Source organism: Cibotium barometz, chromosome 16, assembly GCF_041138505.1.
Source record: "Cibotium barometz isolate CiBa-2024 chromosome 16, ASM4113850v1, whole genome shotgun sequence".
NCBI classification, from domain to species: domain Eukaryota; kingdom Viridiplantae; phylum Streptophyta; class Polypodiopsida; order Cyatheales; family Cibotiaceae; genus Cibotium; species Cibotium barometz.
The window spans coordinates 51,350,675-51,488,255 of record NC_141061.1 but is presented as its reverse complement, the minus strand read 5'-3'; the positions used below and the strand labels follow the sequence as shown (position 1 = coordinate 51,488,255).

The 137,581-nt window shown below is 42.4% G+C and overlaps 1 protein-coding gene across 3 annotated transcripts; it reads left to right on the top strand.

The window, feature by feature from the left end:
• The first annotated feature begins 56,944 nt into the window (after window positions 1-56,944).
• Window positions 56,945-125,491, top strand: G2484-1 (protein). Of its 3 annotated transcripts, XM_086810692.1 has the most exons (13): window positions 56,945-57,501; window positions 103,494-106,113; window positions 106,597-107,126; window positions 107,248-107,306; window positions 107,476-109,685; window positions 109,774-109,882; window positions 109,990-110,170; window positions 110,300-110,367; window positions 110,441-110,577; window positions 110,679-111,456; window positions 111,490-112,067; window positions 124,620-124,744; window positions 124,842-125,491. In XM_086810692.1, exons 2-13 carry the CDS (start codon window positions 103,525-103,527, stop codon window positions 124,855-124,857), a joined length of 7,380 nt encoding a protein of 2,459 aa, XP_086666818.1. In that variant the 5' UTR covers window positions 56,945-57,501; window positions 103,494-103,524; the 3' UTR covers window positions 124,858-125,491. The 3 variants fall into 3 exon arrangements, with proteins under 3 accessions (XP_086666818.1, XP_086666816.1, XP_086666817.1); XM_086810690.1 differs by having other exon boundaries at window positions 110,679-112,067; XM_086810691.1 differs by having other exon boundaries at window positions 56,955-58,064; window positions 110,679-112,067.
• Window positions 125,492-137,581: the final 12,090 nt, after the last annotated feature.

The following is a 137,581-nucleotide window of genomic DNA, read 5'->3' as shown; positions in this document are numbered from 1 at the left end:
AAGACTTCAACAAGATGACCCAAAATAATTTTATCCCAAGTGTAAGATTCTTTTGAATTCTTTACCAAGTATTATAAACAATAAAGTTTGATAGTTTTGCAAGTGCTATAATTTAGTATGGTCAAGATCATAGAAGATCCAAGAGCTAAATAACAATTTGTCAAGATTAGTTTAACATATTTTGAGAAAAAGATAACAAGACTATTATCTTTAGCAAGTGTTGATTATTTTTGAAGTTCAAATCCAAAATCAAAGCATGTAGACTAATAGCAAAAGATTAAAAATTCAAGAATTATAAAATACTCAAATAGAAATTATAATTTTTGAATTAAAGTGCTGGCATTTATCTCAAGACATCCAAAGAAAATTTAATTTGAGACTGAAACCATCTCAACCCTTACAAATAGAGTTCAAGATTATATTTACTGATCTATGATTTTACAAGACCTCTTCATTTTAGCAAACTTTAATTATATTTATTTCCAACATTGACTTTGATTGAAGAATGGTGAAGTACAGATAGTTACTTAAGAATGTAGAATTTCTCATGATTTTTAGTACTATTCTATGATAATACTAGATTTTTGAGCTGATGAAAAGACATCACACCAAAACCTTTCATTTAAGCTATTATTAATTTGAAACAAGACTAGATATTATGAAGTTGACCAAGACTTCAACAAGATGACCCAAACAATTTTATTCCAAGTATGAGATTATTTTAAATTATTTTACCAAGTATTATAAACAATAAAGTTTGATATTTTTTCAAGTACTCCAATTTAGTATGGTCAAGATCATAGGAGATCAAAAAACTAAATAACAATTTGTCAAGGCAAGCTTAACATATTTTGAGGAAAAGATAACAAGACTATTACCTTAGGCAAGTGTTTATTATTTTTGAAGTTCAAATCCAAAATCAAAGCATCTAGACTTTTATTTTTGCAAGTACACCAAAAGATTAGAAATTCAAGAATTATATAATAATCAGATAAAAATTATACTTTTTGAATTAAATTACTGGCATTCATCTTAAGACATCCAAAGAAAATTTAATTTGAGACAGAAACCATCTCAACCCTTACAAGAAGATTTATAGTCATTGACAAGATAGAGTTCGATATTTAGGGATCTCTATGATTCGTTAAGACTCCTTCATTTTAGCAAACTTTAATTATATTTATTTCTAGCATTGACTTTGATTGAAGAATTTTCAAGTAACAAGTTTAAAATTTATAATTGTCATTAGTTTAAAGGTAAGGAAAATTTGTGTTAGGATGTCTCAAACTTAAGTTGTTAATAAGTCTTTTATATGGAGTTAATCTGGTGGTATGGGGTACTTAGATTGATTTCATGTGAATACACTAGACACAATTATATCTCTTATCTTGTACCAATAAGTCTTTATATGTGGAATGTGCCTTCGTTGTATGGGACACTTAGACCTGTTTTTCACATATGCTTACTTGATTGGATTTTGAGGATACCTATCTTTTAAACTACAAGATCATGTCTTCCACATTTAGCATGAAGTCATCCGCTCATACAAATACACAACTGAGTATAGTTTGCAAGCCAAGAAAGAGGAATGTTCCATCTATGTGTTTATTAGGAACATTATATTTTTAGTTCTTGATGAGGACACCCATGTGAACTGTTGCCAATGGGCATATATATTATTTTGATATCAGTTAAATGGCCATTGGTGGATGGATTTCCATGCTTGGGTGGACTCTCATGTGTTTATGCTAACATTTTGATTATTTAGTATTGTATTTTAATTGTGTTATGCCTATTTTTATCATGGTCTCATTGGGATTGATTGATGTGACTTCGATTGATTATTTAACTGACATGGATTACATTTGTGAGTTTTAGGTAACGAGTTATGTGAGGGTACCAATAGAGGAGACAAAATCTGAGGGTACTCTGTGTGTGTGTGTGTGTGTGTGTGTGTGTGTGCATGCACGCATGTGTATGTGTGTGTGTGTGTGTGTGTGTGTGTGTGTGTGTTAAGAAATTAAAAAATTTTGTGTGTGTGTGTGTGTGTGTGTGTGTGTGTGAGGGTACTCTGGGTGCGTGTGTGTTTTAAGAAATTAAAATAACCCCTCCCCATCCCACCACTTGGGATGGGGGGGACACACAAAAATGAAATTGAAAATTTTAAAAATAACCCCTTCCCCATCCCACCACTTGGGATGGGGACAACACATACACACACAAGCACATCTCTCTCTCTCTCTCTCTCTCTCTCTCTCTCTCTCTCTCTCTCTCTCTCTCTCTCTCTCTCTCTCTCTCTCTCTCTCTCTCTATCTATCTACCTACCTATCTCTCTCTCTCTCTCTCTCTCTCTCTCTCTCTCTCTCTCTCTCTCTCTCTCTCAGTCAAGACCCTCCCAACCCTCTCTCTTTCATGTATTATCCTTTGTGGGGGACACACACACACACACACACACACACACATACTTGGGATGGGGACACACACAAGCACATCTCTCTCTCTTGGTTGAGAGCCTCCCACCCTCTCTCTTTCATGTATTATCCTTGGTGGGGGACACACATACTTGGGATGGGGACACACACATACACACACAAGCACATCTCTCTCTTGGTTGAGACCCTCCCACCCTCTCTCTTGGTTGAGACCCTCCCACCCTCTCTCTTTCATATATTATCCTTGGTGGGGGACACACACACACACACACACACATATTATCCTTGGTGGATGTATAGAGTCACTATGCATTAAACCTACCTAGATGTCTTTTTACACATATTGTCTTTACCTTGTATTGGCACTCACTTTAACTAATAAATTAGCCTTCATTCCATTTATTTTTGGGTATATGGACCTATCATTTATTTGAGCAATTACAAGCTTAATAAGTCTGGTTATTTTTGGGCTTGACCACCGACGGTGTTCTAAATACCCTACTAGTAGGAATAACATGAGACGAGGGTTTCTAGTGTATGGTTGGCATATCATTGATCTTCACTTCACTGGCTGTTTTGGGGTCTCAACACTAACGAATACTGCACAATAGATTTTGGGCACCTTTTGGGAGGGTTGCTTCTACTGATGCACGCATCCGCCAGCTATATAATCTGCCACTTTGTAGGTGAGTTATCATACTCACTTAGTCTATTTGTTCTTTGCTTGCTATTGATACCTATGCTATGTCACTAGTGTTAGCTACCATTGGGGGGTTGCAACACAGGTATGCCAATGTTTACAGTTGCTTCAAATTTTTATCTTGTTGCTACATTCTTTGGGGTTGCTGTATGATTAGCATGGACTTCCATGACATATTTCTCTTGGCATGGTAGCATGGCTACCAATATTCTGCATCCATGAAGATGAAATTAGGCTCATAAGAAGGGTTGGTTGCCGTATACACTAAGTCCAAACCTTGGTATTTGCTTCTCCTTTCGCTGTAATGAGAGAGAGATGGTTGTCATGTGTGTGAGAGAGAAAGGGAGAGAGTGACGAGAGAGATTGCCACCCATTAATGATTTGAATTGGTCTTTTAAAACTACATCATGGCCCCCCATATGCACTTTAATTTGAATTTTAAACTCTCTCTCTATATAAAAAATACCTTTCTCCTCCCCCTCCTTATTATGTGCACATGGAACCAAGAAAAGTGAAACAAAGTTGTCCCTCCCCCATCCCAAGTGACAAGCTCTCAACATGGGGGAGGGGTGGGGCTCTCTCTCTCTCTCTCTCTCTCTCTCTCTCTCTCTCTCTCTCTCTCTCTCTCTCTCTCTCTCTCAGAGAGAGATGTGTGTCAAGAGAGAAAGAGAGAGACGTGTGTGTTTAAAAAACACAAAATTAAAAATTAAAAAAAAGAACCCCACCCCAAGTGGTGAGCTCACCACTTGGATGGGGGTATCTTTCTCTCTCTCTCTCTCTCTCTCTCTCTCTCTCTCTCTCTCTCTCTCGATTGATGGGAGACCTCTTTGCTCCTCTCTTTTTCCCTCCCTCTCTCCCTCTCTCTTTCACACTCCCTCTGTTCTTTCACCCTCTCTCTTTCACCCTCGTGCCCCTTTGGCTCTCGATTTTAATTAAAAAAATAAAATTAAAATTAAAAACTAGAAAAAAAATGACCCCTCCCCCATCTGAAGTGGTGAGCTCACAACTTGGGATGGGGAAGGGGTGGGGGTATCTCATGGGTCTCTCTCTCTCTCGGCTAGGGCCCTCTCTGCCACTTCCCTTTTTCCCTCCCTCTTTCACCCTCCCTCTCTCCCATTCTCTTTTGCCCTCCCTCTTTCCCTCTATTTTTTGCCCTCTTGGACCTCTCTCTCTCTCTCTCTCTCTCTCTCTCTCTCTCTCTCTCTCTCTCTCTCTCTCTCTCTCTCTCTCTCTGACCTCCCTCTATTGCCCTCTCTCTCTCCCTCTCTCTTTTGCCCTTCCTCTCGCCCTCTCTCTTTTGCCCTACCTCTCTCCCTCTCTCTTTTTCCCTACCTCTCCCTCTCTCTTTAGCCCTCCCTCTATCTTTTGCCCTCCTCTTCTCTTTCAACAATTGAGCGAGCAGATTTCCTTTTTTTTAATGGTTTAGGCCTGTGAGCATGATTGAGCGAGAATATTTGAGTTTTGTGATTGATTACACTCTTTTATGAAGTGCCTAGAAGAGACAATGCCAATAGAAGTATTAACCACCAACATTCCAAAGTTAATAGTGAATTCAACAACAAATTAATTTATCCTCCCTCTCCCTCTCTCTTTCGCCCTCCCTCTCCCTTTCTCTTTTGCCCTCCTCCTCTCTTTCACATTTTTGCCCTTCCTGCCCTCTCTCTTTTTCCATCCCTTTCTCTTTTGCACTCTCTCTTTGGGGATGGCCAAAAAGCGAGCACAATTGAGCGAGAAGATTTTATTTTTTTAAATGGTTTGGGTCTATCAACATGATTGAGCGAGCATATTTGAGTTATGTGATTGATTACACTCTTTCATGAAGTGCCTAGAACAGACAATGCCAATAGAAGTATTAAGCAACATTCCAAAGTTAATAGTGGATTCAACAAATTAATTCACAAACCATTTAAAAAAATAAATTAATTTGTTGAATAGAAGTATTAAGCAACATTCCAAAGTTAATAGTGGATTCAACAAATTAATTCACAAACCACTTTTTGCTCATCAATGTGAAAAATGTATAGCATAGCATAAAATTAAATGAAGTTATAAAATTTAATAATATTGACAATACCTTCACAAATAAACAATGTTTAAGATCATAAATCTACTTAAATCATTACAAATGTCCACAATAGAAAAACTGAGATAATGTCCATAATGTTTGAATCTGTAAAAGTAAAAGAAGCTTCTTAGTCATAATAAACAAAGGTAAGAAACCTAGATTGATCAAAACAAATGTATAATGCCAATAATGTTCGAAGATCTAAGTGTAAGAGGAGCTTCCGAATCTAAATAAACAAACACAAGAATCAAAACATGGAATGATGTTCCAAATAAGAAGGCACTAGCTTGTTTGGCTTTGTTCTAAATCTGCAAAAGAAATATGTATGCTAGTTCGAGGAAATTCTATTTCAATGCACATTAGTAGGAATAACTTTACTTAAGCTTGAAAATACTTATAACCTTAGGAGAGTAGGAATAACTTTACTTAAGCTTGAAAATATTTATGACCTTAGGAGAGTAGGGTTCTAGTAGGCGCTCGTAAATGCACTCATCCTTCTCTAACAATATCACATTGTGATTCATATATATTGTTGCAAGATCAAGTGTCCCAATTGCAGACACAACAATATTCCCAGGCTTACTGAACAATGAAATGATATACTTACAAAACTTTTGGCCTCTCTAGCAACCACCTCTCCAAGAAGAGCCCTTTCTTTTGACCAAATCTTCAAGAGAAACTTTGGTGATTCAATAAATTATCATTCAAAATCAAACTACATGACAAACATAAAGATAATGATAACTAAGTACATACATGTTGAAACGAATTCAAAATTAAATAAATTCTTGACGGAAACAAAGATAATTGGAACTAAATAGATACATATCATGAATGAGTTCATGCTCCACATCAAGTTCCTCTCCAAGGTTCAAGTCTTTAACTTGATCACTATGAATTGAGAATACATTTTTTGGTGAAGTAGAGCGTACAAAATCAGATAAGATAAGGCATGTCACCTGTGTTGCACATTTATTAAGATAATGAAAATAAAGTACTATATGAAATTATCTTCTATGTAGACTTCTATGCAGAAAGGTTACCTTTGTTGCCATTAGTCCCTTTTTTCTTCCCACCAGTGGTGTACACTTCACAACCTGGAGAAGCACCACTACAAAACCTTGAATTGAGGCACAATGCTTCACCTTTGTAGCCTTCTCCATTGTGTATAGGCATGCAAAGCAGCCACCATCAGAGAGACAAAAGTCGGCAAATTTAAAGGCTGAGGTATATAGATTATCATCAACCCTATTCCAAGATGGAATCTTATTTATGGAACAACCCTCTACAACAATGCCAGATGATGGTGGGAAGTCACCAAATATTAGCTCAACACAATGATCCACCATCTTCTCTTTCACCTTGCCTTTAGTAAAAATCATATTCAACGCTTCCATAATTCCACTCATGATGGTGGAGGGTTGCTTCCAATTCTCAACCCTCCACTCATGATGGTGGAGGGTTGCTTCCAATTCTCAACATACAAAGCAAGATCTACAATGCTTACATTAAAGTCAACTATAATTCTTGTCACAATTTTAAATGTTAGCATGGCTAGGTCAAGTAGGGATCTTCATTGTGATATGCATGGAGACTCAACTCACTTTTTGGTTCCAAAATGTCTATTGGTGGATCTCCAACGTTCTCAGTTTTCTCTCCCCCAATGCTACTACTTCTTGCTTGTGTTACTTACCTCTTGCTTGCCTACAAGGCCTGTTCTACAAGTTGTCTTCCTCTACAAGGCCTGTTCTACAAGTTGTCTTCCTCTACAAGTCTTCTTCCTAGGTTCATAGTAGATGGCGTGAGTAATGTGGATGCTGATGTAGTAGACTGGGCATGGGATGTAATGGGAGTATTCTAAACATACGACACACATGCAAAACACATGTTACATCATGTAATTATATTATAACACATGAAAGACAAACAATTCTCACTTACCTCATCTATAATCTCAAGCTGTGCTCGTAGAAATAATACAAGCTTATGTTGTTGATATATATCCATCTCTTCATGTGGTACTATGTTTTTTTCCATGTCCAACCACCATGGACAATGATCTCTCTCAATAATATAAATAGCTTGTGTATAAGTGTAACAAGAATAAGAAAAAGTTACGGTTGACTATGGTATTACAAGAACTCAAAGGATACACACTTACTCTTTCCAATTGCAAGTGTTCATACATATATGACGGTGTATCATTGCAAGCCCATATGGTTGCTAGTGGAGGTGTGCTCTCAAGTGAACCCACACTCAAGTGAACCCACACTCACAAGCTTAAGAAGCCACCTGCTTAAGAAATAGCCTATGTATAGGTGTAACAAGAATAAGAAAAAGTTACAGTTGACTATGGTATTACAAGAACTCAAAGGATACACACTTAGTCTTCCCAATTGCAAGTCTTCATACATATATGATGGTGTATCATTGCAAGCCCATATGGTTGCTAGCGGGGGTATGCTCTCAAGTGAACCCACACTCACAAGCTTAGAAGCCATGTACTTATTACATAAGCTGATTTCAATAGGTGTCATTAATGATTAATTTAAGAGGTCAAGAAGTATATATGAAGCAATTCACCTGTAAATAACATATTGTGTAGCCTTGCAAAGACTGGGCTGATGCTCGATGTCATTGTTAAATCTAATGCTTCCTTGATGAGTCTTGAAAGCCTTTGCAAAGTACTTTCTTCGATTGGTCATGAATACTCTATGTACACATTGTCATTAGGAAGCCTCACTTTATCTGCATTACGTATGTCATGCAACAAAGATACCCCCAATTTGGAAATTTGATGCCAATAAACAAACATGTGCAATCAATCTCGTATCTCCTCTTATCATTAGGTAAGTACTCCAAGGTGCGTATAAGAGATTGGGAATTGTCAAGCATCCCTACAATAAAGGATTTGTCTTCATCTTTAATGCAGGCAACAGAAATCATGTTCGATTTCTCCTCTGTGGCAATGTGTTTTCTTGGCTCATGCTAAGGCAAAGAAAGGACGGCACACCAGTAACACTCACCATTGTGAGGATCTACAAGCCTCACATACTTCCATGTTTTTCCTCTATACAACACCTCCACCTCTCTTATGACCTTTTGTTTGGCCTCATCATCCATGCCCTTTATCTTTTCATCCACTTTACGTTCAATTTTATCCTTTGATAGAAAACATAATATAATAAAACAAGAACAATTAACGTAATTTCATGTTTTCACTTTGCAAATGGAAGACATATATGTAATCTAACATTTTTAGAAATGCAAGTTACAAGTAGGAAATTACCTTGAAAACAAGTTGTGTGAGTATCTGAATTGGAATCTTGTATACCAACCGTTTTTCCCTCTCGCATCAACTATCTTGCTCAACTTTGCTTCAATCCATTTCTTATCTTCTTCATCAAATTCAGCAATAAGAGTAGTAAGGTCTGATTCCCCAAGTTTCCTAATATGAAAAAGCTTATCTCCAAATGTGTTAGGAACATACCCAAACTCATTGATCCTACCACACAAGACAACATTTCAATGGGGATGGTCACCGAGGGAGCTAGTGAAGGGAAATTTTCTTGGCTTACCTCTCTCTCTGCTTGAACAATCTCTCTCTAACTAAGGTTTGATTCCCCAAGTTTTCTAATCTGAAAAAGCTTATCTCCAAATGTGTTGGGAACATACCCAAACTCATTGATTCTACCACACAAGAAAACATTTCAATGGGGATGGTCACCAAGGGAGCTTAGTGGAGGGAGCTTTTCTTAGTTACCCTCTCTCTCTACTTGAACAATCTCTCTCTAACTATTTCCACCACCGCCCATCCACCCAACCCATCCCATCCCAACCCACACCACCAACTTTGCTCCTTCCTTTCTCTCTCTATCTATCTATTACCACACCGGTGTCCCTTCCCCTCCCTCCCTTTCACTCTCCCACCCTCCCTCTCTTTCCTTCTCTCTATCTATCTATTACCACACCGGATGTCCCTTCCCCTCCCTCCCTTTCACTCTCCCACCCTCCCTCTCTTTCCTTCTCCCACCCTCTTCTCTCCCCTCTCTCACTCTCCATCTCCCTCTCCCTCCCTCCCTTTCACTCTTCCCCTCTCACTCTCTCTATCCTTCTCTTTACTCACTCTCTCTACCCCCCCTCTCTCTCTCTCTATCCTTCTCTCACTCTCTCTATCCTTCTCTGCCCTCCCTTTCACTCTCCCACCCTCATCTCTCTCTCTGTCTCTCTCTCCCTCTCTCCCTCTCTCTCTCTCTCTCCTTCTCTTTCTCTTTACTCTCTCTCTATCCTCCTCCCCTCTTTCTCTCTATCCAACTCTTTGCTCACTCTCTCTACCTTTCTTCTTTACTCTCTCTCTCTCTATCCTCCCCCTTCTCTCTCTCTCTCTCTCTATCCTTCTATTCTCTCTCTCTCTCTCTCTCTCTCTCTCTCTCTCTCTCTCTCTCTCTCTCTCCTCCCCTTCTCTTTGCTCACTCTCTTTATCCTTCTCTCTCTTTTGTAGCTCTCTCTGTCCTTTCCCTATCTCACTCTCTCTATCATTCTCTTTACTCACTCTCTCTATCCTCTCCCTGTCTCTCTCTCTCTACCCTTTTTTTTGCTCTCTCTCTCTACCCTTCTTTTTGCTCACTCTCTCTATCCTCCCTCTCTCCCTCTCTCTCGCTCCCTACCCTTCTCTTTGCTCTCGCTCCCTTTTTCTCTCTCTCTCTCACTCACTCTCTCTCTTTCAGTCCTTTTCTTTGCTCACTCTCTTTATCCTCCATGCTCTCGCTCCCTTTTTCTCTCTCTCTCTCTCACTCGCTCTCTCTCTTTCAGTCCTTTTCTTTGCTCACTCTCTTTATCCTCCATCCCTCTCTCTCTCTCTCTCTCTCTCTCTCTCTCTCTCTCTCTCTCTCTCTCTTTGCTTACTCTCTATATTTTCTTCTTATTTCTCAACATAGCATATTGAACTTATGTTTTGTGTACAGATCCTCGAGTCTACAAATGCTTCACTACCTTATTCATCCACACAATACAAAAAATGTCGATTCTTTATTGGTTTGTACGACATGTTGTACATAAACAGCGTTGCCGTTGTAGAGGGGAATGATGTCGTATTGCAAAACCCCAACATGCGTTGCTCTCGCCCTCTTTCTCTCTTTTTTAATATGAAATATAAGATCATGACATAATCGTAAACAATTGCTAAACCCAGTCACTTGAATATTCACAAATAAATAAGTTTACTGCACTACAATGAAATCTTTATCAAGACACCCTCAATACAAACAATGTTCATGCCTAATTTTTGTGCTACCATAGCACAATCTCCACATCCAGCATAAAGCTCTGCTATCACTTTCCCTTGCGTTACATGATGCTTCAACAGGCTATCCCAAAAGTCACATCCATGCTAAGATCCACCCGCAAAGAGAAAATATCTCTTAATTCCACCAAAAAATGTAACGCCCTTATTTTGGAGCACAAAAATGTTAATTCCATACCTCGCCATGCTATCCCATCTCAACGTCTGCCACCCCAATGCATCATGTTGCAAGGATCAATGATATAATCAAGTGAGAAAGGTTGTGTATGGTTTTGTCCAACTATGCTCGTAAAGGTAGCCGTGTGACAAGGGTATGTATTTGCACAAGAGTATGAGATGATTTTTTATAGCAAAAAGTGATTCTCAATGGCAACCTCTATGGTTAGTATTACTTACCTCTTGTCCAGAGACCTTTCCAATCTGTGTTGTACATCGCTTATTCACTAGGGTGTCTAAGGAGAAGCCAGAGCACTCGGCGTACGCTATAATGGTTGCCACTTGATACACAGTACTGATGACAATAATAGAGCCATTGTTGTCTAAGATGGTCTCACAAATCTGAAGCAATGCATGAAAGATCTCTGTCCCCTCCGCCCAATGGATTCAGGGGTGCTAGCAGTGGAAGTAGCACTCCTTGCGTAGTGCAGGGCCCCTCACTCGGGGCCTCGCCCACGGATATCTAGACAAGAGACTAATCCCTTGGTTCTTCCAAAACCGGAACCCAGAAAAACTTCCCTCACCCGGAAAGCACGGGTGATTCCTCCAGGATATTTTTGGCTCTAACGCAGTCAAGGTCATTACTGACCAAACTGATCTGACCGAACCTGTAAGTCACTTGGTCAGATCAAGGAAGAAACTTGCACTTGGATCATAAAGATCAACGCTTTTTCCCCATCGAGAGGCACAGCCGTTGATTCTTTTGATTCTTTTCTATAGAACAATTACTATCCAGGATTTACTTCATCTATCGTACTACAACAAAATTGAGTCTCATTTTACGGATCCATCAGTCCAGCCAAACCCATCCCCAGTCCCATGGGTTAGCCAACCGCCCAAGCCTAACCCCACCAGTGCCATGGGTTACCACCCAACCACTGTAGTGATGGGATCCAATTAAGAATTTGGTTAGATCCCGGGTACCAGGGAAAAGAGTTCCCAGACCCCTAGCCGGATATAATACGAAATTGCCTTCTTCACAGATTCAGCTATCTTTAAAACAATCATTTAATGAAACCATAGTGTCACTAATCATAATCCTCCAAAATATCTGGCTGAATCCTAATTTCCAATCATTCCTTCATCGGTATACCTATGGCATCATTGATAAGTGAAATAGGCGCCTCCTTGAAGAGCTCCCTTCTCCTTACCAAGGTGTCAAAATTGAATCATTATACCCAAAATATCTCTTTTTTTTAGTAATACTCATAGTTTTTTACTAATAAACCTTGTCCTTAGTCACCTCTTCATCTTATGTGAGCATTTACTCATTTTTGGGGGTTTTTCTTTTATAAATTAGATTTATCTCCTTCTCATACTTGGATTGATCCTATTGGCCCATAGGAACCTTAATTGGACCATAATCTAAAAATTTCTGAGAATCTAGACCCTTAGGCTAAGGTCCTTTATACTTTTTTCCAATTAATTCCAAATGCACATTGGAAAGTTCTTTTTGAATTTTTGTTTTAGGGGAAACCATTTTAGACACTAGGAGGATTTTTATATCCAAAAATATCTCAATTTTGGATTACCTCTCTCTAGACATTTTCTCTCTCTAGGCCAAAACAGAATCTTTCTTTTATTTCAAAGAGGGAAATAATTACAAGATTAGAAGGGGAGGTTCTTACACCTACACACCTTAAAAGCTGGAGGGAGTAATCTTACAATGCATGCTCCTCTCCATCTACATGGCATCAGAATGACATACACAAAAAACGTAAGCATGGCATACACGTTGTTAGGTGTTTTTTGGTAATATTTTCTTGGCATATGTACACACTCATGCATGGCATTTACAAATAAAGAATGTCCATCTCCAAGGGCCAAAGGGGGTATAAGGCCACATGTGAACGGATCTAACAAAAATGTGCAATGTGTACAGTTAGTTATTGGTTTACCTGGATAAATAATAAATGGAAAAGGTGAGAGATAAGAATCAGTTTCACAAGACAGATTTTGGCACTATCATGTATGGACAAGGTTGTTGACAAATAATGTGAGCATGCAAAGCATTATTTTTAAAAAAACTGGATAGGGACCCGTTAGAGGAGGTCAGCTACAGTACCGGTCCTTGGCATTTCATGGGAAACAAAGGTGTGTGTGGTGCAAAGTCTTCCTTGAATGAAAGAGTCACCTTGGAATTTAATGCAAGGTTTGCTTAAAATAGAAGGTGGCCTTGGAGGGTTTCAAAAGTTCCTCAACTAGCCTCAAAATTCAAAAGGAGCCGCGTGAAGGTGGGGTGAGCTCTCTGACACACGTTGGAGTATTATGAATAATATGATATTCTTGGGTTGAATGGGCAGCACACGATGGTGTATAAAAAGAGGAGGGGAGCAAGCTCAAAAAGGGAGAGAGATATTACCCGCAGCTTCAATGTGCTGTGCGCAGCCTATGGGCATGGAAGAGCGCTGCTATGTTTTTTATAGTGAGTGAGGGAGAGCGTAGCTCTAAGGTTTTCATAAGAGCTGCATTGCATTCTCTATTAGTGTGTATAAGGCTCTCAGTGTTTTCAAAGTTTGTAAGGGAGAGCTGCGCAGTACATGTGCGCCGCTCATTGAGTAGGGAAGTGGTAGTGTAGCTGTAGCGCCAGAGTGGGTGTGGGGGAGAATACATTATTCTAAGTTCAGAGAGGTTGCTTAACAAGTGGTAAGGGAGAGCAATTGTTCTGGTTTCTCTCGAAAAGCTGCGCTGCACTCTTTCTTGGTGTATAGGAGGGGAGCTGTAACCTTCAGAATGAGTAAAGGGAGAATTCGCCATTCTTATGCGCAGTACATGTGCGCAGCCAGGTGTGTAGATAGCTTATATAGCCAGTGTGATAGCGAGAGCTCGACTCTCTGATGCTCTCAGGGGGTGCGCAGCTCATGTAAGTAAGGAAGGGCGTAGATACACATAGCTGGGCGCAGCAGAGGGCGTGAGAAAAGCGCTGCACTCTCCACGAGTGTAAAAGGGAGCACTCTCCACGTGTGTAGAGGGGGAGCTGCAGTCCACGTATGCAGAGGAGGATTGCGTAATTGTGAGGTTCTAAAAAAACTGCGCAATCCAGGTTTATAAGGGTGTGAGAGAGCTCGTGTGTGAAAGGGAGCTGTAATTCTAATGTTCTTTGATGGCAGCCCATGTGGGTAAGGGGACACGTGCAGCCATTGTGTGAGAAGGCACCGTCTTCAAGGTGTGAAAGCCCGGGTGTTTTTCCTTGTATGTGAGAAGCTGCTCTCTTTGTGTTTAAGGGAGGAAGGAGATAAGCTCGTTTCCTTTGAAGAGAAGTATCCTCAGGACAGCACACGGCACTCCAGTCTGGGTGGGGAGGAGAAGCTGCAACGCTACTTGTATGAATCAAGAGAAGGTGCCACGCCTTGAGAGTGCGGATCTCTGTCATGATGACAGCCCATGCAATGTAAGTGACGGCTGGCCAGCTTTCGTGTTCTCTTTTCTTTTGTGAAATAACTCCTATATATATGAGGAATCACCAGTTTGTGGCATTGGAAAACCATGTACATGATAACCAAGTCTCTGATTTTGTGGAAAGCTCATGTGTATGAGAAATACAGCCTTCTGGTTTTGTTTGAGAGAACATGTATGAATGGTGGTGTGCTTCTTCAACAAACAGACTGAAGACCATAAAGTGATTGTGTCTCCAGCCACACACTACTTGCCAGGTTGGGAGAATTGAAGTTACTTACTGATGTTGTCTTTTCTTGGGAAACTGAAGTATTGCAGAAAGCTCATACTTGATGGAATGTAACCTTGTCATGTCAAGTGGTTCTCTCATCATTTCTCTGTGGTGTTCATTTTGTTTATGGCTGTGAGCCTATTTCATAATAAGGGTGCACCCCTATATGCATATGTATCAATTGAGTAAAGGGTGGCAGATGTTGATGTGCCCATCTCCCCTTGCATGTCTTGATCAAATGTATGTAGGCTTCCCCCAGTTGCTTGAAAAAAATTGAATGAGGGTAGAGACAAAGTCTCATGCTTGAAGTGTAAATGTTGTGTCAGCTCATTGAGAAGTTGACTGGTGCCCCTTTCTCTTGATGTTGGTGTGTATTCCAAACTGTGGAAAGGCATTGCTATAGAGGTGTTCCGTGTTTCTCCGCCTCCCTTCACAGTTTTTTGGTGCCCCCACTGAGGAGCATTCCAAGAGCCTGCAGTTTACAAGACCGAAAACATGTGCATGTGATTAATCTCAGTGAATGACTGCTATGCCAGGACAGTTGTGTGACAGATGCCTTCTAAAATTGTGCTATATTACCTTGATTTGACAGTCAATTGAAGTATGGTTTGCAGGCTGAAATTCTTGATATTGGTGCTGTTTCACATTTGATTTGTTGCCTAAAAGTTCTGGTAGAATTGGGTAATCAGCCAGTCGTGCCTCTTGGGAGTTGGTGGATGGCCACTCTCAATGGATAATCACAATGGACCTCAATTTACTCCCTTCCATTTTACCCAAAGAATTCAGATAAATGTTCATGTGGACAGAAAAATTTTCTTTCAACAGCAGGTGGCATATATGTTTGGGCCAGAAAGACTGAGGGAAATATTAGAGTCTCCTTTGCCGGTGGTAATTCCAATGATTAACTATGCAAATTCGTTTGATGTGCATGTGTTCATCCTCTTCTAAACCTGAAATGTTTTGAAGTTTTCTTCTGAGGATTGAGTTAGTAGAAGGTTTTGCTTTCGCATCTGTGTCAAAAAGGTTTTTTTGGGTAACAATGGCTTTCCCTTATCCAGAGTTTCATGGAAAAAATGATGAGAGTGTGGAAGAATTCTTAGAAAACATGGAAGTAGCGTGCATAAGCAACCATATCCAGATACCCGCTCAAATGTTACGCCTTTTGCAAATCTGTTTGAAGGGTGATGCACGGAGCTGGTGTAAGGGCTATGAGGAGGAGTTGCAGAGGGCTGATCCACCTATGCCATTGACTTGGGATAATGTCCGACAAGCTTTAACAGCACAGTTTGTGAAGGTGAGAGATCCAGACAAAGTTTGGCATGAAATACAGGAATTGAGACAGAGAAAAGCAGAGCCCATTGAGGATTACATCAAGAAGTTTTCCATATTATGGGAGAGCTTGTGCCAAGCCTTACAGCCACAAGTGCCCCCACCAGATATGATGAAAAAGGATCGGTTCTTGGTTGGCCTCAAGGAAAACCTGCGTTGGAGGGTAGAATTGAAGAAGCCAAGAACATACGAGGATGCATTGGAGGTGGCAAGGAACAAAGAGTGGAAGTTGAATAGGCTAACCCAATTGGGAGTGAGCTCACTACCTATGGTGTCAGAGATGAAGCAAATGGATTCCATGCAAAGTCGGGTTCCAGAGGAGGTGCATCCAGCAGATGCGGGTTCAGTAACTACTCAAGTTGCGCCAGCAATGGTCACTACTGCAGCACAAGATGATGAACTGAGGCAGGACTTGAGGCAAGTGGTTGATTTGATGAAGAATCTTAGTTTAAATATGTTAAGCAATGTGGGAAATAATCGAGGTCGTGTGAGACTTGCAAATCAGCCAGGAAGTGAAGGACAACCAAAGAATGGTTTTGGTGGACAGAATAACGGCAGGGGTTGGAGGCAATTGCCCACATGCTATAACTGTGGAGAGCTTGGCCACATCAGCCCACAATGTGATAAACCACCAAGAATGGGTGGAGATATGTATCCGTTGCCTGCACAGTTGCCGAACCGGTCAAATGATTATGGCATAGAGATTAAGGGTGAGGCAGGGCCTAGTGGATTGACCAAGGAAGACAAGGGAAAGACAAAAGTGTTAAGTGTGGTCACCTTGGAGAAGGCAGCAATGTTGGAAGATACATTAGTAATGCCTATTGGGAAGAGAACTACAGAGGATAAAGAAGGAAGAAATGAAGCAGGTCCCAGTAGAAAAAAAGGGAAGAGTCATGAGGGTGAAGATGTGAAAGCTAAAAGGAAAAGGAAAGCTCGCCGAAAATTTCACGTCTCAGATTTTCCACTAGGGGAAGGGCAGGATAGCTATGATTTGAAACAGGACCTGAGCAGTAGGAAGGCAGACGTGACCTTTGGACAACTAGTGGAAATGATACCGAAGCTGAAGCGCCAATGGAAGAAACTAGTCAGCCCGCTGGGGAAGGAGCCCAACAGAGGGTCAGTAAGAGTGTTGGCCATTGATGAGTCTTCAGACATTTGTCCCATAGTAGATGTTTGGCACAAGAGGAAGAATCTTGGGCAGGGATACGTGGATGGTGGTGCACAAATTTGTGTAATCACTCAAACATGTGTGGAAAAGATGGGCCTGAGAGTAGAAGGAGTCTCAGGATTCCGCATACGACTGGCAAACCATCAAAAGATCAAGTGTCTAGGGGTAGTGAAGAGCTTGGAAATCGAAGCCTATGCAGTCAAAACGGTAGTGGATTTTCATGTAATGCCAGCAGGATTAGGGGCTTATCCTATCATCCTTGGAAGGCCATGGCTACGTGCAGTGCGGGCCGTTCAAGATTGGAGACACGGAACAATCAGCTTATATGGGGAGAAAGGGGGCAAAAGATTATTTGACATGAGTAGCAGGAAACCACTAGATGAAGATTATGAAGAAGGGGAAAGTCCAAGTAGTGAGGAGTCTTCCACTGTGTCAGATGAAGACAGTAGCACCACCACTAGTAGTGAGGGAGAGGTAAATGTGGCATTTCTGATGGTGGACAGGGTCTTTGAACAGACCAGCATAGTCGCATCCATGAAAGGGATTGAAGATGAGTCCAAGGGCCCATACGAAGTGATTGAAGAGCTAATGCAACCTCAAGTGAAGCCACACGAGAAGCACGAATTGATGGCCAGGATGATTAGCACAGATCTCTCAGTCATGGAGAAGGAGAAGTATTTAAAGATGTTGTCAACATATCCAGATTTATTCATCACATCGTATGAAGAAGTTCGGGGCTTCAAAGGGGAAGATTTGCACATAGAGCTAAAGGAAGGAGCCAAGCCAGTACGTCAAAGACTAAGGAGAATGGGTCCAGAACAGATGAAGGCTTTACAAGAAGAGGTGGGCAAACTACTAAAGGCTGGTTTTATATGCCCTGTGGAGACAACAGAGTGGGTAAGCCCAGTCGTGGTCACTCCAAAAAAGGACGGAAAATGGAGGGTTTGTGTGGATTTCAAACCTTTGAATGCAGCTACAAAGAAGGATCCATACCCACTACCTTTCATTGATCAAATCCTAGATTCAGTGGCGGGTCATGAAAGATACAGTGTGTGTGATGGGTTTTCAGGCTATTTCCAGTTGAAGATTGCTCCAGAGGATCAGAAGAAAACTACTTTCATTACGCCATGGGGCTGCTTTTGCTATACAGTACTACCATTTGGGCTAACAAATGGTCCAACTCACTATCAAAAGAGAGCAAATTGGGCGCTTCTGCCATTCATTGGAAAATGTGTACAGGATTTCATTGATGATTTTTGTGTCTACAGCACACGCATGGATCACTGTGAGAAGCTGGAGATGGTGCTGGAACGATATAATGATTGTGGTGGCCAACTCAATCCCAAGAAGTGTTTTTTTGCAAAACCAAGGGTAAAATTGTTGGGTCATATGGTGTCAGAAAATGGCATTGAGGCTGATCCAGACAAGGTCAAGGCAATCATGCTTCTTCCTTCTCCAGAGTCTACAAAACAGTTGGCAACATTCATTCAGAAGGTAAAGTACATGTCAAGATTCATTTCATTGTCCTCACAGCTTTTATATCCATTACAACAAGTGGCAAAGCACGATCCTTTGCAATGGGATGACAAGTGTGAAGAAGAATTTCGGAGGGTCAAAGAAGTCTTGGGGGAGATGACAGCGGTACAGGCTCCAAATTGGGAACAGGCTTTTTATGTGAATCCTTCAGTAGGAGAAGATGCTATTGGTGCTATGTTGCTGCAAAAAGGGAAGGGGAGCCACTATATGCACCCCGTTTATTGTGCTAGTAGGGTAAAGTCAGTAGCAGAAAGGGGATTGTCAGAAATAGAGTTGGTGATGGTAAGTGTGGTGTTTGCTTGCCGACGGTTTCGCCAATATCTTTTGACAAAGCCATTTGTATTCCTAACTAGTTACACATTCTTGCCTCAGCTAATCAATGGTGTAAACATGTCTAAGGCAGTAAAAAAGTGGGTGATTGAATTGCAGGAGTTTGAGTTCTCTTTCTTGGTGGAAGAAAGTAACAGAGCTACTTTGGCAGACTTGTTAACTTATAAGGAAAACCCTCTACTTGTCAAAGAGGAAAGTGTTAGAAGGGTAGAAAGTGTGGCTGAAGTAAGCAATGCTCATGTTTTGTTCTTTGATGGTTCATACAGGAAGAGCCATGATGCAGCTTCGGGTGGTATAGCTCTTTATGACCAACAAGGTAAGCTGGTTTGTAAAAAGGGATTCAAAGTTGATGCTCATACTAACAATGAAGCAGAATATTCTACATTGGAAGCAGGGCTAAGCATTTGCATTAAGCATGGTGTAAAGAGATTATGCATAAGAGGTGATTCTCTACTGGTGGTAAAGCAAATACTAGGAGTATGGAAGAGCAAAAACCCTGCATTAAGGAACAAGTGTCTCAAAATCAAGAGCTTGTTGAAGGAGTTTGAAGCATGGGGCATTCGGCATGTGGAGCGTTCTCTTAATACAGAAGCACATGAAGCAGCACAGGGAATGATTGGTGAGCTATATGTGTTAAAAGCGGATCTGCCACTTTATCGAGGTCGTGAAAGTCTAACACTGGAAGAAGAGTTTTTGTTGACAGGAGTCATTCACCAGGACATTGAGAAGGCAAAGAAATATGGGTTTGTACGCAGAGCTTGCAAATACAAGCTCATTGGTGACACCTTATGCATGCAAGGGGCTGACTTGGTGTTAAGGCGTGTACCATGGAAGGAAGAGCTGTACAGAGTGCTTGAGGAGAATCATGAAGGAGCATGCGGTGGTCACTTTGCATTTAAAATCACATTGCACAAAATCTTACAGGAGGGTTACATATGGCCAAGTATACAAAAAGATGTGCATCACTGGTGTAGCTCATGCAAAAGGTGCCAGGCATTTGGGAAACGAATTTTAAAACCAGAGTTGCGCAAGACAATCTTGGCCTTTGATATTTTTGAGAAGTGGGGAATTGATGCAGTAGGGCCCTTACCCATTACCAGCAGGGGAAAGAGTTATATTTTGACAGCTGTGGATTATCTTTCCAGGTGGGCAGAAGCTAGAGCAGTGAAGCAAATTACTGCAAGAGATGTTGCAAAGTTTGTTTATGAAGACATCTGCTGTAAGTTTGGAGTACCCTTGGAGCTTCTTTCAGATCAAGGGCCCGGTTTTAGAGCTGACTTGCTTGAATACTTGTGTGCCAAAATGCGGATTAAGCATAATTTTACTACTCCTTATTACCCGCAGTGCAACGGTTTGAATGAAAGATTCAATGGTGAACTTATACACATTCTTGCAAAGGTGACAGAACATCAGGGCAAGAATTGGGATCTGGAGCTATTCAGTGCTTTATGGGCTTATCGTACATCGGTGAAGACAAGCACAGGTTTCACACCTTTTCACTTAGTGTATGGCAAAGAAGCTTTATTACCTGTAGAAGTTGAGTTGCCTGCAGTTAAAATGTTAGAAAAGCTGCTAGGGCCATCTAGCAACACATTTAAAGAGAGACTCTTACAGCTACAAGAGGTTCAGCTGGACAGGATGAGTGCCTTGGAACATTATGAGAAAATGCAAAGTAGGGCATTGACAAAGATAAATGAGAAGATTAAGAAGAAGGGTATTGAGGAAGGTGATTTGGTGCTACGCTATAACAGTAAGCTGGATAAAACCTTTCAAAAGAAGTTCCAAGTAAAATGGGAGGGGCCCTTCAGAGTAATGAATTGCTTTGCTAATGGCACATATCAATTGGCTGACCTTGATGGAACCCCACATGTATCAAGGGTGAATGGTTTACGTCTCAAGTTATATCATGCACGACTGATGATGGTAGACAAGGATGAAAGAATTGAAGAAGTGAAAAGCAGTGTCTTTGAGAACATGGTGATATCAGATGCATTGAGCCTCACGACACTGTTTTCTGCTGACCATGAATGATCTAGCAGGCTAGGGGATGGGCAAACTATGTTAGGTGTTTTTTGGTAATATTTTCTTGGCATATGTACACACTCATGCATGGCATTTACAAATAAAGAATGTCCATCTCCAAGGGCCAAAGGGGGTATAAGGCCACATGTGAACGGATCTAACAAAAATGTGCAATGTGTACAGTTAGTTATTGGTTTACCTGGATAAATAATAAATGGAAAAGGTGAGAGATAAGAATCAGTTTCACAAGACAGATTTTGGCACTATCATGTATGGACAAGGTTGTTGACAAATAATGTGAGCATGCAAAGCATTATTTTTAAAAAAACTGGATAGGGACCCATTAGAGGAGGTCAGCTACAGTACCGGTCCTTGGCATTTCATGGGAAACAAAGGTGTGTGTGGTGCAAAGTCTTCCTTGAATGAAAGAGTCACCTTGGAATTTAATGCAAGGTTTGCTTAAAATAGAAGGTGGCCTTGGAGGGTTTCAAAAGTTCCTCAACTAGCCTCAAAATTCAAAAGGAGCCGCGTGAAGGTGGGGTGAGCTCTCTGACACACGTTGGAGTATTATGAATAATATGATATTCTTGGGTTGAATGGGCAGCACACGATGGTGTATAAAAAGAGGAGGGGAGCAAGCTCAAAAAGGGAGAGAGATATTACCCGCAGCTTCAATGTGCTGTGCGCAGCCTATGGGCATGGAAGAGCGCTGCTATGTTTTTTATAGTGAGTGAGGGAGAGCGTAGCTCTAAGGTTTTCATAAGAGCTGCATTGCATTCTCTATTAGTGTGTATAAGGCTCTCAGTGTTTTCAAAGTTTGTAAGGGAGAGCTGCGCAGTACATGTGCGCCGCTCATTGAGTAGGGAAGTGGTAGTGTAGCTGTAGCGCCAGAGTGGGTGTGGGGGAGAATACATTATTCTAAGTTCAGAGAGGTTGCTTAACAAGTGGTAAGGGAGAGCAATTGTTCTGGTTTCTCTCGAAAAGCTGCGCTGCACTCTTTCTTGGTGTATAGGAGGGGAGCTGTAACCTTCAGAATGAGTAAAGGGAGAATTCGCCATTCTTATGCGCAGTACATGTGCGCAGCCAGGTGTGTAGATAGCTTATATAGCCAGTGTGATAGCGAGAGCTCGACTCTCTGATGCTCTCAGGGGGTGCGCAGCTCATGTAAGTAAGGAAGGGCGTAGATACACATAGCTGGGCGCAGCAGAGGGCGTGAGAAAAGCGCTGCACTCTCCACGAGTGTAAAAGGGAGCACTCTCCACGTGTGTAGAGGGGGAGCTGCAGTCCACGTATGCAGAGGAGGATTGCGTAATTGTGAGGTTCTAAAAAAACTACGCAATCCAGGTTTATAAGGGTGTGAGAGAGCTCGTGTGTGAAAGGGAGCTGTAATTCTAATGTTCTTTGATGGCAGCCCATGTGGGTAAGGGGACACGTGCAGCCATTGTGTGAGAAGGCACCGTCTTCAAGGTGTGAAAGCCCGGGTGTTTTTCCTTGTATGTGAGAAGCTGCTCTCTTTGTGTTTAAGGGAGGAAGGAGATAAGCTCGTTTCCTTTGAAGAGAAGTATCCTCAGGACAGCACACGGCACTCCAGTCTGGGTGGGGAGGAGAAGCTGCAACGCTACTTGTATGAATCAAGAGAAGGTGCCACGCCTTGAGAGTGCGGATCTCTGTCATGATGACAGCCCATGCAATGTAAGTGACGGCTGGCCAGCTTTCGTGTTCTCTTTTCTTTTGTGAAATAACTCCTATATATATGAGGAATCACCAGTTTGTGGCATTGGAAAACCATGTACATGATAACCAAGTCTCTGATTTTGTGGAAAGCTCATGTGTATGAGAAATACAGCCTTCTGGTTTTGTTTGAGAGAACATGTATGAATGGTGGTGTGCTTCTTCAACAAACAGACTGAAGACCATAAAGTGATTGTGTCTCCAGCCACACACTACTTGCCAGGTTGGGAGAATTGAAGTTACTTACTGATGTTGTCTTTTCTTGGGAAACTGAAGTATTGCAGAAAGCTCATACTTGATGGAATGTAACCTTGTCATGTCAAGTGGTTCTCTCATCATTTCTCTGTGGTGTTCATTTTGTTTATGGCTGTGAGCCTATTTCATAATAAGGGTGCACCCCTATATGCATATGTATCAATTGAGTAAAGGGTGGCAGATGTTGATGTGCCCATCTCCCCTTGCATGTCTTGATCAAATGTATGTAGGCTTCCCCCAGTTGCTTGAAAAAAATTGAATGAGGGTAGAGACAAAGTCTCATGCTTGAAGTGTAAATGTTGTGTCAGCTCATTGAGAAGTTGACTGGTGCCCCTTTCTCTTGATGTTGGTGTGTATTCCAAACTGTGGAAAGGCATTGCTATAGAGGTGTTCCGTGTTTCTCCGCCTCCCTTCACAACGTAACATATGCACAACACATAAGGTCTTAAGAAGAGAAAATCATCTCATCACTCACATGTGTAGAGATTCTATGGTGGGATAATGTCTACATTATGGCCATAAATAGAACCTTCTGTGGGCAACATCATTACAGTACAATCACACATTGTGCTTGTATTGACGCCTTTAATAGTAAAGGTCCTATCTCCCACGTTGACCTGCAACATATCAAAGACATGTTCTAGCTCTTGTGGACACTCCTGGTTCAGAAGTACACGGCCTATCTTTAAAGGATCCCTAACAAATGTCATCATCTTTGTAAAATGATGTCCTACTACACCATGTTGAGTAGAGTTATACATTAATTGTCATCTCGGGATATAAAAGACACACCTTTACAATCCTTTCACATGTGGCCACAATTGATTATTATACTTGTTAACGCTAAGGCTTCTATAACGGTAGAGGAACTAGCACTTTGATGTTCGCTCAAAACTCCAAGGACTATTGTCATGGTACGAAAAGACACTCCTACAAAGCTTACATTTTGTAAGTGTATGCACCACACAAATGCATTACAATATCATTACGAATGAGTAAAATCATACTTGGCAAATTCATTTGGATTGGGGTCAGGTCACCCAGGCTAGGTGGATTAATATGTCGCAATAGTGCATTTGGCGCTTCACCTCTTGCCAAGCTTATTTGAATTTATAACTTAATATATGTTAGTATCCAAACAATGTAACAATAATGCCAATGAGCCAGGTCATTTAGCGCTTCACCTCTTGCCAAGCTTATTTGGATTGGGGTAAGGTCACCCAGGCTAGGTGGATTAATATGTCGCAATAGTGCATTTGGCGCTTCACCTCTTGCCAAGCTTATCTGAATTTATAACTTAATATATGTTGGTATCCAAACAATGTAACAATAATGCCAATGAGCCACAAGTAAAAGAGTGCCCTGCCTGTGTTGCTGCATGACCCATTTCTTCAACTTTTGGGGTTGCCTCAATCTTACAAGTGCTCACTGTCTGCTATCATCAAAATCGCTTTCGTCATATTCTGATGGACAGTTATCAGAGTCATCCTCTTCCTGTAGTAGCACATTTCCTTTTCCCTTTCCCATCATTGTATCCTTCTTTGGCACTTTGCCCCTTATCAGCATCCTCTTCATCTTCATCATCCCCTTCATCTTTCATATAAGACCTTTGTCCTTGCCTTAAACATGTGATTTGTCATGTAGACTTCTAGGCTTCACAATAGAATTCACAATTCGAAAAGATATAAGAAATAAACTGAAATATCTAATTGTATAGTTCATCCCATGTTTGATTGCTTCGCTTTATAGGACCGAGTATACATCTCCTTCTTGCTCTTGGAAAATTTTCCACTTCGGAAGTCAAGGAACAATGGGCATCTCTTATATATCCTTGCATCCCAAAGGTTTCGAAATTGCTGTTGTGTATTCATAGTACTCTCATGTTTTGGATTACACCAATCTTTTAAGATTGCAAGCACATCTACAATATATCTCTTTGCATTGCACTTATAAATCCATCTACACATTATTATTTCCATTCAATTTACGAATATAAAAGTACAACTAAGTAGTAAGTAAGCTTTGTAGAATGTTACGCACTTGAACACAGCGTGCTTGGTAGCCTTGAGACAACAACAAGGTTTGAAGCTACCACACCTTGTTTCTTTAGGGATACCACCATTTCCTCAAACAGCTTCCCAAAATACAGTCTCTTAAGCTTGGCAAGGTCCTCCAAGAATGTATTTGGGAAAATTACCTTGTACTTTTATGATATTTTTGCAAAGACAGCTACACCCTACACTCCAATCTCATGCCATATGACTTCTCTTCGAAGCCAATCCCTAAATAAACTTGCGTTTGATGTGTTGCCATTGAAATTGTTATTCAAACAAAATAGAGTGCTTTGTGTATATCAAGAAGATAGGAAAAGTAATTATTACTTACTTTTAGGGATTTGTGAATCCTTCAGCCTCTACAAATTGCCATCAATCAAAATATCCAAAATGTGTGCTTTGTGATCATTTAGTAATGAGCTAGCTGTCAAACTGTATAGCCTACCTCTGTCAAAAACAATTTGGTTTCTTGTCCCAATTTACTTGCACTAGTCATCTGCAACATAACACCAAAATTAAACCGCAACATTAAAACCATAAAATGTTGTTGCCACGAAATAGATAGAGGAAAGAGTGTAGGATTTCTTACTCAAAGAAGCCTTCCCCTTGTGCAAGGTTTACAATCACAACCAGCCACCTTGCATCTATCGGCAACATAGCCATTCGTATAAAATTCCGTTGCCAGCTTCTTGTACCTAAACTGCACTCTTCGTATAGAGGGGTTAGGCACACAAGTTTGCACAAGGGAATAGGTGGCAAAGAAGTGGATTTCACCGCCTACAATGTACACACATACGCTATGCTTGGTAATCCAAAAAATACCTTATGTAATATTTAATTAAAAGTGGATAAGAATTACCTTCACTCTGTTAAGACTACCTTGTAGTAGGAGTTCTAATCGCAAGTGAATTGCATGAGTCACCATGAAACCCTTCTTTTTCAATTCCCTCATCCACCTCTCCTACTTCCTTAGTTTCTTTAATGGATTTTGAAGAAGCATCTTTCTTCGAAGACTTGGCAACTCGACTTGGATTCCTTCAAGGAGGAGTCCAATCATCATCATCTTCCTCTTGCACTTTTTTCCTCTTCTTCGTACTTGTCACTTCTTGGCTTGCTTGTCTGGCAGCAGGTGTGCTCTTTATGCATTTTGCATGCTTTGGCTATGGGGTTTCCTTTGATGTGTTTGCAACAATCTAAACATATCGACATATACAAGACAGATTACTCTCAAAAAAACCACTAAAAAAGAGCATAATTGGAAAGGTGGAGAGAGATAAAATAACACTTACGCAATCTCTGGCTGACCACACAATGATGTATCCTTTGGTTTAATTCAACTTGAAGATATCACCATCCTCGAGGGAAAAGGAAGAGGTATGTCTCCCACTTCAACATCTTCTATCGACACGCCAACATGACCAAGCGGAAAACCAATTCCATGGCCGGTATCCATAGTGGGGTCTATATGCAAAACGGTCCCTGTAGCTGCCTTGGTACTGTTGAACATCAAGGACACTCATGTCCCTTTTTGGAATTGAGGAGACACCATGTAAAAAAGAGAACGAACAAGTAGCCCGAGATAGAAGAAATAGATTGTCGAATACAATCACTTGGAAGGATCTTGAACTAGGCAAAAAGAGTCCTAAAAGATATAAGAAAGAGAAGAGGTGATATAAATAGAGCAAAAGATAAAAATATAGCCAAAAAAATAATAGATATAATATAGGAGATATAAATAGAGGGATATATATAAATAGAGGGATATATATAAATAGAGGGATAGATATAAATAGAGAGAAAAAAGATAAATCTAAAAAAATTAGGGTTTTGAAGAAGAAGAGAGGAGAGGGAAGAAACACCAAAGAAAAGAGAAAGGAGAGGAGAGAGAGAGAGAGAGAGAGAGAGAGAGAGAGAGAGAGAGAGAGAGAGAGAGAGAGAGGGAAAAAGCTAAAGAGAGAAAGAGAGTGAAGGAAGGGTTGGTCAATGTGAGAGAGAGAGAGAGAGATCCATGAGAGAGAGGGAGAGAGGGAGGGAGGTGTTGTCGTTTTAGTTGAGGGAGGGGGGGAGAAGAGCGTTTGGCATTTAAGGAGGAGGGAGAGACAAAGCAATTGCAATGTAGCATTTAAGGGGAGGGGGAGACGTATGCGTTTCCCTTCTGGCTTTTGAGGAGCAAGGAGACATACGTGTTTAAGGAATAGCGTTTTTGGCTTTAGGGTTTGGGGGGAGACGTACGCGTTTCCCTTCTGGCTTTTGAGGAGCAAGGAGACATATGTGTTTAAGCAATAGCATTTTTGGCTTTAGGGTTTGGGGGGGAGACGTTCGCGTTTAAAAGGGGGTACACGTTTAAATGCATGAGGGGGGGGAGACGCATTTGCATTTAGGGGAGGGGGGATTCATTTACATTTTTTTGGGGGGGTACCTATAGTCCACCGCCACTAAGGGCAATGGTCGCGGGGGTGGGACACCCGGGAGACGGTCACCCTTAGTGGGAGAGTGAGGGGTGTGCCACCCCTCACACTCACTAAGGGTGACCATCGCCCTTAGTGAGGGCAAGGCTAAGATTGCCCTACCCTGCAGTAAGGGCAACCATCGCCCTTAATGGGGAGTGGGACACCTAGCACCCACTAATAAGGGTGACGGTCCCCCTTAGTGGGGGGTGGAACACCTAGCACCCACTAAGGGTGACGGTTGCCCTTAGTGGGGGGTGTGCCACCCCTCACCCCCCACTAAGGGAGACCGTCACCCCCTTAGTGTGGGTGCTAGGCGTCTCACTCCCCACTAAGGGTGACCGCCCTTAGTGGGGGTGCTAGGCATTTCACTCCCCACTAAGGGCGACCGCCCTACCCAACACCAAGGGCGATTGTCGCCCTACCTAAGATTTAATGTTGTCATGTTCTTCTCTCTCTCTCTATCCCTCTTCCTATCAAATAATTATGCCATGACCTCAATCATAATTGAAAAAATATTAACCTTAATAAATTTACATTCTTCACTGTTTCTTATGAAACATTGAACAATACTAAAGGCATTCTAGATATTATGCCTAGAATGAAATTATCTTGTATGTATAATTGTATACATTGTTCACCTTGTCAATTGTACTCGCATACAATGATATACGATCACATGCAAATCCTTTAAATGGCATACAATTACATGCAAAGGCATGTAATGACATGCAACACTGTGCAAAGGGCAAGAAGTACCATGCAATCACATGCACATGTAATAACATCCAGATGCAATAGCATGCTATGCCATGCAATGCAATGTATATTGTAATGGCACATACATACATTGACATGCAAAAGGATAATAAAGAGCAAGAAATGTCATGCAAACACAAAAATACAAATGTAGAAAAATAAACTCACATGTAATGCTATGCAAAGTCATGTGAAATGAGAGAGAGAGAGAGAGAGAGAGAGAGAGAGAGAGAAACAAGGTGAAAGAGAGAGAGGGGGAAAAAGGGAGGGAAGAAGAGATTATGCATAGGGAGGGTGGGACAAGGAGAGAGAGAGAGAGAGAGAGAGAGAGGAAAGAGGGTGGGAGAGGAGAGAGAGGGAAGGTGGGAGAGTGAAAGGTGTTAAATTTGCGGCAATGTGATGAGCTATGGTGGATCAAATGCTAGAATTAAAATCATTAGAAAAGAGATTACATGATAATTAGTATGAGCAAATAACTGATAGCTTAATGTAGGCATGGATAATCAAAAACCAACAAATTCTCATTAGGCCAATGCCTCAATTTATAGAGTTTACATCCAAGCATCTAATCCCCTGATCTCTCCTTGATTCACTCCACCTCTTTTGCTTAATTCTCTCCACCTCTTCCCAGAATATCTCCACACCTCCTAAATCTTCTCATGCTACCCTTTATTCTCTCCGAGTAGATACTTCTCACCTTTTCACAGCTTCTCACTCATTTACAGATTCTCTTTTACAGCCTCTTGCTAAGGACTTGCTCCCGCACACAGCCTATTCACTTTTATATTTCAACACCTCCCCTCAAGTGAATAATCCTAGCACACTTGGACCCTATACCAAGTTTCCCTCTTACTTGGTAGTCCGCGACCAGTGCCTCAAGGCCCTAAACTCATAGTCCTTGACACTCTCTCTCTCTCTATGTGTCCAAGGCTACTACAACTGCCCGTGACCTTGACTAAAGTGCTCACACATACATCTACCACATGGCCTACATCATCGGTGGCTCAGAGGTGGTTTTACTCTATTGGGGCAGGTCACATTGGGTTGTGGGGTTTCTCTCTCTCTCTCTTTCTCTCTCCCTCAGAAAAGATGATCTGACTCCACTTCCTTAGGAGCCTCCTTGAAGTTTGCCGATGTCGTGTCCTGGCTTTCCATAGTTGTGGCAACAAAGTGAAGGTCCTTCCTCCTACTCTGCGTCTTCCTCGTCCTTGTCCCCCTCGAGAGAATCCTCCTCAGGTGAAGAATGCTTTTTCTTCTCCAGCTATTGAGTCCAGCCATTTCTTCTCTTTGACTCTGGTCTCTTGCTCTAGTAGAGCTCCTTCTATCTCGTGCAGCTTCAATTTAGGTACATTCTTTAATGTTGCTACAATGTTTTCATATTTACCTTTGTCCACACTCTTCAGAAGCACTGCTAGTGCCTCATCATCTTCTACCTTTTTGCCAATGGCTGCCAGTTGTTGCTTAATGCTTTTATATTTGTTCAAGTGTGTGATTAAAGGTCACTTTCCTTCATATCCAGTTTGTAGAATTGTATTAACAGATTTATCTTTGAATTTTTTGCTTGAGTGCCAAATAATTTATTGAGTTCATCCCATGCATCTTTTGCCCATTGTATCCTTGTGATGTGATGAATGATTTCATCATTTAAACTGAGTGCGATAAGTCCTAATGCTTTCTCATTCCTGCTCTTCTACTCATTTTCCCCACTCACCTCTAGGCATTCATCTCTTCCCTCAACTAGCCCCCACATATTTTTCCTCAGCAAATACATGGTTTTTGTTTGCCATGTGTATAAAACTGCTCCCCATTAAGTTTGACTCTCTCTTGTGCTGTACTCATGATGATGATGTGAAGGGGGTCTTACCTCTTGATCTAATTCCAAGATTCAAGGACGGTCTCTACCCTTTTACAACTCAATCTGGTGTTTAGGTGATGATTACAAATATTTATAAGCATAAATTCACCCAAAAATTACATTAAACTAAGGGTAACAAATCTGTACTGAATGGTTGGAGTATCAAACCATCTCCGAATTGCAATCTAAAGTTATAGGGATCTGTATTAGATACCCAATGGTTAATTTGAACCCTCAGCACCAAAATATAGTGATTAGTGTTGATTAATCATTGATTAGCAAAATAATCCTCTATTTTGTGTGCAAAAAACAGAGTATGTAGGGAGTCCACATCTGGGACTGTAGAGTTCAAATAAGCTCAACCCCTTTCAAGGCCATCAATAGCAGTTAGTCCAGTAGGAGGAAGCCAAGAAACACAAGATTTGACCAAACATTGAATGCGTAATCTCTGTTTTACCAAAGTCACCCTGCAGATTTGATGCAGAGCTTGGATCTCACTATAGACTTGATGAAGTCAAAAACTGAGCTTGGATCTCACTATAGACTTGATGAAGTCAAAAACTATCTTCACTAGCTTGTAGAGCACCCTTGAAAACCCCTAGGGCCAAGAGGAATTAGAGCAATGTCTTCTGTGTAAGTGTAGATCTCCAGTTCTCTTCTGTGTAAGTGTCGATCTCCAGTTCTCTTCAGAAAAAAGGCGCTAGCAAATTCGCGAAAATCTACAGTTCTAGAAGGCGGTATGACGAATTGCTTTAATGGGCTGGAGCATAAGGCTTGTGGGCTATGTGTGGCTAAAGGCTTGAAGCCTATTGTTAAGCCTGGAGGGAGATCAAGCCCCTCCACCAGCTGGGGGTACAGAAGCGCTTGAAGAAAAGAGGTAAAAACTTGATTATCTACTAATCTTGATTAACTAGGTGATTAGCAAGATAATGGGCTCATAAATTTGATGGATTCTAAGCTAGGCTCTGATACCATGTTAAATTTGCAGCAATGTGATGAGTGTAAGATTCGTCCCCAGCCTCTCAAGATGTCCAGTATCTTCCCCTGTAGTCAAATCTCTCTTCAGAAATATAAAAGATCTTGTTTCTACTAGTTTTGGCCTAGAGAGAGAAAATCTTCTAGAGAGTTATAATTCAGCTTTTAAATATTTTTGGATGGAAAAATATCTCTTCTTATTAAAATAACTTCCCCCAAAACAGAAGTTCAAAAAGATTTTCAGAAGGTGCATTAGAAATCAAGTATAATCTGTTCAAGAGGCCTTACCCCAGGGGTCCAGATTTTTGAAAAAATTTAAATTAAGGTTTTGAGGGACCAATCAGATTCATCCAAATATGTAGAGAAGATAAATAGAATAAATAAAGAAAATCCTCCCAAAATGAAAAAATACGTGATAAGATGAAGAGTTGACTAAGGACAAGGTTAATAGTTAAAAAAGAGAGATATTTAGAAGAAATGATGCATTTTTGACACCTCAGTATGGGGGAATTCCCCTCATGAGGCACTTATTTCACATGTGTGGGAGATTTTTAAACTCCCAAATAATGAGATATTTTTATCTCTCCTCTCTCCTGTTTCAACTAGATCCAAAAAGTGAGCTAAATTGACCTAAAAATGGTCAAAAATTGACCAAACTGATCTAGAAAATTCTAGAATCAGTTTGCTTAGTTAGAGGCTCACTTTTTCCTATAAATAGAAGCCTTCCCCTTTGTTGAAGCTTAATAGTGTTTTTTACACTGTTACCCTGCTTCTCCCAAGAGCCAAAAACTGTGAATTTACTAATGCATTAGTTTTTTACCTTCCCTCTTCTAAAGATTGATGGCCACTCTTGTTTCGAACAAGAGTAGATCCCTCAAACCATCAAGCCAAAGGAAAGCTCTCAAATTCTTCTTGTAAGTTGGAGATTCTTCTCTTTTCTATTTCATTTTATGGTTTTTTATGATTTTTGTCTTCTCTAAAATGATTATGATGTTTTGAAAAAAGGCATTCCCCTCTCTTCTTTTTAGTAAATCCAACCATTCTTTATCCTAGATGAATGATTAATGGATAAAATCAAGTTTTTCATAATGTTTCTCTTTGATAACTAGAAAATGTTTACATTAGAATGATTTAAATACTCTTGGTGAACTTCTAATTAATTTTAGAGAATTAAAAATTAAAAAATGGTCAGCCATACAAAGGAGGTTATGGTAAAATTTTCTAAAATTGTGAAAAATAAGTTTTACTTTTTTTATTCAAAAAGAGTAATTCCCATCGTATATGTATTCTTAAAGTGTTATTTTTCATCCTAAGTATAGAAAAATGCATACTAAAAATACTTTATTAAAAAAGTGTTGCCTTCTTTAGAATTAAATTCTATGCATAGAAGGAAGCATATTGAAATTGTTTTTTTTATTCTAAAAGTGTGATTTTCATCATAAGTGATTTGTATGCATAAACATATGCATAAAAGATATTTTTTATATTAAAAGTGTGATTCTCATCATAAATGATTTTTATGCATAAATAGATGCATAAAAGAAATTCTTTTATATTAAAAGAGTGATTTTCATCATAAATGATTTGTATGCATAAACATATGCATAAAAGATAATTTTTTATATTAAAAGTGCTATTTTCATCATAAATGGATTTTATGCATAAATTAGATGCATAAGAGAAATTCTTTTATTCTAAAAGTGTAATTCCTACTAAATTGGATTTATGCATGGAAAGATGCATAAAGAGTTTATTTTAATCCAAAAGTGTTATTCTCATCAATTTTGATTTTATGCATAAATAGATGCATAAAGAATTTTATTTTTAATTCAAAAGAGTTATTCTCATCAATTTTGATTTTATGCATAAATAGATGCATAAAGAATTTTATTTTTAATTCAAAAGAGTTATTCTCATCAATTTTGATTTTATGCATAAATAGATGCATAAAGAATTTTATTTTTAATTCGAAAGTATTATTTTCGTTGAAATTAAATTTATGCATAGTTAGATGCATAAAAGATTTATTTTTATTTTGAAAGTGTTATTCTCATTAAAATGGAATTTATGCATAGTAAAATGCATAAAAGATTTATTTTTATTTTGAAAGTGTTATTCTCATTAAAATGGAATTTATGCATAGTAAAATGCATAAAAGGTTTATTTTTAATTAGAAAGTGTTATTTTCCTTAAAATTGAACTTATGCCTAAATAGATGCATAAAAGGATTTTTATAAAAGCGTTATTCCTACTAAAGTTGTCTTTATGCCTACCTAATTAGATGCGTAAAGAATCTTTATATCAAAAAATTAGAATTCTCCCACATTCTATATAAATAGATGTGATAAGATGTGATAGGAATCAGATAGATGTAAATGAATGTAGATGTGGATGTGGATGTATGAATGTGAAGGTGGATATGGATGTATGAATGTGGAATGTGAAAATGGATGTATGGATGTGAATGTGAATGTGGATGTGGATGTGGATGTGGATGTGGATGTGGATGTATGGATGTAGATGCGGATGTGGATGTATGTATGTGGATGTGGATGTGAAAATGGATGTATGGACGTAGATGTGGATGTGGATGTATGGTTGTGGATGTATGGATGTGGATGTGGATGTATGGATGTATGTATGTGGATGTGGATGTATGAATGAGGATGTGAAAATGGATGTATGAATGTGGATGTGAAAATGGATGTATGGATGGAGATGTGGATGTATGGATGTGGATGTGGATATGGATGTATGGATGTGGATGTGGATGTATGAAAGTATGTATGTGGATGTGGATGTATGAATAAGGATGTGAAAATGGATGTATGAATGTGAATGTGGATGTGGATGTATGAATGTGAAATGTGGATATGGATGTATGAATGTGAAATGTGGATATGAATGTATGGATGTGGATGTATAGATGTAGATATGGAATGTGGATGTGGATGTATGGATGTGGATGTGGAAATGGATGTATGCATGTGGATGTAGATGTGGAAATGGATGTATGGATGTTGATGTGGATATGGATGTATGAATGTGGATGTGGATGTATGGATGTGGATATGGATATGTATGTATGAATGCGGATGTGAAATTGGATGTATGATGTGGATGTACGAATGTGGATGTGTATGTAGAATAATGAATGCGAATGTGTATGTGAAATGATGTGTTATCGTTATGAGTGAATGGATGAGATGTGATGACATGTGAATTGGGATGTGAATATATGATATGTGATGTGAATGAATCTGAGGTGATGAGATGGAAAATGATGTGATTGGATGAGAATAAGTACACATATGAATGGAATGTGGAATAAGTAATGTGGACTGATGAGGGATAATGTGGAAAGACGAGAGTTCAATATAGAAACTATATTTGTGACCTGTTTGTAAATGACTGTTTTATGTCAAGAATGCTGGGGAAGCATTTTGACCGTCTTGTGATTAAGGTCGTGGAGACCTAACTGATAAAGTTGCAACTGCTGAGACGGAGAGTCAATGGAGGACGTCTCGCGTAGCAAGGTCGGACGAGGTCTTGACCAGCCTTGGTTCAATTTAAATGGTGAGCTTCTGGTACGGTGGATGAGGGACCAAGGAAGCGGCCTATGAGTGAAGTGCTAGGTGACCTGCGAAGGATCCTAGAGGGTGCTGACCATATGGTGCTCGGGCTCTGGGTCGCCAAAGATACCCACACGTGCGTCGTGGAAGATATTGGAACAAGGAGTAAGAGTTATTTTCTGAAACCGAGTATGGATCTGGTTGATTGACCTTGCTGGTCCTCAACTGATGAGTCCATAGCTCTCTTATATGGATCTGTTGGTTGATCTTACTGATCTTCAATGAGGATTCCATCTTGATTTTTATAAGTGATTATTTGCCCGGTACTATGAGCTAGGAACTATAGAAAAGGCCCCTAAGTGAATAGGTGGTGAGCGTTCTGGTTGCCAATGATGCCATAGATACTCCGATGAAGGAATGATTGGAAATTAAGATTCAACTGGATACTTGGAAGTTTATGATCAGTAACACTATGATTTCATTAAATGACTGAATTAAATACATTTGAATCTAGGAAAAAGACAATTTCATATTGGGTGTGTAAGTGGTGTGACTGGAGTTAAATTTGCTTGAAAATCCGGCTAGGGGGCCTGGGAACTCTTTTCCCTGGTACCCGAGACAAAACCTAACCAAATTCCTAATTGGATCCCATCACTACAGTGGTTGGGCGGTTGGCTAACCCATGGGACTGGATGGGGTTAGGCTGGATTGATGGATCCGTAAATCGAGACTCAATTTCTGTTTAGTTCGATAGATGAAGTAAATCTCGGACAAAAATTGTTCTATGGAAAAGAATCAACGGCTGTGCCTCTCAATGAGGAAAAAGAGTTGGTCTCTATAATCCAAGTACAGTCTTTTTCCCTGATCTGACTATGGGACTTGCGGGTTCGGTCAGATGAGCTCAGTTAGTTAAGGCTTTTGACTACGTTAGGGAAAAGTTATCCTGGTAGAATCGCCCGTGCTTTTTGGGCAAAGGAAGTTTTTTTGGGTTAAGACCTAGTTCTATCCCGTAGGGGGAGCGTGGTCTCCTAAATGATTCTTAAAATCAAATCACCCATAGAGTGATTGACCTTAACTTGGGCAACCTCTATTCTTGATTTCCTAGAAACAACACTTTTTTCCCCATCTATGCGAGGCACATCCCGCTAGCCTAATCCTCTAGAGTAGGGTTACTCAAGGACTTACTTACCTAATGTAGAGCTTTCAGTTAATTCTTTTGGAAAGCTATGTGACTAATCGGGTCCACCCGTCCGTAAGGATGGTGCCGTCAGGGCATTCCATCCTCCCACTTTCCACCCAACTCACACATCAATTTTGTTTTCTAATTAGTCCTACCACGCTTTGTGACATATATAAATAAGTTCCTTAATTAATTACCTTACACAGTGTTCGTTTAAACAGCCCTTAACAATGATACAACACTACTAGAGCGAACAAGGGATTTAACATAAATAAATAAATACAATGTTCAACTCTATCCATAGCCAAATCCAGGCTCTCTTGTTCCTTTACTTTATTATGCCAATGATCTAGAATTCATTCTTCCAGCCTCTATAGACTGGGCAATCCCTACGGGACCATACACCTCGTTGTTGGTAGTTGGCAAGGACTCAAGCCGGCCTGTCACCCTCTCAAGCTCCATGCTTGATCCTCTTGCTCCTCAGAGGGATGTCTACACGCTAGGGTGGGCTTATTCACCGCACTAGCCTGGGCCCGCTGAACTAGACAGCATTCATAACACTTGCCTAAACTGGCGAGTCTCATCTTCTTGATGGTAGGAGGGATCCTTTGGGCTGACTCTGAGCCTCGCTAACGTTGTCGCTTGGCTATATAAGCATGGGAACAGGATTAGCATCAAGGCATGGAGAAGACGTACTTGTACTTTAACTTAATCAAGATAACAACACAATTGCTTAATTAAACCATAACATCATCTTCTTGAGAAAGCAACAATTTCACAAGAATTTTAGTATTTCAAAAGCAAAGAAAAGTAACAACTTCTTTCTTACTTAATTAATGCTAACATTAAAAGTCAATCAAAAATCTCTTTTTAAACGATTATTAAGCTAACCTAGCCATTAGTTCCTTGTGGGACTACCAAGGGAAGAGTTGGGGCCGCATCTGGGATGTTCCCTCTAGGGTTATTATGCACACTTCTCGATGCAATATTTTGGCATCTTCGAGGATGAGCCATTCTTTCCACCTTCTTATAGCCCATGGTACCATGAACTCAATGCTTCAATCGGATTGCGAATCAAAGTTCTTATATTTTGGCATCTTCGAGGATGAGCCATTCTTTCCACCTTCTTATAGCCCATGGTACCATGAACTCAATGCTTCAATCGGATTGCAAATCAGAGTTCGTTTGCTCACTTTAGGAACATAAAACTCTTATGTGGGAACCGCCTCTAAGAGGCAAAGTGTGCCTACTAAAGTCACTGCCCACTAATTGGGGGTGGGGGGGGGCAAAGGTGTCCTTAAACAGGAATTTGGGGCAAAAGCCTACACTTAGAGGGAGAGAATGGGAGTTCTCCCTTAAGTCTATTCACACGGGGGGAGGAGAGAGAGAGGAAGAGAGTAGCTAAGGACACCCTCTCCTCAACACAAGGGTGAGATATTGAAAAAACATTCTACAGAGCCTACTTGGAGATGGGCTGAAAAGGGTTCGCTTCTAGGAGAAGGGCTGCAGAGGGCTGTTGGGTATAGTTTCGCATAGTGTTGGGTACACACTATCGGGTACAATTTCTGCACATATAGTGTCAGGTACGGGTAGTGTAGGGCACCAGGTTATCGACCACCATAGGGGGAGCTGGGGGGGTTTATATAGGAGCTTGTACGAGTATGGGTACAGGTGCAGGGAAAGTGAGAGCAAAGTGGGGTGTAAAGGACGATGTACGGTGAAAGTACACCGATTTTTGGCTGCATGAAAGGAAGGTGCCTGTACGTGTGCAAAAGGTGAGGTATGCATGTACCTTCTGGGTCAGGTGGTCACTTGGGTGTCCACGTGGTGCCAGTGAGGACCGTACACTAGGGCGATTAGCCTTTGGTTCTTAGGCCATTGTACGGGCACCCGGGTATGTATACGACATCTTTTTGGGGTGGGGATCCCTTTTTTGGAATGTCGACCTCGATATGGGTGCACCCGGTGGGCTGTGAAAATTTTTTTCAACAAAATTGTCCAGGGGTGTTTCCCTGGTCATAGGAGTGCATTCCATTCATCAACCCGGACATGCATTTATTAAGGTCGGAAGTTTACTTTTTGTACTTTAACTAAAAATCTTTGTGGGGGCTTAATTCGGTGTCCATTTTGTATAATATGGTAAAATTACACGTAAATTCTAAATTTGGACTCATAATTTTAAGATTCCAAGTGAAAATAGCTCAATTATTAAAATTGATAATTTTTACACTATAAAAAGACCATTAATTCAACTATCAAATAGACATATATTATTATTGAAGAAGGGCATGTTACATCCTTCCCCCCTTAAAGAAATTGAGATGTCCTCATCTTGTCATGAATTCGGGGTAATCTTTTAAGAGTGTAGCTTCATCTTTCCAAGTTGCATCCTCTTCAGGGTAATCTTTCCATTGTACTAGATGTTCTATAAGAGTTCTATTACGGAGTTTCCTTTCTTTAGAATCTATAATCCCATTAGGCTACAACTCAAGGACTCCTTGAGTTGGGATTACAACTTGCTCATCATCAAGGGGGATTTTTTTAGCGAGAAATTACGAGCGAGCATAAACCCAAATATGGTGAGAGCAATTTTTTAATAATGGGGGGCTATTGGTCTATTCTCTCTTTATCTATCTCTCTCTCTCTCTCTCTCTTTATCTTTCTCTCTCTTTTATCTCTCTCTCTCTCTCTCTTTCTTTCTATCTCTTTATCTGTCTCTCAATATCTTGAAAAATTTTGAAATGTGTTGGTGTGTAAATGTGTCAATATCGAGAGAGAGAGAGAGAGAGAGAGAGAGAGAGAGAGAGAGTGAAAGAGAGCAAAATGTCCTATGTGTTACATGTGAAATATCTTGAAAAAGTGTGAAATGCATTGGTGTGTAAATGCATCAATATCGAGAGAGAGAGAGAGAGAGAGAGAGAGAGAGAGAGAGAGAGAGAGAGAGATGTCCTATGTGTTACAATTTCAACCAAGCACACTTATTGGTGTTTTCCATGGATTTGTATTCAATGTCTCTTGTATGGAAGTGACTTTTATTGATATCTTGCAAAGAGAGTCTACATGTGAATTGTGTGTGTGTGTGTGTGTGTGTGAGAGAGAGAGAGAGAGAGAGAGAGAGAGAGAGAGAATCCTTCTTGAGCTTGGCTAGCTCGTCCATGGAAGCAGATGTAGAATCTACCGTTTTGGGGATAGAGGAACAATTGGAGGAGCCAAAGACATGCCGAGGATAAGTGGGGACCAAGAGGTACTACGTTCTCCGCCATGAGGCGAGCATTCTCCAATTGTGTAGCTGTGTTTTGGAAGTCTTGTAGGGTGCCTTGGGGTGGAAAGGTCTCTCTCATCTTCATTGTTGTTTGAGTAGGGAGTGCTGGAAGCACTCACTCTACTAAAACATATAGTTTCCAGGATCTTGGGGTAGTCGAGCAACCAAAACTTTAGCTCTTGTGGACAAGTTGGGCCACTGACTCCCCCGCCTTCATCTAGAGTTGGTTCTCTTGAGTAATGAGGTCGAAGTAGTTCCTAGGCCGAAAGGTAGCCAAGAATTGTAGCCTGAGGGTGGCCCAATCTGGGAAGTGGTTCACAGGAAATTGACTGTACCACCGGTTTGCGGCACTTTCTTCCAGCGTTGTCAAGAACAAGACCAAGCATGCATCATCTTGGTTGAGACCTCTTGAGTCACACATAGTGAATCGCCGCACATGGTCTTCCGCATCTTCTGTGATGGTACCTTTGAAGGTTGGTAGTTTGCACATGGTTAAGGACAGTAGCCAATGGCTCTGGCCCCCTGGAGCTCCCATAGGGTTAGAAGAGGAAAATGCTGAGGGAAGAGTAATGGAACGAGGGAAGAACCCTATGACGACTAGTTCGAAGAGGAGAATGAAGGGGTGAATCACCTCTAGAAGCTCTAGTCTTTAGGGGCATACACAACACTCCTCTTACCACCATGAACAAAAATAACCAAAAAGAAAAAGAAATTTTTTTGAGACTATCCTTGACCTCTAGGAGAGTCCCATCGTGATTGCCAAATTTTTTCTTAGCTGTAGATGACTCCACCGATCCTCGCTAGTAGGGAAATCAAGGACTACTGACATAAACACTAGGGTTGGGGAAAAGGGAGCGTGGATCCTCTCAGGGAAGTATACTTGCAAGGATGAGTCGACCTCACTGCCTAGACATGCAAGACCTATGCTCTACATCGTCTACCATGCTCTCCAACCACCACCTAGCACCGCAATATCCCTACAGGCATCTCACTCACACCACACCCACCACTTACCATTCACTCACCTCACTCACACACACAGAGATAAACACCACAAGAGCACAACATTGTATACCAAACTGTAGACAAGAATGATACAAAAGAGACTCTGCTCCAACAAAGAATGTGCTCCCTGCCTCAAGGTGCTACAATGAATGTGATACAAGACAAAGAGCGTTTTCCCCAGTGCCAAGAGAGTGCTCCCCTTATCTCCTCCTTGGGTGTCATCCTCCTCAAAGTCCTAACCCTCATCATATAGTGTAGAGGGAAGATCTAGAGAGAAGATCTTCTGTCGGGAAAAGGAAGATGGTGCTCAAGAGGATCTCACCATCCCTCAGGAAGGGGACAGGGGTGTCGCCTCCATGAGTGCCATCGAAATTGGCCATGCACGTTAGAGATGTCTAAGGGCACCGACGATAATGGTCGGAGGTGCACTGACGGTGACGGTAGTCAGAGGTGGTCAGAGGGCATTAACGGTGACGGTGGTCGAAGATGTCGAAGGGCACCGTCGGTGATGGCGGTCGGAGGGCACTGGCAGTGATGGTGGAAAGCTCTTGGTGAAGTGTGGAGGATCTGGCTTCCCATCCACAGTTTGAATGCACCCTTCTTAAATGCTTAACAAATTGAGACTTACCATTTTATTCCTAGGCTAGGCTTGGTGAGGATGCTCGTAAGGGAAAATTGTTGTACATGTGTTACGTGCCACCGCCGAGCCTATAGAAAAGAAAATGGAGCTAATGGGGTTTAGTTTTACACGAAGTGCTAGCCATGCCATTCTTTACTATACAATCACCCATATGGTGAGGTCCTTTGTAGTGATGATAGCATTAGAATGCAGCCAATGTGTTGATGTCTTCCATGCTCTAGGTTATGTCAACATATCGAGATCAACTAATGCTATGGAGGCGGATATTGATGACCTGTCTAGGTGATAGCTTCTGCACTTATGCCGCTGGCATGGTTGGTGAGATTATGGTTGATATGCTACGAATGGATGACAGGTTGTGTGACAACCACTTTAGAGTACTAGAGTTATGACATAGTTATAGCGCTAGCTCATATAGTCGGATTCACACTATGTACCAACCATTATATACGGTTATTGTAGGAGAGTACTTTCCCTTTATATATGTACTCTCATCTTTTAGTTATATGGTTGTAGAGAAGAAAAGAAGATAGAAGAAAATTCATCCATCCATCTCTCTCTTGTGTCTTGCACTCTCTTACGTGTGTGTGTTTACTTGCAAGGACTCAAGCTCTCCCTCTCCCCCGCATTCTCTTTATGGTATCAGAGCTCCGGTTCATATGAGAGCTAAGGAGGTAAGCAAGAGGCAAGAACAAGCAAGCAAGAAGCAATACATGGGTAAGAGCATTATCATCTCTTCCCCTTTCTTGTTTAGGTATCTCTGGGAACTACACATCTTCAATTGAAGAGCTCTCTTCACAAGCTTGGAGAGCATGTGTGCTACATAGTACTTTGCATTGTAGTTTTTCAGCCAGATTTGCGTTTTGGAAGTGTTTCAATCTTTGTTCGGTCACTGCAAGGTATTTTCAGCAATTTCGGGGGGGGGGGGGGGGGGGAGGGGAAGTTCTGGTAGAGAACTATCTCCGGTTGAAATCTAGTCATTGTAGTGTATCAGTGCATTTTGGGAGTGCATACAGTGTTTGCACATGTATTATTGATATTGTGTGTATGTACATGTACTCTGGTCAGATCTCTGGTGACATACAGGTTGTGTATGTACATGTACTCTACAGCAGCAGTCCTCCCAGAAGATACTGTTGTGGTACAGGTTGCATACATAATTATCTGTTTGCAGGTTTTTTATTGTTGTTTTTTGCAGGCTAATATGTCATGGACTCAATCAGATTGTTAATCTAGTGAGAATCTAGACAAGAACAACTTCCATGCCTAGAAGTTTAGGATGACCAATTTTCTGATGGTGGATAAAGGATTTTGGGACTATGTCGAAGGAGACAATGAGCAGCCTCCACAGTTGTCTAAAGAGAATGCCACTCTCGCAAATATAAAGGCATTCAAGGATTAGAATTAGGATGCAAGGAAAGTCATGTATTGGCTTTCGATCGGTGTCACAGATACAATGATAGGACACATACAAGATGATAACACTCCAGGAGTTGCATGGCAGAACCTAGTGTGCAGATGTTCCAAACCAATACAAAGGCAAGGAAACTGCATCTAAAACAAAAGCTGCATACTGTGGAAAAGAAAATCATGTCTATCAATGAGTATGCTTTAAAGATCAAGGGTATTGTTGAATCCCTTGGGTCTATCAATGTATCTATAGAAGATGATGATTTGGTGAGTGTCTACTTGAATGGGCTTGGTAAAGAGTACAAGCCATTCAACAAGGCCTCCATTACAGTCAGAGAGAATGTTTCCAACTTTCGGGACTTGGTGTCTATGCTAATAATAGAAGAAAATTCTATAGGTGAGCACACTTCTTCACAAATCAAGAACACTTCAAAACATGCCTTCTACTCTAATTTAGGAAGAGGCAGAGGTTGAGGTTGTGGTTGAAGCCAAGGTGATGGGCTAACAAGGAAACCAAAATTTTGGACAACAACAGTCCAATGATTTGCAGCAATAGCAATCATACACAGGTGGAAGAGGCCAGTCTAGAGGCAAGAAGATCCAGAAGAGGCTAAGGTGGTTGGCAAAAGAAATCAGAGTGAAAATAGCATAGAGTGCTATTATTATTGCAAACCAGGGCACATAACAAAGGACTGCTATAAAAAGTAGAATGACATTAAAAGTGGAAAGTTGCAGTAAGGCAACTATGCATCATCTAGTAAACAAGGTGGTGATCACAGAAGTGAGCAGCTATTTGTGATGCGACACATGCTCAGTTCTAAACAGAAGATGTGTGAGGATCTCAAGATATATGGTATGTGGATTCTGGCACCTCTAACCACACGACCATTCATGGTGAGTGGTTTAGAGACATGCAAAAAATGGAAAAACCAGGTTATGTAGAAACAGGTGATGATACTGAGCATCCCATTGTGCATGTTGGTAAAGTACTATTGTCTATATAGGATGGCAAAATGAAGTACTTTTGGTAGATGTACTTCATGTTCCAAACATTAAAATAAAGAACTTGGTTTCTATTAGACAGATGATTGAGCAGGGTCTGCAAGTGAGGTTTAATTCTCAAGGATGTTTTGTGGAAGACTTCAAAAATTAGTGTTGCTTGGTTGCAAAGGGTAACAGAAATTGCAGGATGTTTACTTTGGATGCGAACATGCCTGTGCGATAAAGAGAGCCATGTTTGCGCATAGAACAGGTGTCATTTTGTAGATATTGACATATGGCACAAGTGCATTGGCCATGTGAATATACAATAGTTGAAGTCTATGCAAGACCAAAATATTAGGTTTGCCAAAGTTTAAGGTTGATGGTATGCATAAAGTATGTGAAGCATGCTAAATTGGTAAGCAAGCCAAATATGCTTTCCTAGATGAAAAGCATGTCAGTCCAAGGCCATTAGATGTTATACATTCAGATGTATGGTGACCAACCAAGATTGCAACAATTGCAGGTTACATGTATTATGTTACATTCATTGATGCCCACACTAGGAAAGTCTGGGTTTACTTTATGAAGGAGAAAAGTGAGGTGTTTGCTCACTTTCAAAGTTTTAAAGTCTTGGTTGAGAAAATACAAGCAAATAAAATGCATGAGATAGAATAGTGGGGGAGAGTATTTCTCCAATGAGTTCAGCAATTTCTTGAGGAAGCAAGGAATCAAGAAACAATTCACATGCAGGTACACTCCGCAACAATAGAATGGTGTTACAAAAAGAAAAAATAAGCACATTGCAGAAGTGGCACGTGCTTTAATGGTTGAAAGGAATATGCCACATTATTTTTGGATGGAAGTAGTAGCAACTGCTATGTACATTATGAATAGGACACCCAGTGATATTGTTCATGGTATGACGCCTCAATAGAAGTTTACAAGCATAAAACTGGATGTGTCTCACTTAAAACTGGATGTGCATGTTCCTGATGATGAAGTAAGAGCAATGTTGGATCCAAGGGTAGAGAAATGCATCTGTATTAGTTATGATTTGAAGTAGAAAGTTTATAGATGTTATAACCCTACCACTCTCATGAGATGTGAGTAAGCAAAGATATTGTCTTTGATGAGATGAGTAGCTGGTATGCACCAGTAGTGAGGGCAACATAAGATGTAGATGTAAGAAGTCTTGATGCTGCACCACATGTAGAGTAGCAATCCAGGTGTGTAATAGACCTAGAGAGTTCTCTAGTAGTGGATCCAATGTTAGGTTAAGAACAGATGTAGGTACACATGTATCACGTAAAAATCTTTTGTGCCTAATATATTAATAGGTCACTCATATGTGAATGGTGACTCTAGCGGCTCTGAGCAGAGCCTTGATGAGGAGCTTGGCATTCCGCACGTAGTTACTCCTGGGTGTAAGGAGAACCAGAGTTATTTTGAGGAAACCTAGCAGTGATCCAGGTGTACAGAGTTCTACGAGGGTTAAGTACCCTATTGATAGGTTGAGATATGATAGATATACAACCCATCATTTTGGTTACATGGTCAAAGCAATACAGGAGTTAGAGCCCACTTGTTTTGAGCAGGCACTTGGAAATAAGAAATGGGAAGATGCCATGAATGAGGAGATGGCAGCATTGGATGCAAATGCAACATAGGAGTTAGTGCCTTTGCCTAAGGAAAAGAAGGCAATTGGATGTACGTGGGTGTATAAGGTCAAGCATAATGATGATGGCATTGACTATAAGGAGACATTCAGCTTGGTTGCAAGAATGGCAACTATCATGCTAGCTCATATAATCGGATTCACACTATGGACCGACCATTGTATGTTATTGTAGGAGAGTACTTTCCCTTTATGTATGTACTCTTATCTTTTAGTTATATGGTTGTAGATAAGAAAAGAAGATAGAAGAAAATTTAGCCATCCATCTCTCTCGTGTCTTGCACACTCTTGTGTGTGTGCGCGCTTACAAGGAACTCAAGCTCTCCCTCTCCCTCGCATTCTCTTTAGGTTACACAACGGCTTAGTATATGAGTCTCTCTCTCTCTCTCTCTCTCTCTCTCTCTCTCTCTCATACTATTAACCCAATTGGGGGTTAACAAGAGTTTCCACTATAATTTTACATTAAATAGCAAAGATGGAGACACCACAAGCATGTATGGTCAATCTACGAAGTAATGGTGTCCAAATATACAACTTGGACGAGCACTCGAAAATGGTCCAACAGAACACTTACAATCTCTACTCAAAGAGTGTGTGGCAACAAGCTAGAATAGATTCCTTGTGAATGTACTTCACACAAATATTATGAGATTAAGCATTGTATAAGCGATTGACCATTTAAGAGTCTTGGTGCGCCTAATTATGGCCACAATTTAAGTATATGTGAAAACTTATGGCCTTGTATATAAATCACTCTCTCTCATAATATAAGATGCTCTGCCATTGTGCAATAGATTCTTGCTCTTATGCTAATCCTCTCTCTAATCTTCTCTAATGCATGCTAGTGAGTATGTGTGAGTGGTGTGAGGTAAGAGGAGGGACAACCAACCGTAGTCCAATGTGACAGTGTGATAATGTTTGCATGACGGAGATTTAAACCCAAGGAGGTTTCGGATCTTGCAAACCTTGAGGGTTACGAGCTCAACCATTGAAAAGATCTCACAATGGTTGTAGCTTGCTAAGGTAATCTCTTGTGAATGTGTTTTTAGGAGAGGCCAAAGCGAGTAATAAGAGAATAATACTTTGGCTTTTTTTGTTGCTTGTTCTCTAAATCTATGCATAACCCATTGCCCATACTCTTTAGTAGTGGATTCCCACAAAAAAGAGTTGGTTCGATGGAGATTTATGGGGACTTTGGTACTTTTTGCTCTCTTTTTTTTTGTTTTGAAAAGAATGTGTTTTAGCTTAATTTGATGTTTGTGTTGTGTTTAGATTGATTTGAATGGTTTATTTAGCATCTACATAGGTTAATGAAGGCTTAAAATGCATCATTTTCATTACAATAAGCATTAAAAAGCATTTTAGTGAAAGTTTTGCTCTCTTTTGTATTCTTTTACATAGACTTGAGATGCTAATTTTTACACTTCTAGTGAGCTTTTTGATGTATTTAAGTAGATTATAGTGTTAGTATCTATTTAGTCAGCTTTACCATCAAAGAAAATTTTAAAAAAAACATGAAAAACTCTTGATTTTCACTAATTTCACTAAGTGCACTGTTTTTTGCATTAGGAAAGTGGTTACTGAAGAGAGAGAGAGAGAGAGAGAGAGAGAGAGAGAGAGAGAGAGAGAGAGAAATTAGACGTTTTAGTGATTATTGGATTAATGTGAGCTTAGAAAAGGAGATTAGGAGTACATAGAGTGCATTTTGATGCATCATTACACCAAATTAACACAAAAAACTCACAAAATTAAGGATTCTAGCTCTCTTTTACATAAGAGAAGAGCCCTTGATTTAGAGCTTAGTTAATCATTCATTATTTGTTAATTCACACATTAGGTAATGCATATGCCTTAGCAATTTATTGCCCAATCCAAAGATATGCTTAATTTTGTGAATTAATTAGTAGTTAGTGGTTAATAAAGGCCCCTTAAGGGAAAAAAATTTAGTGAGACGGTTAATCTTGAATTAATTTCTAATCACTTTTTTCCACAACTCATTAGTGGCTAATGAGCATTTAATGTGAAGATGCCTTGTGAGTTGGATAGAATCTACTTTTGGGTGGAATTTAATGCATGTGTAAGAGGGTGTCAAAAAGTGTTGACTTTTGCCTCACACTTATCTTTTTGAAAAAACCCTTACATCCTCCTAAATTGAATTTCAAAGCCACCTTCTCCACACAAACTGGATTCCAAAAACCACTATAAAAACTCGGAGTTTTTTTTTGGTAAGAAGAAGATATTCATGCCGATGGTGATGTGAAAAACCAAAGATATTCACATGTGAAAAACTCCCAAAAAAATCAATGTGACAAACCAAAGACATTTGCACGTCAAAACTCATTTTTTCATAGCCGTGTGAAAAGCTCTCGAAAAAATTGACATGAAAAACTAGAAATATTCACGTATGGAAAACTCAATTTTTTAAGATCGTGAAGGAAAAAATTTTAATTTTGAAAATTTGAGATATTCACATTGACTCGGCGTGAAAAATTAGAGAAATTCATGCTAAAAAATATTTGCAAAAATCACTTTATGATTTGAGAAATTGCCTCGCCAAGTCTAAAAACCTTATCCTGAAAATCACATTCTCAAATATTGGAAAAACTAGAGTGAAAAAAACAATTTGGTTTTTCATGGCCGTGAATTTCTTGACAAATTCATGTTGAAAAGTCAAAATTTAAAGTTAAGAAGGTGATGAAATGATAGAGATTAACTTTTAAAGTCCACTAGAAGTGATTTTGAGCCCAAATTTTTTAAAAAAATTAGCGTAAAAAACTAAGGGATAGGAAAAAAGAGTAAAAAGTAGCCCTGTTCAAGGGATCGTATCTCCCAAACCATGATATAAAAGTGTTATAATGCTTATCTCGAAGTTCTTTTCGAGCTCTTTAAATCTTTCCTTGAGCGGACCAAGCTCATTTTCATTGTTTTGGCCTATGACCAACAACCCCGCAAAAGTCGACTTGGAAATTGAGGCCCAAAAATCGAGGTGAAAAATGTGCTAAAATAGACAAAAGCAAGCTTGTGAACCACTTTCAAACTATATTTTGAGAGACCAAATGAAAGAATTTAAATAGGGTCAAGGGAGCAAAGTTGTAGTATTCCAAAAATATTACAACTCTCTCATAGAACTTCTTTCCAAATTTTATCTGTAACACATTTGAAAAAATGTTACAAAATTTGGAAAACTCATTTTCACTCTTCTCGAAAAAATACACATGATTTGACAATGATGGAAAATTAGGTTTTAAGACCTTCTCTACTATTTAGGAAACTATTGGCATACACACTTCTTGAAAAAATATTTCTTAGGATAAGAGGAAACCCATGCAAACGAATCCTAAAATAGGCCCTCGTTTGAGGCCTAGGGGGTAGCCAGGCATACAAAGATTGTTTTGGGCTACAAGGAAACCCAAAAACACACACACACACACACACACAAACGGTGGCCGTAATGACAAACGTAGGGGGTTTAAATGTACCAATATCAAAACTCAATCCAATAGATGAAACCTAGGAGTCCTTGTGGCCCATGCATCAAGAACAACCCCCAATCACATCTGCCATGTATTGGACCAATCTTATGCCTCTATTTGTGCCACCTGGTTTTAAACCCTTGGTGATGCCAATGCCCATAGTGAGATTGGTCCCATAATGACTGGTCCTATACCAAATACGTAACAACTAGTCCTCCGTTATTTCAAATGCTCGGAGATGTGCTCCACCAATCTTGAAACCCCTAGATGTCCAAACTCAAGCAATATTGGAAAATCTAGGAAGGGGGTTATAGAAGGATCGCATGCTACCTTAACCAAAGAAGGACTTACACATGACCCAAAGGAGTCATCTAGACTCGTGTTTATAGAAATTTCCCTCATGGCTAAATATGATGGATCTATCGATCCTGATCAATTCATGATGCAAATGTTTGAGCAAACGATGTGAAGCATTTGGAAATCCAAATTACCCTACCAAAGTATGTGCATTAAATATATGCTTAGTGGGTAAGGCCAGTAGATGGTTCATCACATTGATGCCTACAATTAAGAAAATTTTCAAAACGCTAAAGACTAACTTTATCTATGGATTCTTGAGACAAGGCCCTAGGTGAAGTGCTACAATAAATCTCTACAAGATAGAGCGAAGGCCTAAGGAAACCGTATGGGATTTCATCCTATGCATGAAAACCCTAAGCTCACAATGTGAGGATTTGAAGAAACTCAATGATGCACAAATGAAGCAGTGTTTCCTAATGGGATTAAAGAAAAACACTTTGCACAATTTGATCGTAATCTTAAATCTAGATTCTTTTTATCAATGTTGCAAAAAGAAACAATTCGTTTAGATGATAATGTGATAGAAGATACCATTCAGATGAACTCTTTCTCATCCAAGCCAATGTGATGTGATGGAAGATACCATTCAGATGAACTCTTTCTCATCCAAGCCAATGGAAGCAGGGAGCAAAGAGACATTGATGTGATGGAAGATACCATTCAGATGAACTCTTTCTCATCCAAGCCAATGGAAGCAGGGAGCAAAGAGACATTGATCTGTTGATACGTCCATAAAAAAATTCTATAATGCCTTACTTGAAAACTTTGGAAGTCACCATAATAAAGGGGGTGATCTAGATTGTTAGCAACCTTTATGACCCCTTTCTCTTATAGACCTAATAAATTGTGCACATTGTGGGCACATAGACCTAATAAATTGTGCACATTGTGGGCACCACTATCCCAATTCACATTACATGTATCCTAAGCTAGTCTTTCTATATTTCCATCATTGTTGCAAGGCTTTTGGTAATGACATCTGACAATGTGTGTATTCACATACAAGTGCATAATAATCGCTTCAAAACCAAAAGCCCCATGCATAAATTTACTCTCCATGACTCAAATAGAAAGAAAACCACAGATAGAATGTGCTAAGGAGCTAGTTAAATCGATAGTGCATTTTCCCTAGACCACCCAAAGTTGTAGACTATCTAATGTGGAATGTACCTACAGTTGTTTTGACACCTCCCAACCCCCCATGTGTAAACGATGTGCCATTAATCACATGTCCATAAACTGCCCGAGGCTGCCTCACAATACCCAACACTCAATATCTTAAGTGTATAGAATGGAAACTTACCCACAATTCCACTCAATGTGCTCACATCTTTGTATAGAATGGAAACTTACCCACAACCCCCCATGTGTAAACGATGTGCCATTAATCACATGTCCATAAACTGCCCGAGGCTGCCTCACAATACCCAACACTCAATATCTTAAGTGTATAGAATGGAAACTTACCCACAATTCCACTCAATGTGCTCACATCTTTGTAAGTAAAGGTGCAAGTGAAAGCCAAAAATCCAATAAAAGAGGAGAGTATTTCGAAAAAGAGCCAAAAAAAGATTCCCAACCTCCTAAACCCAAAGAGGTTAGGACTAAACCTCAAGGTAAGGGAAAGATGCCTGAAGAGAATCTAAGCCCAAGGGGCGTAAAGGAAACACTATGTATGAGCATAATATATGTGACAATTGCTACACGTGCTCAAAACAAAAGTCACTTTCGTCACATGAGAAGGAACAATGGGAACCTATTTGGTGGATCCATGAAATATCTAATGAATACATGGGGTCTAGCACCTCATCTAGTGCAGGTGAAAATCAAATCAAAGCACTAAGACCCACCAGCCTAAGGTAAAAACAAAAGCCTTAGTAAACAACATGCTCAAGAGGCTATGCTCCAAATTATTGAGGTGTTAACTCATCATAAGTTTCGCATTGAAACACATCTTGTTAGATCTAAGAGAATTTCCCAAAACAAACACAAAGAGGAGTACCAATTTTTTGTTGAGGAGTTGTGTACCAAAATCAATCCATTAAACCACGGTGAGGACAAACCAGAGACAAAATGTACTCATGATGCTGCAAGTCACTATTCAATTGAGAATGAGATTGATAGAATCAAGTGGTATTTAAATGCCACTCGTGAACTACATAAAAGCTCTTCACATTCTTCTAAGCAAGTCCCACTAAACACAGCAAGGACAAAATGTACTCAAGATGCTGCAAGTCACTATTCAATTGAGAATGAGATTGATAGAATCAAGTGGTATTTAAATGCCACTCGTGAACTACATAAAAGCTCTTCACATTGTTCTAAGCAAGTCCCACTAAACACAGCAAGGGGTCCTTTAGTGCCATTATTCACATTGAGTACCACATTGGGTAATTTTGAGAATGTTGTATGCTTTAGACTAACTCTATGGTGGGAACACATTAGAGAATGAAGATTCTATGCATCCCTCTGAAAGTGAATGGGAAAATGAAGCTAAAACTAAAACTCAAACGTCTGTGGTTCCATTTGAAAACCCTATCAAAGTTTGGCTCGATTTCCCTATTGAAAGAATGTTGAATAGAAACAAGTAGTGCTTAGTCCTAAAGCTAACATCATACTCGCGGGGGAAACTTGGGTATCCCTAGAGCAACTCGCAATCACCCCTAGACATATTGAAGTGATAGATACTAATGGGGAAGACATGGAAATACAAGGTTATTCAATCTTTTCCTCCTTGAGGGGGTCAACATAGTGTGGGAGTTCCAAGTTACTCCTGTGATGACCTTGAAGGAATCATCTTGGGTGGCTTTTGGATAAGTACTTCTCAGTTCTCACAATTGACAAATCAATGCAAACAGTCACCTTAGAACACCAAGTGAGAGTACACTCACAATGCTCTCTTACGAGAGAAGAGGAACCCTAGAAATGGAACCTTTACCACCTAAACCCAACCAAGCACTTAAACTTGACCCTACTCTAAATCTTCCAAGGTTGGATGCAGGATTTAAATCATTTGGAAATATCACCACAGTTCAACCCCAACTTTATCCCTAGTGTCATGAATATAATCTCACGACCCCTGAACTCTGGGAGTTTTTAGGTCATCCTACACTACAAGCTCATCCTGAGTGAATCCCTTTCATGCAAAACATGAAGATGCTTTGTCTTAGGTACTTTGAACATACAATGTACATGCAATCTAAGCCCCTTAACTACAAGTTCTTTGTGGTTGAGTTTATGTTGGAAGCAGATTTAGTTATGGGATGGATTACTACTAATGCAAAACCATGCTTCATTAGTAATACAATTACCTTGAAGGTCTATAACATGGAGACGGTGATGCCATTTTGTGATAAAGAGAATCCAAGATTAAAGGATCCATATGATGCTACAAGTAAAAGTTTACAAGGCTCCTCCCAAAAATCTCCTCAATAAAAAAACCTGCCTTCTCCAACATCGGAAGCCCTTCATGAAAAAACCTCTATAACTTCATCCTCACCATCAAAAGAATAGGCTTCCACGTCTAACTTCACAACCTAGTAGTTGCAACGTCCACTATGGAACATGCCTCTTCCTGTACCCTATTAGCACCAACAACACCAACAGCACAGCTTGAGCCTTACTCATGCAAGGCTAACCCTCCACAATCTTTAATATCAATAAACCCTTTGTCCAAGCAAATAACCTCTCCAATACCTGCCATCGATAATAAAGGCCTACCCTCTACATCGGCAGCTGGGCAGTATCTCATAATGAAGCTTCTATTATGAGAGATACTCTCCGACTAACCTAGCCAAAGAAGTCAAAGGCTTCTATCACAAAATTATTGTTATCACAGCCTCTCTTGAAAACAATTCTAAAACATCAACGATGACTACACCAAAGGTTATCACTATAGTAGCTGACAAAGTTAAACCCATCCACCATGTGGCCTTGCCATTGACAAGGCCGACCCCTCTCATGAAGACCCAAGCCTCATCATCATCAGACCAATTATTAGTAGCTCAAAGCAACTATGAGGGTTGCAATCTGATTTGGGCAACCAAAGCAACACTTAATTGGCTTAAACAACATCAAGGACTATTCCTAGTTCTTCAAAATGATTAGATAAACCATAAAATCACCTCACAAGAAAGAAATGTGATAGCTTAGTTGACATGAAAAACCAAAGGAAACTCAAGACCGTGAGTATCTCAAACTTTTCATGCCAAAAAGGTGCTCCAAAAGTAATAAAAATCATACCTAGCCTTTCTAACAAATCACTTGAACCACAAGATAACCTCAAAAGAAGAAAAATCAAAAGTGGTCTTCACAATGATGAGGTACTTCTGAAAATCAACTCAAAAACATGAAATTTAAAAGTTTTTTAAAATGTGAAAAACCATTAGATGTTCATGACCGTGAATATCTCAAGTTTTTCATGCCTAAAAAAGTGCTTCAATTCTATCAATTGAGGTGATCACACGCTTTCACAAGGCTTAAAGAAAGCCTACATCTAGTCAAAATTATAAATCAAAAAACTTTTTTCGACATGAATATCTCAAGATATTATGCCCTAAAAAACTACTTTAGTTTTTCACATAAGAAAAAATGTTTAAGAATGGCACTTTTCACGTTGATCACATCTTCCTTTGCATAAGTGAACCATTCTAGCATAGTTGTGCCTTAAGATGATGATATTTTTCAGACATAAAAAACTAGTCTGGTTTTTAATACCAAAAGGAACCCTTCTAGATCATTACACATGCTTGAAGATTATTTGATTAGACTACAAGACCCAAAAAAAAAAGGAGAAAGAAAGAAAAGAAAAGGGAAAAAAGAGACAAAAACTATTTGAGATGAGCCATGCTTCACTCATATCTCCAGGGCACACACTCAAGCTCATTTCATAAGTTACAAGGGGCTGCAATACTTGGATGCAAGGTCAAGTATTATCACATCAATAGTCAATCACATCAATCATGGGGGTAAGCTCATTGTTTTTACCATTCTTCCTTCAATTGGCTTATTACTATAGCAACTGCTCAGTGAGTAAACATAATGCTCGCTCCACTAGTAGAAAATGCAATTTGTATATGCCATAGCCTCGTCATCGACATTCTTCTAGATACATCTCTGAATGGGGGGACCATAGTGGCAAAAGCTTGGTCCATGGTGTGACCCGTCACCTACATTTCCCTTTAAGGTGCCAGACATTAGGTTTTCCTTTGTGGTAGCCATTCAAACCTTGCCAGCAACCACTTCATCAATAATCTCTTCGCCAAATAAATCCACTTCTCTTAAGAAGGCAAAGAAATATGTAATTAACCTCATGTTCGAAACATGGCCAACAAGTCCAAGAGGGAGTAAGTGAGAGTGAAAGGAGAGGTGGAGAGATCAAGCCATGGTGTGTGGAAGCATATATATATATATATATATATATATATATATATATATATATATAGAGAGAGAGAGAGAGAGAGAGAGAGAGAGAGAGAGAGAGAGAGAGAGAGAGAGGGATGCAATAGACACAAGGAAGCAAGATTTCAAGAACTCAAGAAGTGATACTCATTATTTTGGCTAGAATGAAATACAACCCAAGACCTTCCTTTTATATGCACTAGGGTGATCTTATCTTTAATCTCTTAATAAGACGTGGTTCACACCTAATGTGCTCACACCAAGGCTTAATAACCTTTCACACCGCTAAGACTCCAGTTATTCCAACACCCCCCTTGGAGCGAAGGTGGTGAGACCCAAACACAAAAGAAGCAAACCAACCTCTAACTTCATCACATCATTGTAGAGAGGTGAACTAGCCATGCTATTCCCTCGATCAATTTATGATTAAAGCTGAGATTATTGCTCAGTCTCACCACTCCTTGGCTCCTAATTGGGAGAAGAATACTCAAAAACATCCAAATATATCACATTTTGACGGGCAGAGAACCCTTGACTCATACATAAATAAGATCTAGAAGTTAAGGAAGAACCCCCCTCAATTCCGGTGAAGATCCGTTTGCAACATCGTTTCCAATGGATGCTTAGGTCATCCTTTTAGGGTCATGGGCCAGGGCAAAGCTCCTCTCTCTAATATTCTTCTCTAATTCATGCTAGTGTGTATGTGCGTAGTGTGAGATGAGAGGAGGGACGGTGTGACAACGCTCATGGTGGGAAATGGTGATAGAAACTGCTACCCAAGGAGAACTTGAGGGTTACAAGCTCGTACAAGCTCGGCCATTGGAAAGATCCCCACACAATAGTTGTAGCTTGCTAATGTAATCTCTTGTGAATGTGTTTTTAGGAGAGGCCGAAGCGAGCAATAACACACACCCGAGTTAGCCAAGAACCACTTCTATTATGCATAAGAATTTGTGTCTATATAAAGTGAAATTCACTTATATACCTCGCCATTGAATTCACATTTGGCTGGCCATCACTGAAAATTCTAAAACCAAGACATGGGCTTCATCACACTACATTATTATATGGGAAATTAGGAATTGCTGCACTTGGCTAAGAAGACGTTTTTGATATATCAATAAAATATATTAAATAACACATTTATACAAAATGCAATTATCAATATATGTTAATTGAAAAAGGTATTAACACCAAGCCACAACGTTCAAGGCAAAGTAAGGGAAATTGATATATGAAAATTTGACAATCACAAGCTTTATCATAAAGCACATTATCCATCCACATCTTCATTAAGGTATTTGAGTCTTTGAAATGGGTAAAGCCATAATTACACCTATAAAAAACAGTTACACACTACATGGACCATTACAAGTTACACACTACATGGACCATTGCAAGTTACATAAGCACATGTAGCAACATGGCCATTAGCATTATCATTATCCCTTTTTATATTCTTTTTGCATAAGATGTTTGGCTCTCTCTCTCTCTCTCTCTCTCTAATTATTAATATTTATATTTTATGTGTGGTACAAAAATATTTTTCTAAAGTAATGTTGGCACACTACTACTTCCACACACAAACAATCTAATGGGCTTAGTTTAACCCAATGTTTAAAGCTCTTTAGCTATGCCAATGGCTAAAAAGGTCCAATTTCTCTTGAAGCTTCTAGCTCTTGCTTATGGAGCCAAAGTTTACATGCTTCTCCTAGGATTTACATTTTCTTGGACATGTTGCACAATGAAGTAGTGGGGAGGATTAAAGCCACCACAAAGAGCATCATTAAAAAGTGGCATTGACTACAAAGAAGGAAGGAACATGCAAGATGATCAAATTGGTGCTTTGTGAAGATTCACGTGATAAAATAAAAACATCACCCACAATGTGACATTAAAATAGTAGAGCCCATTTAGGATTAGAGCATATGATAATTGACCTTCTTCTCATAAAATTGTATAAAGTGTTTGTGTTGATCCATGCATTTGAACCCTCATCTTGGTCTAATTCATGAGTCTAGGCTCCATCTTATTGGGATAAGAAGATGTGTTCATTGGGCTATGGACTTCCACATGCTTCAAAAGTTGAAGGAAACTATATGATCATTCAAAGCTTCAAAGTAGCATGGTTATTGGGTGAGCTCCTAGCTTTTCTTTAGTGGGCAAAAGGTGTCTTTTTCTTTATGGGATGGTTGGTACATACACTTCTCTTTTGAACTTACCATTATTATGGATATAGACATTTACATCAAAATAGTCATCAACATTGATGCCAATAACATAAGCCTTGACACTAATGTCAATACTAAGGTTAATCAATAATGACATCATTGTTATAGTTCTAAGCATAACAACTCTAATTTTATTAACAAGTAGACACCTCTTATACCTAGCATTTAGACACTATGCCATGTTAACACTTAATTTCAATACTAAGGTTAATCAATAATGACATCATTGTTATAGTTCTAAGCATAACAACTCTAATTTTATTAACAAGTAGACACCTCTTATACCTAGCATTTAGACACTATGCCATGTTAACACTTAATTTCAACATAAACTTTGACATTATTGTCTTAGGAAACAAACATCAACAATAAAACCATTATTAACATCAATGCAACATGAGTATCAACGATATGACAACTTGCAATTTGGATGGTGAAAGATAGGGGTAGAGCTCAAAAAAGTCTTTTTCTACCCACCAAACAAAACAAAGGCAATGGTTAGAGGGTAATTAGGTTTCATTACCAAATCCATGCCCCAATCCAATATAATAACTTTTCTAGATAAACTTTTATCCCTTTAAATAAAGGCAAGGCCAATTTTCAACCCATATTTCTCAAATGTGATCGGGAAAAAATAACACTTAGGTGGCTTCAGCCTCGCCAAAACTCTCGCCTCAATAGGCGGCCCTCCTCACAGATGAAGTTGTAGTTGTACGATATGTCATCACATTTTATGATTGAAGGCCTTGTTAGAATTCAATGTTCATGTGTTACTTAACCTTTATGAGACTAATATAAACTAGAACGATAATTAGTCATCATTTAATGTTGAATCAGGAACTAACAATATTTACTTCTCAAAGGTCAAGTGGGGTACTTCATGCAGGTCATATATATATATTATAACTTAAAAGATCATAAGCAATGTGAGGTAATTTTATATTGGCGTGTCCAAAAGGCTTGGTTTGAAAACAGGGGTTTCGACCACGCTATGGCTCCACCCCCCCCAACCTGTGCGCACTCGAGCCCTCTCTTTTGCTGCCAAACATGAACTCTTCTCTGCTGAAGTAGAGTTGCTTTGTCTCCTACCTCTGCTCTGCTGCCTGTCGAACCCCGATTTTGCCGTAATTTTGACCTGATTTGCCCTAATTTTACCTTTATTGTTCCTTAGTCTTGACCTAATTCTGGGCAGAGCCTGCGCATTTCCGGCCAGTGAGCGTTTTCCTGCATACAACCGGATCTTGCGAAATTGCGCCCGTATTCTCTACATTTTGACGTTCTTTTTCAGCGAGAATTGGAAGGGAAATCAGGGCTCCTTTCCGATGGCGAGGGCATGGCTAGGGCTTTCTGCAGCAGATTTTCGGTTACAGAGTTCTTCGTTCTCACTCTTGGAAAATCGACTGTGCTGCAGCTACTTCGAGGTCAACACTCTTGAAAGAGAAGGGGATTGAAGGCGACCAAAACAGGTAGATTAAGCTGCTTTCTCTTAGCAATTTTGTCACATGATGCATGTGTTGTGATGATGTTGATAATGGGTATGTGATGATGATGACGACAGCGAGCAGCTCCTGTACCTTCTTTTATTCGAGGTTGCAATTTGTTGAATTTTTTAACGTAAATTTTCCTATGTCATTGATTAGGAAGAAATTTCAAATCAAACATGACTAATTGCCTTTTCTTTAAATTACTAGAACCGTTAACTTTAATAATAACAGTTGCCTTTACTGATGAGAAATCTCAAAATCAGTCATAAATTACGCCATTAACAAAGGAGCATCTCTATTATTATAAATAACAGTTGCCCTTGGTGAGGCAAAAACTTATAATTAGTCTATAAATTTGCCTTGAGTGAGGAAAAATCTCATAATTAGTCATAAAAATTGCATGTAACAAGGAAAAATCCCTTTATTGAGTATGGCAGCATAGTTGTACTGATGGCTTATTGCACATTTTCTTCTGAGTTTTGCAACTGCCCTTTACATCGGAATCACCATCGATTTATAACAATCCTATGATCAGCATCCTTGAGGTATGCTTGCTTTTTTGCTAAAATAAGATCGTTTGACTCATGTTGTTCTACATGGAACTTTTTGGTTGTGTCTGTTGCTTTTGTTGTTGGAAAGATGATGCATTTGAAATTTTGTTTTTTATGTGCTTTTTTTTTGGATTGTGGTGCTTTATCTTGATAATAATCCAGAGTGTGGGCAGGTTTTCCATATTGAGCACGTTTCTATAATTACGTGGTGTTGTCTGAGTGTGTACAATACATGCTGACTGAAAGTCTGCGCCTTTGCTGTTTACAGTCGGCACCCAGGCTATTGCCTTGGCGTATGAGGCTGGACATTGGTTCTTTCCCTGCTGCAGTTCTTGACCATAAGTGCTGGGCAGGCAGCGCTGAAAGTAATGGGTGGTGGAAACTTACTCCCAGGAAAGTCAAGATGATGGTGTGTTTTGCATGTTCTGTTGGCGGTCGGTCGGTCGGTTGGGCTTCAGCGTGCTTTTTTTGGATTGTGGTGCTTTATCTTGATAATAATCCAGAGTGTGGGCAGGTTTTCCATATTGAGCACGTTTCTATAATTAGGTGGTGTTGTCTGAGTGTGTACAATACATGCTGACTGAAAGTCTGCGCCTTTGCTGTTTACAGTCGGCACCCAGGCTATTGCCTTGGCGTATGAGGCTGGACATTGGTTCTTTCCCTGCTGCAGTTCTTGACCATAAGTGCTGGGCAGGCAGCGCTGAAAGTAATGGGTGGTGGAAACTTAAAAATCTATAGGGAATAGCTGAAATCATAATGACTAAAAAATCTATCATTAACTGGTATGAAACATTGTTGCTTGAGCGAGGTGTACAGATTGGTCGTATGACCATGTTTTTTACAATGCCTCTTGGAAAGGTGGGTTCCCACAAAGAACTTGCAAAATTGTTTTACATCTTACTCAGTTGATGTAATATGTTAACACGTTGGTTTGATATTACCAACTAGTTTGGTTGGTGACTGCTAGAGGTATTTCTTGGTATACGTGTTTTTGGTCTTTGAATACATGGTTATGAGAGTGTTCCCGAATGCGGATTCAAATATTTTGATGCCCATAAGTTTAGTTAATCAAGGTTGGATCTGGGACATAGCTTGGTTGGAAGAATATTTTCCGATTGCAAAACTATGTTTGGACTTCAACCATGAGTTTTTAAGACCAGGGGTTGGTAAGCTGTAACTTCCGGAGGGCCTAGGGGGTTTCACAAAATACTTGACCATTAATGCCATTAAACACTTATACCATCCACAAAATTGTAAAAGAGATGTGCATAGCTGACACCACATAGAGGCCGGAATGGGTTGGTCTCTCCCTTGGAGTATTTTATTACCCAAAGGTACAAGCTTTGAGGGCCTTACTCTCCTCACAGGAGATGCCAGATTATCCATATACAAATGCCTTAACACAGCCCAACAAGAGGCAACCATAAAATTCAGCCGGTACAGCAAGTACATGGGCTGGTACAGTAGATACAACCCTCCATTCAGGTGGTACAACAAGTACATGGTACAACGATACAACTCTCCATTCAACTAGCACATCACTTAATGCAACCGGTATAGCACATAAATCAGCCGGTACAGCCATCAAGAGGCTATAGAAATAGGGAAACCTTCACTTGAGGGTAGCTACCCTCAAGTGGAGTGTACGAACTCTCCATAAAGTATTGTAGATAAGAATGCGAGCAACCATCATGGTAGAGGCTAGTTTGCAGTAAGAGAGCCTCTCTAAATGACGAGAGAGGGTGATTTGGGGCTCCCATGAGTAAAAAATGGAAGTGAAGGCTATAATGACAAGTGGAGAGCTAAGGTGACAAGTGTGAGGCCACTTGTCTCACTTTGATCGATTGTCTTGCCACATGTCTAACAATTTGAGAGATGGTTTCCCCCATAAACTTCATCTCTAAAAATACGGGATGTGTCACCATTTGTCCACCCAAATGGTCCACCCTTGCTTTCTCACTATGTGTATGCATTGGACTGGCATCCATGACGTTGGTTTATGCTTATGCGTGGGATTGACGCTTGTCATGTGATACTATGGACATGATCTTCCGCTGGGACTTGATGTGTTTATGCTCGAAATGTTATGGTTGGGATTAGATGTTTTGTTGGGACTTGTGCCTGTGTGTACATGCTCGGAATATGTGGTGGACTTGGCTTTCCGTTGGGACTTATTTGTGTCTGTGTACATGTTCGGAAACGCTTGGAGGATTGGTGTTCCTCTGGGCTTGGTGCCTTGTATACTTGCTTGGAAACGTCTCTTTGGTATAGTCTCACAAACGGGGATTGTCCATACCAGTGGTGTTGAGACATCAAGCTCAACATGAGCTGACACTCACGAGGGGCTTGCATGATCGTTTGACATTTACATCACTGGTGGGTTTGGTAGTTGGCACCGATATATCTTTGTCAGAGAGTCTACAGCTGGACTACACTGACTAGTTCACACCTAGTCACTCCACTTAGCGTGTTCACATTATGGACCGCTTGTATATACTCTATTATGTGTGTTAGTCACTCTATCTTCTTTGTAGACCTCTTTTGTTGTTTAAAGAAGAAGAATTATTTTCAGCCTCTCACCTTGTGTGTTCTCTTCTAGGGTCTGTGTGAGTGTGTGTGTGCTTGCAAGAGCTTAAGCTCTCTTCTCCCCTGCATCTTTTCATGGTATCAGAGTTTGGTTCATGCTAAGGGCTGAGCAGTAAGCAAGAGAAGCACAGAAAGCGGTACGAGGGTAAGAGCTTCATTTACTCTTCCCCCTTTGTGTTGGCTACTACACCCTTGTTGAGAGCTCTTCGGGAGGCATCGGCAAACGAACTCCGATTGAGGAGCTTTCTTTGCTGAAGCAGAGCTACAGGGCAACTAAGTAGTCTATTGGACATAATTTTTCGAGCCAAAAATGCGTTTCGGGCGCGTCTGGACTCCCATTTTTCAGTTTGCAAGCGTTCACGGGCACTACGGGTAAGTTTCGATTCTCTGCAGAACTTTATTTTTGGAATTGCAAGAAGGACGATTGGTTGTGCAGACACTGTGTGTATTGCAAAGAGGTTTTAAAGTTGCCATTGGGTGTATGTATGTAAATTGAGGTCACTGGTTGTGATAGTTTGGATGCAGTATAGTACCGCTGGAGAGAATATAACAGTTTGTGCATGTCAAACAAGAGTGCTGTTTTTGATAAATTTGTGTTGCAGACAAGATGTCGAATGATGGAATAAACCAGATTATTGCAGAAAAGCTTGACAAGAATAACTTCCATACTTGGAGGTTTAGATTGACGAATTTCTTGATGGGAAAAGGTTACTGGGACCACATTAAAGGTGAACATGAGGAGGTACCAGAGATCCGGAGATTAATCTAACTGCTGTAGATGCAAAAGAATTTAAGGATTGGAATCAAAGAGCAAGGAAAGTCATGTATTGGCTTTCTATTAGTATACAAGACACCATGATTGGGCATATATAAGATGCCAAGTCACCTAAGGAGACATGGACACCTTGGTGAAGTTGTATGAAACCAACACCAAGGCACAAAAGATTTAGTTGAAGAATGAGCTTCATACTGTGGAAAAGAAAAATATGTCTGTGAATGATTATGCCTTAAAGATCAAGGGCATTGTGAAATCCCTTACATCAATTGGTGTTTCTATTGATGATGATGATAAGGTAGAAGTGTGTCTACGTGGTCTCGGGCCACAATACAAGGCGTTTAAGACGTCTATTCAAACTCGGGAGAACATTCCTAACTTCATAGATTTGGTATCAATGCTGATCATTGAAGAGAAGAATTTGGGTGAAGCTCAACAGGCTTCACAAAACAAAAATAGTTCAGAGCAACAGTCCTTCTACACAAGTTCAGGTAGAGGAAGAGGTAGAGGTCGTGGACGTGGCCAAGGTGGTGGCCGAACAGGTAATCAGAATTATGGTCAGCAGCAGCAACAGTCCCAGGATTCACAACAACACACAGGTGGAAGAGGCTAGTTTAGAGGCAGGGGGAGTTAAAGAGGTCGTGGTAATTGGCAGAGAGAGCATAATGATACACCAAGCTATTTTTACTGTGGTAAGCCTGGATATGTGTAGAAGCAGAGTGACATGCGAAATGGAAAAGTGCAGCAAAACAACTATGCATACTCTAGCAGAAATAATGATGAGCGATAATGAGAGGTTATTTGTTATGCAACATGTAGTTAATGCTGTGTCTGGAAATGATGTAGCAGCTGTTAGCACATTCATCCCTAGTTTCTGTCCATTTTTGGTGTCCTTTTGGTCCCTTTTGCATGGCCCTTGATTGTGGGCTGGCCACCCCTTTTTTTTCATATTTTTTTGGGATTTTTCTCAGCCCGTATGGTATTTTCCCAGTCGACCGACTTATTCAGCTCTAGTCGGCCAGCTCTCCCTACCTATAAATAGGTGGGACTGGCCTCTCACTTTTGTATCTTGTCTTGTACATCTTTTGCTCCCTCACTTATGAGACTACTTGTGTCTCTTGCTTGGGACTGTTTTGCTTCAGTATATTCAGCATAGTTGCTCCATATCTCTCTCTCTCTTGCACTCTCTATTCAGCACACTCTAGTGCCCTTTTGCTTCCGCTCTGTGCACTCTTTCATGGTATCATCGCTCCTGGTTTAGCAATTCCATCTACTGCCCCAGATTTAGTCTTATTTCCAGCCCCTTATCCTCTGCGTTTTTCACAAATTTGCAGCCTTCTTCTTGCTGCGTTTTGTGGATAGCTTCTATTGGTTGGATCTCCTTCAGTTTGGCTTCATCGCTTGCAGCCAGAAAGTAACTTTTCATCAGCGTTTCATTCCTACTTGGAGTTTGGATCTAGGCGGCCTGTTTTTTTAGGACAGCAGTCCCTCTTTGGCTGCGTTTTCCTCTCTGTTGGACATTCCCTTTTGCAGAGGGGGTTTGTGGTGGTGGTGTTTTGGGCTTTGGTGGCACCCTTGGTACCTGTGGAGGACACTTCTTCTTCAGAGATTGTGCGTTTTTTTTGAGGAGAGCCCAAGCTATAATCCTTGTTGATGCCTTTCCCTCTTGCACCCTCTTACAGCATGTTTCCAGGCCCTGTGTGGTTGCCTTTCCTCTCTATATCAAATCTGCATTTTTTGCTTCCCTCTTCTGGTGGCCTCAAGTTGGAGGTACAGTCGACAAAAGCTTCTGCGTTTTTTGCTACAGGAGGATTTTCGGATGTTGTCCAGCCTCTTAGGGCTGCGTTTTGGTGGGAGGAAGGGACCTATATCAACGTTTTTTGAATTGGATAGTTTTTGTAACTCGGGGGGGCTAGGGCCTTTGACACACTTGTCGATTTCATCAAAGCATATTAAAACATTTAAACATGGCCACAGCCTTAACACATACCTATCATCACTTTGCATAAAACATAAAACTGGACAAAATATCCACAAATGTTGAAAATGAAGCTTGCCCGTGTGACACCGCATAGAGGCCGGAATGGGCCAACCCCCCCCCCCCTTGGAGTATTTTATTACCCAAGGAGAATAATATCATGTACAAGCTTTGAGGGCCTTACTCTCCCCACAGGAGATGCCGGACTATCCATATACAAATGCCATAACACAGCCCAACACGAGGCTACCAAGCCGGAACACAGACTGTGGAAATGCTGAGCCAACAATATAATCCATATACCTCCGTGTGGGTAATGATTCTTCCCCAAAAACCACGGGTCTTCATGCAATAGAGGTTCAGTATTTCTTCGCGATGGACGCCTCCAAAACAGTCCCCAACAGCCGGTATTCTTCATGGGCAGCCTTCAAGAGAGAGAGAAAGAGAGTAGCCATCATTAGGGCAGCCTGTAACGGTGGTAGAGGCTAGTGTGGAGCAAGAGAGCGTCTCTTAATGAAGAGAGAGCGCTCCAATTTATAGATGTGGGCCTCCCATGAGCTAAAATGGCAAGAGAAGGCTACAATGATAAGTGGAGAGCCACACAATAGTTCAAGTGTTAAGTGTGAGGCCACTTGTCTCACTTTGATCCACTTTCTGACAAGTGTTAGGCCACTTGTCTCACTTTGGTCCACTTTCTTGCCACATGTCCCAATCTAAGATATGGGTCCTTCCATAAACTTTATCTCTAAAAATATCCCAAGTGGTAGACATTCTGTCATAGGCACTTTGCCAACTCTTGGTATCTGCTCAATTCTAGATGTAATGACACAAATAGAATTTCCATCGGAGTTGGGCCAAAAATAGCAACTCTCCTAAATTTTAGGGGTGTGGTCCTTTGTATTCTAGGATAATCCTCCATTTCCAAAGCTTGTACTTTCCAAATATTTACACATCCTGGAGTCCACCAGACCTCTTTCATACTGGGAAATGTCCAGGCTGGTGACATCCTTCCCAGCTTCTTAGAAGTTGTCCGCAACTTTAAGCTTGAAGCCATATATCGAAGATATAATCATGTCCCATGAAGTGGGCGAGATGAGACAGTCTCAAAAATCCAATATAACTGAAGAATCCATGTCCCAAAGAAATGGGTGAGACTAAATAAAGTCTCTATAATAGCAAATATTAAAATCATGTCCCAAAATAAATGGTCGAGAATTCCGTGGAAGATATGCTAGACACAGGCACAAGAGCCAATTGTGTCTCAATCACCAATATCAATGAGATAATCATATGCCAATGAAAATCACCAACCAGGTGCTAAGACACTTAAATAAGTGCCATGCACAAGAAACTAGTGCCTTGCACAGAAACATGTGCTATGCACACAAACTGGTGCCATTCAAGAGCACAAACCATGGTGACAGAAAAGTTGGTTCTCCATAGTTTTGGCAATCCGTTCTCCCAATCCCAACAGTTCCCATGTTCTCCCATACAATCCCAACTCTGATCAACAAGCATGGTGTGGAAACAATGAAACACTCACTCCACAATCGCAACACGAATGCACGTGTATGGTGGAGTGTTCATTGAATTGCCCTCTCACAATTCCAACATGAATCCACATGCATGGTGAGATGAACAATGAACCTCTCCTCTTGGCCTCTGTATGGGGAGAGAGTGATTCTAATATGGCTTAAAAATAAATAAATCCATGTCCCAAATAAATGGACGAGACAAAACAGTCCCATAAGTCCAGATATCATAATCATGTCCCAAGTAAATGGGCAAGACAAATCAGTCCCATATATGATAATCCATGTCCCAAGTAAATGGCCGAGACAAAATAAGTCTCCTGCCAACAAGCCATCGGTCCACATGACACTTGGCATAGACTTGAGACCCGTGCCAACCAGGCGTCATGTCCACTTCACCACTTGCACTCCGTGTTGGTACTCTGACCACACACCTTGGATGTGAGGTGGGCTCAAGTAACAAGATAAAACAATCACTCGCAGGCATAGATAGCCTGGTGTTCCATAAGCATTTATGCTACACATAGTTTATAGGCATTTCGGCCACCAACTCACACTACCCTCTCAAGTGCCCATGTTCCCTTCCATTTGCTCTCTATTGTTCCACCCATATATGGTAGAAACAATCTTCAAGAGAGCACGTAGGACAAGAGAACACTACACACAGTATGTTGTGCTTGAGACTACCCTCCGAAGTGCCTATGTTCCCTTCCATCTGCTCTCTATTGTTCCACCCACACATGGTAGAAACAATCTTCAAGAGAGCACGTAGGACAAGAGAACACTACGCAAGGTATGCGAACCATGAGTTCCATAAGTCGAATGCATCCCAAATAAAGGGAGCCATAAAGAATAATCCATAAACCTGAGGATAGATCTAAATCCCTAGAAAAGAAGTCCAGGAATCCATAGACCTGTATACCATAATCGTTGTATACCATAACTCTTATGACATACTCTGTGCTAACCACACACCTTGGAGTAGAGGTGGACTTTATCCATAAAAGCATCATATCATGAGATATGCAAAGATTTCTTCTCTATAAACTCGGACAAATTCGTCCATAGAAATTGCTTGTGAAGCCCAATATCTATATAAATCTCGTCCAAGAAAGAATTCTCCATAGATATAATCCATGCCAATAAAGGGAGCCATAAACAATGTTTCCTTGAAACCATCTCAAGGCAAACAACACCACCTTTCTCCTTGCATGGCTATACAAGGGTTAGTGAACATCAAAAACACTCCATAGTAAATAGCCAAAGTACCAACTTTGCAAACTCAAAGTATACTTAGCTTTTCTTTGCCAGGTTGGTCATGAAGCCAAAAGAAATATCTCCTCACCATATCCTTAAGATATCCCGAGGTATATCTTCATACAGCTTGCTTGTAAGCTTGATAATATAATCCACAATATCCATATGGAAAGAGTGCTAAACGTGTGCACATAAAGCCAACTCCACACTTCCAAGATAAAATTTTGTGAATTCATAAATCCTTAAATCAACAAGCTGTCTACTGCTCATGCTCTTGCTTCATAAGCTATGAAGCGGCTGGCCATGCTTAACAGCAATGATCGTAAGTGTGGTCCCCACTTGAGATCTTTTCTCTTCCTTATTGATAGAAGGAAGCCTCCGCTTCCAAGAAAGCCTATGCTCTGATACCAATGTAACTCAGGGGGACTCGGGCCTTTGACACACTTGTCGATTCCATCAAAGCATATTAAAACATTTAAACATGGTCACAGCCTTAACACATATTTATCATCACTTTGCATAAAACATAAAAGTTGGACAAAATATCCACAAATGCTGAAAATGAAGCTTGCCTTTGTGACACCGCATAGAGGCCGGAATGGGCCGACCCCCCCCCCCCCCCCCTTGGAGTATTTTATTACCCAAGGAGAATAATATTATGTACAAGCTTTGAGGGCCTTACCCTCCCCACAGGAGATGCAGGATTATCCATATACAAATGCCATAACACAACCCAACACGAGGCTACCAAGCCGGAACACAGGCTGTAGAAATGCTGAGCCAACAATATAATCCATATACCTCCGTATGGGTACTGATTCTTCCCCAAAAACCACGGGTCTTCATGCAATAGAGCTTCAGTATTTCTTCGCGATGGAAGCCTCCAAAACAGTCCCCAACAGCCGGTATTCTTCATGGACAACCTTCAAGAGAGAGAGAAAGAGAGTAGCCATCATTAGGGCAGCTTGTAACGGTGGTAGAGGTTAGTGTGCAGCAAGAGAGCCTCTCTTAATGAAGAGAGAGGGCTCCAATTTATAGATTTGGGCCTCCATGAGCTAAAATGGCAAGAAAAGGCTACAATGACAAGTGGAGAGCCACACAATAGCTGAAGTGACAAGTGTGAGGCCACTTGTCTCACTTTGATCCACTTTCTGACAAGTGTCAGGCCACTTGTCTCACTTTGGTCCGCTTTCTTGCCACATGTCCCAATCTAGAGATGGATCCTTCCATAAACTTTCTCTCTAAAAATATCCCAATTGGTAGCCATTCTGTCATAGGTACTTTGCCAACTCTTGGTATCGGCTCATTTCCAGATGTAATGACATGAATAGAATTTCCATCGGAGTTGGGCCAAAAATAGCAACTCTTCTAAATTTTAGGAGTGTGGTCCTTTGTATTCTAGGATAATCTCCCATTCCCAAAGCTTGTACTTTCCAAATATTTAGACATCTTGGAGTCCACCAGACCTCTTTCATACTGGGAAATGTCGAGGCTGGTGACAGTATTACCTTATGAGGTTTGGTCCTATTGATTGGATCAATGATGATAGCTTTAGATTTGGCTTCCGTACCACTTTCTTGTTATTTCCTAGATGAGGCAGACAAGTTGGATGGTGGTAACTTTTAGTCATGGAAGTTGTAGGTTACTTCTATTCTCAGGGAGTATGGCTTGATGGAGTTTCTCTCATACAAGAATCGGTGCTTGCCGGACCTTGCCTCTGCGGAGGATGTGTGTCGGTGGAGGAAGACTGACGGACAGATCTATGGCTTTCTCCTCCTGAATTGTCAAGATTCGGTTCTTCGATACTTCATCTATGCTCTTGATGATGCTTCTACTTTCTCTGTGTGGCAGTTGCTTTGTGACTTGTATGGTGATGCCAGCTGTCACGATTGTGACTAATTCTCTTAATCTCTCCTTAATTACTCCTTAATTTCTTATTAACTGAAAGGACACCTGTGAAGGGTCACACCCTTACACATGGGTCACTATCAAAGGACATGTCTATTCATTAAAACACACACCCCTAAGTCCAAAGGACATAACCATTGATTCAAGAGTCACACCCCTTCCCAGGGATGTGTCTCTTCACTTGTACCCTTTCGGCCTCTATTTAAGAAAGGCCCCATGCAAACAACTCAGTCTTTTCTTGCAGTATTTGTCTTATGTTCATTAATTAAGTCTTAATCATGTTAATAAAGCTATAAAAGCTTTACAGTGGTATCAGAGCAAACTTTTTCCACCCTGTGACATGCCCAAACCTTAACCCTAATCCTAAAATCAGTCCTTACCCTAACCCTAAAATCAGCCTACCCAAACCCTAAAATTGGGTGTAGCAAGTGTTGAATGGAAGAGCAGGAGAGAATGCCCTATCAAATTCAGCCCCCAACTCCCAATTTTTCCTGATTAAGTTTGGGCCAGCCATATGCAGGACACTCTTGAATAAAGGAGACAAAAACAAAAAAAGCCTTCAATCAGGAGGCTTACCTCTTCAAGAGCGCCGTTTGGTTGCTGATTTTTTTTTTTAATTAAAAAAAAAAAACGAGGCAATCCTACATTATTAATTACCCAAGGGTTATGACCCTTAGGCTTTAATGCCACGTCTTTAAATTTTTTTAAAAAAACCACAAACTCACCTTACGGGCCCCTACGAAATAGTGCCACCTGCTTGAGCAATTTCGGCCTGCACCCGTCGCCATCCTGCACAAGGTTCTATGCGCGCCAGCCTGCAGCCGTCCCTCTGATTCAGTATCCGTACCCCTCTTCATCGTTGGCATCCTTCTGTCTATGCTTGCGTTTGGACCAACCACTTGTAGTTGGTAGTTGGTGCTTTTTGTTGAATTTACGGCTACTATCCTTGGTGCTTCTTCTCCAACAGCAATATTTATTATGGCAACCTCCTTCAGGTGTGATTTTTCCATTTTCTTGGGCATAAAAATCTCACATAATGTGGAGTATTAACATATCAGAAACCCGCCATTTCATTCTTTTGTGGGCTCTCCACTCATCCGGAGCCAATATCACTTTTTACGGGTTCAAGAGCACCTCTCAGATCACGTGGACACACATTACCCTCTTCTCCGACGGCTTATGGTAGAGGAAACCTATGATTTCAGTTATTTACAGGATACACCCTCTCAGTCCATAGTGCCCTCTCCTACCCGTGTTTCTCCACCGGTCTCAACCCCTGTTCCAGTGAGTGTGCCCCCCTTTTTCCAGCCCACTCATTACTGTATTCAGATAGCCACACCGACTTCTCACCTCCGAGAATTCGACGTGTGGGTGATTCGTGTTCGTACTTCTGCACACGATCTGAATCATTACTGTTTTATACTCGGGCGTCATCCTTATCTGGGTGCTATCCTCCCCGAGTGTAGCATCATTTTTCATGAATATTGCACCTATTCAGAGGACGTTTATCCATCTTCATTCACGGTGTGCCCCTCTACACCAGAATATACACCCTTGACACCAGTAGCTGTCCCTACCCCTGTACTTTTTCTCCAGTAGCAGACTCTCGTCGTGCGAGCCCAGTCCCAGAGGATCGCCCTTACTATACTGGATGGTCTATAGCTGCTTCACCAGTATGTAGCCTCTCCTCTTGGGATTTCCAGATGCCGCACCCTCCAGCCGATGGTTCTTACTAGAGCCCAACGGTGTCATCAACAGCAAAACCCCCCCGAGCCTCGTGCCTCTACATCAACATTTTTTCTCATGGCAGAACCTGTTGACATACCAGCCCCTCCGGAATGGCAGCTAGCTTTGCAGCAACTTCAGCAACAGTTCCAATAGCAACTCTAGGAGTCTATGGCATCCTTGGCTTCGCAGATCTAGCAGCGCCACACGGATCGCCACTCCTACACGAGTTTCGTATCAGCAGCAGATGTTTCAGCAACAGTGCTAGCGGACGCAGACGTCATTCCTTCCGAGGTAGAAGGCGACGCAGCGCCACACGGATCGCCACTCCTACACGAGTTTCGTACCAGCAGCACATGTTTCAACAACAGTACTAGCGGACGCAGACGTCATTCCTTCCGAGGTAGAAGGCGACGACCTTAAAACTCTTTATCGTCTTTTACAAGCGAGTGAAACAAAGAAATTGGAAATTAAACCCCCTGAATCTTATGGTGGTTAGCGCCCCCCTGAATCTTATGGTGGTTAGCGCAATAAGCGCATCTTAGACCAATGGCTCTACAAACTGTGGTTATACTTTGAAACCATGACCCTTTCTGATTCCAAAAAGGTGATTTTTGCGGTATCCCTCCTCAAAGACACTGCTTTATTGTGGTGGCAACGACGACAGCACGCAGGAAAATTGGTTATAATGTGGGGAAAATTCGAGCGGGTCCTCCGTAAGCAGTTCATACCTGCCAATGCGGATTTCCAAGCCCGTACTCGCTTACGCCATTGGACCAAACTGGTTCCTTGGCCTCTTATATCTCCCAGTTCACCAACTTGATACTCGAGATTGACTCTTTGTCCCTAGCGGACAAACTTCATGCCTTCGTTGAAGGTCTTAACCCCACACTGCGTGCCGATGTTCAAAAATATAACCCTGTTGATCTTGCCGATGCCATACGATACGCCGAGCGCGTTGCAAACATTAATTCTCGAAATTCGGCCTCTTCCGGTCAAACTAATGCCTTTCAGAAAGCCAATGGATCTCGTATGAACCGAGATAGTCGCAGAGAATCTTCTGGCACTTCTACCTCCCGGCCTAATCCCCAATGGAATAATTCTCAACACACTCGCTGATCAGAAGGATCGTCCTCTTTTCGGTCCCGACATTCTCAATCCTTCCAACCACGCAGTTCGGATCGTGGACGGGACCAAGGACGTGACCAATCTCGCAATCCTCGTCCTTCCACTGTTCCTTCTGGACGGGATCAACAAAAGACAAGATTGTGCACAATTTGTAATGGACCTCATTGTTGGTTTGAGTGTCCCAAAAGACCAACCCATCGACAGAATTCTAATGCTGAACCCTCCACTTTTGAGGAGAAATCCCTAGTTGTTGACAAAGGAAAGTGTGCAGTTAATCACCATGCTATTACACGTTCTATTTCCAGTCACCCTATTCAGGTGCTCATTGACAGCGGGTGTTCTCATAACTTTGTGGGAACCACCTTGACTCAGAGATTGAAGATTCGGACTTCTCAAAGTGCTGTTATTTATGAAGTAGAGCTTGCCGATGGTTCCACATCCTTGTGTAACACCGTTGCCAAATACCTCTCCTTTTGAATTCAGCACTATCGTGACAAATTGGATTTCCAAGTCATGAATTTGGCACATTATGATATGATCCTTGGTCAAGAATGGTTGTATCGATATGATCCCTTGATCAGTTTCCGGAACTTCTGCCTTTTCCCTTTTCCTTTTGATCATTTTTCCATTTGTAGCATTGCTTTTTAATGTGTCCCTTCTTGCCACAATAATGGCATTCCAAATCCTTTTTGGAGCGAGACTTGCTCCTTCCCCTTTCTTGGCTTTTTCCCCTTTGCTGGGATCTCCCACGTGCATTCATTGCATTGGACTTTCCAACAGAGTTGTTTTTCCTCTTCATCTCTTCTTGAAGAAGAGCACCCTCAACATCTGCATATGACAGCATAGCATTCGAATTGCTAGTGGCTGTCCTGAATGCATCCCAACTCTCTGGCAAAGTGCATAAGAGAAAAGTGGCTTTGAACTCATCGTCCATCGCCAACTTTTGATTTATAACTTGGCTGACAATACCATTAAACTCATTTAGATGGGCTGTCATAGACGCCCCTTCCTTCATCTGAAGACCTATGAGTTTCTTCAACCAATACACTTTGCTTGAGGCACTTTGCTGGGCATGCAAGTCCTGCAATCTCGGCTTCTCTTCACAAATGCTGAAAAGTAAAGAGTCTGACACAGACAACATGATAGTAGATCTTGCCAGCTCATCCATATCTTCCCACTCTTCAGCAGTAAGAGAAGCGGGCATTAAACCCCTTTCTTTGATAGGCTTGTGCTGCTTTTTCTGGAGCAACACATTATAGCACTGGGTTTGCCAAATATCATAGTTATGTGAGCCTTCAAGCTTCTTGATGTGAAGCAATGAAGAGCTCTCACCTGTGGTTGCCATAGCAATATGCAACCTGTCAATGCATGACTCCCTGCAAAATGTGCAAACACTGCACCAAAAGCACACAAAGTGCTCACAGTTGTTCTCCCAAGCTTTATCTCCCACTGCGGAAGCACAAATGCAACTTTTCTCCCACTGTATGTGATGAAAACACCAAAATCTGGTTGCTGCAGATTTTGGACAGCACCTTAAATGTGCTCTATTGCCCTTCCAAAGTACTGTACAACAGTACCAATTGCTCACAAATGATGTACCAAACCTGTACCGGCAAGTACAGCAGCTGAAATTGAACCTTTTCCCCACTCAAATCAGTGTACAGCCATGCCAAAACTTGCACAAAGCTGTGCCAAATCTGTACCAGCAGGTACAGTAGCAATAAATGGTCTCCTGGCTGTCCAAATGAGTGAAAATCAGACTTTTACAGTCCCGAACACTGCATACAACAGTCCCGAACAGAAATTGAGCAAAAGCCCCTTGACTGCAAGCTGATTTCTGAGGATTCAAGGCATAAATGTCTTGCCTGCTGCTTTGCCAAGCTCAACAAGCATACGAACTTGAAAAGCCCCTTGATTTAAGATCAATTTCTGATCATACATGGTACATTGACGCACATGAAGGCATCCAAAGTCTTCGCGATGCTTCCCCCTGGCCACATATACATCAAATACATGAAACCCCCTTGATTTACAGGCACATTGAGTGCTTGTCAGACATCAACACATTGCCCAAAGCATCAAATGCGAGTGCTTGCATGCAAATCAACCCAATCGGCACAAAAGCCCCTTGATTTGCACTGCAATTTGCTGCAATTTTGCCCAAATGTGCGATTTCTCACATCATACAGCATGTATGAGTGCTTAATTGCACAATTACATCAAAAGCCCCAAATTTCGACATCCAATTTCCTGCAAATTAATCTTGATTGTGACCAATGTCACCCGATTTTGCCAATTTTGCTCAAAATTGAGCAATTCGGCACCTGTATCTGCTCAATTGATGACTGTACTTGCTCAATTGCAAATCCCAAAAAAAAAATTGAAGCATAATACCTTGTAATTTCTGATTTTTCTTTTTGTTGCAGGAAAAAAAAAGGTTGATGAATTTGGTGCTGCTATTGATGCTGATGCTGATGCTCCTGCAGCTGTAGCTGATGCAATCGGGGGAGAAGCAATGAACAGGGAACTGTTGGTGCGTAGCTCTCCTGGTTGTGTTCAACACAATAGACGACCACAAGCTGTGACACGCGTAGCTCTCCTAGTGGGCGACAGGACCTCCACGGGCGCAAAAGACGTTGGGTGACGAGTTGCTCCACGGGTAAGCTTTGTTACGCCTTGCAAGTGATGAGCGAAGTGCATGTGGGCTGCTCGCCAGAGAACGTGTCCTGCCTTTCGCTCTTCACAATCGCTCGTAGGCGTGTTCGATGGACGACTTCGCCTAGCTGCCTTCGCTAATGATTCAACGCCCGCCACCTTGTGTTCGCTCCACGCTCGACGCATGAAAGCCTTCGACTATTGGCCAGCGGTCGACCAACGAAGCTCTTACGCCTTGGCTTACGTATCCGCCTGGTTGCAGTAGGCGCCTGACACGCCTGTCCTTCGTTACGCTACTGGCTGGAGTTTGAATGGGCAGCCCACGCTGGCTGGGCTGCCTACGCCCAGCTGCTGTAGGTTAACTGCGCTAGGCAGCCTGGGCAGCCTTCTACGAACGCTCACCTGATTGGCTGGGCAAACCTCCCTCTAGCGCCACTGGACAGATGCTGGTCACCGTGCTTTCTTCAACGAGTTGGAGCTTCTGGGTATGCGCCTGATTGGCTGGGCAAACCTCCCTCTAGCTCTGATACCAGTTGAATGGGAGAATGAATTAGGGTTAGAGATTATTCATGTGGGAGACATACACAGAGAAACAAGGGAGAGAGAGAGAGAGTTGTGGGGATAAGTCAACTCATGAAGATATGAGTGTGTGACTCCCGCATGAATAATCTCTAACCCTAATTCATTCTCCCATTCAACTGGTATCAGAGCTAGAGGGAGGTTTGCCCAGCCAATCAGGCGCATACCCAGAAGCTCCAACTCGTTGAAGAAAGCACGGTGACCAGCATGTGTCCAGTGGCGCTAGAGGGAGGTTTGCCCAGCCAATCAGGTGAGCGTTCGTAGAAGGCTGCCCAGGCTAATAAGTTGACTATCAAGAATAAGTATCCTCTTCCGCGCATTGATGAATTGTTTGATCAATTGCTCCATGCAAAAGTCTTCTCCAAAATTGATCTTAAGTCTGGATATCATCAGATTCACATTTGGGAAGGTGATGAATATAAGACAGCTTTTCGCACAAAATATGGTCATTCCGAGTACCTGGTCATGCCATTCGGGTTAACCAATGTCCCTGCAACATTTATGAGTCTGATGAATGATCTTTTTCGTCCTTTTCTGGACAAGTTGATCATTATCTATCTTGACAACATCCTGGTGTTCAGTCATAATATGGAAGAACACAAGGCACATCGATTTTTCGAAATAGCTGCTCCTCTCATGAACTTCTAAAGTCCGCTCTTGCATTCAAGTGGATTGAAGCCGCAACACAAGCGTTTGAAAATTTAAAGACAGCTTTGGCAACAACTCCTGTCATGGCTATTCCTGACCCTACTCTCCCCTTTGATGTTTACACGGATGCTTCTGATATTGCCACTGGTGCCGTCTTGATGCAACAAGGATGTGCTATTGCGTTTGACAGTCATAAGCACTCTGCAGTTCAAGTAAGATACCCGGTATATGACAAGGAAATTTTGGCTGTTATTCATGCCTATCGTGCATGGAAACATTATCTCCTTGGTGCGGATCCAGTGGTGAAAACAGATCATCATTCTTTGAAATATATCTTCACGCAGCCAGTTATGAATGCTAGGCAAGCACGTTGGATCGAATTCTTAGCCAATTTTCATATGACAATTGAGTATGTTCCTGGTCTTACCAATGTGGTTGCGGATGCCCTCAGTCGTATGCCGCCAGCTTCAGTCTTGGCTATTTCTACAGTTGAAATGGATGTACCTCAAAGTTTCAAGGACTATTATTCAAAGGATCGTGATTTTGGAAATGCATTTCGAATTCTCAATTCTCAGAATGCAACTCCTTCCCGACTTGAAGATTTATGGAGCATATATAATAGTGGATGGTTTATTATATTATCTGGACCGTATTTGTGTACCTCATGATACTCATGTTCGAAGAGTATTGGTGAAAGAACATCACGAGGTCACTTATGCTGCACACCCAGGCATCAACAAGACATATCGTCTATTGACAGCTACATAGTATTGGCCTCAAATGAAGCAAGTTGTTATTAAGTTTGTTACAACATTTCTCTCGTGCCAACGTATGAAAGCTAGCAGACAAGTTCCTCATCTCTCAGTTATAAGTTGGAGTTACCTCCTCCTTGGGGTAGAATTCATCCAACTTTCCATATTTCTTGGCTCAAGAAGTTCGTGAACGGTGATTTTTCAGTTTTGGATATTTTGGATTATGTTCGAGAAATCGAAGATGAACACATACTCTTAATTCCAGAGACAATTCTTGATGTCAGACAGAAAGAAACACGACATAAGAAGCTCACTACAGAATTTTTGGTTAAATGGAGAGATCTTGATGATTCCGACTCTACTTGGCAAAGTGATGAAGACTTACAGGAATATCCAGAACTTCTTCGAGAATTCTTTCAAAGACAACCATCTCTTCTTAGCCGGAGTCTTATTTTAAGTGGGAGGGAATGTCACGATTGTGACTAACTCTCTTAATCTCTCCTTAATTTTTCTTAATCCCTTATTAACTGAAAGGACACCTGTGAGTGAAGGGTCACACCCTTACACATGGGTCACTATCAAAGGACATGTCTATTCATTAAAAGACACACCCCTAAGTCCAAAGGACATAACCATTGATTCAAGAGCCACACCCCTTCCCAAGGATGTGTCTCTTCACTTGTACCCTTTCGGCCTCTATTTAAGAAAGGCCCTTGTCTCAATGCAAACAACTCAGTCTTTTTCTGCACTATTTGTCTTATGTTCATTAATTAAGTCTTAATTATGTTAATAAAGCTATAAAAGCTTTACACCAGTGATCGACAGATGGTTTTTACTTTTGGGTGCTATGCAACTAGTGATCGTGTGGATATTTCTTTTGGAGATGTTCCTGCAGCGAAGGATAATGGGCTACTTTTGCTCCGTGCATCTGAGGAGTTCGTTTCTCCTGTTGCCTTGCCTTCAGTTTCTGTGCATACGTCTCCTTGCTAGGATGATATCTCTGGTAATGTTTTTGAGGAAGATAGTGGGCTATCTTTGCTCACAGCTTCTGAGGGGGATTTGTCTCCTATTGCTTCGCCTCTGACTCTTTCTTCGACAACCAGTGACCAGGAAGAAGAGCAAGAGACTTCTTCTGAGAGAGATGTATCTGAGGATATTTCTGCAGGAGAACAGGCTGCAGATGTTGAGCCTTATGAGGATGTAACACAGCCAGAAGATGTGCATGGTAAAGAGGATGATGATGCTCGGTTCAAAGATCGTTTGGCTAGTGTTATGGATACTTTTATGCAGCTCACTCAGAGTGAGAGATTTGCTGAATTTATGAGATCTCGCACAGAGCCCCGCACAGAGCCCGAGAAAAAGAAGAGGAGGTTCGTTCAAAGAATCTTCCACAGGGGTGCCATCCCACAGGAACCATCTTTTGGCCAGTTTCCGAATATGCAGCATGCTTATGGTGCAAACTCTCAGCCTATGGGAAAGGCAAAGGATTACAAGGAAGGGGGAGCTGCAGTGAAGTTTGACACATTCAGTGGGGCCAAGGATAAACTTAAAGCACTTACCTTTTTACAGCAGTTTGATGCTGCTTTTTCTGGTGGGAAGTACACAGAGTCCTCTAAGGTGAGGAAAGCTGCCACTTTTCTCAAGGGCAATGCTTTGCAGTGGTGGTTTACTCTTCTTTTGCAGGGCATAGCACCCACTACATGGGTTCAATTCAAACAGGTTTTCTCTTCCGTATGGCTCACACCTACATTCGAGGTGGATGTTATGACTGCATGGCACAAATTGGATGCTTCAAAGTGTGATAGTTTGGAGGATTATAACAAGAAGTTTTGGGAAGCTTTACTCCCAGTGACTTCTTATCGTGCAGTGCCATTGTCTGAGCAGATAGAGAAGTATTGTTGTGGGCTGCCCAAAGAGGTACGAGATTATTGTATAAAGACAAGAGTAACGAACATGTCACAGATGATTGAAAATGCTATGACACCTAATGCGTTACTCACAGGTGGTTCATCTGGGTTTAAAGGCAGTAAGAAATTGAGCAAGAAAGCTGAAAAATTTGGGCATGCTTCTCGTGATGCTAAAGGGTCTTCAGAGACGAAGTATAAGAAGTTGCCAATGCCCAAGAGGACTTCTGAGGAAAGACAGGTTTTGAGAGATGCTCATAAGTGTTTTTACTGTACTGAAGAGGGACATATGTCATTCAATTGTCCCAAAAGAAAGTCCCAAAAGGACTCTGACAGTAAAGGAGAGCCCAAGCCAAAGAAACCAAAGCCTTCTGCAGGCTTAGTTCCTGATCTTGTGGGGGAGCAGCTAGGTGGTGAAGCTATAGAGTTGTGCAGAGCATGGGGCAAAGTGAGAGATCAGAATGCCTTTATCTTCTTTGATACAGGTGCTAGAGCCAACTTCATTTCACCAGATTTGGCTGGCCGATTGGGGATTCGCGCAGAGGAGATGGGGCCGTTACATGAGGCTAATATGGCTTGTCCAGGGTATGCAGAACCCGTTACTGCTATCATTGGGAAGCTTCGGCTTCATTTGCAGGGTTATGTGGACAGCGAAGAGTTCTTCATCATGCCTTTGGATGGCTGTGATGTTTTGTTGGGGATGCCATGGTGCCACAGGGTACATGCGGTGGTGGATACTTACAATAGGAAAATCACTTTGACTCATAGAGGGAAAGAGCATGTATTGGATGTAAAACTCAAAGGGGAATCTGTTCCTATTGTATCCGCTTCGGCGATTTCATCAGTAATGAAAAAGCATCTTTCCGCGTACTTGATTTATGTAAAGGATGCACAGGATGATGAGTCTAAGTCTAATTTGTCTATGTTAGATAAGGACAGGACTGATTTCTTATGTGGGTTTCAAGACTGTTTTTCCGAGTCATTGCCAAGAGAACTTCCTCCTGAGAGGCCACAACATCATGCCATAGATCTGATTCCTGGTAGTACTCAACCGAATAGACCGCCGTACCGTGTTAGTGCAGCTCAACAGGAAGAGATTATGAGTCAGGTGCAGGAGCTTTTGAATAAGGGGTTGATACAGCCTAGCTCATCACCCTTTTACTCACCTGTGCTCTTAGTGCAGAAGAAGGATGGTTCTTGGCGCATGTGTATTGATTACAGGGCGCTGAACAAGAATACCATTAAGAATCGATTCCCCATACCGAGGATCGATGACATTTTGGACCGCTTACAGGGCTCCACAGTTTTTAGTCGTATTGACTTGAAAAGTGGGTATCATCAGATACGCATTAGACCCGAGGATGTGCATAAGACAGCATTCCGAACCACGTTTGGGTTGTATGAGTTCTTGGTTATGCCCTTTGGTTTGACAAATGCGCCTGCCACATTTAACAGAATGATGGACAGGGTTTTCAGGCCTCATAGAGAGTTTGTGGGCACATTCTTTGATGATATGATTGTGCATTCACAAACTGAGGAAGAGCATAGAAGGCATTTGGCCATTGTGTTTGCAGAACTCAGAAACCATAGACTGGTTGTTAATGGCAAGAAGAGTGAGTTCTTTTTGCAAGAGATACATTTCTTGGGGCATATTGTGTCTGGTCATGGAGTTCGTATGGATCCAGCAAAGGTGGAAGCAATACTTAATTGGCCAGCTTTGAGGACCGTGCATGATGTACGCAGTTTTCTAGGATTGTGTTCCTATTACAGGCGGTACATACAGCACTTTGCTGAAATTGCTTCGCCTCTTCATGCTTTGACGAAGAAAGCAACTCCGTTTAGATGGGCTGATCGGGAAATTACAGCATTCAAAAAGCTCAAAGAAAAGCTTACTTCGGACCCAGTATTGGTGTTACCGGACCTCCGAAAGGCTTTTGTTGTCCAGTGTGATGCATGTGGAAGTAGCATTGGTGCTGTTCTCATGCAAGAGGGACATGTCATAGCCTATGAGAGTAGAGTTTTGCAAGAGGGACATGTCATAGCCTATGAGAGTAGAGTTTTGCAAGATGCTGAGAAGCATTTACAAGTTTATGAGAAAGAGATGTTGGCTGTAATTCATGCTCTTTTTACATGGAAACACTACTTGCTTGGGGCTGATTTCACTGTACAGACAGATCATCAGACCTTGCGTTATTTCCTCACGCAGACTAAGCTTTGGGGAAGCATATGCGTTGGGCAAACTTTTTGTCAATGTTTCACTTCCAGATTGTGCATGTGGAAGGCAAAAAGAATGTAGTGGCAGATACTTTGTCACGCAAGCCACAGGTCTCTGCAGTTTCACTTGCTTATCATCATGAGCTTGATGAAATGAAAGAGCAGTATGCCTATGATGAGGACTTTGAAAGGTTGTATGATCAGATGTCTGAGGGTCAGCGGCATGAGCACTATACTCTCAGAGATGGGTTTTTATTGATGCATGGCAGACTGTGTGTTACCAGGCCATTGCGACTCAAGGTTATGATTGAAAGTCATGCTCCACCGTATGCAGGTGATAGAGGTATTGACGCCACGGTCAAAGCAGTGGAGACTTTCTTTTATTGGCCAACCTTGAGAAGAGATGTTGATGCCTTTGTGAGGCAATGCATCGTATGTCAGAAGGTAAAGTTTGACCGTCAGAAGACACCAGGGTTATTACAGCCTTTACCTATTCCGGATAGAGCTTGGGAGAGCATTGCCATGGATTTTATATTTGATCTTCCACAGACACAAACGGGAAATGATGGCATCTGGACTATCATATGCAGGTTCAGTAAGCAGGCACATTTCATTCCTGTGCATAAGATGATCAAAGTGGATCATATGGTGAAGTTGTTCATGGCGAACATCTTCAAGTATCATGGCTTGCCTACGTCTATCATTAGTGACCGTGATCCACGGATGACGAGTTTGTTCTGGAGAGGGTTGTTTGACAACATGGGTACAACTCTCAAGTTTTCATCGTCATTTCATCCACAGACAGATGGTCAGTCAGAAGAGGCTAACTCTACAGTGTTGGATCTTCTCAAGTGTTATGTGTCAGAGCACAAGCAACAATGGGAAAACTATCTTCCTTTGGTGGAGTTTGCATATAACAACACTGTACATACCTCGACAGGCAAGGCGCCTTTTGAGATTGTGGAAGGAGGGAAGAAGGTACCACCCATTTTGCATACAAAGGATAAGATCTTTGAGGCTGATCAGTATGTGGAGAGCTTGGATGAAGCTTATCGGAGAATTAAGTTGGCCCTCCAGAAAACTCAGCAGAAGCAAAAGAAAGCCGCAGACCGTCACAGACGTGATTTACAGTTTGCATTGGGTGATTGGGTTCTTTTGCGCTTTGAAAAGGCTAGACTCAAAAAGATGAAGGGTAAAGAGCGCTTATTCCCTAAGTTGAGCATGCGATATTATGGGCCTTTTCAGGTTTTGGAAAAGATTGGTGAGGTAACCTATCGTTTGAAGTTACCAGATCACTGGAGGATTCACAATGCTTTTCACGTGAGTCTTCTTAGACCTTTCCGTGGGGATGTGCCTGAGGATGTATCAGATGAGGCTCAGCCGGAAGTTGAGGAACTTGATGAGGTTCTGATTCCAGAGCAGATACTGGCACATAAAGAAAGGAAGGTACGAGGTAAAGTTTCCCGTCGCTATCTTGTGAAGTTCAAGAACTATTCACCGATGGATGCGAAGTGGATGGAGGAAGGTGACTTAACAGATTCACCTCAGGTTTTGCAGCTTTATCTCGATGCCTTTGAGTTAGAGCCGACTCTTGTTGTGACTCATTCAGGTTCAGCAGAGCATGGGTCTGGAGCATTACCTGATGCTCAAGAGGGGGGTAGCACCTCCACTCCCTTGATACAGACAGGCTCAGATGACATCTAGAGGTCGCTTGGTGCAGTTTTTTTTATCTCACCCGAAGGTACTGAGGCTGACAGTACATCTGTTTATGGGATTTCTATGATATATGTGTACTAGTCACATGGAATTTTGTGGATATGTATGGTTCATAGTAGTATACAACTTGGACTATTACTACGCCATTGTTTTGCAGTGAATGATGTTGATACATGTGTATGGCTTAGAGAGATTGGGATGCTGATCTTGCCATATTGTATATTTCACTTTGGATATTTTGCTGTATCACCAGAATGCAATTGAGGACGCTTGCCATTTTTCAAGAGGGGGGTATGTCATGGCCGTGTGAAAATGGAACAGCACAAGTGTGGGCATGGTGGTTGTAGAGTCAGAATATTGAATGATTCACATGGGGGGTCCCCGGACAGAGTTAAAGATGTGTGGACATCCCTAGGTGTGAAGGGGGGGAACTAGAACATTAAACTTTAATGTTTATTAAAGTTGCCCCTAGGCCTTAGTTGCCCCTAGGGACTTTTAAAGTTTGGGGGCCCTAGGATTTTTATGGGGAGGAGGCCACTCCACTTTTGGAGTGAGTGCTTCTCTCTCCTCTCTCTCTCTCTTCTTTTTGGGAAAAGGAATCGTGGAGCCTTCATGCGCTTGTGTGCTTAAGCGTGGAAAAGCTGAGAAGGAGGAGGCGACTGCTGAAGACTGTTTTGCTGCTGTTTTCTTTGTGCAAACCAGCCGTACAGCCTTGTACGGACAGGCTGCAGGTTCTCTCTTGATCCACACTACACTCAGGAACTGTTGCGGGTCTATCTCCCTGCTGGACAGGCTGCGCACAGGCTGTGTACAGGCTGTGCAGACAAGTACACAGCAGGTACAACATTGTACGACTGCCGTACAGTGTACGGATAGTCAGGTACAGCAAGTATTGCTGCAGGCGGCATTGGACAGGTGCTGGACAGACCTGGCTACGCAGATTCAGGCAGAGTTTGGACAGTACATGTATGTATGAGCTGAGATGTTGTATCATGCACTTGAGTTATGCCAGATGTATGCTCATGGCTGCCCTGCTTAGTGGTCTTGGCTGACTAGAGGGAGGCACAGTGTGTTATTTTGAGACACAGATCTGTGTGCATAGATCCTCTGTGCTAAGAGGTATTGTGGCCCGTCAGATTGGACATACAGGTGTAATCTCTTGGCTGATTTTTGTTGTACTCAGCCATTCATATTATTGGAATTGAATAAAGAAATACCGCAAGGGGCGCCAAGCTTTGGGGCCAACAGGTGTCGCTTTGTTTTCAGATTTGGGCGCTCTAGCTCCAATCTGTTTTGGTTTTTCACATCTAGACTACAAGTGGACGGGTGACTGCTAGTCTACCGCACTCTGGTTTCTATCAGAGGCCGGTTTCAAATGCAATGATCTTCCGGTCGTACAGGTGGTAACTCATTTGGTAACTCATCAGCAAAACAATCATTGTGCTCTTGCAAAAATTTCAGCCTATCATTACTAAGAGTGTTTACATGTACATTATTTTTCTCAACATGATCTCGTACAAAAATCAAGTACGCAAAAACACTCTTTTTCATGACTTTCTTAATTTGTACATGAGATACAAGGGGAATAGTATCACCCTCTTCACCAGCATCAATTACATGTTCTCGGCCTTTATGCATGAAGGTGATCCTGTTAGTCTTGTAAGCCTTGCACGGATCAATACGTGTATGCCAAGGCTTTCCAAGCAATACATCACAGCCATTCAAAGGCGCCACAAGAAAATCCTCATGATCCACATAGCCTTGAATGTGTATGCGCAACTTGCCAAAAATAGGCATGACCTGTACTTCTCTACCAAGAAAGGCAGCCCTTGCTTCAATTTGAGGATCCATGTCCTCCACTTCAATACCCAAAGCAGCTGCCATCTGAGTGGATATGAAATTCTCCGATGCACAATCATCTAACATGAACAAAGCGGGCTGATCTTTGAGTTGTCCCCAAGCTTTGCATACAACCCTATCTTTGCTATCATGTGAAGTGTTGCCCTGCACATCCGGAACCATATGCACATTAGGTTTCGGTACATTAGCATTTTCAGCTTTGTTCTTCTTATTTGGGCATGCTCTTGCCATGTGCTCAGTGCTGCCACAAGTAAAGCATTTGCCTTCACGCATATATTGCTCCTTCTTCTCAGCACTAAGACCAAAGTTTGCCGGCTTATAAGGGCGCTTTTTAGCAAACTTATTTTCAGCTTTTGGACCTGATTTGGCTTGGTTTTGGTCCCTTTTAGGTGGCTGTCCATCATTTTGCAAGTTTTGGACAGCCCTCTCTTTGCCTTGAAATGAGGGTTTAGCCTTATTGGATCGACTCAATTTGAGTTCCAATTGCTCGCGGTGGCGGTGGCGGCTGCGATTAGTTGGTGTAAGGTATGACCAGGATACATTTGTAATCCCGCTTTGTACACGGGTTGCAATCCTGATTGAAACCTTCTCTTCCTTTCCGCCTTGGTGACATGCATAAATGGAGACACCTCCAAAAGCACTTTCCAAAACTTTTGTACATATGCATTTACCGATTCCCTCTCATTTTGCTTTAGCCAATCCCACTTCATTGTTATCTCATTCAATGCATTGGGAGGCAAGAATTGAGCATAGAATCTCTCCTTGAACTCTTTCCATGATCTAACAGGATTCGGTGAGAGCTTCTCTGTGAGCCACCAATGGGCAGCAGTGCCTTTCATGAACATGCTTACATGCCGGATCATGGATTTCTGAGTGAAATCCTCATCACTGAAAGCAATATCAAACTGGGCAATAAAAGCAAGTGCCTTTGATGCATCATATTCTCCATGATATGTGTCAAACTTCACAGATTTGTCTCCGGCTTTGAAGTCATGAGACTTTGATGCATGTGTGTGCATCTCAACATGTTTTCCCCCATGTTTGTCCATTGGGACAGCTCCTGTGACTGGCATCATTTTTGGACCAAAAGGTGATGCATAAGGCATAGATACATGTGCCCTGTAAGCATGAGGTATAGCTGGCCCCTCAACATGCATTGATACATTTTCAGCCATAACTTCTCCCTCACGAGCACACTCGAAGGCATGAGTGGCATGAGAGATACGCGGAATGCCTGCACCAATAGAAAATTGCAGCCCATGTTGCATGTGTTGTGCATGTACATTTTCAGCCGGCAATGGCATTTGACATACATTTTGACCACTGCCATAAACATTGTATCCTTCACGGGCTACATGAGGTATTCCTGCATGGCGTGAAGTCACTGATTGTTCCTCTCCCATCGCATGGAGGTTCATCCTCTTAGACATAAGTTCTTGTTCGGGTACTTGTGGAGATTCCAAGACATGTGGAATGGTTGCCTTTTCTGCATAGGCATCCTCGGTACGAGCCAAGTATGCACGTGCTACATCCCTTGGTTGCATGTGCAACTCAGCTTTCTTGGTCTTCAAACGGTCATGTACCAATGGATCCTCGTGGCGATAGAGATTCAATTCTTCTTCTTGTGCTTGGAGAAGAGCCTGCATACGAGTAAGTTCAGCCCTCAAGACTATCGACTCTTCTTCTTGCATCTTCTCTTTGCCACGAGACGGCTGTTCCACATATTCATGTTCCCTATTGTGCACCACATGAGTTTGCTCATCCTGTAAAGCATTGGAGGCATGCATTTCATTGTCCCTGCCTCTTGTATTAGCGTCTCCAACATTCATTGTATGGCTGTTCATAATGTTCTAAGTGTAGAGATAGCTAGTGTTCACGGTGATCGTCTCTCACGATAGAAGTGAAAGAGAACCGTATGCTCTGATACCAATGTAACTTGGTTGAACACAATGCTAATCAATACACTTAAATACACTAAGATTTGAAGGACACTTGCTCAAATACAAGAAGTAAATTGCTGAATTGACAAGAGGCACACAATGAGCCGGAACGGCCGACCCCTCCCTTGAGTAAATTGTATTACTATTGGAGAAATTCAATACATAGTTTCACGGGCATCCATTGCCAAATCCTCCATGCCAATGCATATGAAATTCAGCATTTAGAAAACAATGGTATGTCGATGTAGATCACCAAGGAGCTGCCTTGATGCCCGGCCCGACTTCAGTGCCCATATTCTCTACCATTGACTCTATGTTCTACCAAGCAAGGTAGCAACATCTTCAAGAGCACATAGGACAAGAGAAATACTACACAGGGCGGCTAAACAAGGAGTCCTGCCCTTCTACTGAGTAAGTAATGACAATACATTGTCCAATCACCTTACCAGTCTTCATAGAAGTTGTTGCAAGCGGAAGCCTTCGCGTTGGAAGCTTTAGAAGTGTTGATATCTTCGATTTGCCGCAATCCTTCGCGACAAAAGTCTTCAAGAGGATGAAGGGAACCTTGGGGAAGCACTTGAGAAAGGAAGGCTGAAATTAGGGTTTTCAGCAAAAAGACTAGAAATTACAGCAAAAATGAGAGCTGTTTTGCTGAATTTCAGTCATTGGGAGTGAGTAGGAGAGTGATAAGCACTTGGAAACACTCTTGGAGGCTTGGAAAACACCCTAGCAAGTTGGGTATGGCTATGGAGAGCTTGGAAATGGAGAGAAATGGTGGAAAAACAGAGTTTTCAGCCTCCAAAAATCCTCATGAAGAGAAAACACGAATTTCTCTTCATAAGTAAGTGAATTGGGGTCCAATCAAGTGAAGGGACATGGGGAGATGCCCATTTATGAGTAAAAGGGGAGGATCAGGTCCTGGACATTGAGTCTTGTCCGCCTCGGGACTTCAGTGAGTGTGAACTTGGAAGAGGTCATAATTTATAAGTGACTTTTGGGCGCCCAAACTTTAATGAAATGGGAACGCACTCACTTATAAATATTGGCTAAGTCCTAAGGGCTATTTGAGCCTAGATCGGGAAATACTTACCACCTGTTCACATGCCACACAACCATGTCAGTAGACAGTTTCACACGCACGGTTCACGGGCGGGCGTCCCCTTACCCAGAACTACACATTGGTCAAGCAAGCATGAAAACAACACGCAAATTCAATTGCAAGCAAGCACATAAAGATGCTATGCAATGCCGCATTGGCATGAGCAATTTCCGTTCATGAAACCATATAAGACGAGGCGTTTCCAGGCAAGTATACGCAATATCAGACCCAGTGGAAAGCCAATCATCCAGGCGTTTCCGGGCATGTACACAAAGGCACAAGTCCCAGCGGAAAGCCAAGTCCTCCAGGCGTTTCCGGGCATGTACACAAAGGCACAAGTCCCAGCGGAAAGCCAAGTCCTCCAGATATTTCGGGCATGATAACATCAAGTCCTAGCGGAATATCATATCCAACTATACAGCATGACACGTGTCAATCACCTGCATAGGCATATTCCATAAGCCATGGACACCAATCCAATATGTACATAGTGTGAAAGCGAGAGAGAACCATTCGGATGGCCAAATGGTGACAGCCAGGTATGCATAATGGAATGTTTGGAAACATGGCTGGAATGTATGGTATGCCTGGTGTGGGAATGGGAAATGTTGACCCAATGATGGGCATGAATGTTGGGGGCAGCAATCTTGCGAAGCCACTTCCATATGATAATCTAACGCCTATGGGAAAGACAAAGGATTACAAGGAAGGGGGAGCTGCACTGAAGTTTGATACATTCAGTGGGGCTAAATATAAATTGAAAGCACTTACCTTTTTACAGCAGTTTGATGCTGCTTTTTTTGGTGGGAATTACACAGAGTCCTCTAAGGTGAGGAAAGCTGCCATTTTTCTCAAGGGCAATGCTTTGCAGTGGTGGTCTACTCTTCTTTTGCAGGGCATAGCACCCACCACATGGGTACAATTTAAACAGGTTTTCTCTTCCGTATGGCTCACATCTACATTTGAGGTGAATGTTATGACCGCATGGGACAAATTGGATGCTTCAAAGTGTGAGAATTTGGAGGATTATAACAAGAACTTTTGGGAAGCTTACTCCCAGTGACTTCTTATCGTGCAATGCCATTGTGTGAGCAGGTAGAGAAGTATTGTTGTGGGCTGCCCAAGGAGGTGCGAGATTATTGTATCAAGACGAGAGTAACGAACATGTCACAGATGATTGAAAATGCTATGACAGCTAATGCGTTACTCATTGGAGGATCATCTGGGTTTAAAGGCAGTAAGAACTTGAGCAAGAAAGCTGAAAAATCTGGGCATGCTTCTCGTGATGCTAAAGGGTCTTCAGAGACGAAGTATAAGAAGTTGCCAATGCCCAAGAGGACTTCTGAGGAAAGACAGGCTTTGAGAGATGCTCGGAAATGTTTTTACTGTACAGAAGAGGGACATATGTCATTTAATTGTCCCAAGAGAAAGTCCCAAAAGGACTCTGACAATAAAGGAGAGCCCAAGTCAAAGAAACCAAAGCCTTTTGCGGGGTTAGTTCCTGATCTTGTGGGGGAACAGCCAAGTGGTGAAGCAACAGAGTTGTGCAGGGCATGGGGCAAAATGAGAGATCAGAATGCCTTGATATTCTTTGACACAGGTGCTAGAGCCAACTTCATTTCAGCAGATTTGGCTGGCCGATTGGGGATTCGTGCAGAGGAGATGGGGCCGTTACATGAGGCTAACATGGCTTGTCCAAGGTATGCAGAACCTGTTACTCCTATCATTGGGAAGCTTCCGCTTCATTTGCAGGGTTATGTGGACAGTGAAGAGTTCTTTATCATGCTGTGATGTTTTGTTGGGGATGCCATGGTGCCACAGAGTACATGCGGTGGTGGATACTTACAATAGGAAAATCACTGTGACTCATAGAGGGAAAGAACATGTATTGGATGTAAAACTCAAAGGGGAATTTGTTCCTATTGTATCCGCTTCGGCGATTTCATCAGTAATGAAAAAGCATCTTTCCGCGTACTTGATTTATGTAAAGGATGCACAAGATGATGAGTCTAAGTCTAATTTGTCTATGTTAGATAAGGACAGGACTGATTTCTTATGTGGGTTTCAAGATTGTTTTTCCGAGTCATTGCCAGGAGAACTTCCTCCTGAGAGACCAGAAGATCATGCCATTGATCTAATTCTTGGTAGTACTCCACCGAATAGACCGCCGTACCGTGTTAGTGCTTCCCAATAGGAAGAGATTATGAGACAGGTGCAGGAGCTTTTGAATAAAGGGTTAATACAGCCTAGCTCATCACCCTTTTGCTCACCTGTGCTCTTAGTGCAAAAGAAGGATGGTTCTTGGTGTCAGAATATGCAGCGGAAATGACAACCAAACTTGGGTAGACAAGAGCAAGTAGACTGCAGAAAATAATCAGCACAAGAAACACAGAGAGATAGGTGTGTAAACTCTTCTCTATACACAAGATCTCGAAAAACTGAATGAGAAAGTGGTGGGGGCTGAGGGGCAATATATACATCTCCATGTGAGCAGTCGGCCAGCTACAAATGGTGCCCACGACTGAGAAAATACCCACGACTGCTGAAAATAGTAGTCGGCCAGCTACAGATGCCTACGCCTGAGCAAAGCAAGTCGGCCAGCACTCCTATAGCCCACGACTGATGTAGATCCAGTCGGCCAGCAATAGGGTGCTCCTGGCATCACCTGGCAGCCCTCCAACCACTAGGAAAAATATGGGAAAAATAGGGAAAAAATACGGGGAGTGTGGAAAAATGATATACGGGCGGGCACACCCACAACAGAGGCCCTGGTGTATACAAATAGACAGGAGATGACTTCTAACACCCCCTCTCAGCTCCTGGCTGTGAAACCAACCCCAGGGAGCTGGAGTGCCGCTTGAGCGTAGCCTGAGGTAGAGACTTCGTGAAGAGGTCCGCCGCATTGTCCTCCGTCGAACAATAAAGTAGCAAGATGTCACCCGCCAAGATCTTCACGTACAAAGTGATATTGTATCTTTATATGCTTGGTCCGGGCATGGAAAACCGGGTTCCGAGCAATGGCTATACAACTCTGGTTATCACACTGGATGACTGTGGGCTCCCTCTGTGGAAACCCCATCTCGCCTAGCAGCCTTACAACCTCACAAGCAGCACCACAAGCAGCCCGATACTCTGCCTCTGTCGAAGAAAGGGCAATAGTTGGCTGCTTCTTGCTGCTCCAAGAAACTGCTCCTGAGCCGAGGGTAAAAGTGTATCCTGAAGTAGATCTCCTCGTGTCTGGATCTCCTCCCCAATCTGAGTCACTCCAACCTTGGAGCTTGACTCCATTCCCTCCTGTGTAAAAGAGTCCCAGATCCTTCGTACTCTGCAGATACCGCAAGAGCCGCAATCCTGCGTCCCAATGAGTCTTCAATGGCGTCTGCATAAAAGAGCTCAACAGCCCCACGGAGAAGCTCAAGTCCAATCTGGTGTTCAGCAACCAGATCAATGAACTAACCAACTTCTGGTACTACGAGACATCAACTGGCTCACAAGGATCTGTAACGGTTAACTTTGTGTTCGGGTCCATCGGCGAAGTAATAGGCTTGCAGTTCTCCATCCCAATGGCCTCAAGCAACTCATGAACATACCGCTGCTGAGAGACGAAAAACCCCCTCTGGGTCTGCCAGATCTCCAATCCCAAGAAGAAGTGGAGTAAGCCTAAGTCGGTCATCTCAAACTCCTTTGACAAGGCAGCCTTCGTCACTCCAATGTGCTCCACATGACCGCCGGTGAGAATGAGATCATCCACGTAAAGGATGATAAGTGTGACCATGCCGCGTTCCCGAAAGAGATACAGGTTCGGATCTGCAACCGATCTCTGAAATCCAGTCTGAATAAAGAAGGAATCAATCTTCTGATTCCAAGCCCTCGGAGCCTGCTTAAGACCATACAAGGCCTTACGTAACCTGCAAACCATCCCTTCCGATCCTGGAACAATAAAGCCTGGAGGCTGCTCAACGTACACCTCCTCCTGCAGTCACCATTAAGGAACGCAGATTTTACATCCATCTGGTACACGGGCCACCTCTGAGAAGAAGCAAGGGCAAGAACGGTCCGAATCGTGGTCATCCGTGCTGTCGGTGCAAAGGTATCCTCGTAGTCGATGCCTGGCCGCTGAGCATAACCCTTAGCCACGAGCCTGGCTTTGTGTTTGTCCACCGACCCATCGGCCGCGTACTTGGTCTTAAATACCCATTTGACACCAATGACTGACCGCTTCGACGGCCTTGGTACCAACTCCCAAGTGTTGTTCTTCTCAATGGCATCAAGTTCCACCTGCATGGCTTCCCTCCAAGTATCCTGTGAAAGGGCTTCCTTTACGGAAGTGGGCTCTTTATCCCGCATGATACGAGACATCAGAGCATAGTTCACGTGAAGAAGCTCCGCCGTGTTGCTTTTATCTCGGACTCGATGTGATCTTCGAGAGCCGTCCTCTGTGGTCCACTCGGAGGGTAGCTCCGTGACGCCTGACTCCCGAAGGGTGTCTAACAACCACCTAGGTACTCGAACAGATCGTGGAGCCTCCTATGGTCGCGGGGGCTCACCTCCAGCTGCGGGCTCAATCCTCTGTGATGACTGAGGTGGATCAACTGGAGTGGTAGACTGGGAATCATCATCAGACTCCTCTGGATCTCCAAGAAGTGGCGGCTCCTCGACAGTGGATGCTGGAACATGCTCGTCAAAGACCACATCCCGGCTGACAACAATCTCGTTCCTCTCTGGATCATACAACCTGTATCCCTTGGAAAGAGAGTTATACCCCACAAATACCAGCTTGCGGGACTTGGAGTCAAGCTTCCCCCTCTGCTTCTTCGGAATATGTACATACGCGTCACTCCCAAAGACACGGAAGTGCGAGACATCGGGTTTCCTGCCAAAATATACCTCAAATGGAGTCATATGGGGTACAGAAGTCGTCGGAGAGCGGTTAATGGTATGGACAGCTGTTGCCACAGCCTCACCCCAAAGTGGACGAGGAAGATCACGATGCTCCAGCATGGTCCTCGCCATCTCCACCACAGTCCTGTTCTTACGTTCAACAACTCCATTCTCCGAAGGCGATCCGGTATTGGCCAATTCCCTCTTGATGCCATGATCTGCACAAAACCGGAAAAATACAGTCGAGGAGAATTCACATCCTTTGTCAGCCCTGAGAGTCTTGACCTGAAATCCAGACTCTTTCTCCACCATCACGTGCCAATCCTTGAACCGAGCAAAAGCCTGGTCCTTCTGTGAAAGAAAGTAGACCCACGTGAATCTGGTACAATCATCAACAAGCAGCATGAAGTAGAGAGATCCTCCCAAGGATGGTATCTGCTGTGGTCCACACAAGTCAGTGTGAATCAACTCCAATGGTTTCGAAGCCCGCCTGGAAGCCTGCTTCGGAAAGGATTCCCTGTGCTGCTTACCACGTATGCAAGAACTGCAGCGTCCTTGCCTATTACCAACATTTGGCAAGCCAACCACCATCTGGTCCCGGAAGGCGCGCCGCAAAGCATCCACATTTAAGTGGCCAAAACGAAAGTGCCACAAATCTCCGACTTGAGAGCCTGTCAATGAGGAGAGTGCAGAGAGCTTGTAGATGCCATTCTCCACACCGCTTCCCAAACAACTTTGCCTGTCTCACGGTCCCTTAGAGCAACTGAATGCTCCTCAAATTCCACCCGAAAGCCAGTCTTGCATACCTCATGCACTGACAAAAGATGAAAGCCCAGAGCAGGGACATAAAGAACACGGGAAGCATGCTTGCCCCCCTTGCCGTCGGGAATAATCTCGATCCGGCCCTCACTATGTATCGGAATAGTGGAGTTATCGCCAATAAAAATACGACCTGACTGCCGTTTCAGATCCAGGAAGAAGTCACGGGATGGAGTCATGTGCCTGGAAGCACCACTGTCGAGAATCCATTCCCGGGTATCCTTTGCGGTGAAGCCAACTGCCTCCTCGCTCGAAGATGATGAAGCATCGAAGTCCACCATCTCCAAGTGCACAAATGCCGGAGTCTTCGCAGCTGACGTTGAGGAATCAGCACTCTTCCCTGTCCGCTTAGGGCACTTCCTCCAGTAGTGGCCTTTCTCGCCACAATCATTACACGATCTTTCGGCCTTCAGCTTCTCTCGTTCTGGATCAGGCTTCTTCTCAGAAGACTTCTCCGGTGAAGCCTTCCCTTTGCCCTTGTTGGTATTACGGCCTTTCGACCGTTGGCCAGTTAAGGCCTCCGAACCTCCGCCGTGAGGAGGGTTCGTGAAACGTTCCTCCTGGTCCAAGACCATTGGCACAAGCTCCTCCCAAGTAATGGTGCTGAGCTTGCCACTCGTGATCAACGAGGAATAGAAAGCGGAATACTGACCAGGCAAGTGGGAAAGTAACGTGATGGCCATATCTTCGGATGATATCTCTTTCCCAGCTTGAAGGACTTCCTGCTGAAGGGCCTGCAGCTTGTTAATGTGTTCCCGCATCGTCGAAGACTTTGCAGGGTTCATAACCCGCATCTGCACTTCCAAGGATATCCGCTTCATGGGTGACACCCTGTTGTACAAAGAAGCCAAGTGCTCCCATATGCCTCTCGCCAGCGTCATGTGCTTCACATGGTTGATCACCTGTGGTGTGCAATTGAGGAATATAAACGATCGGACCCTGGCGTTGACACGGTCCCACATGTGTGCCTGTGCCTCTCGGTCCTTCCTCGTCGATAATAACTCCCCTTCCTCAGCTTCCGGCCATGGCACCCCTATGATAATAAAATCAGCAAGGTCATATGACTCCAAAACTGACTCCATCATGACCTTCCAGATGCCGTAATTGGACCCGTCCAACTGACGATCCATTGGGAACGTGGGGAGAGTCGGAATCTTCACGTGCTTCTCGGCCATCTCTAGTAAATCTGCCATCTCGGAGAGTAACCTGAAAGGGTGGGCGGGTGGGAAAAAATCAGAAAATCAGAAAATATGCAAGTGGCTGTCCAGCCCCTTTGCCCGCCTTCCTCTTGCACCTTCTCTTCCCATTCAGCACGAAACAGTCCACCGATCAGCAACCTGTTGCTCCCCCTCTTGCTCAGAAAAACGCCCAAGATCTCCTAGAGCCTAGGGCTCTGATACCATGTCAGAATATGCAGCGGAAATGACAACCAAACTTGGGTAGACAAGAGCAAGTAGACTGCAGAAAATAATCAGCACAAGAAACACAGAGAGATAGGTGTGTAAACTCTTCTCTATACACAAGATCCAGAAAAACTGAATGAGAAAGTGGTGGGGGCTGAGGGGCAATATATACATCTCCATGTGAGCAGGCGGCCAACTACAAATGGTGCCCACGACTGAGAAAATACCCACGACTGCTGAAAATAGCAGTCGGCCAGCTATACAGATGCCTACGCCTGAGCAAAGCAAGTCGGCCAGCACTCCTACAGCCCACGACTGATGTAGATCCAGTTGGCCAGCAATAGGGTGCTCCTGGCATCACCTGGCAGCCCTCCAACCACTAGGAAGAATATGGGAAAAATAGGGAAAAAATACGGGGAGTGTGGAAAAATTATATAAGGGCGGGCACACCCACAACAGAGGCCCTGGTGTATACAAACAGTCAGGAGATGACTTCTAACACTTGGCGCATGTGTATTGATTACAGGGCGTTGAACAAGAATACCATCAAGAATCGATTCCCCATACCGAGGATCGATGACATTTTGGATCGCTTACAGGGCTCCACAGTCTTTAGTCGTATTGACTTGAAAAGCGGGTATCATTAGATACGCATTAGACCCGAGGATGTGCATAAGACAGCATTCCGAACCACGTTTGGGTTGTATGAGTTCTTGGTTATGCCCCTTGGTTTGACAAATGCGCCTGCCACATTTAACAGAATGATGGACAGGATTTTCAGGCCTCATAGAGAGTTTGTGTGCACATTCTTTGATGATATGATTGTGCATTTCCAAACTGAGGAAGAGCATAGAAGGCATTTGGCCATTGTGTTTGCAGAACTCAGAAACCATAGGCTGTTTGTTAATGGCAAGAAGAGTGAGATCTTTTTGCAGGAGAATTTCTTGGGGCATATTGTGTCTAAGCATGGAGTCCGTATGGATCCAGCAAAGGTGGAAGCGATTCTTAATTGGCCAGCTTTGAGGACCGTGCATGATGTACACAATTTTCTAGGATTGTGTTCCTATTACATGCGGTACATACGGTACTTTGCTGAAATTGCTTCGCCTCTTCATGCCTTGACAAAGAAGGCAACTCCGTTTAGATGGGCTGATCGGGAAATTACAGCATTCAAAAAGCTAAAAGAAAAGCTTACTTCGTACCCAGTATTGGTGTTACCGGAGCTCCGAAAGGCTTTTGTTGTCCAGTGTGATGCATGTGGAAGTAGCATTGGTGCTGTTCTCATGCAAGAGGGACATGTCATAGCCTATGAGAGTAGAATATTGCAAGATGCCGAGAAGCATTTACAGGTTTATGAGAAAGAGATGTTGGCTGTAATTCACGCTCTTTCTACATGGAAACACTACTTGCTTGGGGCTGATTTCACTGTGCAGACAGATCATCAGACCTTGCGTTATTTCCTCACGCAAACTAAGCTTTCAGAGAAGCATATGCGTTGGGCAAACTTTTTGTCAATGTTTCACTTCCAGATTGTGCATGTGGAAGGCAAAAAGAATGTAGTGGCAGATGCTTTGTCTCGCAAGCCACAGGTCTCTGCAGTTTCACTTGCTTATCATCATGAGCTTGATGAAATGAAAGAGCAGTATGCCCATGATGAGGACTTTGAAAGGTTGTATGATCAGATGTCTGAGGGTCAGCGGAATGAGCACTATACTCTCAGAGATGGGTTTTTATTGATGCATGGCAGACTGTGTGTTACCAGGCCATTGCGACTCAAGGTTATGATTGAAAGTCATGCTCCACTGTATGCAGGTCATCGAGGTATTGACGCCATGGTCAAAGCAGTGGAGACTTTCTTTTATTGGCCAACCTTGAGAAGAGATGTTGATGCCTTTGTGAGGCAATGCATCGTATGTCAGAAGGTAAAGTTTGACCGTCAGAAGACACCAGGGTTATTACAGCCTTTACCTATTCCAGATAGACCTTGGGAGAGCATTGCCATGGATTTTATATTTGATCTTCCACGGACACAAACGGGTAATGATGGCATTTGGACTATCATATGCAGGTTCAGTAAGCAGGCTCATTTCATTCCCGTGCGTAAGACGATCAAAGTGGATCATATGGTGAAGTTGTTCATGGCGAACATCTTCAAATATCATGGATTGCCTATGTCTATCATTACTGATCGTGATCCACGGATGACGAGTTTATTCTGGAGAGGGTTGTTTGACAACATGGGTACAACTCTCAAGTTTTCATCGTCATTTCATCCACAAACAGATGGTCAGTCAGAAGAGGCTAACTCGACAGTGTTGGATCTTCTCAAGTGTTATGTGTCAGAGCACAAGCAACAATGGGAAAACTATCTTCCTTTGGTGGAGTTTGCATATAACAACACTGTACATACCTCGACAGGCAAGGCGCCTTTCGAGATTGTAGAAGGAGGGAAGAAGGTACCACCCATTTTGCATACAAAGGATAAGATCTGTGAGGCTGATTAGTATGTGGAAAGTTTGGATGAAGCTTATCGGAGGGTTAAGTTGGCACTCCAGAAAACTCAGCAGAAGCAAAAGAAAGCCGCAGACCGTCACAGACGTGATTTACAGTTTGCATTGGGTGATTGGGTTCTTTTGCGCTTTGAAAAGACTAGACTCAAGAAGATGAAGGGTAAAGAAACCGAAGGTACTGAGGCTGACAGTACATCTGTTTATGGGACTTCTATGATATATGTGTACTAGTCACATGGGATTTTGTGGATATGTATGGTTCACAGTAGTATACAACTTGGACTATTACTACGCCATTGTTTTGCGGTGAATGTTGATACATGTGCATGGCTTAGAGAGATTGGGACGCTGATCTTGCCATATCGTATATTTCACTTTGGATATTTTGCTCTATCACCAGAATGCAATCGAGGACGCTTGCCATTTTTTCAAGAGGGGGGTATGTCATGGCCCTGTGAAAATGGAACAGCACAAGTGTGGGCATGGTGGTTGCTGAGTCAAAATATTGAATGATTCACATGGGGGGTGCCCGGATAGAGTTAATGATGTATGGACATCCCTAGGTGTGAAGGGGGGAACTAGAACATTAGAATTTTAATGTTTTGTTGAAAGTTGCCCCTAGGCCTTAGTGGCCCCTAGGGAACTTTAATAACAATTAAAGTTGGGGCCCTAGGATTATTATGGGGAGGGGGCAACTCCACTTTTGGAGTGCATGCCTCTCTCTCTACACTTTCTCTCTCTCTTCTTTTTGGGAAAAAGAAACGTGGAGCAAATGTGTGGGAGGAAGCATGGAAAAGCAAGAGAGCAAGTCGGTTGTTGCAGAATTCTGGTTGCTGTTTTCTCTGTGCAAACTAGCCGTACAGCCCTGTACGGACAGGCTGCTCTGCAGGTACTCTCTTCTGGAACTAGCTGCGCACAGTTTGCTGCGAGTACATCTGCTGTTGCAGGCGGCTGTAGCAGGCGACTGTCTCACAGGTGGCTGCTGGTCCTGGTACAGGCCGTACAGCACTGTACGACTGCAGTACAGTGTACGGACAGGATTGGAGCAGGCGGCACTGGACTGTGCAAGTTCAGTCGGGTACAGCTGAGAGAAGGCGCATCATTACAACTGCAGGCGGCGCGTTTTCTGATACAGATAGAGCCGTACAGTTGCGGGCGGTGCTCTCCTTGGTACAGTGCAGAATTTTTAGGTCTGTACAGTCAAGTACAGCATTGAGGTGGATGCAAAGAGGAAGGTACAGACAAGTACATACACGTGTGAATCAGGGTTGTTGAAACAAGTGCCTGCAAGTACAGATTGGTACTGTTACTTCCTCCAGTGCAGATCCACGAGCTGATTTTGGTAAGCTCTGCATCTGTTCATCTATCTCTCTTTCTATTGCCTTATGTTTGTTGCAGATTTGATCTATCTGGCCCCTTGTGAGAGGAGGGGTATGGTAGATTGAAAAGGGTGGAGACAGAGGTTGAACAGTACATGTATGTATGAGCTGAGATGTTGAATCATGTGCTTGAGATATGCCAGATGTATGCTCATGGCTGCCCTGCTTAGTGGTCTTGGCTGATCAGAGGGAGGCACAGTGTGTTGCTTTGAGATACAGATCTGTGTGCGTGAATCCTCTGTGCTAAGAGGGATTGTGGGCTGTCAGATTGGAGTCTGGACATACAGGTGTAATCTCTTGGCTGATTTTGTTATACTCAGCCTTTCATACTTTTGAAATTGAATAAAGAAATACCGCAAGGGGCGCCAAGCTTTGGGGCCAACAGGTGTCGCTTTGTTTTCAGATTTGGGCACTCTAGCTCCAATCTGTCTTGTTTTCACATCTAGACTACAAGTGGACGGGTGACTGCTAGTCTACCGCACTCTGGTTTCTATCAGAGGCCGGTTTCATGTGCCTCTGTGTATATGCCCGGAAATGCCTGGTGGATTAGTGTTCCATTGGGTCTGGTACCTTGTGTACTTGCTTGGAGCACGTCTATTTTGGTATAGTCTCATGAACGGGGATTGTCCATACCAATGCTGCATTGCATAGCATCTTTATGTGCTTGCTTACAATTGAAATTGCATGCTGTTTTCATGCTTGCTTGACCAATGTGTAGTTCCGGGTAAGGGAACGCCCGCCCGTGGACCGTGCGTGTGAAACTGTATGCTAACATGGTTATGTGGCATGTGACAAGTGGCAAGTATTGGTCATAAACCTAGCCTTAGGAATTAGCGCTAATTTATAAGTGAGTGTGTACACACTTCATGGAGTTTTGGGCGACTAAAACTCACTTATAAATTATGACCAGCCTGGTGTTCACACACACTGATGTTCCGAGTTGGACAAAACCTAATTCCCACCGCCCAGACCTTATCCCCTTTGGACAAAGGGAGTAACCAACCATTTGTCCGTTCTAGCTTGCACCACATAGCATCTACATGACACCTAGAGTGGACAACTCACCACCTCACTCTCTCCTCCCTCTAGAAGTAGGCGCCTCCTTCATGAGGCCTCTTGGGTTATATTTTTTGCACTTTCTTCTTCCCAACTCTATATCCAAGCTTGCTAGGGTGTTTCCCAAGCTTTCAAGAGTGTTTCCAGGTGCTATTCACTCTCCCACACACTCCCAATGATGAAATTCAGCAAAACAGCTCTCTTTCTTGCTGTAATTTCTGGTCTTTTTACTGAAAATCCTAATTTCAGCCTTCCTTTCTCAAGTTGAACCATAGGGGAAGCTTTCCCAGGGTTCCCTTCATCCTCTTGAAGACTTTTGTCGTGAAGAATTGTGACAAATCGAAGATTTCAACACGCCAAGCACTTCTATCAAGAAGACTTCCGCTGTCATCGACACTACTTACATTTAACTTGGTTGAACACAATGCTAATCAATACACTTATATACACCAAGATTTAATGGACAACATGCTCAATACCAGAAGTAATTTGCTGAAATTGACAAGAGACGCACAATGAGCCGGAACTGCCGGCTCCTCCCTCAAATAAAGTATATTGATCTTGGGAGAATCAAGTACATAGTGTCATGGGTATTTTTGACCAGATTTCCATACCAATGCATATAATAACGGTATTGCAAACAAAGTGGTTGTCGGTGTAGACTTGCAACTCACACTACCCTCTCAAGTGCCCATGTTCCCTACTATCTGCTCTCTATTGTTCCAACACATGGTAGCAACAATCTGCAAGAGAGCACATAGGACAAGAGAACACTACACATGGTATGTGATCTTGGAGTCCGGTTCCTCCCTCCTACTACTTGCTTTCATATTTAAGCATAAAACCTTACCAATTGCAAGTAGAGTCGATGACAGCGGAAGTCTTTGCGATGGAAGCGCTTGGAGTGTTGAAATCTTCGATTTGTCACAATTCTTTTCGACAAAAGTCTTCAAGAGGATGAAGGGAATCTTGAGAAAGCTTCCCCTATGATTCAACTTGAGAAAGGAAGGCTAAAATTAGGGTTTTTAGTAAAAAGACCAGAAATTATGGTAAGAAAGAGAGCTGTTTTGCTGAATTTAGTCATTGGGAGTGTGTGGGAGAGTGAATAGCACCCAAAAACACTCTTGGAAGCTTGGGAAACTCCCTAGCAAGCTTGGATATGGAGTTGGGAAGGAGAAAATGTAGAAAATACAGCCCAAGAGGTCCCATGAAGGGGACGCCTACTTCTAGAGAGAGGAAAGAGTGAGGTGGTGAGTTGTCCATTCTAGGTGTCATGTAGATGCTATGTGGTGCAAGCTAGAACGGACACATGGTTGGTTACTCCCTTTGTACCATAGTTGTCACGGTACGAAAATACGATACCGTACGATACATACCGTACGCGAATTTTTGGTACGATATGAAATTTTCTGATATCGTACGATAAAATACGGTTTTTTTAAACACTTACAAACTATGGAGCTTCAAGCTTGAATGTGAGGGAAGGTTGGAGGAGTCTACAGTGCTTGAGGAACCAGAACATGGAGATGTGTCTCTCCAGTTGGATCTCCCAATTGTCTCCAAAAAAGAACCTGTATGGGTAATGCAATACCAAAGGTCTCCCAGTGTAGCGTTTATGACTAAGGGACTATCCTTGCACAAATACGAGCAGTGCATCTAGGGTGATAGGTTTAGAGACTCCTCTCTAGATCAAAATGGCCATGTCCAAATCTTCTCCCTCGTACATAACTTGAGGATTTGATTGTCTAGCCTACCTATACCAGGGATCTCCAAGTGATGTAGCAAGATTCTCTCATCCTACCAATCATGTGTACACTACTAGTCTACCTTGCCAGATTTTTAAGGTCTCTCAGTAACCCCATATGGAATACTAAGTGGACACGAAAGTTGTGAAGTATTGTGGGCATTTGGGATCTTCGTTAAGCAAGATTTCTATATTTTTTTAGCATTTGGAATTTTTTTCTCAAGGTGGGGGTGGGGGGGGGAATAAAAAATAAAAAAAATATTGTACCGCACGATATCGTACCATACGAACCGTCCGGTACGAATGGGTTCGTACCGGTACGAGAAACAACTACGCTTTGTACAAAGGCGATAAGGTCTGGGTGGTGAGCATTGGATTTTGTCTACCTCGGGACATCAGTGTGTGTGAACACCGGGTTGGTTATAATTTATGAGTGAGTTTTGGTCGCCCAAAACTTAATGAAGTGTGTACACACTCACTTATAAATTAGTGCTAATTCCTAAGGCTAGGTTTATGACCAATACTTATCACCTGTCACATGCCACATAACCATGTTAGGAGACACTTTCACACGCATGGTTCACGGGCTGGCGTCCCCTTAGCCGGAACTACACATTGGTCAAGCAAGCATGAAAGCAGCATGCAATTTCAATTGCAAGCAAGCACATAAAGATGCTATGCAATGTAGTATTGGTATGGACAATCCCCGTTCATGAGACTATACCAAAATAGGTGTGCTTCAGGCAAGTACACGAGGTGCCAGACCCAATGGAATACCAATCCATTAGGCATTTCTGGGCATGTACATAGAGGCACAAGTTCCAACGGAAAGCCAATTCCACAGTATCACATGAGTGGCATCAATCCTTGGCATATACAACTGCTATGGACAACAGTCCAATGTACATACATGATGAGAAAGCACAGGTGGACCAATTGGGTGGCCAAATGGTGACATGTGGTGTAAAATGTCTATTTAGGTCTTGTTTGGTGTGAGCGCTCCTTATTAAGGGTTAGGTCAAAAGATAAGGCTCAGTGTCTATAAAAGCATGTACTTGGGTCCTTCATTCTTACATTAATGAGTACCATTCAAGTTGTGCAAACTCTCTCTCATACTTGAGCTCTATTGCATCTCTCTCTCCCTCTAACCCTTACACTCCATGGCTTGAGCTTCATCTCCTCCAAGCTTCACCATCTTCTACATCTACACATCCTCATTGTGGTGATCTTGTTTGAACCTCCATAGATCTTGGGTTGTCCCTTTTTCTACAAAGAGGCTTATAAGTTAGTTATAAGTAATTATAGGGTTTAAAGCTCATAAAAACACTGAGGCTAATTATAAAGCCTAATGGCCTATATAAGTGAAACCTAGGCTCATAAGTTATTATGATCGTCGGGTACGCCATTGTCAAGCATGGCCCATCGGGGATGTTCACCGTGACGACACCTGCAGGGTGTGGCGTAGTGGTATGGGACGCTAGGTCTTATTGTGGGGAGCTTCTATAAAGATGTAGCTATGGCCTCCAGCTTGGGGATGAGTTTGGAGGACTTTGGTTGGGAGGTGCACCTTAAGCCTCGCTCCTATGTGGTTCCATGTTGGATAGTTCCAGGGCTTGGTCATGGAGGACCTTACAATGTCTGTTGTTTGCATGTGTATATGTCTTGCAAGCGCTCTTTGGGAAGATAAGTGGATGCTACATGGATGGAGAGAGAGAGAGAGAGAGAGAGAGAGAGAGAGAGAGAGATTAACATCTGCGAAAGGCCAAAGTGGCCTATGAGACCAAAACATAGTACACAGCTGATGGTGTCTCATCAAAAGTAAGACAAAAAGGACTAAAAAGTCCTAAAACAGTCATAAAGAGAGAGAAATGAAATGATATATTAACGTCTCTAAGAGGCCATAATGGCCCATGAGACCAAAACTGAGAGTACATTTGAAGTTGGTGTCTCATCAAAGAGAACAACCAAATGAAACTGAAAAGTACAATAAACTAACTGTCTTACCGTTACCAAATCAAAGAGAGAGAGAGAGAGAGAGAGAGAGAGAGAGAGAGAGAGAGAGAGCCTGGTGGAAATGTAGAGTTTTGGAGGAGAGGCTAAGGCAAAGTGAAGTTGAAGAAAAATGAAGATAGGCGAAGGGAGGGAGAAAAAGGGACACAGTGGAAGGAAAGGGGCAGTTTGAGCAGGGTGAGCAATACATTTTTATCAGGGGCAAATGAGGAGTTATATTTGTTATATCGAATTGTTTATTATGATGATGAGTCATTAGCTTGCCATCCAATCAAGAAGCTTGACTTTAAATGACTAAAAGATGAAGTAGAACATGCCCCACACAAAGCATACCACAATAGGACCCTAGTTGGCAAACAAAGAATGAATTCTTGCAAAATAGCTTTATGCCTTTTTGGCTACATTGAGGCCTATTAAATCTGTGAGGTTTAAAAGGCATTTAGGTAGCAAAATTAGTTACATTCTGACGTGTATTGCCAATGCAATACGAGATACTCGAGCAATCTTGTGCTGAAGCGTACCCCATCACGCACACTTGCACGCACGCAGGTGCGCAAGAAAATAAATAAATTTCCGTGCTGTATTTCTCTTGCTGCTGTTCTGCTTCCTCCCTCCCATTGTTACGATTTTGGGACATCAGCTTAAGCTTAACCAAAAGAAAATCAAGCCCCAGGGACCCGGAAAGAAGAGATGCATACATGTAGGCTACCAAAGGCTTATGTGAAAACGTGATACCCATTTAAATAGAATCAAGTAAGAGCTCTATGAATGAAATGCCCTTTTTGGAGAAGTGCAAGTTGGACTACTTTCAGAAAGGGAAGTTAGCTTTCTAAAAAGTGATTACTTATATTGTAACTAATAAGACTTTTATACTAATAAGACCTCACAAAAATCAATCAATTTTGAACTCCTCAATCGTGCTTCTTACTACGCAAACTCATTTGAAAATCATGTCAGCCTTTTTCTCTCTATTTTCTCCATTCGTCAAGGTTTGTATGCATGTTCACATTCATATATTGTGTGTATGTGTGTATGTATGTATTATTATATAATTAAGCAAACCAGATGTATATTCATATACATATTCATGTAAATCTAGTACTATGGGTTCAACTCACGGCATTCCTGCTTTGATCTCATGCATTGCAGGGAACTATTTAATAGCCTATACATTCTGAATCATCTGTGCAACAGATCTGCCATGATATAAACAACTGGGGTCTCTAATGTCTGCAGTAGCAGCTTTGCATCTTTGTCTGAGATCTTGTGATGGCAAAAGTACAGTGCACACTGAACTGTTTTGGTCAGAATATATGTTGTTTTCTACCATGCATTAAGTATTTGTCGACATTTTTTTGTCTTCAGGAATGAGTTTTTTGTGAAGAGGAGAAGGCTTATGGATTCATACAGTAAGGATAAACACCTGCACGATAAAGATTTTTCACCAAATCTTAGAAATAATGAGCTGTCTTCTATGGAAGAAAGTCAAGAACCGTCCCAGCCACGTTTTGGTGGAGAAGAACCACTAGAAGTTCAGTTGAGGTTTGATTTGGGAAGTCTTGTAGATGCACAGGTGCTGCTTGATACCCATGGGCCTAGAGAGAGTCATTGGGATTTTATGAGACAAGAGCAAGGCGGCTTTCAGGCCTCCTCAGAGGAAAATGCCTCTCTTCTGGCTCATGTGAAACAGGATGAAATGAAGTCTTTTGACAACTGTGAAGCCTGGCCAAGATCTTCTAGTCAAGTGGACACCCAGTTCTTTATAGATGCCCAGGATGATGACAGTATGATCACAGACGCATTTGGAGCAAAAGATAAGAACACGGTTGACTTAGTTGAACATGAAAGAGGTCCACTGGTATCTTCTTATAGGCACCATGATGAAGCAACTGCATGGATTGATGGTAGTGGAAAGGGGCAACTGAAAGGGAAAGATCCCGGTGATGATAACTTTTGCAAGGAAGAGGGTTCCTACCATCAGCTCAATGAGAGAGAGACTATGGAGACCTCGCAACTCGTGGTACGGAGACCTGACACTAGGGATACTTGTGAAGCAAGCAGAAGCTCTACAGAATTCAACTCCCCCAATCCAGACAATGCACGAGCTCAGATGAATGAAAACAAAGAAAGTCAAGAGACAGAAGAGTTATCACCCTCAAAGACTGATCTAATGATGGAGCCCGCTTTAAATTCAGGACAGAATGGCAGTGAAGATAAGTCAGGGTCAGCGACAGAGACTCCAAATGAGCCTGGATCGCAAGGTAAGCTAAATGCCTTAGAGGGAGAAAGCGGCTCCTGCGGAGAAGAAGGTTTGCAGGAGCCTTCGTTGGACTGCAGTGAGAAAACACAAACAGAGGTTGGCAAAGTAGAGGCTTCAAATACTGATGTTATTGAGAAGTTAGCAGAACAAACAGGGCTAGATGTGGATACGTTGGCAGAAAAGCCAAGCGGGCAGGTTGGCTCTACCATGGATACTCAGGACTTGCATGTTGAGGAGGAATCAGAGATGGTTGCCCTTACCGTCATAAAGGTAGATAATGCAATTCCACCTGCAAATCCTGGGATCATTTCAGAGGCAGATATGCCAAGCGTGAGGCCAGAGTTAGTGGAGAGGGACAATGAAGTAGTTCAGGCTTTGAGTAAGGCAATTCAGGATGTGCAGGAAACGGAGACAGAAACTGCTTCCTGCTCCCATGTGATGGCGAATTGTGCAAGTCCAAGTTCTGAAAGAGAGACACTAGATGTGATGCCAGACTCAGTTAAAAAACGAAGTGCCCCAGGTTCTTCTTGTCCTGACTTTGACAGTACCCTACAAGGTTTTGAGGGAGTGAAAACCACTGAGCTTCCAGTGCTGGGAAACTCTGTAGAACAAGGTATCAGTAACCAGTCAAAGGTATCCCATAGTGAGGACATAGATGGTATGCATATTGGTTCTGAAGTAGAACCCCGTGAAGAGTGTGGAAAAGTTGGTGAAGCTAAAGTTAAGACGGGGGCAGCTCTAGAACTACAAGGACAAGCTGCAGATGAAGTAGCAATCATAGAGCAGACAGACACTGATCTAGCTGGTCACAAAGGAGTTGCAGAAATGGAGCTTTTGACTTCTGAACAGAAGGTGCAGCGTCCAGAGTCTGCTGCTAGTGAAGGGAATGGCTGTGTATCTAGGCAAGGTGCCACAGATATATGCGTAGGAGCAGAAAATGTAGAAAGTGCCACTAGGTGTAATAACACAAAGCAGGAAGCAGGAAACAAAGATAGTGACACTGATGCCGTTTTGAGTGGAGTTCTCCCAGGTGTAATTCCAAAGACCTCTTCTGGAAAAGCTCCTTGTGAAGGGTCCACAGAAAATCTGGTGGAACCATCTCAGCTGTCCACATGTCCGGATGATGGTCCAAGGCCTGCAGACGGCAGCTTGCCAAAATCTAAGGATTGTGCTGAGCATGATGCTAAGGATGATACAAACCTGGCACAGGAAGGCAGACAAAGAGATGGCTTTTCAGATGCTTTGACAGCCAAAGATTCCTCTTTAGGAGACGAAGCTATGAAAAGGCAGAGTGAGGCACGCTGTGATGATGAAAGCTCATTGCAAGGCACATCTAAGGGACTTATCACAGATGGCAGTGAAGCCTCATCCCAAGAGGCAAGTGGGAGGCATCATGGTGGTGATCACAGCATTGCGGATTCTTCAGTTTTTTCTGTGAAACCTAATCTTTTTGATAAAGATAGCATTTTAACATTAGAGAAAGAGAATACTCAGTCAGGTGGAGGATTGCATGTACTGCTTGACGTTCACAAAGAGGCTACTTCAGGCGATTCTGTACTTAATAAAGCTTCAGAACAGGATCAGCCCAAGGAGATTGAAAGTAAAGGTTCTGAAGAAAGAAACGTTTTGACAGATATGCAAACCATCAACACAGATGATACTATTACAAGACAATCTGAAATCACTGGTTTAACTACGACGACTGCCACATCTGGATCTCATCAGGTAAAGTTTAGGCATCTGTATAGATTTAAACAGTAAGAAGTTAGAACTGCCTACATACATACATACATATGTATGCACATACATACATGCTTTCATGCACCCACTCACTCATATATGCTCTTGGCCCTATTAATAACCTTGCACTATCCATAGCCAACTGCTAACCCACGTTACACCTTTGATGACTCATAGAGCAATTATCCTATCCCTTAGCTGGTCCATTGCAAGGTTATAACACAATTGCATCTGTGCGTCATGTGTGATGCGTGTATGCCACATACATGCATCATACAAACATACATACATGTATGCATGCCACATGCATACGTTTATACATAAATACATATGATAAAAGCTTTCTAACTTGTTTCACTTCAAACTCAGTCAAGGGTCTACTAAGTTAAGGATGCTTGAATGTTTCAAAGGTCAAGGTGATATTAGCGATTGTATTAACATATGCTCTTCTTGGTCTTGGATGGGCAGCTTGCTTCAAGTGTGATGCCCAATGTCACCGCCCTACAAGCCAAGGTCAGCAAGAGTAAATCAGATGCTGCTACACGCAATAATAGATTAAAGGATAGTGCTCGGGCTAGTCCACTTCAACTGAGGTCAGATCAAGAACCAAAAAGTACTGGCAAAGAAAGTTCTGGAAGACGCAAAACAGCTTCCAAAGTTTTAAGTCAAAACAAGGGCACTGAAGGTCTGGAGGGATATGCAAGTCCTCCAAAATCAGGATCCAAAAGCACTTCAGGCCATCGGAAAAGGAAGGGAAGCTCCTCTTTGATTCTTCAAGATGGCAAGGCTTCTACTATGGCACAGGAGGGTTTTCAAACTCCTCCAAATCTGAACAAAACTGCCTTCTCAATCAATGCTAGGCGGCAGCAGCAGCAGCATTCTTTGCCAGATCTAAATGTGACTGAGGCAGTAGTGCCCATGGTTTTGCCTGTGCAACCCTTCAGTGAGCCACAACAAGTGCAATTGCGTGCCCAAATTCTTGTTTATGGCTCTCTTATGTAAGTTTGATACCAACTATGATGCTTCTATGTTTAACGCTGCTCATTTGCACTCTATGGGCACTATAAATCAAGTTTTGATTTCTTTAAATGCTGTTTGGTTTGAATAATGGCCTTCCAGCCAGGGGGGTGCACCGGAAGAGGCATTGATGGTTGCAGCATTCTCCAATGTTACTGGAGGTTTGTACCACATCTTCACCTTGAATAGGAAGTATGTTGGAGATTCTTGCTTGATTACTGGCCAGAGCTTCAGTCTTTACCTCAAAAATATTTCTTGCTAAACATAAACTGGCACATTATGTTGTCAGTTCTAATTTTGGGCCTTTATCACACTCTTGTATGTGTGCAGTCCCTAGACGAGAAGCAGGGCGAGACTTGGAAGGATCAGGACGAGCTCTTTGGGAGAAACAATGGCAGGCAGCTGTAGAAAGGATCCATACTAAAAGCTCCCTTAACACACCAAGAGATCCAACTCATTCAACTGGGGTTCTTGTGTCTGGCTTGCCTTCTGCTTCATCAGCTAGAGCATCTGAAGAAGGTCCACGGGCTAACAGCAGTCTAGGAGCTGCAATCAGTACAGTAGATGCTAGAAATGTTACGGTTTCACATGCAAGGCTTCCAGACATCCATGGCTCAAAAGGCCATTCTTCTCGCCTGAGACAGAGTGCTGAGTCCGGGGCGGGTAAGGCTGCCAGCAGGAGTAACCAATCAGCTGCTGTGAACGTGGCTCCGGGGCCTAGCACATCAACAGCGGCGATACGCTCAATGACCTCTCCATTAGGTGACAGTTATGTAATTCAATCTACTAAACCACATGTTGATCTACAGCAAACTACAGGCTGGACGTACTTTCCAACACCGCCTCCAGGACCTTTTCTGCCTGGAGCACCACAGTGGGTCTCTCCTCCCTCATTCTCTGGACCATGGATATCACAAACTCAAGCGGCTGTGCACAACCCCCCCTCAGCTTTGTTTACACATGCTCAAGCTGTTGTGAGCTCCGATCTGACACCTGAAATATCTGGAGCTAGAAGAAATACATCTCCCTCATCCCGATCAGTTGTGCCAGTTAGCTCCATTGTACCTACACTTAACATACCAGTTGTGAGGTCTCTGTCTGTTACCTCGACTGCTGCGGCTGATACAGTGCAGAAAAGGCAGACTGCTTCAGAATCTAGACCTCAAAAGAGGAAGAAAACTCAGTCTGAACCTTTTGGATTGCCTGTAGATGTGGTGTCAAATACACATCTTGCAGTAGGTTCCGCTTCTCATGTTGGCAATCAAGCAACATCAAGTCCCAATGTGCCAATCTGGAGTTCAGGGCAGGTTAGCTTAGTGTCATCTAGTCCCTTTATCTTGCCACCATTTACCTCTCCAGAGTCTCTTGCCATGGTGGTCGCTAATACCCAGGTAACGAGGACCTTTTCAGAGACATCTATGGTGGCTTTGCCTGCTGATAAGGTTCCAATCCCCAGCTCAACTAACATGTTTAGAGCTGCTCCCCCTAATCCTATTGCTGAAAACCAGCTTGAGAAGTCCATCAACTTCCAGAATTTGACTAGCCAGCTGGAGCAAGCAAAGGCAAGCGCAGAGGAAGCCTCTTCAGTAGCAGCTTCTGCTGTCAGAGAGAGTGAGTACATGTGGAGTCAGTTGAAAGCTCAGAAAAGTTCTGGCCTCACTCAAGACATAGAAATACACTTGGTTTCTTCGGCTATTGCGATGACAACAGCTGCTTCAGTTGCTAAAGCTGCAGCAGCAGCAGCTAGAGCTGCTTATGAGGCGGCTATTCATGCAAAAATGATGAGAGAAGATGCCCTCGGATCCAGTAAACAGGCAAAGGGGGACCAATCGTCCAGACTCCTGCAAGACAAAGCTGATAGCAACGTGTCTCAAACTTGGCAGATGCCAGAGAATTGTAACTCAATAATGGCCGCTGCAAAAATGGCCTCCAGAAAGAGGCTTGAAGCTGCATCTGCTGCTAGAATGAGAGCAGAGAATTTTGACTCAGTTGTAAGAGCAGCAGAACTAGCCACTAATGCTGTCTCCCAAGTTGGAGCTGTAATGGCAATGGGTGAGTCTGCTCCTTTTACTTTAGAGATGCTCATGGAGGCTGGTCCTGAAGGGCTCCTTAGGCTGCTATCACCGGGCCCCTTGCAGGACAAAGAGAAATCAAATCCAAAGGGAACGGGAGTGCAAACTCCAAGCAAGAAGAGTACAGTCAAGAAAAAGGATTCAGAAGAGAAAGAAAAAAGATCATTTAAGAAGAATAATAGTGGTCTGAAGGAAACTTCAATTTTGAAAGCAGCACAGGTGGATAATAGGACAACTGAACCTATAACTCTTGGTCGGCCAGAAAATGATGATACGGGACGTGATGCAGAACCAGGTGTTCGACCGATGGCTGATTCTAGCCAAAAAAGAGCCCTGGACCATGTAGCAGTAGACACACAAATATCTAAAGAGGGTATACCATCCATTGAGACAGAGGGTGTCTTGAGGATGGAGCATGGAGTTTCAGTCACTGCTGCTAATCAGATAGTCAAGGATTCTCTTGTTGAGGTTAGCTCCTCTCGACTTTTGTTGTTCCTGTATGCTGCTGATTTCCTCTGGTTTCTGGACTGTCGATGGCTATCTCATTTTTGTCCAGGTTCTGTCTGACGAGAAGGGCCTTCGTGGAGTATGGTTTTCTGCAAAAGTTCAAAATGTAGGTGGTGGAAAGGTGTTGGTGCTTTACGATGAACTACTATCAGATGATGGTCAGTAGAGTAAATCTTTTCCTGTCTGAAGCAAGATACATGTATTTTGGAAAGTGTAGATTCCATAGGTTTCGGATCTCATGGAAGCCTTCCTTGTGATGCAACAGGCTCTAATCCACTTGAGGAGTGGATTCATCTGGAGGGATCACCCAGTAAAGCACCTAGGGTGCGCTTAGCACATCCAAATATGAACATTGGTTTTGAGGGCACACGAAAAAGGAGGAGGGAAGCTATGGGCAATTACAAGTGGTCTGTAGGAGACCGAGTCGACGCATTGATTCGGGATGGGTATGTAAAAGCGTTTTTGTTGATTACTTGTATTGCTTTATAGAAAGCTTCGATGGGGCATCGTGCTTTTTTTTTTTTGGTTTCATGACAAATTTCAAATAAACGTGAGTTGTGATGCCGGGGGTCTAGGTGGTGGGAAGGAGAAATCAAGGAGATAGTTGAAGATGGTGAAAGCAAGGTCAAAGTTTTTTTCCCAGGTAAGAATCATCAAATAGTCACACTCTTCCTATGGCTCTTTGTACTATACTCAGTGTTTCTTCTGCTATTCAGGGGAGGGTGACACATCTTTAATCAAAACATCAAAGCTGAGACCGTCTTTGGTGTGGAGTAATGGGCAGTGGGTCTTGTGGACTGATACCAAGCAGGAAAACAATGTACCCTTTAGAGCCAGCAACGACACACACGAGGTACACGGCATTTGCATTTTCCAAAAAATAGGGCGAAAAAGTTTCAAGTCTGGTTTTTTTGACGATGGTTGCTGCCATTGCATGTCTCCTTGTCATGTCAGGGTGAGACTCCCATTGCAAAGCGGCAGAAAACTGAGAAATCCCAAGCAAGCACTGGCAATGTATCGAAGCAGAAGGCCTTGGGAGCAAGTACAATTGGAAAGGCGCCAATCCACAAGGAAGGGAGTGATCTTGATAGTGCTGCTGCCAAGTTGCACAAGGATGGCAAAGGCTTTGCTGAAGATGGAGTAGATAAATCCAAGCAGCAAGGGCCCAAGGTTGTGTTTGGAGTTCCGAAACCAACAAAGAAGAGAAAGTTCATCGAAGTCAGCAAGCATTATGTTTCTAGCAGAGGAGCACGAAGCACCCTTGATGTTAAGGCCACTAGAAAGCACGAAGATCCTGCTGTTACCATGTTAGAACTTCGCATGGGATCTGCAGAAACAAGCAAATCAGATGGGTCAAAGGCAAAGAAGAAGGTTCCTTCTAGTCAGAAAGCAAGAGCACATAAAGGAGCTGAGGGTGTCGAAACAGCTCAAACAAAAAGTAGTGTTGCGATGAATCAGAAGGAGAAGCCTTTTTCTGATACCAAGACTTTTCAACGAAAAGATGCACTGACTAGAGAAGGATTGCCTTTGGGGTCCAAGAATGCAGAAGGGAAGTTGATGAGAAAGAAGGTGCCTTCAGATGGGGGTCAGACAGAGTCCCAAAAGCAACCTGAAGTTATCCCTACTGGAGAGGCCATTGTGCAGAAGTTAGCTTCTCCCACTAGTGCTGCTACCTTGGAGAACTTGAAGGAAAAAGCGTCTTCTGTTCTAGTCAAGGAAAGTGGAAAAGAGCCTTCTCATCTAGTCAAGGAAAGTGGAAAAGAGCCTTCTCATCTAGTCAAGCAAATTGAGAAATCTGCCAAGGAAAGTGAGAAACAAACTTCTCATCCAGTCAAGGAAAGTGAGACAGAACCTTCCAATCCTGTGCAGGAAAGCGAAAAGCAACCTTCTCAACCAGTTCAGGGAAGCGAGAAACCTTCTCATCCAGTTAATGAAAGGGAGAAACAACTTCCTCATCCAGTGAAGGAAAGCGAGAAGAAACCTTCTCATCCAGCCAAGGAAAGCGAGAAACTTTCTCAACCAGTCAAGAAAAGCGAGAAACAACCTTCTCAGCCAGTCAAGGAAAGTGAAAAACCTGCTCATCTAGTTAAGGGAAGCCAGAAACAACTTTCCATTCCAGTCAAGGAAAGCGAAAAACCCTCTCAGCCAGTCAAGGAAAGCGAGGAACAACCTTTGAATCCAGGCATGGAAAGGGAAAAACAGCCTTCTAATCCAGTGAAGGGAAGTGAGAAACAACCTTCTCAGCTAACCAAGGAGAATGACAAGGGTAAAGATGTAGGGAAATCAGGATCAGAAATCTGGGAGCCAAGGAGGACAAGCAGGAAAATTCAACCTACTTCAAAGGTAATATTGCTTTTTCTCCATGCGGTGGATAGCTGTCAGCTGTCTTTGCTGTGTGGAACCTGCTGTGCGTGCATGTGCAGTGGGTGTGTTTTGGTGTGCATGTCTCTGTGGTTTGATTTTTTTTTTAAAAAGAGAAAAAAAAAGACCTTATGATAAACCAGTACCACCATGTCTCTTTTTTGGCTGCCTCCCCCTTCGTGTCACGCGGTGCATGTGTACAAGGGTATGTACAACTGTTTATATCAATAAAGAAGTTATTAAAGATTTCGCATCCTTGAGACAAAAGAGGCGAGTTGCAGTTGGGAATGCTATGTCTGTGTGCTAGGCCATGGCACGGGTTGTATATGACATCCCCTCTTGCTAAACTTGATGACGGGGTGGACACTGGACTACTGACCTTGACTTACTACTTTTAACCTTCTACTTTGACACTTTGTCTGAACAACTTCCACTTCTGATCTCCACTTGTGAGTGCTACACCGTAGTAGGGACTAAAGATGAGCGGTAAAGGTATCTTGTATGTCTAGACGCCTTTTACAATGCTTGGAACCTGTCCGTACAGCTGCTTTCTGACCACACTCTAGACTTGCCATTCTACCCTCATCCCTGACTTGTCCACACGGCTGGGTGCATGACAGTTCTACAGTCTTTTCACATGGGGTAAAGACTTCACATATGTAAGAGCATGTAGAAAAGGGATCCTTCTCTCATAGGTGTGGGTTAGATAACCCAAAAAAGGCAGGCCTCCATCTCTTTTAACAACCCTGCACAAAAAAATCAAAAGCAGGAGAGCCTTTTTTGTTGTTGCTGCTATTCATGCGTTTTTAAAGAGAGATCATCAATCATTTTCTGCTGAAATATCAAAAGATGGATTTTGTAAGGACAAGCCTCTCTTGCACTCATCAAAGATGCAAATCATGTGAATGTCAGGGTGAGGTTAAGAGGAGCAACATATGACAAATGATGCAGGCTATGGGACACTGGATTCGGTTTATTTCAGCATGGAGGATGATGTGCAGCCTGATTTGAGGGCTTTTTCTGAATCCCTAGACGAGCCCTGTCCAAGCCCTGAAGGCGTGGCCAAGAGCTGGGTGCATATTCAAAAAGGCTCACATAGGAGCACATAGCATGTAACAGCTGAATTTAGCCTGTTTGTCTTTAGATGCAGATATCAGACCAGGCTATTGGTTTATGTAACATGAATGTGAGGGCAGCATGCTCTCTTGCAAGAGCAGCAAGAAATGTTTTATTGACCTGGTTTAGTACTGTGTGAATGAGCAGTCCTTTAGGATGTAAAGGCTTGTGTACTTAAGATCCCTAATGATTTGCATTTAGAATGTATAAGGTGTGTGGATTCAAGATCTCTAATGATTCGCAAGTTTAGACTTGGGCTGGTGAAATTACCATATGATTAAGAACATGTCACTATTAATTTTCCCAAAGTGAGTAGAATGCTCATTAGTAAGAAAATACAACTTGTGCATTAACACAAGCAACATGACCTTCACAAAGAACACAAACTCATCAAGAAAGAGATGGAGAATAATTTCAAATTACTGTTGCAAGCGGTGATTACAATTGATGGTAATTGCCTTCCACCCATGTGCTCTTGTGAGGGAGCTTAGATGGCTACATGGAAATACACTGAGTTATATATCTCAAAATTGATAATTTGGATATTATGGAAGCTATTGAACCCATCTATAGATAGTACCCAAGGGTGATCGTAGGATAAGTCGGCCAATGTTGGCCACCCCCAGACCCTTTGAGGTCAGTTTTCCTTTCGGATCCCACCACAGGAGGACGGTGTGTCCTAGGAAGATCTCTCTATATCCTTAGTGTGGTTTGAGGTATATCATCCCGCACTTGCATTTAGCCTATTTGGCATGATGTCAAACCTACCTAAGCCATGTCTTAAAATCATCCAGCCACATATGGCCTGCAAACCAGGCTCTATCACAAAGGGGCGTCTCCTCATAAATGGGGGCCTTACAAAATGTAGAGCTAGCTGGTACCCGGGCAATCAATTATGACAAGGGTGGAGCATTGATTTCTAATGCCCCTCCTTAATTTCCACGGGTAGGTGAACTACCTCTTCGGTTCATCGGCAAGTTGATGAAGATGCGTCTTCAGAAGATCTTTCCCGAGAGCCTTTGTGAAGCTGTTCACACAGTTCTCTATTGTCGGAGAGTAAACCATCTCAACGTGTCCATCCATGATGAGCTTGTACACAAAATGATATTGAATCTGGATGTGCTTTGTACGAGCATTGAACACCTGGTCCTTTGCAATCGCCATGCAACTTTGGTTGTCACATTGTAGCTTTGTTGGTTGAGTCTGCCTTCGTAGAAATTTCTTCAATCGCCACAAAGAGCTTCAAATGAAGTTTGACATTGTTAAATAAACTCCTGATGGGCTTCAAGGTGCCATTCTTCTCGTCTGCTCACCTTTTCCTGCAGTCATTCTGATAATGACCAAATTTGTTGTAGTAGAAACACGTCATCTTCTTCTTCTTCTTTTCCTTCGAAGAAGATAGGTTACCGGAACCTTTACCCTTTCCTTTCTTCATACTCGTAGAGAACGTTGAATCCCCATCATTGCAAGTCTTTTGACCCATCTCCTCTTCTAGAAGCATCACATAGAAATCCTCAAATGTGAGAGGCGGATTTTTGACTTGAGTATTCAAAGAAGCGATTAGACCTTCGTACTTGTGGGGTAGGGCCCTTATGCACCTACGTGTAAGATCGTGGGTCATCATAGTGATTCTATTTACTGCCATCAGGAACCAACCAGGATTTTGCAGGAGTAGGCACATGCTGAATTAGCGTCATGACAGAATCATTGACATTTATGATGATGGAACATTGCACGGGCGATTCCTTGAGGAAGGATAACTTTTCTCTAACGTAGTCAAAAGCCTTAACTAATTGAATTGATCTGACCGAACCCGTAAGTCCCAAGTCAGATCAGGGAAAAGATTGCACTTGGATCATAGAGACCAACGCTTTATTCCTCATTGAGAGGCACAGCCGTTGATTCTTTTCCATAGAACATTTTTTGTCCGGGATTTACCTCATCTATCATGCCATAACAGAATTGAGTCTTAATTTAAGGATCCATCAGTCCAGCCTAACCCCATCCACTCCCGTGGGTTAGCCAATTGCCCAACCACTCGAGTGATGGGATCCAATTAAGAATCTGGTTAGGTTTTGTCCCGGGTACGAGGGAAAAGAGTTCCCAGGCCCCCTAGCCGGATATTCATGCAAACTTAAAACTAGTCATTTCCTCCTCCGCGCCAAAACAAGAGTAGGATCTGGTGCCATTGTTTGAGTTGGATTCACGGGGGTCCGATATAGCAATTAACATCCCATCCACCCCTGTAATTGTCTCCTACAACTCATATGAAGACATGATTGCCTTCATTATGAACTTCTAGAGAGTGTAATTGGTACCATCCAACATTTCTTCATTTCGAAACGGTGGTGGTTGTGTCCAAGGGGCGTTTCCCACAAGTTGCACCATTTCTCCAGATTTACTGCACACAATAACTTGCTATGAATCCTTGTCCAGAGCCCAAGCTTTGATAACATGTAAGAAAATACAACTTGTGCGTTAACACAAGTAGCAGGAACTTCACAGAGATTAAGAACTCAACGAGATAGAGATGGAGAATAATTTCAAATTATTGTTGCAAGCGGTGATTACAACTGACAGCAACTGCCTTCCATCCAGACGCTTCCGTGAGGGAGCTTAGATGGCAATCTGGAAAGACACCGAGACAGAGGACTGTATGTACTATGAAAGTGAATGGGAGAAAGAATTAGGGTTAGGTTTTCATGTGGGAGACATACACACAGAGAGAAGAAGGGAGAGAGAGAGAGAGAGAGTTGTGGGGATAAGTCAACTCAAGCATTGAGTGTGTGACTCCCCTATCACACATGTATATTGCACTAGTACACATAGTGCACTTAGTACATTAAAAGTACTAAGTGTACTATGTACTATAACTTATGGGCTTGTACACACTATAAGGGTGGGCATAATGCCTTTACCCCAACAACCTCCCACTTAAAGGCAAAGTGCCCTTAAGTAAAGGAAAAGAAAAATCAGCATGTACATGATAATATACAAGGCCATATCAAGGCTGATACTGGCCTCATCCAATGCCCATCAAGTGTCTACAATGAGCAAACCGCTCCGGAGGTAAACTCTTTGTCAACAGATCAGCCGGGTTGTCATCCGTATGAATCTTAACAAGCTGAATTTGCTTGTTCTCTATCACCTCTCTGATGAAGTGATACTTCACATCCACATGCTTCGTCTTTGCATGAAAGACAGGGTTCTTTGCCAACTGGATGGCGCTCTGACTGTCACAATGCAACAATGGAATATCCCTTGTATAACCCAAATCAACCACTAACCGAGATAGCCATAATGCCTCCTTGCAAGCCTCTGTGGCTGCAATATACTTGGCCTCTGTAGTAGATAAGGCTGTGCACTTCTGCATCCTGGATATCCATGACACAGCACCTCCTGTGAATGTAAACACATAACCGGTAGTAGACTTCCGGTTATCTGGATGACCGGCATAATCCGAATCCGTGTAACCATGCACTAATGCATCCTGTTTGCCAAAGCATATGCACATATCCTGTGTGCCCTTCAGGTATCTCATGACACCTTTCACTGCTTCCCAATGCTTCTTGCCAGGGTTGGCCATGTATCTAGAAACCACTCCCACTGCAAATGCAATGTCCGGCCTAGTAGCAACCATGGCATACATGAGACTGCCACAAGCTGAAGCATACGGAATCTTGGCCATATCAGCCCTGCCACTATCTGACTGTGGGCTGTCCATAGCACTGAGTTTCACATATGGAGGCAAAGGAGTACTAGTCTTCTTTCCCCCGTCCATATTGAACCTCTGCAAAACTTTGCCAATGTATTCCTTCTGAGACAAATACAACACATGCTGATTTCTGTCCCGAAGTATCCGCATACCCAAAATGTGATTTGCATCACCCAAATCCTTCATATCAAAGGTCTGATGCAGCCTCTTTTTCAAGGCATCCATCTCTTTACGAGATTTCCCGGCTGTCATTTTGACCACTGGAGAGAAGATCTCATCAAAGTCCACACCATATTCCTGCTTGAAGCCCTTAGCCACTAACCTGGCTTTGTATCTTGGCTTTGCATCAGGTGCAACTTTGAGCCTGTAAACCCACTTGCATGGCAAAACCTTCTTGCCTGCAGGCAAATGCACCAACTTCCATGTTCCATTTTTGTGCAGAGAATCCATCTCTGACTTCATAGCACGCTCCCAAAGAGCCTCGTCTGCCCTCTGTAAAGCCTCCTTATAACATGAGGGCTCCCCACAGTCAGTGAGCATCAAGTAGTCAACCCCTGGAACAAACCTGTCAGGGGCTCTGGAGGGTCTTGTGGACCTCCGTACCCAATGACCATCATTTGCAGGTTGCTGTCCAGCCTGCATATCACCTATTGGTGGCTCCTGTTCCATGCCATAAGGCTGAAAAATCATGCCCGGTATCTCCTCTAACTGTGGTATATCCATAGGGATATCTTCTGCCATCTCTGGCTGTCCATTTGGACCATTTTCAGCACCATTTAAGGGCTGGTTTTGCTGCTGTAATGGCTGATTTACAGCCCTTGGTTGTTGTCCATGATGTCCATCATCATCAAAAATGACTCTGCCAGGCTCCTGTTGCCTTGCAGGCTCCTTATACATGCATGTTTCATAAAAAATGACATCATTGCTGCGTATAATCTTTCTATTCACGGGATCCCAAAGTCTATACCCCATTTCACCTCTGTCACCATATCCTAGGAATATGCATTTGTGAGACTTAGGATCAAGTTTGGTGCGCATTTCCCTGCGTATGTGCACGTACGCAACGCAACCAAACACTCTCAAGTGCTTGTATGACGGAGGCTTCCCTGTCCATACTTCCTCTGGCACTTTCCCACCAAGCCTCGTGTTAGGTGACCTGTTTATAACATGAACGGCTGTCATAACAGCTTCAGCCCAAAAACCATGAGGTAACGCAGCATGTGACAACATAGAACGGACCTTCTCTTGAATGGTCCTGTTCATCCTCTCTGCTGTCCCGTTTTGTGAAGGATCATAAGGAGTAGAGAGCTCCCTCTTGATGCCTTTAGCATCACAAAAGTCCTGAAACTGTTTGGACATATACTCTCCACCATTGTCGGAACGCAAAGCCTTCAGTGTTTTGCCAGTTTGATTCTCAACAAGAGCAACAAACTTCTGAAACACTGAGAATGTATCACTCTTCAAACGAAGAGAATAAACCCACACCTTGCGTGTGGCATCATCAATAAATGACAAAATATTTTGCCCCTCCCAAAGAAAGCTGAGGCATCTCACATACATCTGTATGCACAAGTTCTAACTGAGCATCTTTCTGTCCAAGAGCTTTCTTGTGGGGGCACTAGAGTTGCTTGCCATATATACAATGCTCACAAAACTGAAAACTTGAAAACTTTAGAGAAGGCAAGTAACCCAAACGAGACAATTGTTCCATTCCTTTGACACTGATGTGTCCCAACCGGCTATGCCACAGAGAGATTTCCGGCAGCTCGGTTGCATTTACATTAGCATGGTGACAAACACTTGCATGCATGAAGTAAAGAGTGTCCACCTTAGAGCCTCTGGCAACAACCAGTGAGCCCTTACTAGTCTTCCACTTTCCACGACCAAATGTGGTAACATAATCAGCATCATCAAGCTGTCCAGTAGAAAGCAGGTTCTTCTTGATCTCAGGCACATGCCTGACATCATGGAGCATAAGCTGTGAGCCATCTGAAAACACAAGCCTCACATCACCTCTGCCAAAAATCTTGCATGCATGGTTATCACCCAAATAAACTACTCCTTCATTGCCAGCAGTATACCTGACAAACAAGTCTCTGCAACCTGTGACATGAAAGGAGGCACCTGAATCAATGATCCATGAGTGCATACCATGACCATCTCCTATAAGAAGTGAATGGGCATCAAGTGAAGACGTGAATAGGACCTCATCCTCACTGTCACGTGCATGTGACACATTGATTTCTTCAATCTTGACTCCACTTTTGCCCTTTGGCTTTACATCTTTGGCTTCATCTTTGTCTTTGTCTTTGCCTTTTCCCTTTTCCTTCTGATCATTTTTCCATTTGTACCATTGCTTTTTGATGTGTCCCTTCTTGCCACAATAATGACATTCCAAGTCCTTTTTGGAGCGATACTTGCTCCTTCCCCGTTCTTGGCTTTTACCCCTTTGCTGGGATCTCCCACGTGCATTCATTGCATTTGACTTTCCAAGAGAGTTGTTTTTCCTGTTCATCTCTTCTTGAAGAAGAGCACCCTCAACATCTGCATATGACAGCATAGCATTCGAATTGCTAGTGGCTGTCCTGAATGTGTCCCAACTCTTTGGCAAAGTGCATAAGAGAAAAGTGGCTTTGAACTCATCGTCCATTGCCAACTTTTGATTAATAACTTGGCTGACAATACCATTAAACTCATTTAGATGGGCTGCCATAGACGTCCCTTCCTTCATTTGAAGACCTATGAGTTTCTTCAACCAATACACTTTGCTTGAGGCACTTTGCTGGGCATACAAGTCCTGCAATCTCTGCCACATTCCCCAAGCTGTCTTCTCTTCACGAATGCTGAAAAGTAAAGAGTCTGACACAGACAACATGATAGTAGATCTTGCCAGCTCATCCATATCTTCCCACTCTTCAGCAGTAAGAGAAGCGGGCATTACACCCCTTTCTTTGATAGGTTTGTGCTGCTTCTTCTGGAGCAACACATTATAGCACTGGGTTTGCCAAATATCATAGTTATGTGAGCCTTCAAGCTTCTTGATGTGAAGCAATGAAGAGCTCTCACCTGTGGTTGCCATAGCAATATGCAACCTGTCAATGCCTGACTCCCTGCAAAATGTGCAAACACTGCACCAAAAGCACACTGAAGCATGTACCTCTGAATTTTTGATTTCTGTTGCAAGAAAAAAAGGGGGGTGTCAAATTTGATGCTACTGTGCAGACTCGTGCTGAAGCTGTATTCGTGCTGCTTCCTGTGGCTCTTGCAGCAAACCTTTGTAGTCGGGCAAGTGCAGGCGTACTTCGACTTTCTTGAATCGCTAGTCGAGTAGGTGTTGAAAAAAGGGCCTACGATTTGAATCGCCGTGCAGAACTGTTGAAAAAAAAGGGCCTACGATCTCCCACGTGTGCGACGGAGAGATCGATGTTGTCGCTTAATCTCCGCCGTGGCCGTCTCGCAACACTCCACGCCGGTTGCCGCCGCCTTCGCCTGCGTGTCTTACGCCTTGTGGCCAGGCATTAGTATATGCGCAGCTATGCCTTGCGGTGACCAGGCCTCAACCACTCCCTATCACTGCCAACAGGACAGCAAGATCTCTGAGGTTGTCCCGCCCACTGTGCAGCGAGACAGGCAGCGTTTCACAAGAAAACACAAGCAAGTCCGTCCAGAGCAGCTTTCGAAGGTGAACACAGGTCCATCCACAATAGCTTGAAGGCGGGCAGGTCCAGGCAGTCTAGCAGGCTCTGATACCAGTTGAATGGGAGAAAGAATTAGGGTTAGGTTTTCATGTGGGAGACACACACACAGAGAGAAGAAGGGAGAGAGAGAGAGAGTTGTGGGGATAAGTCAACTCAAGCATTGAGTGTGTGACTCCCCTATCACACATGTATATTGCACTAGTACACATAGTGCACTTAGTACATTAAAAGTACTAAGTGTACTATGTACTGGGCTTGTACACACTATAAGGGTGGGCATAATGCCTTTACCCCAACAGAAAGGAGGACGCACAGAGTTGTGAAGGTAGATCTCAAAACTAATAATTTGGATATGATGGAAGTTGTTGAACCCATCTTCATAGAGTACCCAAGGGCGTTTGTATGCTAGGTCAGCCCATGTCGGCCACCTTATGCATCTTCAAGACCCATTTGAGGTCACTTGGGTGCCCATTTGGGCCCAGCAACTTGAGGACAGTGTGGCTTGAGAAGATCTCCCTCTACCCTCAGTGTGGTTGGATATGGGTATATCATCTTGCACTTGCATAAAGCCTATTTGGCATGGTGCTAAACCTACCTAAGCCGTCTCTTATCCATCTGGCCTCACCTTGGACCCTAGTGTCCAAACCGGGCTCTGTGGGGTGTTCATGCTACTGTACTAGAGTTTGGATGTTGGGATTTATAGTCTCGTAAGTGTGTATTCGTCTCTCTGTGTGTACCCATCGTGTACGTGTACCCACTTGTGTTTGTGTGCGAACAGTCCCAAAAAGCGTTATTGTTCTTGTATGTGTGTGTGAACACTCACTTATGTGTCTAGGTGAGTAAGTGTGTGTGAACCCACTCTTAGAGTGGTTAGAATAAATATCTTGATATTATACTTACTCGACATAAGCAATGATGTCATTTAGATGAGCCTCTAAGGCTATAAAAGCATTATACTTGGTGAAGCTTATTACAATCAATCAATCAAATCATTGAGTTGTGCATTCTCTTTCTCTCTGTTCACCTGTACAACCATTGCATGGCTTGAAGGTTCATCATTTCTCTCCATCTCCATGGCTGAGCAGGTCCACACCAATAGCAGCAGCTAACACGTAACCCTAACTTGATCCTGCCAACTTGGTATCAGAGCAACGAGGGGTAGGGTAACCTGCACGCTGCCAATCTGTGTGACCCACGCTTCTGCCCATCAACAAGCTGTTGTCCAGCTCCTTCAGCTCGTGACCAGCAGCCCTGCTACGCCTCTGCAATTAGCTGCTGCTGCACGGTGGCTACTCCAGCACAATTGCCTTCTCCGTGCCTACCTCGTGCCTTATGCTCCTATGTCGTGAGGTCAGCCATGTCGGCGTAAAGGCTTGTAAGCTTTTTAAAGGCTTAAAAGCCTTAAGTCTAAGGTTTACCAAAAGCCTTAATAATAGGCTTTCAAAAGCCTCTCGAGCATCCAAAGTTTCCGCCTCTGCCAGCACCGCTTATAGAGTGCCATCGCCATCAGCGAACTGCCCGTCATTCCACCACCGGCTCGCCACCAGCATCAGGTCACATTCTACTAGTCGCGCTGCCCTACTGTGCGCAGAGTTGCTACTCCACGTGCGTCACCTCTCCTATCTGTTCCCGCTCCTCGTACCTACTGCCCATCACCTTCAACGTCAACTCGTGTCCAATGCCTTATATCTACTGCCCAGCCAGCTGCGCAACAGATCTCTATGCCATCAGCCTGTGACATGTAGCAATCACGGTTGGCATCTGACACATCAGCTGCAGATTTACATTAGCATTTGAATTTGGTCATTTTTCGCATTAATGGTAATTCTCTGATTAAAGCTCCAATATCTTCAAAAATTTAGGGCTTTCCTGAAATTTCAGCAGTCAGCCCAAAATTTAAGCCCCTACAACACTAGATCATGCTTTCAAAATTAGGGCAAAAATTGCCTAACTGAAGCGTCTACAAATTCAGAAATTTGAGGCTTTCAAATTGAAGCCTCCTTCGACACATTGAAGACATTCTGTGTTCTCTGCCCTAGTCCCATACCTGAAATGATTGGCCAAGCATCAATTGCGTGGTGACGTCGTCGTAAACGGCATCTTCATCGACACTTAACCAACTTCAGAAGTTTTTTTAACTTCCATTCCTTGTGTTTACGTGTGAGTGTCATGGGTCCTCTGCCTGGGTCGCCCCTGAAAAAGATTTGTAGTAAGTGTACGTCATGTATGTCAATTTTTATGTGTTTGTACTGCCTTGTGTTATAAAAGGCTCCTGTACTTCAGTTTATCCCTGTTTTGTGTCGGAGGATAGCTTAGGATGGGTGACGTATATCAAGTGTGGTCAAGCCCCTCATCAGGCCTGGCATGAGAGTCTAGGTGTTGGCCATTGTGATCTTTGTGTAGTTGTGGGTCCAAATTGGCATAGATATGAAGGTTAATCCCTATAACACCACCTTGACTCCGAAGGGGGGTTTGTTGGGATTCAGAGTCTTGTGTGTGTGTGTACACTGTGAACAGCCCTTAAAAGGGTTATTGTTCTTGTATGTGTGTGTGAACACTCACTTATGTGTGTAGGTGAGGAAGTGTGTGTGAACCCACTCTTAGAGTGGTTAGAATTAATAGCTAGATATTATACTTGTTTGACATAAGCAGTGATGCCATTCAGATGAGCCTCTAAGACTATAAAAGCATCGTACTTGGTGAAGCTTATTACAATCAATCAATCAAATCATTGAGTCGTGCATTCTCTTTCTCTCTCTTCACCTGTGCAACCATTGCCATGGCTTGAAGGTTAATCAGTTCTCTCCATCTCCATCGTTGAGTAGCTCCACCAATAGCAGCCAATGTTCGGATTAACTTGTCTTTAATCATAGGCTTGATTGGTGGGCTCTAGTGGTACAGGCTGCTAAGGCTTGAGCAATGGTAAGCTTGATGTTGTTCTAGAGGGTAGCTTTGTGTGGGTCATGAGCTCTCTCCTCAATGGTCTTGTATGTCATTGTGTATGTTTCTCGTAGTTGAGTATGGTTGGGAGTTGAGTCCAGGTACACTCAAGCTAGGGTCCAGCCACCAAGAGCTAAATAAGTTAGTGTATGTTTCTCATAGTTGAGCATGGTCAGGAGTTGAGTGCAAGGTACACTCAAGCTAGGGTCCAGCCACCAAGAGCTAAATAAGTGCAGGATTCCCTGTGAAAGAAACATTGTGGATGAAGTGGATTTTTGGTGACTCCAAGCAATGCAGGAAAAAATGCTGGAGTTGTAGGGTGACAATTACAGTTGTGTGGCCAGTGTGCAGAAGTGTGGTTTATGCTCACCCAAACCACATTGAGGTTCGCTATCAGTTCAGGTGTCATGAGCTACGTGTAGATATGTTGGCATGTGCCATGTGGTACGCTAGGACAAATTGCGTATCTACATCAAGGTTTATTGGAGTAGATAAACTCTAGGGTAAAAGGGCTGCATTAAGGGTGCAATCTCTTCGTGCCTTTGAGCTCACCAGTCTCCCATTGGCCTCCCACCTTTTTATAGCTCATGTTATGGCCCTCTGATCCCTAGCATTTCTAGCCGTTGGTCAGTGAGAAATGCATCTGTGATATGGTTATTTTTACCACCCAATTTAGAGGTGGGGCAAAGAAGCTTATTCTCAAGGGCTGGGAGGTTCTTTGGCTGCAAGACCCTCAGGTTTTTCACAGACTACCTCCTGTGTCTGTGAAAAGGGGAGATCTCGCTGGCCCCCGCCCCCATGGGAGGGGGGGTTCTCCCATCCATATGATGGGCAGGGGATTTGTCTAAAAGACGGTCAGTTCTATTCAAAGAGTCTCGAGCACACGAATTAGCAGTGTAAGCTGTGTTCTTTATTGCTGTTAGGACCTTGGTATGTAAATGTAAATGGCTGTCTTGTCAAATTTTTCATTCTTGCCCTTTGGTTTCTCTTCCCCGCAGGCTTTAATTTTTTCTTTTGGTCTTCTAGAGAAGCTCGTTTATGGTTGCATGCTTCTTGTTTTTGCAGCTTCTAGAAGGGCTCCAGACTGCACCCAAGCTTGGGAAAAGTAGCTCATTACATGATAAAGGAAGCAGACCAGTTTCAAAAGGCTCCACCTTAACTCTAAAAGGCCCTCCATCTCCACAAAAGCAGTAGGTCACTTCATGGATTTTCATGTGCTATGCTTTGGATGGTTCAAAATCTTTTTTGATTCCTGCATCGTAACTGTGTTTCTGCTCTGCTTTACAGAGTTTTGAGGCCTTAACGACCCTTTGTTCAAAACCTGTATTTGGTTGTGATTGGTGTCTTTCCATCAAATAAAAGGTGCATGCTAAGAAATCATGAAGGGTGCCCAAGGGTATGATAAGTGCTTTTTTCATCAACCAAAAGGGTGTGCTAAGAGAGCATGAAGGGCAGCCAAGTGTGCGATTGGTTTAAATCATCAACAAAAGGGTGTGCAAAGAAAGCATGAAGGGCACCCAAGGAGAGGATGCGGAGCTGCTAAAGCATGCTGGGAAGATTGTGACCGGGGAGAAAGGGTTCACAGGTCGTAAACCCTGTGAGTAAGACTGTACAGAAGTGATTGCAATGTCCCCTATTCATCTGTGGTTTTATGTAAATACAAAGCAAAAATTTCATCATTCTCAATGATAATTAGTGATGGATATGTGGTTATGTTACATGCGTTGTCCTGCATGAAGTTGGACGCTTTCAGACAGGGAGGACATGAGATGGGAGCTACAAGAGGTGCAAGTCTGTTGGGGAGCTTCTGTGTTGGGGGTTCTTAACGCAGAAGGATGTGGTTGTAATGAACTGGTAATTATCATGATAATCCTGGTTGTTTATTTACTAAAATCTTGGATTTGTTGATGAATTGAGTCTATTAGCTTCTCTTGAATATACACTGAGGTTGAGATGTATGGGCTCTTGATGATATTGGTGCGGTTGGTGTTTTGATGTAACATCTGCCTCAAAGAAACCAATTATCTTTTGAGGTGAGTGACCAGACTTCCACATTTGTTCAAACGTACTGTTTTGCATATAATTTTAAATGTGTTAAGGAGTTTTTATTGCATGACTTGAGTAATGCACGTGTTTGGCAAAGCGATGCTCCCGTAAGTTTGAACAGCTTTGTGATAGATATTATACTCAAATGTCTGGGAAATTGACTTGGGAGTTCTACGTTCTTGTAATGATAATATTTGTATTATGTGCACTCTTGGTCTAGTGGGTGGAAATGTCACTGGATCATGCTCTAACATGGTATTACAAAGCTTTGCAAGCAGAATTGCATGTGCTCGCATGTTGTATGTGCATGTGTATCACCATATGCTTTCGAAGCATCCTTTTATTCTTTGTTTTTCATCAGTGTTCTGATGTAACTGTATGTATTTTTGCAATGCGTGTTTTGGAAGATTAGTGTTATGGCAAAATATTGCTCTGAATAGTAGCATACATGCCATGTGATTGTTTCAATTGGCGAATTCACTCACTTGTGTTGAAAATCCTAATATGGGATTGATCATGGTGTTATGCAACATAGATTAAGCATAAACCATGGTGGGTTGAACCACACCAAGAACTCCATGGCTAGAGAGAGAGAGAGAGAGAGAGTAGCACACTTAACAATACTGTTATGAACCATACAAATGTGGCTTCTAATATAGATGGGCATTGGCCCAACTTTACATGTGGCACTCATCTCCACGTGAGTTGCCACCACACACACCAGAATATCATGCACCTTTGATGCACCTTTGATGTGCATTTCCACACATACACCGAGCTTGCATCTCTCAACACCCGCTCTTAAGCGAAGTGCTCTCATACCACATGGGTGAATAAAAATCTTCGTTTTGAGCTCAAAGGCTCGGGTACGGTTACCCTCATAAGCTAGGTGAAAAAATACAAAACCTTTTGGCCAAAGCTGGGCATTGGACCCAATGTGAGAAGAGATCCATCCACGGCTTAGTATTCGTGAAGTTGATCTTTGCCCAATTTTTCAGGGCGATACAAGCTTGTTTGTGTGAACAAGTCCTTTATGGATACATAAAACAAATGTTCTTGTAAACAAGTTCTTGTGTGAGAGAGATCCAAAAATTACAACAATGCATTAAAAAGCATATGATGAAGGTCTTAATATGAAGTGTGTGTGAATCAACCCTTACAATGAATAAGGGTGAAGTTGACAATTTTGAGCTTTAAAATTTAAAGTTTTTTCAATTATTAATTTTCTCTCTGCAATGCATTGCTGGTAGGGCGTTTAAGTCGCAACTTGCATCGTTTTTTTTGCTACATGCCAAAGACGACCTGCATGATGGGGCCACAGTCACAAGGTCATCTTCTTCCTTGTGTGTCCTCAGCTTGCAAGTTCGACCTTACTAGGGTTGTCTTCTTCATGATTGTGTACTCCTGTAGCTTCTATGGCGTTCTAATTATCATGGCCAAACTTCCACACCTAGCATCTGATTGTAATTTGCCATGGCCTTTCACATGATTATTTTTGCCTCTGATTGATGCAAGCGCATCTGAACACTGCTCTAATTGCTCATTGCCAAAGCATCAAACTACTTGCCTTGTCCCAATTCTCTCTTCTATATCATCTACCCATTACCATAACCTCTGTCCACCAGTTCCAGTAGCTTGCACTGCCTGCGTGCTTTTTCTATGTTATGAGCTTTCTATTGCTCCCGACTCTTGCTGCCTTTTGCCTTCATCTCCTTTGATGCCTCTATTGTGAAGCTTTTCTAATCAGAAGCCCTTGCTGTGCTTTCTTGCTAATACAAGCTTCTTGTCTGCTCTTCTTGCTTAGTATACGGGCTACTTTTACTGCTTAGTATACGGGCTACTTTTACTACAAGCTTGGGCTGTCTTACAATGGTGATCGTCTGCCACCCTCTTGTTCGCTTTCTACTCTGTCCTCTTGTTTGCTTTCTACTCTGCCATTGCCTTTGTAATGACTAGCTTTGGTTAATCTTTTCCATAGCTGCCTTGCCACCTCTCCAAACTTGCCATCTTGCAAGTATTCTCACGTCACCTCCTTGTGCTTTCTCCTCGGATCCCATGGCAACCTAGGACCCCCATAATATGTTGCTAGGCTTGAGCTTTGTTGAAGCTCCTTCTCTTGCAGCTTCAATTGCCTTGACAAAACCTCCCCATGAGGTTCTTGTAGCCACCACTTTGGCTACCATGAGCTCCATAATGAGCTTCAAACATGCATGCTCAGTCTTTGCATGCATCTTCAAGGTTGCTCTCATAGGTTTCTATTTTGAAACCATAGGTGCAATTAAGCATGAAAGCTATCGTTGGCTTCCAGACAGCTCGCTCATCTTCCATGAGCAACTCAACAACACTACCCTCTTTTCGGTGTGCTAAAGATAGGTTGTATTCCTTAGCCCTCAACTTATCCCTTACTTGGACAAGCTTGCATCTCCACATGCTCTTTGCCAACTTGCTAGAGCCATGGGATTCACTCATCTCATAAATCAGCAACCTTACTTTACATTGAGCATTCACTCATGCTCAAACCCAAAACTTTGAGGCCAAACTATAAAACCAATTTCCTTGGTGGCTTTCTTGTTGACGATGTAGACTCGAAAGGCCTTTATACTACCGAAATCTTCATTTTCAGCTTTGTAGGCAGCTTCATGATCTCCAAATGCAAGATTCTCTTCTGGTAACTCCATTGGCAGCTTGATACTCTCTCAAATGATCTGAATAGTTCACCAAGAACATAATCTCTCTCACAATGCAATCATAATGATAATGAGTATGCTTAAATTTTCTCATAAGAAAATGTTGAAAATATAAAACATATGCTTAATCAAATGAACTCTCTAAAAACTACCATACATAGATGTCCACCATAATCAAGAGCCCATCCTAGCTCTGATACCATGTTGAAAATCCTAATATAGGATTGATCATGGTGTTGTGCAACATAGATTAAGCATAAACTATGGTGGGTTGAACCATACCAAGAACTCCATGGCTAGAGAGAGAAATGAAAATGAAATGATATATTAACGTCTTTAGAAGGCCAAAATGACCTATGAGACCAAAAAGGTTACAACAATAGGTGGATCTGAACCATGCAAATGTGGCTTCTAATATAGATAGCCATTGACCTAACTTTACATGTGGTAGTCTCCTCTCCATGTGAGTTGCCACCACACACACCACGTACTATTATGCACCTTTGATGTGCATTACACCACACACATACACCGAACTTACATCTCTCAACATCCAGGTTGGGCCAATTGAGCCAACTTGATCAATAACTAAATCATGGTCAGTGGTCAAGTAGTTTTCAAGAATCCACATCCCCATCCCCATCCCCATATCCGTTCCCATGCCCTTACCCAAGCGTGTGCCTTGCCTTTACACTTTCCCATTTCTATGGCCATTTTCAAGCCCTGCATATGCACGTGCCAGCTCCAAAATCCCTCAATTAGTTGGGCCATGGTAGTAAGATAACTAAATTTGCATGTGTATTGGTTCAGTGTTATGGATGTAGGTTAGACTTACAAAGTTGTAATATTGGGTTGTAATATTAGTAATGGTCCCTTTTCATGTCCAAGACTAATGGGGCTTCTAGAGGAGACCATCACGGGCTCTTTATAGGAGAGACTAAAATATGATTCTAGCAAGGAACTTTTCATCCTTCAGTGTGGGCATGTGTTCACTATTGAAGTCAATTTCTTTTAGTGGTTTTGCTTTGGTCTTCTACCATCCAAGTGCAGTTTCATTGCAAAGATCTTTGTGATGCACACCATAACCAACTCTGCAGAGTACAGCAATGAGCTATGAACATTGATGGCCTGTGTGCTTATGTGGAACTATTGCGTTGTCTTGTAACAAAACACTATCATCAACTCTTACCACACATGATATACCAAAGATTGCCAATTCTCTACAGGCATGAAAATGGAGAGCTTTTGTCCCACTCTCCTTTGCACATCAATGGAATTGATTCAACACACAACTGTTCTCTTAAAATTAATTTGATGGCGCCTTCAATTTGCATAATTTCGTTGAAAAACCATACAAGGAGTACTAACAGTAGGTTATACTATCAAAATTCGAGACTTCACACTTCATGATGTCAACCTTGAAGCTTCTCTTGTCTTGACTAACCTTAGACAATCTGCTTCTACACAAATGACTATCAAGCAAGATGGGTTGGAAAGTTTAAGGTGCCATCAGGTTGCTACAATGGAGGTGGACCCTGAGCTAGATATCAAGATGCTATCAGTGCAAGCGTTTTCAAGAAAGTAACAAAAAAAGGTATGGTTATTAATGGTCCTCTATGATTTAAGCACCTTCCTTAACAAAGCACCAAAAGGATATCGGATCTTACAAACTTAGGACTTCAAATGCCTAGCATTTTGAGGAGTTTTTAAGGCTAAAGTCTGAAGAATTTCACTTTTTCTTGTTTCAAGTGCTTAAGCAAAAACAGGTGCTTGGCTTTCAATTATTTGTGTGAAGAGATGGATGGCAAAAATAGTGTCCAAAAACCCATGAGGTTGCATTCAATGCCATTGGGTTAAGAATGATGAAATTGACCATCATTCTCTTTTGCTCATTAGAAGCTTAAATGCTTCACAATTATTTTCTAAGGATTGAACTTAAACAACTCCTTATTTTAGGCAATTGTTTACCAATGCTTGTGCTTTCATACCTCTCCATCACGTCCTCACATTGTTGCACTCAATTATATCGGTGTGTATTTCCCTCCATATTTTGCCAACACTCTACCTTGTCTTGGCTTCTCCTTTTTTATGTCATGGATGAATTTACACCTCCTCCTCAACATTGTAGCTAGCCTAGCTAGTTAATTAGGCAATTTCTTGTTTTGAATGCTAAATTTAGCTCCACGTTCTTGGGCTTTATTTTATCATTTAAGCTATGTTCTCTCCACCGCTTCTTAAAGGTGTGACGAGCTTCAAGCACACCTCACATTGGTTGGCTTGGTGTAAATTCCATCACATCACAACCCTATTATTTTCATCATAAGCCTATTGCTTCCAACTTTATTACTCATTAAAGGTTGCGTTCAAACAAACGCGCAATTGCCCTTTTTGTTTGATTCGAACCTACGTCCTTAGACGAGGGACACGGGAGAGTGAGCTAGCCGAGATGGTCTTGTTGCCGTTGGGCAACAAGTTTCGGGGTGATTGGCTACACCTCTCATCTCTTAAGGCTATTCAAGGGCCCTTTTTACTCAAAATAATGACAAGATGAAGGGTCCCATCCTTGTTCAAAAAGGTTTTTTTTTTTTCTTGGGGGTAGTGGTGGTGGTGGATGTGGTGGTGTGTGGGTGGGGGGGTTTTGTGTGTGTGTGTGTGTGAGAGAGAGAGAGAGAGAGAGAGAGAGAGAGAGAGAGAGAGAGATGGGGTTGCATTGGTGGTAGAACCCAACAAGCATTATTGCGCCAATTGGCTACTATAGTTTTTTTGAAAGAGCTGCAATATAATTAACACCGTAGATAGAGAGAGATATGAAAGTAAGGGCAAAGAATGAGAGAGAGAGAGAGAGAGAGAGAGAGAGAGAGAGAGAGAGAGAGAGAGAATAGGAGAGAAATAGAGAAAGAGAGAACGGAGAGAGTGAGAGAAGAAGAGAGAGGGGAGGAAAGAGAGAGAAAGCTAGAGAGAGAGAGAGAGAGAGAGAGAGAGAGAGAGAGAGAGCCATACTATCTCTTTCCATCAAAAAATTTCATGGCCAATTGGCGTGATATATATATACATATATATATATATATATATATATATATATATATATATATATATATGTATATGTATATATATATAGATATATATATACATATATATATATATACATATATATATATATATATACATATATACATATACATACATATACATACATACATACATACATACATACATACATATATATATATATATATATATATATATATATATATATATATATATAGATACATACATACATACATACATACATACATACATACATACATACATATATATATATATATATATATATATATATATATATATAGAGAGAGAGAGAGAGAGAGAGAGAGAGAGAGAGAGAATATATATATTATTATTTTTATAGACCTAACTCCACATAAGACAAAAACTTGTGTTGAACATTATGTCCCATGGATATCACAAAAGAACTTGAGAAAACGTGTGTCAAATTTGATAGACACAGAAAAACAAAGAGAGAGAAAGAGAAAGAGGTAGAGAGAGAGAGAGAGAGAGAGAGAGAGAGAGAGAGAGAGAGAGAGAGAGAGAGAGAGCTGTGCCTGAGCAGCAGACACAGATTAGGATTGAAAAGGAATAGCTGATGATGAGGATTGAAGGAAAAGCTGCAGAGCTTCCAAGTGCAAAGAATGGTTGAAAAATACGAAAAAGAGAAAACAAAGACTTAGTAGTTGTTAAACTATGTAACTAAAAAAATAAAGTACTATATTAAAAAGTGGTCCAATTTTCAAGGTCCACGTGGACACCAATCATTAGCCGCATTTAATGAAAAATCCTATTAGAACTTGCATTTCCACATGTGATGACTTAATTAGTCAAAGGGTACACTTTTTAAACGGTTTGTTATTTTTTTTGTAAAAGTGAATTTAAGGAGAGAGAGAGAGAGAGAGAGAGAGAGAGAGAGAGAGAGAGAGAGAGAGAGAGAGAGAAATGAAATAAAATGAAATGAAATATTAACGTCTCTAATGGCCTATGAGACCAAAAATAAGAGTACATCTAAAGTTGGTGTCTCATCAAAGAGAACAACCAAATGAAACTGAAAAGTACAATAAACTAACTATCTTGCAGTTATAAGAACTGTAAGTAAGACTCCTAGATGATATTGAGTAGAAAATACTAGAAAATGTATATCAAGTAGATCCATGTATGCTGATTAGTTGAAGTGCTACCCTCTCCTTAGATCAAATATCTTTGTCATGTGACTGTCTAGAATCGTAGAAGCGAGGTAGGCGCCTCCGATGTGCCGAGCAATAATTGCTTTGATCTGGTGATGGTGAGGATTTCGTGGTCAGGATCCTGGTGGGCGTGGCCGACAAGCACAACATAAGACAACTACTCTATCAGTGGTGACTCCCTGGGAGCGTGGCTGGTGCCTTGATGGTCCGATGGAGGAGGTATCAGGAGGTGTGTGGACTGGGCTGCTAGTGTTGGTTGTGCTGAAGAAATCTGCCAAGATCCTCTATTTAGGTATATCATTTCTTGGTCACCTGTCTGCCAAGAGGGTCTCTTTGTGTCTCCTAAACTCAAGTAGGAACAATCCTAGGCATTTGTGATCCTCAAACTCCATGACCCTGCGTAATGGCCCAAAACCCTCTCAAAAGAGGCAGTGATATCTCCCTCGGATCTCATAATAGATTGTACATCGGCAAATGTAGTGCTCCTCTATCTCTGCCTCCTTGTAGCATAGCTGACAAATGTGGTCATCTGAGATCTGATGCACATATCGCCATGTCTCAATGTGCAGCTGGTGTGATGAGGTCCGGATCTGTCCAATGGCACAATGTATCCCATGTGATAGGTGTACATCCATGTATGTTGGGTGGGTGATAAAATCATTTGGTGAGAAGTGCAAAAAATGGCTCTTTTAATGAGCCATTTTCATGCCTAAGGGCTCAAGGGGACTAGTCCATGTCCTCTCTATGTCCACTTTGATGATATCTATCCTAATCACACGGTTTTGCTCTGAGCGGGTGAGATCCAAAAATGGACAATCCAGCGGTACTGAAAGGGTGGGAGTGTCTCTATCCACAAACCATGTAGGTCAAGCCATAATCTCATCCAAGCATACCAGCAATGAGTATCTCCATCCTCTACCAACTGTATAGATGAGGTTAATGCCAATCTAGAGTACCTCTACTGAGGGAGCTCCCATAGCCACTGTAAAAAGGTAACTGCCTAGAATAGGGCCTCGGTCACTATTGGTGTGGCACCCAGCTTAGCCCCAGCTTAGCCCGAACAATCTCATGTGGTACCAATGATTTGCTCTGAATCATGCGGGCAATCATCAGAATCAATGGTCTCTCCATATGCCTCCATCCCTCTCTAAGATCTATGATGTATGCTGGGCCCCCAAATTGGAGCTCCGTACAGGAGGGCCGGTGTGTGACAAGTGTATCAAATAGCCACAATTTGGTGTGCGGCTCTTGAAACTGTATGTGTGCACACTACCTCTCACGTTCCCCCAAGACTGCATGCCCTTGAGCTAATCTAGCTATTGCTGCCTCCTTCAAGGAGAAACATAGTCCTATGAAAGTAACTCCCAAATAGACATATGACCTGACGTACTCAACCTGCTTCCCTCAAAAAGTGAACTGAGGCTCAAATCTTGTCACCCATGCCTATGTGTTGCCTCCTTCAGGGAGAAATGCAGTCCTATGAAAGTAACTCCCAAATAGACATATGACCCGATGTACTCAACCATCTCCCCTCAGAAAGTGAACTGAGGCTCTGATCTTCTCACCCATTCCTATGTGGTGTTAAACACCATAACCTTGGTTTTCCCAAGGTTCACTGTCAGATCTCTATCCACACAGAATGCATGTAATGCATCCAGATGTCTCTGTAATCCCTCCAGAGAGTGTGAGTTCGAACAATATCATCAACATATAACAAGATGGGTATCAACACCCCTACCAGGCATGCCCTTGGGCCTCCCAATCTGTCTACATAATCAAAGACCACATCAATGTACAGTCCAAAGAGGGTGGGTGATAGCAGGCATCCCTGCTTCACCCCTATTGTGCTGGTCACCATATGGGATAGTCCACCTGGACCTCGGACTCTGCTTGTCAACGGACTCATACGAAGCATATATCCCCCATTGCATATCCTCAAGTGACTCAATGTCATGCAATTTCTGCATAAGCCTGGCACGTGGTATGGTATCGAAGGCTTTGTGGAAGTCCACAAAGCAGCAACATATCCAGAAGCCTTGGGCAAAGTTTGGAACTGCTCCATTTGTGCATAAGCCTGGCACGTGGTATGGTATCGAAGGCTTTGTGGAAGTCCACAAAGTAGCAGCATATCCAGAAGCCTTGGGCAAAGTTTGGAACTGCTCCATTTGTTCAACAGATGCCCTTTGAGTAAGCCTTGTGTGATCAAAAATTGCCACCTCTTGCCCAACGGCGGAGGGTTTCCAATGTGTTGCGCTGGGAGGAGGCAGGGAAGAGGGGTTGGCTTCCAAGAAGTGAGGAGGGAATGGAGAGGAGCCCAAGGGTGGTGGTGTCTCGTACAAGATTTTTTGGTCAAAGAATGCTTTGCATTGTGCCTCCTCCTCAGTGGCCTTGCGGTGGTGAGCTTAAGCGTCTTGTGCCTCGGTATCTAGGCCAGGGCTAGAGTAGGGGGGGTTTCTCCTGTGGGGTTGAGGGTTGGGGTGATGGCGCTTGGGGGGTGGAGAGGTGGGAAAGGAGCAAGGGGGAGGGAGAGAGGTCAGAACGGTGCTGGGACCCTCTAGCTTGATGGCTCCGGGGAGTTTATCCCATCCTACAGTTCATGATATGGCGCTTTTTTGAGTAGTGATACAGCTGTGAGCTTTCCCTGTGGGTTTGCACACATACAAAGTGCAGCTCCTTGTGGAGGTACTGTGCCCAAACAGGTGCACCTTAGTTGATTCTAACAAGTGTAGACATGCTGCGATTTAAATGATTGGTCCATTTGGTGGTGAGGAGAAATGACAGGGCCCTTGCCGGCATGATGAGCTCCTCCTTGGTGATGTTGGACCACTCCTAACGAGAATGTGGGGGAGAGAATGATCTTGAGTTCCTTGCAAGAAACACACACACACACACACACACACACACATAAGAGAAAGATTGATGGCTGAATTTTCTTCTATCTTCTTCTCTTCTCTACAACTATATAACTAAAAGATAAGAGTACATACATAAAGGGAAAGTACTCTCCTACAACATACAAAGTGGTCGGTCTACATGAGCTAGCTCTATAACTATGCCATAACTCTAGTACTCCAAAGTGGCTATCACATAGCATGTCATCCACTAGTGGCATATCAATCATAATTCCACCAATTGTGTGAGTGACATAAGTGCGGAAGCTATCACCCAAGCGAGTCATCAATGTCCGCGTAGCCCTAGTTGATCTCAATATCTCAACACTCCCCCTCGAGCTCAACTCCACACACTGCACTCCAAGTACGCTCCTAAACCTGTGGAGCTTCTCTGTGCCCAATGCCTTTGTGAAGATGTCAGCCACATGATCCTCTGTGTTGACATATACCAGATCTACATCACCTACTAGAATCTTCTCCCTCACAAAGTGATAATGCACCTCAATGTTCTTTGTTCTAGCATGGTATACTAGGTTACTAGCCATCTGTATGCTACTCATGTTGTCACAATAAATGACAATTGCCCTATCCATGGGCTTATCCACATCACCAAGTAGCTTTTGAAACCAAGCTACCTCACAAGCTACCATAGCAACACCCTTGTACTTTGCCTCTATACTCAACACAAGGCAACTATTGGGCTGCTTCTTACTACTCCGACTCATAGCAGCACTCCCAAATGAGAACATAAAACCACCGGTAGATCTCATGTCTACAACACTACCAGCCCAATCAGCATGTGTACCCATGTAGCTATATCTCTATACCAGTCTTATAGAAAAGTCCATAATCATCTATGGACTTTATGTACCTAAGAATCCATCTAGCCGGAACCAAGTGTGGCTTCCTAGGGGCCTGCATAAACTGACTCACAAGTCCAACATCATAACTCAAGTCTAACCTAGTAATGGTCATGTAGATCAAGCTTCCCACTATGCGCCTGTATATAGTGGGGTCCTCCAAAAGCTCACTTGTATTTGCGGAAAGCTTTGTGTTATGCTCTAATGGCACTGAAATAGGCTTCCAGCTTGTCATACCATACTTAGATAACATGTCCAAGCCATATTGCCTCTACAATAACAAAATTACATAAGATGATCTCACCACCTCTATGCCCAAAAAATATTGTAGTTCACCCAAATCCATCTCAAACTTTTGCTTCAAAAGCCTCCTAACATCATGTATTTCAACAACAAATATCACCAGTGATAATCAAGTCATCCACATAGATGACTAATAACATGATCCCTCTATTTATGTTTTTCACATAAAGTGAAAAATCTACATTGGGTATCTAAAATCCAATGGTAACAAGATACTCCTCGATCTTGTTTGACCATGATCTTGGAGCGTGCTTCAAGACATACAAGGATGTTTTTTTTCATTTGAGTTTGATTTCCTTTTGGGTATCCCTTGTAGATTTTGTCTCATTTTCTTCCTTAGTGCTCATGAGCCTTAGAGCTTTGGGGCTCTGAAGCCTTGAAAGGCTTGTTGAGAATGCAAGCTCATTGGTAGTAGCATTCGATGTGTGGACAATAGTCTAGTAGTGTGTGGACAATAGTGGTCGTGCCTAACTGGCCAAATGTGTGTTGACATTAGTACTAGGTTATGTTATGTATAAAGTTATCACTTGTCGAATGTGCTAATTTTTGGTGAAGGAGAATGAAGCTAGCTATGAAGCTACTTTACATTGTTTGAGATGGATTAATGAGAGTAATCAGGGTTTGTGTGTGTCTCCTCTGGGCTTATCTATTTTCTTTTCATGGTATCAAAGCAGCTTAGGTTTCTCTCACATTGAATGAAAACCCTAAACTAGAAGTGGTTGGAGATTAAAGCTGTGAAGGTCCCCATTGAAGCTGTCTCAGGGGGTGCACTAATAGAAAACCCTATGTATCATGTACGTTCAAGAGGTATTTAAAAAACTCCTTAACTAAAATTTTCTCCCCAATAAAATAACCCCTCTTTCCTTATGAACTAACAAAACTTTTTCTAAAGTTGAATTAAAAAGCCCCTCTTGTTAATGTAATCCTATTAATTTTTCTTAATGTATCTAATTAAAAAACCCCTCCTATACTGAACTCAGGTGGACACTAACATTTTTTAAGGTG

Bases quoted from the DNA above. Each gene is read 5' to 3' on its own strand.
- G2484-1 (XM_086810690.1), top strand. From the start codon at position 103,525: ATGGATTCATACAGTAAGGATAAACACCTGCACGATAAAGATTTTTCA. The intron at 109,883-109,989 runs GTCAGTAGAGTA...GTGATGCAACAG, and splicing joins TGAACTACTATCAGATGATG to GCTCTAATCCACTTGAGGAG. The intron at 110,171-110,299 runs GTATGTAAAAGC...CCGGGGGTCTAG, and splicing joins GACGCATTGATTCGGGATGG to GTGGTGGGAAGGAGAAATCA.